Source organism: Catharus ustulatus, chromosome 4 (genome assembly GCF_009819885.2).
Source record: "Catharus ustulatus isolate bCatUst1 chromosome 4, bCatUst1.pri.v2, whole genome shotgun sequence".
Lineage (NCBI taxonomy): Eukaryota > Metazoa > Chordata > Aves > Passeriformes > Turdidae > Catharus > Catharus ustulatus.
Window position 1 is genome coordinate 7,995,550 of NC_046224.1, and position 121,896 is coordinate 8,117,445.

At 43.4% G+C, this 121,896-nt stretch overlaps 1 protein-coding gene across 1 annotated transcript; it reads left to right on the forward strand.

Moving 5' to 3' along the window:
- The first annotated feature begins 27,166 nt into the window (after window positions 1–27,166).
- On the forward strand, window positions 27,167–119,725 carry ELAPOR2 (endosome-lysosome associated apoptosis and autophagy regulator family member 2). Its single transcript, XM_033058605.1, has 22 exons — window positions 27,167–27,405; window positions 75,348–75,468; window positions 90,032–90,227; window positions 90,910–91,057; window positions 93,568–93,654; window positions 95,966–96,071; window positions 96,676–96,828; window positions 98,049–98,137; window positions 100,770–100,950; window positions 101,698–101,826; window positions 102,735–102,825; window positions 103,739–103,841; window positions 104,619–104,756; window positions 104,983–105,246; window positions 106,173–106,346; window positions 107,807–107,996; window positions 111,247–111,343; window positions 112,445–112,546; window positions 114,907–115,033; window positions 115,796–115,974; window positions 116,648–116,813; window positions 119,436–119,725. The coding sequence occupies exons 1-22, from the start codon at window positions 27,277–27,279 to the stop codon at window positions 119,493–119,495; spliced, it is 3,030 nt and encodes a 1,009-aa protein (XP_032914496.1). The 5' UTR covers window positions 27,167–27,276; the 3' UTR covers window positions 119,496–119,725.
- The last annotated feature ends 2,171 nt before the right edge of the window (window positions 119,726–121,896 follow it).

Sequence of the window (121,896 nt, forward strand, 5' to 3'; positions counted from 1 at the left end):
GCCCATGGACCCATGCTCCAAAATGAGGAGGAGTCTGGACAGAAGCCTGCCAGCTCCTGGGGAAAGAGTTGTGCCAGAAGCTCTCATGCAAAAAGAAGTGAACACTTTTTTTCCCTTTTAAGGAGAAAACAGTCCATCAGGCACCACTTCTGAGGTGATGCCCAGGTGGATGTGTCCTCTTAGTATGTCCCTAAAATTTTCTGTGGGTGCTTTACATTCAAGAAGAGACAGAGGTACACTTAGGAAGACGAGGTTTTCCTCCTGAAATCTCCAGAGCACTTTTATGTTTCCTCCAACACCTTCAGAAATGTCTGCATTTGCATCAGAAGGACTAAGGAGAGGCCCCTGATGGTTAAGCACATTTGGACCTCAGGTAGTGTTTTCCAAACTTAGCACTTCATAAATAACATCAATAACATCAGTCCAGTCCTGCATGGCCAAGTTCTTCAAATACATTTATCTTGCTGATGGCAGTTCCACCTGAACTCTCAAAGAATCAATGGGTCTCAGTGCAAGATTATACCCAGTGCCAGTGCCCAGTTGTTCCAATGGTGATTTAAAGGGCTCATGTGCCTTTTCCTGGGCTTTCTCATGGTCACAGCACAGCTCAAACATTCCAGGTGCTCTGTAGAGTGGATTTCTGTGCCCAGGTGCCCATGCACTCATGTGGGGACATGTAAGTTAGTATGAGTTAATATGAGTTACTATGAGTGTGAGAAGTTCACCTCTTGGAAAATCCGTGGCAGGGTAGAACTTGAAACCCACAACAGGTTTGCTTTTTCTTATTACAGACATGCAAAAACCGATGAGAATAATCTTCAGAAGCAATTAAAGCAGTAAAACAAATGTGACAGTTTAAAAGACAGTTATCAGGATAGCATTATCAATTTCCAAAAGCAACAGTGATATGTTTCTGGACCTCAAACAGGGCTTTATTTCCCTGTGATTTAGCAGAAATATGTTTTACATTCTAATCTGATTTCCTAGGCTAGAGAAGAAGTGACTAAATGAGCTGATAATACCTGGCAGCTGTCAAATGACTTTTTGCCATCTAGAGAGAAACAGAGGAACATATGTTCTGATCTCCTGCTACTTAAGTTAGAGGATGAAAGAAATAGAAGGGGTTTAAGTTGGAAATGAGATCATGCATTATGCCCTTCGGACAGCATGTAATCTGGCTAATGGCATCACGGAGTTATATAAATAACTTCATTAAAATGAACTTGTTTCAAATGAGCTAAATAAATCAGACTCATTTGTCAAAGAGCTGGCATGAAATAATCAGGTTAATTTAAAGCTGCTCGCTGGGGAAATGATTCCTGAATTTGTTCCACCAGTGAAACTGCCATCAGTAGCTTCAGTCACCAGTGGGAGCCCTGAGCCCAATGTGAAAATGCAGACTGGGCTTCCGCATTTGCCTTTTCAGAAGCCCCTCTGTTGTGTCTGTAGCAGTCTCCATGGTCCCATAGCCAAAGGTGTGTGTTCCAGGGCATTTGAAGCATTGCCCAAGACCCACCAGATCTAAATCCTCTGGTGGCTGGAAGCTGTTCAGCCCCATAATCTGTGCTCTGCTGTCTGCTCTCTGCCTCAGAATGAGTGGTAAAATGAATTTAACCAATTGCTTTTGGCACCTGTCCCTGCCTTGATGGGAGGACTATGTGATGCCTCAGGTCTTCTCCTCACAATTAATTCAATGCTTTGTGTCTAAATTTTCCCTTTCCTCATTATCTCATTTGTATGCTCATTCCTTTGCAGAGGTCAGAAGGATAAATCTATTTCTTCAGGCTAGAGATGGACTTGCTCCTCTGTGGTCTGAACACCCCTTACCTTTGCAGGGATGAATATTTATCTGCTGTAAACTCACTCCACTGCAGGAGTCAGTCAGGCTGTGCAGAATTAGACCAGGATGTGAATCTGTAGGCAGTGAACAAGTAGGAAGATTGTCCCAGATACAGGCTGTCTGTCTGTCTGTCCTTCATAGTTTACTGAAAATCTCAGGTTTTAGCTTGTGCTTCAATGTAAGAAGAATTTCTCATATGCCATCATCATGCACCTTTACCAATTGACCAGTTTTCTCTTTGTTGAATTTTGGATACTTTTCTTTTACATAGTAGAGAGAAAGGATGAGAACATGGATCTCATGGAAAATGAGTTTATAATCACCATTTACAGACAGGCACATTTCAAACAAAGGAGGGAGAAATCAATTTGTGTTTATGTCTTCCAGGATCACAGTTCTGTGTACAGCACATTGTGCTCCTACACAGTGAATCTGCCCTGAAGTGCCTGTAGCTGACAGCTATGGATTTATCAAATGAGAACCTGGACTATGAATTCAACTTTCAGGAATAAAAAGCCTTTCAGCTCTTTAATACCTCTCAGTCCTGTCCTTTGGTTGTGCTGCAGCACAGGTGAAGGGTTGTGTGAACATCAGGCTGCAAGACAAATTCTTTGTTCCCAGAGCACTGATATATCCAGCTCCGTTGCTGGTAGCAACCTCTGGGCTATTCTAGCCCTGTGAGATGAAAACTACTTTGGGGATCTGGTCACAGGTGGATACTCCAACCTCACCCCCTCCTCCTGTTTCAGTCAGGTGTGTGACATCCTTCCTGAGGACTGTCCTTGGAGCACCCTGACCCTACAGGGTTTGGCTTGTTGTTTTACACAATTTGGGAACTTGGGAAAGTTTCCAAAGCCATGCAGCCACCATCCACCTCTGAGTGGGGTCAGATCAGGAGCAAGGGCTGGGCAGAAGCTAAAATGCCTTCCTGGGGGCTGGGATAGAGGGGAGCATGACAAATTGATCCCCAGCTATGAGCTGCAGGATTCAATCCACAACCAGCTCAAAAAGGGATTGAACTAAGAAATTCTAGACTTGTTATCAGGGTTTTACCTTTGGCTGAGATTCTCTCTCCCCCCAGGGCTGAGTTACAGGGCAGCTTTCTCCTCTGACAGCTATTACACAAATGTCAGCTCAGCTGGGGCCAGCACATTTGTGCAAATCACATTGATATCAAACAGCAGCCGTATGTGTGGGGCCAGAGGTTGCAGTGCTGTGGTGTTTGGGATGTGATGCTGGAGGATGTGCTAATCCCTTAGTAAATGTCAGAGTGCTGCTGCACTGGGGATTGGATCATGTCCAAGCAGAAAACTTTGCTTCAAGCTTGCAAATGATTTGTGAGTTTGTTCATTCTGATAATTTTGAGAGTGTGAGTTTCTCTGTACAGGACTCTTATGAGAGAAAAGGAGTGATCCTCCTAGGGGTTTGAAAAATCTGGAAGATCTTGTGGTTATGTGATTTTTTTTATTCATGCCAGATGGATCATATCTTCCTCATTTATATGGCTGTAAACCTGGATTTATCCCACCTGGATGACTCTTGTCAGAATCTGTTCACTATTTTCTTTAATAGATATTCAGTCTAAACAGATGGAGTTAACCAGTAAAATCTCTCTTACCAGTGGAGTGCTCAGTATGTTTCAAGTGTTGGACTCTTGAATTCCTTCAGCTCAAGCTTTCTAACCATCTTGAACCAACCAGAATTAAAATATAGACAAAATGTTACACTCACAAACATATGGCCACATTTCTGCATTGTAGCAGTTCGGTGCTATACTACAAATTGCATCCTGGTTTCTGTTATAATTTATGTTATCATCTGGTTGATCTTTTTAAAATGAATTTATTTTCTAAACAGCATTTAGCTATGGGATGTAGTTTTGGTAGGGCACCTTTCACTGCAGCTCAATATCTAGAAGGAGCAGGAGGCTCCTTCTAGAAGATGGAAATAAGAAGATGTTGATGACGGAGGTCACTGGGCCACAAAAATATTTGGGAGGGATATTTCAGCTCGATGGAGAATCTATATTTCCATCTCCTTCTCTCACTTTGTTTCTGTAACTCAGAAACACAACTTTTTCTAACGTTGATAGCAAGGCAAAGCTGCAGCCAGCAAAGGAGGCATTATAACATAAACCAACCTGTTCACCCATCAGGGTAAGGAACAGTGAAAGCAATAACAGGTGATTCTGAGTTAATTGTCTAGGAAATCATTTTCATCTCTGCAGCTGGTAAGATATGTCACTGATGATCAGAAAACTCTGTTCAAGGGAAGAAAAAGGCATCTCTGCTTACAGGACCGACAAGAAGAACAAGAAATTACAAAATCCCTTTTTTCCCCTCAAATGAACAATATCCCAATTAAAATACTCTGTCATCAATCAGCTATTTTGGAAAGAAAATCTAAAGACCTCAATGTTGAGATCATAGTCTTGAGATCTGCTTCTTATATGTTCTTCTCTTTAAGATGATGTGAACATCCATGCAAACAGGAGAAATTTAAAGTCTCAGTCCTCAGCATTCTCATTGTGTAAATACAGTAATTTCACGAATACAAGCCGCACCAATTTGACCAAAATTTTGGTGGAAACCCGGAAGTGCGGCTAATATTCCGGGGCGGCTAATCTATTAACAAAATTCTAAAAGCTGCCAACACGGAAGTGAGAGCCCGCGGCAGCCCCAAGCCAAGCTGGAGCCCGGCCGGCCCCGGCAGAGGTGGGAAAGCCTGGCAGAGGCGGGGCCAGCAGTGTCGGGGGCGGGCGGCAGAGCCTGAGCCAGCAGGGCGGGGGAGCCCGGGAGAACTGGGGCTAGCAGTGCAGGGGAGCATGGCAGAAGCAGGAAGGCCGGCGGGTGGGGCTGCCTGGCAGCGGGGGAAGCCCAGCATAATCGGGGACAGCAGCGTGGGGGAGCCCGGTGGTGCGGGGGCCTGCAGTGCCGGCCAGGGCGAGGAAACGCGGCGGCGGTGCAGACGGGAGGGGGCGGCCGGCGAGCCTGGTGGCGGCGGCGGCAGCCCTGCCGGCGGGGCGAGCGAAAGCGCCGCCGCGAACCGCGAGCCGCGAGCCGCGAGCCGCGAACCGCGAGCCGCGAGCCGCGAACCGCGAGCCGCGAGCCGCGAGCCGCGAGCCGCGAGCCGCGAACCGCGAGCCGCGAGCCGCGAACCGCGAGCCGCGAGCCGCGAACCGCGAGCCGCGAACCGCGAAAGCGCCGCCGCGAGCCGCGAACCGCGAGCCGCGAACCGCGAGCCGCGAACCGCGAACCGCGAGCCGCGAACCGCGAGCCGCGAGCCGCGAGCCGCGAGCCGCGAACCGCGAGCCGCGAACCGCGAGCCGCGAGCCGCGAACCGCGAAAGCGCCGCCGCGAGCCGCGAACCGCGAGCCGCGAACCGCGAGCCGCGAACCGCGAACCGCGAGCCGCGAACCGCGAGCCGCGAACCGCGAGCCGCGAACCGCGAGCCGCGAAAGCGCCGCCGCGAACCGCGAGCCGCGAACCGCGAGCCGCGAGCCGCGAGCCGCGAGCCGCGAAAGCGCCGCCGCGAACCGCGAGCCGCGAACCGCGAGCCGCGAGCCGCGAAAGCGCCGCCGCGAACCGCGAGCCGCGAACCGCGAGCCGCGAACCGCGAAAGCGCCGCCGCGAACCGCGAGCCGCGAACCGCGAGCCGCGAACCGCGAGCCGCGAAAGCGCCGCCGCGAACCGCGAACCGCGAGCCGCGAGCCGCGAAAGCGCCGCCGCGAGCCGCGAAAGCGCCGCGGGGCGGGCGCGGCGCGGGGCGGGCGCGGCGCTCACGAGGCGCGGCGCGGGGCGAGCGAAAGCGGCAGCGGGGCGGACGGCGAGCCCGGCGGCGGCAGCCCTGCCAGCCGGGCGAGCGAACGCGGCAGCGGGGCGGTGCTGACGGGAGAGGGGGGCTAGCGAGCCCGGCGGCGGCGGCAGCACCACCCGGCCAGCCCCGCCGAGCCGTGGCGCTGAGCTGGGCCACCCGGCCCCGTCGGCAACCATGAGCGGGCCGAGCCTGCCTGGCCCCGCCCCGAGCCAGTAAAGCCCGCTATTGGCCAATTTGTGAAAGCTGCGCACGGATTCTCGCGACGAACGAAAGTGCGGCTAATATTCGGGGTGCGGCTTATCTATTGACAAAGACAGCAACATTGTCGAGGCACCGGGGGTGCGGCTTATAATCCGTGCGGCTTGTATTCGTGAAACTACTGTACCTTATTCTTAATTTTAATCATGACTGGTTCAATGAATGGAATATATATGAGGGGATCCCAAACCATAAAAATTCTTAAATTTGTGTTTGGGTATTTAGGGCCTTTTTCAGAATGGCTGAAATGAAGAAGTGATACAGATTAAAGAGCCTGAATTTGAGGTCCTTACACAAAAGCTGCAAATCCCTTTTAGACTTTTTGCAAATTCCTTGCTGAGAAATATTGTCAGCTATGTCACATAGAAATAACTGCCATACATAATATCAGAAATATTACCATCTATGGCAAACAGTCTGTGATTAGAAAGTAATTCCAAATTCTTTTGGGAAAAAATAGTTCTGGTTACATATATGAAAAAATCTTGATAAACACCTGAGTCCCCTTGAAAAGACAACCTTTAATAATTCTATAATGTGTATTAGAATCAGTAGGCAGTTGTGAGGAGCAAGTGGGAAAGTATTGGAAAAATGGAAAAAAGCCCAAGTACACTGCAATTGACAGCAAATACTGAAGTTATCAATTTGATAAAAAAACAAATAAATACTGTTGAGATACATATATATATATGTATATATATGCATTGATGTGGCTTTGGTTTTTGTATGTTTGTCTATTTTTGTTTTCTTTTTTTGCTTATCAGTACTGTGCTTTTAATCTCAGAGCTGTTTGCTGCCTGCAGCAGCAGCAGCTGAGAATCAGGCCAATGAGATCTTTCAGGGCTGGTGCAGGATGCTGCACAGGGTCCTGGCTTTTTCCCCTGTCTTTCCCCTTTTAATGATGGTTTGACCATAGAAGCTCTTCTAATTGACATTAGAGATGCTCTAACCTTTTATACCCTGCTCTTTCAGGCTGATGGAGTTGCCTTCACTCTGATCACTGCTAGCAGCAAGTCAGGCTCCAGCATTAAAAAGTAGGTTTCTGGTGCAGATTTCCAATGTGCTCTGAATTCATCTCTGAATATTTTCTAAATGTGGAGCTGCTTATGTCTGAAGCCAAGGCAGAGAGGCAGCAAAGGTCACTTGTAGAGATTATGTCTACATCCCACCTTCTCCCAGTTTCCATAACATTCAGATGAAGGGATTTGGATGTGGCCCCTGTCAGAATTCAGTGGAGTAAGATATTTTATGAGTGCCTTGTGAATTTGTGTGAAGTCCCTCTTGCTGTGTGACCTTCACAAAATCTGCCAGTCAAGTTCATTTTTTCTGTGCAGCTATTTTTTAACCTTGCAGTGTGTGATAGCTCCATTATATGCATGAAGAGCCCAGAGAGAGGTGAATATCTCAATGAAGTGACAAAAATATGATGTATTTTCCCAGATATTATTTCTACGAAACTCCATTGCATTGTTTAGTCTCAAAAAAATTGCAGAGAACTGTCTTCCCAGTACATTAACAAAAATATCTATCATGTGCTTTGCCATTAAGAGAAAGGGGAATCAAATTTATCAGAAAGAAAAAAACTGAAAAAAAACCGGTTCACCAACAGTTCAGCAGCATATATGAGAGTCAGACAGCTTTCTTTAGAAATGGCTCTCTTTTCTATTTGCTCATTGCAGATAATCATTGCTTTCTTATTTGGACAGCTCTGTGCAAATTTGTTTTGTCCTGCTTCTGCAAATAGGAAATGGAAAGAAGTGTGATATAGTGGTGAAGCTGCACACAGAGCAGGCAAAGCTGAGCTGTCTCCTCACTTTGCCTCTGTGTTGCTGCCTAACCTTGTGTGAAGTATTACCTTGTCCTGGTTGAAAATTAGAACCACTCAATTTTTAGTTCACCCTGTTTCCAAAACTGGGGCCTTTCAGTAAAAAAAAGTTTTTGATTAAACCATTATTGGATTTGATATTTGGATTTGATTAAAAAAAAAAAAAAGGAAGAAGTTTTAAGATCTATTTTCATCAAGAAAACCCCAACAAAAAGTATTAAAAAATTGTTTTCCTTTCTCTTCAAAGGAGATATCTGACCTGTCCTTTTAAAATTTATTAGCCTCTGGAGCATTATCTATACACTGCTGTTTCTATGGCTGACAAATCCCAGTTTGGGCTCCTATGCAGGTTTTCATGGTTCCATAATACACTTATAACACAGTTTAGTTCCACTCAAATGGACAAGACTGGTTTCAAATGACAGTCCAAGCACTGTGCATTTTAAAACTGTGTGGTATAACACCACTTTCCCTCTCTCTCATCGTTGTCAACCTGGCAGGTTTTTTTGTTTCTGAGGTAAGGAAAATGTTATTTACTAACTAAAAATGCCATGAAGTTTGATAATATTGATATAATATCCTGGAACTGCATAACTAACAAACATTTATATTTATTTATTCTTTGAGTTTGAAATTCTCTCTCTATTTTTTTCCTTCTACCTTGGCCACAGAGACAGCCATTTCCAGTGTGAGATAGTTTTCAGTGCTGAATGGTTACTGTGCAGAGGTTGTAGGACCCTTCCATCATTCCCCTATCACAATTTGTGAACCACAATCCTGATTAAAGAAAGGGGAGCGAAAGAAGAGCTTTTTTTACCCAAATCTATTTTTGTCTCTGAGTTTCAAAAGTCAAATGTCCCTGTGGCAGAGACAGGACAGAGGTGGTAGGTGGAGGATTCATGGCTGTTGGAGGATTCAGGATTGAATCCTGACCCAGGGCAGTGACCCAGACCTCAGCCTACCTCCAGAATACCTCCTTGGTTCCATGGCTTGATTCTTAGTTTCTCCTGTGAGGTTTTCTGCACTTTATTTAATCTTTTAAATAAGCTTTGTGTCAGCCAGAGACTTCTCTGCCTTGGAAATAGGTGGTTTCAAGATAGTTTGGACTCAGAGGTAAATCCCCCAGCCCAAATAAATACATTTAATACAAAGATTTTGGCTGTTCTATTTTTTTTCCTCTACATTTTCATAAATGCTCTTGCTCCATGGTGCAGAAGGCAACCTGACAATAGAGCCCAGAGGTCACATGATGGAAACATTTATTTCCTGGCCATCTGTGTTCAGGTTACTGCACTGGCAAACAAAAAAATAAATAATGGGACAAATTGTTCATAGAATTATTAGGACAATTATTTTTCTTGCGATAAGCATAAAATCTGATTATTATTTACAGCTATCTGAGGGGTAATGCTTCTCACAGGAGCTGAGAGTCTGGATCAGTCTCCACATCTGTGTGGCTCAGAGTCCTGCCCCTGTTGTGTCTGCACAGCTGCATCCAAAATCTCACACAAGCAGATGGGGAAGAAACCAGCTCCAGCAATGACCTCATCACGACCAAACTTCTCTGGGTTTTGACCTGCTATGAATTAATATCCCCAGAGTCTCTGTAAATGCTGAATCTCTTCCCTAAACATCAGTACTTGGATACCAGTGTGGGTTCTGTTTATTTCCAGGGGCTCTGTAGGCAGCAGTGATTAAAGGATGAAATATTATCTGTTACTGTTCCAGCTGTTTCCATAGAGCCAAGGTGTCAAAGCCAAGACCTGAAGCCCCCTGTGTGACCCACCAAACAAAAAGAAACAACAGAAAGGAGGTTTTGCCCCAAACACTTCACAGTCTGTTTTTCAGAGAAGAGATGGCAGAGGGGTGCAAATAACAGATTGAGGGATACCACGAAACAGGGAGTTTGGTCAGCAGGATCAGCAGCAATTTCAGAATCCCAGGTGCCTTTTCATGGTTGGTTTGTTTGGAGGCACCGCTTCTGTGCCTGCTGTAGGAACTGAGGCACTGCTGGGGTGGGGACTGGTTATTTGCAGTACTCAGACAAATGGGCTTTTTTGTGAATTATGCTTTCATTTGATTTATTTTGAACCAACCATGTTATTAAAGAGCAAGATTTGACCTTTGCTCTTACTTTATTAGCATCCACAATTCCAGCCTGTTTGTGACCATTACCTGGAATTGGTATTTGTTGAGCCAGCTGCTGTTTGCTTTGGCTCTCATTGGATCTTTTTCTGATATGGCTTCAATAGTGGTTTTATCTTCCCACATCTCTGAGCTCTGTGGAAAGGGGAAATTTTTAACTTCCCCTTTCCACAGAGCTTGGAGAAATGGTCAGGGAGAAATAATTTCTTGATTGTTCCAGTGGATGTTGGTAATCACCTCCAACTAAGTCATCTCTTGTATAGCACAGAACTCCAAATCCCACATAGTAATTTCTTCATGGAGTGGGAAATTCTGTTTCAGCTCTAGCCATCCTGTCAGAATAATATCTGACCATGATTTAAAGATTTCTGATAATATATAACCCACACAACCCTATGCATGTTGTTCCATGACTTGCCTTTCCTCTTACCATTCTATGTCTTATCTTTTTTTTTAATATGAGATTATTTAGCATCAGTTTCCAGCTGGATGTAATTCTCATTATGTCTTTTTTGGAGGGGAAGGAACCACCTAGAATCCAAAATATGTTTTTTGTACAAGCTGTGAACAAGGCACCTGTGAACAAAGCACCTTTTTACATTCTTTGAATAAATGGAGGAAAAGGGGTATGTTTCCCTCTTGCTGTAAGCTGTGCTTCCCAGACTTACTTAGATTAATTACATGACTAATTTTTTCCATTGCAGATTGGATTGAGGGGGCTTAGGTTCCTGTATTTTGGTTCCACCGTTTCATAACCTCAGAAAATACCTGTCAGTGGCTGAGCTAACAGTCTCACCCTGTAAATATTCTGTGAAAAGGCACAAACAGTTGCACATACATATTTTATAGCCATTAGGAATTGGGAACACTCAGCACTCAGCAGCTCCCATGCACTGAATGAAGTGATGATTGTCTTGAGCAAGGAAAGAATCTGCCTGCTGAGTCAGAATTAACTTGAAGAGCTGCAATTTCTGGAGAAAGCCACTCTTTTTTATCAGAATTCTGTTAATTGTATACAGGGAAATGAACCTCATCAGGAATATCCTTGCTGGAGGATAGTTGCACATTTCCATTTTCTTCAACAGATCTGAGGAGATTTGCAGGATCTTTTTTTCCTCCAAACAGCCCATTGTTTGACTTAGGACATATTAAGTCAATACATTTGTCCAGTGAACAAACAGTTAACTGTTAAATAGTTTAATGTGCTGTCAGTGCAAGATTTCAGAAAAATATTAAATAGTCAAGAAAAAAAGAAAAGGGGTATAAGGAGTCACAAAGGCCCTTTAGTACTTTGCACCCTGCTGATTTCTGTCCTGGCAGTCTTGGGCTCACAGTTGCTTCTCTTTAGCAGTCACAGGCAATCCTGACCCAGCCCAGTCCTACCTGCTGGCTAAAGAACAGCAATTTTGTTTCTGTTTCCAGGGCACATCCAGCAAGGAAAATAGCATTCAAATTCTCTTGAAAATACTGTCTTTTCATGTGAATCTGGAACAAAGATAGTGACGAGCTCCTGAAAGCTGCCTTTGTGGTAGTTCTTCCTTCAACTTTCAAAGTTTCAAGCATTAAAAAACACTTTCCAGGCCAGCTGGATGCTGCTGAGTGTTAAAGGCACGATGCCCCCTTGCCTTGCCTTGCCTTGCCTTGCCTTGCCTTTTCTTGCCTTGCCTTGCCTTGCCTTGCCTTTTCTTGCCTTGCCTTGCCTTGCCTTGCCTTGTTCTTGCCTTGGGCAGGGCTGCAAGAGCAGCAGAGCTGGTTCAAAAGGAAGAAGATGGGGTTATACACAGCAGTGGTACAGATTTTTGCAAAAAAAAAAAATTAAAATAGCTGAATTGTCACTCTATTGCTAGGAGACAAAATAGTTTAATCCTCTGTCAAACCCTGAAGTGAACCCACAGTTACAGTGCAGGTGTTTATATCCTATTAAGAGTATTTGAGATTTGGAAGGAAGGAGAGGGAGAAGGGAAGGGGAGGGAAAGAAGGGGAAAGAAAAGGGCAGGTTTATGCTTGAACCTGATCTTTGAGTACGAGTCATCTGGACCCCTACAACAGCCCTGACACCCCTGAAAGTGCAATGTTGGATAAATGGAGGAAAATTCCCTTGCTACTTGTGTGTGTTTAAATTTAATGGATGTTGTAATACTATTGGGATGTTTTACAGAGTAAAAATAATAATAAAATCCTAGTACCTAGCCTTCAGAAAATTGCTGACGTGACAATCCCTGTGTTACTTCAGCTCTGAAAGGATAGCTGATATTTAGAAAGCAGCCTGGAATAAAAGCACATGTGCATTTTTTGCCACAACAATGTTTAAATTTTTAATGAGAAAGTTTCCAGTATAATACATGTAATTACACTTAAATAAGACTGCATAGGTACAATATGGGAAGAGGTGAGTTCCTCAGGATGGTTGCACCAGAGGGTCTGAGTCAATGTTGTGCATCCCCACTGACTTTGGCAGGGCTGGAGCAGAGCTGAGCTGGAGGAAGCTGTGGGTCACCTGCAGAGCCCTGGAGATCTCATCTGCACAGACTGAGTCACCAGCTCCCATCATCAGACCGAGGATGAGCCAAGATGGGCAGAATTGCTCTTTGAACAGATGCTCCCTCTACACAGATTAGCTGTGATACCAAAGAGAATTTTCATGCCTGGTGTGAAGTTCTTTCAGTCCTGGTGTTCAGCTTTGTGCTTTATTCCTAGAGGAGAAAACAGCCCAGGCTTTGTTTTGCCAAACCTGTGAGAACTTCCACAGCCAGGTGTGCCAGTGTGACACAGGGAAAAACCAGAGATCACAATTCATCTCCTCCTGTTTCCAAACTTCACTTGCACCAGTTTTTGTGGACCTCCAAAAGGAAAGATAAAAATAATTGAGGAACTCAAGGTGTACTTCTTCCATCAAAGTTTTCATCTTTATCTTTATTAGCAATACACTCTGCATGCTTTGAGTTTCACTAATTGACATTACTTTTCTGAATTACTATAGGCAGCTTCAACAAGTGCCTTGATTATGTGTGGTCATTAATATTAAAAAAGGAACTGGTTATTTCTGTGCAAATTTTGCCAGAAATTTAGCATCATACAAATTATAATTGCAAACCTTCACCATGAATATTCATCCATTAAAAGAAAAGGTGATGTGAATGATTTATTAGATTCTAGGCAGATTTGGAAGCAATTCTGCAGCTGGTGCAAAGGGAAAGAGTGAGTTTGTCTTCATGAGGCTGCAGTCATTTACAGACTGAAATAACCTCAGCATTTTCTGTTTGCTCCTTGAGGCTTTTACATTGAGGCATAAAGTGTTTTGGGGAACCCAAATGTGTATTTCATAGGAAATATGACATTCTTAAAAATCTCCTAACGATTACATCTGCTCAGTTTTATTTGTCCTGGCAGGTGTCTCCCATCCAGGCCCCTCTGTTCACTGGTAGGCACACCTGGGGTAATTTTTCCCACACAAACAAGTTGCAAAGTGGGCAATGGTGAGTCCCAAGTATGCAAATTAAACAGGAAAGTCAGATATAGTTGGAATAAACCTAGACTGGTCTGATCTTCGATATTCTGACATCTGTGTATTAAATGTTATAGCAGCTGGAGAGGAATTTTTGGCTTTTGCAAGCTCATGAGCATCACATTAGGAACTCATAGGATCACAGAATATCCTGAGTTGGAAGGGACGCACAGGGATTGTTGAGTCCAACTCCTGGCCCTGCACAGGACACCCCAAGAGTCACTCCCTGTGCTGACAGCACTGTCCAAACACTTCTTGAGCTCTGCCAGGCTCTGTGCTGTGACCACTGCCCTGGGGAGCTGTTCCAGTGCCCAGCCACCCTCTGGGTGAAAAACCTTTTCCTGATATCCAACCTAAACCTCCCCTGACAGAACTTCAGGCCATTCCCTTGGGTCCTGTCCGTGTCACCAGAGAAGAGATCAGTGCCTGTCCCTCTGCTCCCCTCGTGGAGATGTTAAAGACCATCATGAGCTCTCCCCCAGCCTCTTGTTCCATTGCCCTACCATGTCCTACCATGATTAAAGAGATGCCTGCAAGGTCATATGCTGTCCATGCAGTCAGGCATAGACATTTATTTTGATGTGCATGAAATTGTTTTTGAGGGTCCTAATCTTTGGGAGTAGAAGAGGCATCTTTCTTCCATTTTACTTTTCTATTCAATCTTCATTTTGTACTGTGCTCACTCTACAATCTGAGTATGTTGGAATATTAAAGTCCCATTTACATATATAGAGAAAGGCTCTTAAATGCTCTGTAATTAGACATTCAGAGTAAGAACCATTTCATTCAGTCTGACCCAAATGTGCTGTTTATAACTGCTACAGTCTGAGTACACGTCAGGGTTTTCTTCTGTGCTGTAACAAACTCATCAAATTTGTGGGGAAGTCTGGTTTTATTGTTCTCAGAGAATGAAATATTGTTTTTTCTTTCTTGGTCGTCATAGAAAGGAGCTGAGAAGCAATTTTGGAGCTGCCAACTTTTTACGAGGCTGATCTGGAATACTAATTCAAAACTCACATTAAACATCTGATCAAAGTGTTTTGGGTTCCATTATAGTGGATTTCTTAAACAGAAGCAGATGGTATTTTACTGTGTGACAGCATTGAGATTTCCTTTCTCTCAGTTTTATCCAGGGGGAATACTATTCATATGAATTCTTATGTAATTCTTAAAACCAAAAAAGCCCAAATGCCTAAAAAGCTAGCATGATACATGCAACTTTTCCTAATGAGGTAAATTCTCCATCTCTATATCACTCTTTATTGCATTTTCCAAAACAGAATTTGGAAGCCCCAGAGCCTCTGTGATTAAAACTTAAGCATGTAAACAGGTTTTGTGTGATTTATATCTTTTTGTGCAGTCATGTTCCTCTGGCAATAAAACTTGAAATTATGAAGGTCCTTAAGCATCACTCTTGGCAGGGATTAGCTGGGAAGCAAATCCCAGGTATCAGGGTCACACTGTCCTTTCTCTTATAATTGTAATAATAATCTGAAATAACATCTGAAATCCCCCATGAAAATGGTGGTGGGGCTCCACCCAAATTTAAAGGTCTGCCCCTGTAATCAGCTGCCTGTGAATGGGTCTCAGATCAATGTTCCTGCATTTTCCTCCTGAAAAAGTCATTTATCAAACAAACACAAGTGGGACAATGTTCCTTCTCCATCAGCTTTGCTTCTGCTTCATCTGTTTATTCCTTGCTCCAGATCTACAACTCGTTTACTCTGTAAATCTGCAGGTTTCACTCTACTTTATTTGATGAAGAAATGTTGTTATTAGGCCCCAAGTTTACAGTGAAAACCAAGGGAGCAGTTTATGCTATTTTCTGTCCCAAGGTACAGAGTCAATCCAGGGCAGTTCTGCATTACAGCAGATCTGAGAGGTGATTCTCCTAATGGCATGATTAAAAGCAGATCTTCTTTGGGTGCCAAAAGTGGATTTTCAGGGATGATTTTATGAATTAAGCAGGCAGAACTGGTTCTATAAGCCTGAATTTATCCTGTCTGGTCTAAATCAAAAAGAAAACTGAATATATATACATATTGCTTTGCTGTGTGGGATAATAAGGACTTCAGGAGTGTCAGACTATTACTGTGACTGATGGAAAGTGAATCCTGGCTCTGGGCACTATGAATTTTGCATAGAGGTTAAGAAAGATAATGACCTTCATAAAGCAGCTCCCAGAATTGCTGCACAAGGCCACGAGTTTCAGTGCCTGGAATGTGGATGAAGTATCCCCTGCCCTGGAGATTGCTTCCAGACCTGTGCTTCTAAGATTAGCAAGGGCTCTGCTTTCAGTTATTCTGCATAATGGTATCACACCAATAAGGGCATGTTAGTTTAATATAAATTCCATGTGATAACTTCATGTTTCCACACACACACAAAAAAAAAACAAACCAAAAAAACCCAAAAAAAACCCCCAAAAAACCCCAAAAAACCAAAAAAAACCCCAAACAAACAAAACCAAACCAAACAAATTAAAAAACCCAACCCAAACCTCCTCTTTTTCCTGTCCAAATATCAAAGCACTATGAAACTTCTAAAGCACTTAAAATTCAGTTTCCTTGTGGAGACAACTGTGGGGTTTTACAGTTTTTGAGAATAAGGAATCCCAAACAGTGCAGTTCAGCTTTACCAACTGTGAATAATCAATCCCTGCTGTTACTTGTGGACCCTAGTGTGCAGAAATATCCTCATGTTTGAACACAGTCTTGGTGAAAACAACAGACTTGATATGGGCTTGAATCATTTAAATGCCTTGTAGGAGCTTTGCAGGGTCACTTTTAATCCTCATTGGAGCAAGTGAAAATATTCTTAGCAATGTCAGTGATTGTTAACAATTCTCTGAAGGCAGCTAGTTTGGGATGCCCCTGAGCAAAGGTGTGTTTACAGCACAGATACATTTCAACAAGTTCTAGGACTGTCCTAGCCAGAAAGAAATAGGTGTCTGTTGGATGTCATTCATCCTATTTCAGTGCACGTGTCTGAAATGAGCCATGTGGATCCAAATGCAGAGCAGATGGCTCTGAAATGTTTGATACTCCAACAGCTCCACCTTAAAAATCAGAGAGCTTTAGGCTATTTTTAGCAAATCAGTGTAACAGGACAAAATCCTTCAATAATTCAATAGATAACAATCTCCCCACAATCTTTGTCAGTCAAACCTGCAGTTGGTACAAACATACTTATTCTTAGCTCACTTACTAAATATATGTTATAAACTCAGTGCTACAATTGTGTGGAGACCCCATGGCTTCTCCCCACACAGTCTTGTTGGATATTACAGCATCTTTGGTTGATGTTTGCGAGAGTCCCTTCTCTGCAAACTCACTTATCAGCTTTGGGAATTCCTGACACCACTTCAGGATATTTGGCACAGCAGGCTGACTGTTTTAATGTTGCTCTTCCTTGGCTGTCACTCTGCCAGTAAGTTTTTAAATCTCTGAATTGAGTAAGAAAGCTTTAAGGTAAGAGCAAAATGAGCATCACTTAATAAATTGCAGAATATTAAATCAGTTATTAAAGTGACATATCAAAAGATAAGTGATAATGTACCTTACAGTTTCCCCTGGCAATGGGATGTCTGAAAACTAAAGGAAAATGTATTACAGATGGAGAAGGTCCTGCTCAGCTGCACAAAACCCCGAGCATGCTGGGTGACAAAAAGTGGAATCAGACTTCACAATGGCTGTGCTACTTTTAAACCTTCAGGATTTGAACGATTCTTGACCCTGCGTGCTTGCACTGCCTTCAGAAAACTTGATTTTGGTTAATGTTTTATTCATGGGATCCCATTTGCCTCTGTTTGCTGGAGACACACACAAGGGTACCACGGAAAGCAGCTTTTTGGGCAGCTGGATCTCATGGAGAGAGGTCAGCTGCAACTGGAACAGGATGAAGCACACAACTCATTTTACACAAGTGGTCACAAAATGGCTAAATTTTGCCTCACTCAGGGACAAAGGCATGCTGTTGGTTCTCCTTTTCTTCCAAATTTAGAATGTTTTCCAGTGATTTTCTGGGGAAAAAGAAGGGAAGGTACTTGGCAGTATCAGATACCTGCATTGACTAGACAGGGAAGTTGGTACTTGGAAAGAAATTATAGTTTACTCCTTTGATATTTCTGACATAAGACTTCTTTGCAGCTTGGCTTCATGAGTTTTTCCCTTCTGTGCTTGCCCTGTGTTCAGCAAGTTAAATGCTGATGCTGTTTGCCATCAGCCCCAGGCATCCATGGATTGCCAATAGGGCAGCAGCCTGCAGGTCCAGCTGGGCAGGGCATCGTGTGTGCCTCTGTCCAGCTGTGGGTGACACAGCAAGGAGAGGCTGAGTCACCTTTGTTATCCCTGCTGCCTGTCAGGAGCATTTGGGGCTCAGCTGTTTGGCCACTTCAGTCACTAGAAATATATACATATAGGTATTGTGTTAGATATCATATATATATGCTATTGAATAAGAATATAAAATAAATCTCTATCTCCATCTATTTAAATATATGTCTATATTTAATCAACTCTGAAGTTTGGCAGAAATATGCCTGGAAATAAGAATATTCATCTGCAGGATTTGTCTTTGGAAAGTGTTGGAGAAGCAAGTTGTTCAGCTGTAGCAAAACCACAGTTGTTGTGACGGGAGGCTCTCATCAGCCTTTTGAAAAGGCCAGTAATTTCATTACTCTGATAAATATCAAGGGTCACTTTAAGTCTTAAAACAGAGATTGCTTTGACAAAGCTTTTAACCTCAGGCTGATATTCTACCTTACCTCCATGGTAAAGCCCATTTTTAGAGATTAATTCAAACACACTATTTGCTTTCAAAGTTAATTCCAAATTCACTCTCTCTGATCTCTTGCAGGTCTGTGGGTTTCTAATGACGCCAGTGTTTGTATTTTTTACAGCCAGAGGTACTAAAGATTCACCTTGCCCTCACCTTCACTATTTCTCAGTAATATCTAGGGATGAGATAATATATAGTTTCACAAGGTGTTTAAACAAATCTTCCCCTCCCTCAGCAGGAGAAGGGATCTGTCATCCTTTTGGTTTGGGATGGGGTGTTTTGGTCCCATCCTGACATGTCTGATCCTCCTCATGGCCCTGGAGGCCTGGCTAAAACCCCCCTCTAATTCATTGTGCCAGGATCAGGCTCCTCATGGATCATCCTCCACCTCTTCTTGGCCAGGTCTAGGCTGCAATGAGCATCCCTGTGCCAAGGACAAGCAAACAAATGCTCCAGCATGAGCATCCATAGTTCTAGAGGAGCTTGGATCAAGGAGGTTTGTGTTCTACTTGCCAGATACTGCACTTTTTTGGTCATAATCAGCTGGCAGACAAACCCCTCCTGTCCTGCTGTAAGTCCTTTTCATCCAAACATCTCAAAGGCTGATTAAATACTAATTTACAGAGAAAGACATTGAAGTAAAGAAATTGAAAGTGGCTTCCCTGGAAGCCACAGTAAGGCTTTAACTAAGGTTAAGTTTTGAGTTGATGTTCTGCAAAATAAATTGTATCTGGGATGAGTCAGTGGCAGTGACATGAGTGGAAACACATCCCTGGAGCTCTTGTTTTACCACCACACTCAGCTGTCTCTCAGGGACTCACTCTGCTGTGCTGCTCTGCATCTTCATGAGCAGTGGGCTGGCACACGACTGGAATTTTATTTTTTTATTTTTTTCTGTTCAGAAAGCTGGCTTTAAGACGAACTAGAGTGCCTCACAGACTTTTAATTCAAAACAATTTCTTTCAGTTTGTAGGGAAAGGGGGCATTGAGAAAGATGTTGGGGAAGATGGAATTACTACCTTTGGGTAAGATAGTAAGTTAAGCAGTGGTTTTAAAGAAGAGGGGAGGAAATTCAGACACCAGCACAACCCCAGCAAGGAAAGCAAATTCATGAGGGAACAATTAATAAAGCATAAAAACTACGTTTACAAGTATTCTACTTAGCTTAGTCCCACTAGCATGTTAATGCAGCAAGCTATTTATAGTGCAATAAATCACCTCACCCCTTAAATTGCAAATTTACCTTTGTGGATTATGAAGCCTATGGTGTGTTACCAAATTTAAAGATGCTGACAGAGCAATCAGTATTTTTGTGGAGCAAATCAAACTGAGACTTTGTGTCAAAACAACGTCATCCTGAGGGAGCTAAAGAAGGAGATGTGCAGAGAAAGGTGTACTCCCTGTTCAAATACTGCCACATTCCTTGTGAATATTCAATGTAAGGGAAAGAGGTTATACTCCTAAAGATGCTGTTGTGCTCTTTATAGGACTCAGAGCACCTGCTTTAAGAGACAATTCACCCTGAAACCACACAGGGAGCAGCCAAGGCTGACTCTGAGGCATCTCCTGGAGGTGAGGATGGGGCTGATGTGAAATGCACAGGTCTGCTCCCTCCTCCTGCAGAAAACCTTGAAAGCCCAGCTGCCCTCCACATCTGGGCATCCTTTTCCCCAGACAAGTGGTGCTCCCTCTCCACAAGGGGTAAAACCCCCAGGATGGGGGTGCTGCTCCTCTGATGGGTTTGGCCCCAAACCTCACTCTTTTTCCATGAAGATCAGTAGAGTGAACTGGGTCTAATGAATAAAAACGTGTGGGAGTTTTAGCAGAGGGAGGCTGTAAACTCAGCAAGACAGGCAAAGAGTTTAGGCAATGTTTATTTTTGAGCACACAGGCATCTGCCTGCGGCACCTGAATGGCTGCAGAAATTGTTTTCAGAAATTAATCATAATCAAGCCTGATGCACTGGGTAAATGTGCTGTGACTCATCCAGAGCTGAACTAGAGAGCCTGAACAGTGACTGTCGCCATGCTAGGATAAAATAACTTCTCAAACAGATGATGCATGTGACAGTAGGATGTGCTCATCTAATTGCAATAACTGGCACAGAGAAGAGGAACATGTTATGAAGGTTTTGCATTAGCACACACGTTTGAGAGTATTTATTGCTTCCAGGACTGCTGAGGATGGACACAGAAGGCTTCCAGGTACCAAGAAAGCTGCTAAGGGCACTGAGCATTTTAAGCCTTTCCTGTCATAGCTGCAAAATCATCTAACAGCACATGCCCTGCTTTGCCTTACATCAATCCTTACCCACAGGAGGAGCTTGATCTAATGAGTAACATCCCTGCCCATGGCAGGGGGCTGGAACTGGATGGTCTTTCCAACCCAAACCATTCTGTGATTCCATGATTAAGAGTCAAGTCAATGTTGTATGTTGCTCCTTCAGCCTCCTTACAGCTGAAGCCCCAGAAAGGAAGATGGGACAGGAAGGTCAGCCTCTTGGGGTAGATCAGGCTGCTTGGTCACAGCATCACCTTGAAGTCACCTTGAAAAGTCACATTTCTGTCACATGCTTACGTAGGGCCAGCACAATTTCACACCCAGATCACAGTGAGTCTTCTCAATGATGAATTACACCTCTGGCTTCTACTCAAATGACTTTGTTACAACCTCTGACATTTAGATGTGTGCTTTTTATTTGGAAAAACTGGGTTTTGAAAGTTTACAAGGGCTCTCTTGGGAGCAGAAAATCAATATTGTTGTTAATACTGAGTTGCAGTCATTTACTGTCATTGCATGTGTTAGTGCTATCAGCAGTGTCAGCTCAATTCATTTTTGCTACCAAGCACAGCAATAATAAGGTGACAAAATATGTCCTATCTACCAAAATTCCCATTTATCAAACAGGTGGGACTTCCAAAGCATTTTAATGTTGGCTCAGAATGGCTCCCATCGATGTGCCTGGGAATGCCTGGTATTGTTTTCTTGGAAGCTTTTGAAGAGTGAAGAGATATTGTCATTGATTCAGGGGAAGCAGAAAGACCTTTGAGAGACCATTGAAAATGCAGTGTTTTAATCACAAAACTTACATCAAGATCAGGCTGGTCAATAGAATATTCCTGCTTCCTTCCAGAGAACACTATCATAAAATCATAAAATGGTTTGGGTTGGAAACCTTTAAAGGTCATCTGGTTGAACTGTGTGAAAGCCTTGGCATGTTTTTATTTTTTTTTCTCCTTCAAAAGTAAGATGTTTCTGAGAGGGTAGGTGGGAAAGGGAGTTCTCCTCACTACACTGTGGGATAGTGGCCCCTGTCACTTTGGTGATGGTACAAGGGACAAATGGTGACAGGAGAAGTTGGGCAACACAGGGACTCCTTGGTCAGAAAGAGAGCACTGTGTGTGTGGATGCTGCTCCTGCTGTTTCCTAGAGCCCAGAGAGCATCTGCAGAGCCCTTGCCAGCCTAGAGTGGACGTGATCAGCCTCAATACACCTGGCATCACCATTGAGATCAATACAAAGTTACACCAAATAACTGTTCTCCTCTGCAGAAAGCAATTTAGTCCAGGTCATTCCTCCAAACTTGGCTTGCACACCAAATCAACGCAGGCAGAACAGACAGATTTTAACTTTCTAATAGTTTACTTTTCAGATTGCTCATCCAGCCCCCCCTCCCATAAGACATGTCCTCTTTGGGCATAACCATGTCACCATGGGTCCCTGAGAGTCCTCTAACAAGGCTTGATTTTGCATGCAAAGTCAAGAGAATCATCATTACTCAAAGCCCTCTTGCTACCTGATAGCAGACAAATAGGTCTGCTGGGAAAAGCTGCCTGTGGATGAATGGCTAAGGAACCCTAATAGCAGCAGTAAAAGGCTTTGGATGCTGATCCTGCTCTCCATCCCCAGTTGTCTTGGAAATATTTACCCTTGCTATTCCTTCTTACTCAAAGCCAACATGCTAACTGATTTTAATGCAGTGATCATCTCTTTTTATCCTATATTTGACAGGGGGGAAAGTCAGATGGTCTACACATTATAAAATTGGAAATTAATATGTTCCCCTTAGTTTAGAAAGCAAAAAAAGAGCTGTCAAGTCATGTGCTGTCTCAAAAGCAGAAAAATTCCTCTCTTACAGCTGAATTTCTTGTGATTCAGATTCAAGCAAGGCAGATTATGTCTCTAACCTCTCTTCTCCAGGCCTGTGGATAGAAATGGTGCAGAAGTGCTTTAGGTCTTTTATATCTAACCTCTGCACAGCTCATATAAAATTGTATGTATTCAAGGAGCTGCTCTAGTGCCAAGCCAAGAGCAAGATTTACAGGAAAATTCAACTAAAATCACAATGAGAGAAAGGAACAAAAAAATCCCAAATGGAACACTCCAAGAGGTTTAAAGTGGATCAAAAAGATGAAGTTTGCTAGAAAAACAAAATACAGGCACTCTAAACATCTCTAGGGAGAAGAGGCAAAAATACATCCTTGAGGAGCAAAGGAGTGAAAGGGATAAATCCCGAATGTTACATCTAGGAGTGGGAATTATGAAAAGGCAGTACAAGCTGGTCCTGGCTTTTCTTTATCCAGGAAACCTTGTTTCCTTCTTTCAGATGTGGGTTTACATCAGGAGGTTACAGCTCTGTGGCAAAGCATCTTGATTGCATCACACAGCCAGCACCCCCTGTGCCACATCACTTTCCCTGTGCTGGGCTCTGGTTTGGATGCAGGTGCAGAGTAAAGCCAGTCAGACATGTACCAGTTCATACACCCCCAAAGCTGGAGGACATGAAACTTGTTTAAAGAGAACACTCACTAGACAGCAGAAAATTATTTAGGGTGGTTTCATTGCACCATGTATAGGTGTCTATATCAGAACTCCCTGTCAGTTAATGGAGAGAAAAGACATTAAACTCCTCCTCAAATAGATGATTAAAACAATATCTGATAAAGGCTACCTTCACTTTCAACTCTGGATGCTGTCTAAAGGTGCCCTTTAGAAAAGGGTCTCTGGTATGCTTGTAACGTTTTTTTTTTTAGGGAGAATGAATAGCACTCCCAATGCCCTACAAGCTGTGAGTGACAAAGTTAAGTGAGGTGAATCCCAGCATTTGGTTCCTCCATAGGCTACAGGAGAACCTGAGAGAGATCTCACTGCAAATGCCACCCATTTTTTACAGTGACTGCTTAGCCATCATATCAGCTTTCTCAGCTGGGTTCTCCAGATTGTTCTAGGATGGAGTCATGATGGTCCCTGAAGCACTTGAAGGTGTAGGTGATGTCTAAGTAGGTCAGAGCTGAACCAGAGGCCTGAGTAGAAAGATTCTTTTTGTATTGCTATGTATCTTGAATTTCCAAAGAGCTTGAAAAGCTTGGAAGTCCAAAAGTAAGAACGTTTGTAGGAGCAAGCACATATTTTAAAGCTTTCTTGAACTGCACTCAGTAAAGCACCAGGATGACACAATGTCTTGAAAGACTGTTGATTTTTATCTCAGATAAAGGATTCCCTCATGGAAAGTGCACAGATGACCAGGTTATATGGAAAATATATGGATCACAAGAAAAAAGTCTGAGCAGGACATAGAGCCCACAGATGGATATGTTAGCAAGCTAAAAGGATGTTACCTTCTGTGGGAAAGCATTACTCTTGTAGAGCAATCACAAAATTTAACCACCTGGATAGCCAACAATGTTAGAAAATGAGTTTCAGTGAAGAAATTCCATTAAATTGCTTTAGCTGGTTAGCTTTTCCAAACATTGCAGTGAAATGTGTGTGCAGGCAAGGTTTGTAAGGCGATTTCACCAGAAACAGGCAGAGCAGGAAAGGGTTAATGGCTTCATTTGCTGTGTGATGTATTCCCACACAAGCCACTGTCAGCCTACAGACCTGACTAATCCCAAGTGTAGTTACTAATTGCTATCATCCAAACAGTTGCTGGCAGCCATTTAATTTTCCCTTTCACTTGGTGTCATTAACATTAGTGACATATGGCTCTCCCTGCCCCAGGCAGTGGCTACCAGGGAAACCTATGGCTTGAGCTTTGCAAACATAAAAGTCCATGATTAACTTTCAGCATCTTGATGATATCAGGAATAACTGTTTACAGATTTGGATCCTAAATGCCTGCAAGCTGTTGGGTTTTTTCTGGGCACAACTTAGAGTAGCAGTATAAAGGTAAACTTTTACATCTGTAACTTATACCAGGCTGATGCACAAAAAAATTCAGGCAGCAGGGAGATGTAGCTTGAAACACCTTACAATATAAATTATTACTTACTACTTTGCTTTTTTCCTTTCTTTTTCTTTTGTACTTTAGTGTAGTTGAGCTGGCAATTGTTTATAAGTGAGATTGTATAAATCTTCTGAATTACTTTCACTTGACTCAAAATATTAGGTCAGGATTTCAGATAAAGATCTCAAAACTCTGTTTCACTCCCTGCTATCTGTTCTTACTAGATTTAAAACTCCTTTATCTCTGCTGCCTTATATATAGGTGCTACCTTTTTTTGGTATTAAAGTTACACAATATGTCTCAAATCCCACACTGCTTTCCTCTACTTCATTTGTTCATGTCTATGTAAGCTCATTAATTTTTTAAACAGTATCCTTTTTATTTTCTGCTAGCCACATTCTGCTATGCACTGCAGAATTTTTGCCATCCTGCTTTCAGTAAGATCTTCAGGATTTAATATCACAGGCATTTCAGATCCTGTTCAAATAGCACAGCAACTAAACTGATGATCTTGCTTTTAAAGATCAAGTAATTTCTGGACCTTGTGTCATTTGGAAACATAAAGTAAGACGAAAACCAAAATCTCAGATTGTAGTGATTTTTCTTGCTAGGAAGACAGCAAGTCCCACTGAGGACAGCAAAAAAGCTTTGGTAACACATAGTGAGTCCTGAAGAAGAGTATGTAGCCTTTTATTTGTCAATTGACTTCACCCCTCTTGGAGGTTTAAGGTTAAATAATTTAGTGATGCAAAAGGGTGACAGAGCAGCTGACAAAAGCAGGCTCTGCTGTTCCCTTTCCTCACCCATCCCTGTGCTGTGTGGAAGTTCTGCTCACCTGAACTGACTCCTGCTGGCCCTGTTTCCTCCTGGAGGGTGCCTGGGAATCAGCAGCAGTAACCCCCACTGCAGAGAGCCATTCTGCCAGCAGACCCCAGATCTGCTTCCCACTCTGGAGTCTTACTCGAGGCCAGCACCTGCAGCAAGAAGTGCACTTTTCTGCAAGTTGACCTTGTACCAATTTTCCTTGCATAAAAGGCATGCTCTACCAAACCAAATATATTTTTTCCCATATATTTTCAGAGTAAGTCCCTTGCTGCATGCCTGGGACTGCCTGCAGTTTTGTGTTTTTTATTTTACCAAAGCTGAAGAGAAGCGCTGCTCCAGCTGAAATCAGTGTGTCTCAGACACTGGATTTTATCCTGCAGTTCAGGTGAGCAACAAATCCTTGGGACCAACCTTGTGACATATCCAGTGCAGAAGCACAAAACACAAAGCAGCAGCAGGGTTTCTATCCTGTTTTCCACATTTTCTGGAAAGATAATTTGATTTTTTTCACGTAACTGATTACACAAGGTGCTTTGTTTGGCACCCTGGTGAGTGATGGGGCCTTGATGGAAGAACCATAACCCACTTTCCTTCCTCCAGCTGGAGCTAAAATCAGAGCAAGGCTCTGTACAAGAACAAAGGGAAATTGCAAACTTGTCTCCATCAGCAGAGCATCAGAGCTCCCTTCCTGACTGCTCTGGCAAGGGTCTCCAATGACATAAAATGAGCAAATTGAACCATTTTTGTGTTAGTGTACGGTCACAGCAATGACACCAGCCTGGGATGGACAGAAGGCTTGCATGATGCAAAGATCTGACTCTGCCCTTATACCCTGCATTTCTTTTTGTGAGGTGAATAAAAGCTGAGTCAAACCTGAATCACGGTGAGCAGGAACTGCGGTAAAATTACTGAAAAAAAAAGTCACTCCATGAATTGAAAGAAAAGAAGAAAAGAAAGGGCTATGTATTGGAGCCTGAAAAGTGGATCAATAAGGACTGGAACATCTTGTGCTAGCCGTGGGAAGCCCTGTGCTGGGGTTTGCTAGTTAGATAAGAGAAGGCAGAAAGCAGGACCCAGGAGGGAGCAGGGAAGTGTGCAGGGAAGTGAGCAGGACCAACCCCAGAGATGCCAGGGAGGCAGAGCACGATCGGTGCCTGAGGCAGCCGCACACTTCTTTAGGAATGAGTAGTTGGACATTGCTGTGGAACAGGAGACAAAATTCGGACTGAAAGGCAACCACAGAGGGAGAAATGTGCATAATTCTAGGGGATAAGAGTAATTTGGGTCAGGCCACGAATAAGCTGCTTTCCCATCTGACCGAGCAGGTCGCTGCCCTGCTCTGGCCATGAGCTGAACGGTCCAGCGCACATCCAGCCTGGAGAGATCCTGCCTGGAGAGGGGACACGGGCATGGCGAGATCCTGCCTGGAGGAGGGACACGGGGCATGGCGAGATCCTGCCTGGAGGGGGGACAGGGGCATCTGAGCGTCCGAGGAGCGGGGAGATGGGTGCAGCACCCCGCCTGCGCTGCATGGACAGGATGGGGGTGGCAGCAGTCGGCCGGGAGCCGGCGGGGATGGATGCAGGCCAGCATCCCACGGCAGGGCCGGGCGAGGGGGGTGTTCATCCCGCAGTGCCGCTGCTATCCCGGAGCCTTTGGAAACCAGAGGTTCCATGCGGGGGGTGCTGCCCTGCTCCCCGGCGGGGCCGCGGAGGTTTGGGGCTGGTGCGATGCAGCCGGAGGATGCTCCGCTCTCCCTTCGCCGCGCCGGGGCTGGACCAGCCTCGGCAGCGTGCGCCTGCGCTGCCAGCCTTCCTCCCGCTGCCGCTCCTCCTCCTCCCCCGCTGCCGCCCCTCCTCCCGGCTCTGGCGGTGCCGGCTGCCGGGCCGGCGGGGCCGCTGTGTCCGACAGCCCCGGGGTTATGCCCGGCTGCAGGCGGGGCGCAGGGCCAGCGGCAGCCCGCGGCCGGCGCTCGGAGGGCTCGGGCAGGAGCAGGGGGCGGTGATCCCACAGCACCCCCGCCCCCGGGAAGGGGTGCGCGCCGGGGGAGGAGGAGGATGATGCTGCTGAGGATGCTGAGGATGCGGCGGGCCGGAGCGGAGCGGGGGTACCCGGGCAGCGCCTGGGTGTGCTGCTGGCTGCTGGGCTGGCAGGCGGCCGCCCTGCAGCTGCCGCCCTGCCAAGAGGTGAGATTCTCCTCCTCCTCTTTGGGGGTTCCCCATCCCTAAGGGCGGGTGGGGGGATGCACCGGCTCGGGAGGAGGGTGACATCCCAGCGAGGGGGTGCTGCTGGCTCCCCGGAGCTGTCCGTGGGATGGCAGAGGGGTCACAGCCCGGGGAAGGTCCCCCCGTCCGGCCGAGCCCCCCCCCGGGCAGAGCGGCTCCCTTGGCCGTCGGTCACGAACCGCGCTCCCCCCTCGCCCTGCCCGTGGGGATCGCTGCTCCCTTCGGTGCAGGGACAGTGTCCAGTCCCCCTCCAAACGAAGGGAGCTCGGCCCGCCTCGCTGTTGTTCTAAACGCCGTGTTGAAGCAGCGCAAAGGTGGAGAGTGAGGGAGGGATGGTGTGTGGAGCTGTCCCGCCCTCCCGGGGTCAGCTCGGTGTGTCCGGGGCTGAGCCGGGCGTGTGACACGGACAGAGAAACTTTGTGGCTCTCTGCTGCTGCAGGAGCCCGAGCCTGGAGGGGTCGGTGTGCTCGGAGCGGGGACGCTCCGCACCGTGAGCGGGATGCGGGGGCTGAGCCGCCGGACAGGGATGCGCAGCCCCGGCTGGCCCCTGAGGGTTGCCGGGGAAGGGACCTGGGCTCCATGAAGCTCTTTTCTAGGGGTTCCAGCCTCACTTCTACACGCAGGGAAATCCTCTCTTGAAGAGCAAGTGGGTCTTTCCTGTGTTATAAACCAGGAGGCGGGTATCACCATCCCAGACTGCTCTAGGTGACCGGAGCTCTGCTCGGGCAAACAGAAACCTCTAAGTGGGTTAACAACAGCCAGACCCCTTCCTTGTAACCCCCTCCTATCCGAGGATGCTCTGCCACCACCGCTTCCCCGCTTTGCCTCCTGCAGGTGCACGTTTAGCAAGAACTAATGTGTGCATTCTCGGAGTGTTGGGTGACTGCAGCCAGGTGGGAGCTGGTGAAGGGTCCTGACCCATGCTTGGAGGCTATTGCAGTGTGGGCTGGGGCTGCAGACTATGCCTCCTTCCCATGATGAAAGAGAGCATTTCTAACCTGGGGAATATTCTCTCTTTGCCTGTGAAATTTCCTTGTTGTCTTCCAAGTAGCAGAGCTCAGTGCTAGTCTAGCGTGGGAAATCTTGCAGTAGGGAGAGGTGATGTCTGGCAAATCAGTGTCTGTTTTGGGCATGTTTCTCCTAAATGTTGATCATTCTTAGGGCATGTTTTTCCTAAATGTTAGTCATTTTCAGAGAGAGGAATTTATGCTGCCACCTGCTTTAAATTACCTATCTACCTATTCATCTAGTGAAGGGAAACAGGTACTTTTAGAGCTGTTTTTATCCTAAAGTCTTTGCTTCAAAAAAATGAACCTCTGCAGATGGTTAAAGGTGGGAGCTGAACCTGTGCAGGGGTACCAAAATGTAGAGTTGGTATTTTGAGCATCTTGCATTGGGCTTTAGGTGTGCAAATTCTCTCTGGAGCCCCATTCCTGTACCCCTTTGGATCTGGACCTGTGTGCTTTTGCTTTCCTTTCAGAGAGGCTAACAACGTTGTTTTACTTGATTTGAATGCTCTGTGAAACAGAGACAGCCCTCTCCCACATGGATAAAAAGCTGTGTGTTACTTGTGCTAGGATGTGTGCAGCCATGAAAGTGTGCATCCCAGGAAATGTAATTACAAACGTGTCTGGATGGAGACAGAGAGGAGAAAAAAAAGGAGCTTACAAAGAGCCAGGATAGCAGATGAACTGCTTTACAAAAGGGAAGAACAGAAGTTAATAGTTTTGTCTCAAATTGTTGCCATTTGCCCTAATTAAGTCCGATTGGAGTGACCTGTGTATATTGCCATTAAAAACACATCAGCTCCCGATGAGATTGACTCTGATTTGTGCACACTCAGAAGTTGTACCATAAGAAAGCACAGCCTGTCAGAGGGTATTGCAGTCCTTTAAAAACTTGGTAAACGTCTTTTGTTTTATACCCAGAAGGTCTGAGAAGCACAAGGCTTAATGTACTGACAGGTAGTTCATTTTCAGTCTATAGGGGATCCTTCTTTAGCAGCACTTTCCCCACTCCTTCCTTGACAACTTGTTCTTTTGTTCCCTCACTTATGACAAATACAGATATCTGCTGGTTTGTGAGATTTTTGTGCTGGCACAACATTTGGAGCAGTGGGATCTCTGGCTGTGCCTGAGGCTCCTTGGTGCTCTGATTACATAGATAGTAAAATAATAATGTCTAGCAAAGTCACTTTCCAGAAACCTTTTTGTCATTGACTTAATTCGTCAGGGACTGTAGAAGCTCAGCACACTGGATTTAGGAGGGGTGTGTTTGTACTGCAAACCAAAGGTACAAGCAGCTTGAATGAATGTTCCTGTGAGTTTTTAGAGTAAATTGATACAGCCATAAACTTCTGGCACAGCAGTGTTCAGTCCAGGCTGTGATGGTCATTCACATTGTGAGCCCTCCCTGAGCTCTCCAATGCCAGCAGCAAATCTGAAGGTGGTTTGTGCATCCCTAAGAGATGGAGGCAGGGTCAGCTTGGATGGCTGGGGTACACAACCTGGGGAGATTCTTCACTTACCCTGTGCCTCTGGTGGCACAGCTCGAATTAGGACAGTGGCAGAAGCAGAAGTGCTTGGTGAATTCTTTCTGCTGTGCCAATGATGATCAGGGTACTCATGCAAATATTTCATGTGTTGCATAAATTATGACTGAGTGGAATTGATGACACCCATGCTTTTCACTGCCATTAAATACACATTAAGCTGTTGTGTTGGAAATAATGAGATATTCATGCCAGTCCCCCTGCTGAGGCAGGGACAATTGTTGTTACATCTTATGTTCCAGTGTTTGGTAGTTTTTCTTTTCTAAACTTTTCAACTGAATAGGTCTTCTTCAGCTTCCCCTTAGAGATTCACCCAAATCTGAGCAGATTCTGCTTTTAGGACCTCTGGTACTCAGCCTAAATGGGTCTTTCTTAATTTTATTTTTTCTTTCCCTGGGTTGTTTTTGCAATAATAATAAAAAAATTGAACTCACCAAGTGACTCTTCTCTTAATTCCCATTCAAGCCAAATTGCTTTCAAAGAGAGATACAGAGTATCCTGCTGGCAAAGATGTTTTCCTTCATACTCCTGTTCGACTCTCAGTTATTATGCAGATTGAGACATGCCTTTGACACTGATAATAAATGTGATTCTGATACATTACATGGTTTACCTGCTGTTTCAGTAGACAGTTAAATTAAAGGGTAATGCTAAATGGTTTCTTCAAGAGAATGTATTTTTGTACTAGTCTGCTAGAATGCTTGTGGAAGACAAAAACAATGTAAGAAATGTTATTGGAAAATGAAGGTGTCTTTTTTAAAATCACTTGCAAGACAAAGGCAAAGAAGTCTTAAGAATAAAGGGGAAGCACAAACTTGAACTTAGGTCAGGTAAGGTGTATTTGGTGTGCTGAAATAGTGCCAGTGCTCATTATGAGAAATGGTTAAAAAATGGAGTATGTCTGAGCTAAGTGTGAACTATTTTAAGTATATTAGTATGTTAAATCAGGGTACTAGCAGAGCTAAACAGAGTGGGAAGCAATGTGGAATTCTGTCTTTGCATGTAAAGGATAAAGAGGGGCTGTGCAGTCTTGGAAAGGTGTTATGTAAGCCAGCATCCCTGCCACCAAGTACACATGGCAGGAGTAACAGGGATGTCTGCTGGCAGGAATATGAATATCTGAAACACTTGTGTTTTAAAGGAATTAACTGTTCCTGCTTGGGAAGAGGTTTGGAGTCATTGAGCACATGTGCTGATGGTGAAACAATTTGGGTGGGTGATTAAAAGAAAAAGAAAAGAATAAAACCTGTCAGAGTGGTTTTGTGCCCTATCATTAGTACTCAGGAACCGTGAAGGCTGTGTTTGTTCTACAGCTGGTTAATGAGCACACGGTGATCACTGCGGAGGGTGGGGCTGGCTAGGTAAGGAGGGAGTAACTTGACAGAGCAAGAAAAAGAACATGCATTAATTTATGGGGTAGAGAAAATTAATGAGATGCAAATCTATAAGATAGAAATAAAAAAGATTTTTGTGCACTTGAAAGGATAAATGTTTTTATTGTTAAAAAGTAATAATTTCTTATTTTTATGTAACCATAAACAATCATTGGTTTGATCAAATACAACTATTTGATCTGTGAGATTAATTTAGTATCTGTTTGCTTTAAAATCTCTATAGAGATTAGCTCATTTAGGAAGGAATTCTCCTAAGTTGGTTTCCTTGCTGCCCCTTATTGGTACCCTTGTTCCTTTCTCTGAAGCATCTGTATTTGCTGTTTTGGCAACAGAGTAGGTGCTACCTATACCAGCTGCTGTGGTGATCCAAATGTTGTATTCCTAATTTCTAACCACCTTGAAAGATATTAGACACTTAATCTATGAATGATTCATAGTCAGCAGAAGAGGCTGGGGAAAAATTCCTACACAGACCATTTTATTTATTTCACAACTTGCTACATGGAGTTTGGGGGGGAAAGAGAAATGTGCAGCTTCCATTTTCCATGGTGATGAAGGGTCATAAAGAGGAGCAAGAAACAGGCTACAGGACTGCTGACAATGAAGTCGATGGAGTGGAAACATGTGCACAAAAGGTGAGGAGACAGATGCTGAAACACAGGTACACAGCAGAAAGCACATGAGCAACCAGGGTGGGGGAAGCACAGGAGAGACTGGTGAGGGTTCAGGAATGAAAACCTGGAGAGGAAGACAGATGCTGGCATAAAAACTGGATAGTGAGCCATGGTTGTAATGGTTCAAGGATAAGAGAATTTGTCATAGTGGAAACTGCTGCAACAGACCATAAACTCAAAAGAGTAGTAGCCATTAAACCAACACAAGATTGCATTTCTCTCACCATCAAATATCACTGGATCATTCGGGGTGAGATTTATCATTCATAAAGAAGGCCATGATTTTATTTTCTCTTTTTCTTCATAGGTTGAGTTGAGTGAGAATGGGAGCTGTGCTGGGATTCCTGCCACATCCATGCACCACAGAGTCAGGACAGCCAGCCAGTGGCCAGGAGGGGTTTTTACAGGGATTTGGGCTGTCAGCTGCCTCACCCAGGCTGTGTTTTCCACCAGGTGCTGTTTGGGAAGGCTTTGGCAGTACTGTGTGTTGCTTTATGCCAGGTGATGACCTGGGTCAGAAATGCTGGAATCACTTGAAGGGATTTTCCATGAGCCTGACCCTGTGCTCAGTGAAGGTGTTGGCAGGGCTCCCACTGATGCAAGGACCGTGGGGCAGAGCCAGGGGCTCTCAGACCTGCAGGGCTGTGGGCAGCAGGGGGATGCCACCACTGCAGGCTTCCCTGTGTCATATGCTAGGTTGCTGCTGAAGGAATTGGTAAGCACCAACTAAGTAAAAAAACAAAATTAGAGAAGAACAGATAAGGGCTGGTAAAAAGAAAAGTAGCCTTGAATGCCTCATACTCGAGATAGGAAAGAAACAGTGTTTGGGAACAGGCCCCACATATCTCCCAGATGGTGCCAAGGTTTTCCTAGGGGCTGCTGCTGTGAAGGTCCTGTGTTGTTATCCAGCATGGCCATATCTTCTTACTCCTACTTGGAAAAGTGTCCCACTCACTACCCCTTGGTAATACCTTAGGTCTTACCCTGGACCTGAAAATGGGTTTAGATTTGGATTGCTGGTACTGGGAACATTTTGGTTTTCAGTCTCTTGAAAACAAAAATCTCTGGTTTTGAAGAAGAGAAATGGATAAACTCTTTGTGTTTTTTTTATCTTTTTCTTTTCCTTTTTTTTCTTTTTCTTTTTTTCCCTTTTTTAATTTATTCTAACAACCATCTTTTAAAGCAAACAAACAAACAAACTCCTTTTGATTACAAAACATTATCTAAGTCTCATAATGACCTTGTTTCACAAGCATTGTGATACTCTCCTTGATAAATAGTGCCAGACAGTAATCGCTGTGCACTTGGGACATGGGCTCAGAGCTGATTTAAGATGATCTAGGACAACATGTGCAGCTGAGCTTTGTGTTGGTGCTGATGATCCTGTCGTTGTGCTGAGTCAGAACTAATGATGATTTGGCTGCAAACTCACCTGCCAAAAGGAAAAGAAAAAAATAAATTAAAAAGCCAAGAGAAAAGGGTGATGGTTTAGCTGGGAGAGTGGCAGGGATGACTCAGTATTTAGGTTCTGGAGTGATAGAAGTGGTACAGGAGGCTTTGGGACCTACTCAAGGGCACAAGTCTGGTTTTGTTTATTTCTAGAACATAAAATTTTGGTGGGGTACAGCTAGCCTGGATTTACACTGAGATAATGGCAAGCAGATTGTTTTTCCTGGTGTAGGAAGAAGAAAATGAGAGCTGTGTGTTAAAGGTGTGAAAGAATGTGATTGTTGCTTTCTGTTGTGCTTTAAGAGATGCAAGTGCTGCCCCTGCAAGGAAAGGTGTTTGCTTGCTGCAAGACATATTTCAATGAAAAAAACTAATAATTCCAGATGACAGTGTATTTCCAACTAGAAAATTTCTTTGACATTGAGGTTTTTACTGCTACAGAGAGAAGACAAATCACTCATCCCGTTGATATGGGATTAACCTCTCTTACCTGTTAGTGTTTTGTGGTCAAGAAATGCAACACACAACAGAGGTGATTTATGGTGATACTTGAAGACTATTGGAAAGTAGCTACAAAAAGTGATAGGAGCTGTTATCTGGTGGTGAAAATGCTGGCTAGCTCAATTTTCATTTGGTTAGATTTTGTTCCACCTTAGAGCTACAAATATTTTCCAGGGATAATCCTCAGGAAAGTGGCTCAGGGTGTTTGGGATTGGTTAAAAGTCTCTGTCCACCCTGCCAAAAACAGAAATATCAGGAGAAGAAATTCCTGTAAACAAGAGGAGCCAGTCCATGAATGTGGGCAGATGCCTGGCCCTCTTCTAGTCAGCAGGGTAGACCCAGCCAAAAGAGCTGTTTTCCAGATGATAATTACCAATGTGGGTTACTAGTGCTAATCTTATAATCCAATTTGATGAAAAAACCCTGCTTTAGGGAGAGGGTGAACTTTCCCTCTGAGGGTGGAAGTGACCTGAACTTGCTTAGAGGTGTTTTTGATGCAATGCATATGGTCAGAAAATTCAAATGCATTAGGTAACCATGGCAGAGGGAGGAGCGATGGGGAGTACAGAACCTGAAGATGCCATTAACATAATTGCTGCTGGCTTGATAAACTACAGTACACATTGAACAGTAGAGAAAGCAGTATGTAAACTGATTGTACTGTCACAGAAAACTGCAGTGCACAAGGTGGTGACTGCTAGCAGCAGTCTGAAGGGAAGAGGTGATTTCCACCTCAGAGTGTTCATTTCCCATGGTGTTTCCTGTGGTGTATGAAATCCTTCTGGTTTTGTACTTGCTCTCTGAGGTTTCATAAAGGGAGACCTTCACACGGGCTGGTTGTGTTCTATACATACAAGGGGTGGTGCTGTGTCTTTGGAGAGATGTAGAGCAGAAATGGATGACTGCTGGTTTTCCCCAGGCTTTTATATCCATGGCTCCCTCCTGCTGGCAGGTCAACAGTGCTGATCAAATGCTGCTTGTTTCTGGTAAGCTGCTTTTTATCTCCAGCTCTGTGGTTCCCTGAAGCAAATGAAGAAAAGAAAGAGTTCCCAAGACAGTTATTTTCTTCTCTCTTTTGTTTGTTCTTATTTAATCCAATTTTTTAAAGATTCAGATTTCTCTTGAAAGCAAAGAACGAGGGCCCATAACCAGACTTCTTTATGGCAGGATTCGTGCTTGCATGGAGGGACTATGAGCTGATATTCATCTCAGGGATGCTGGGGAAAGGCTGCACGATAGAACTGGAGTGGGAAATGATTCAGCTTATCGTGCTGCACCTTCCTCACAAGCACCTGCCCTGCAGACCTGCTGATGAGCAGCTTGTGTTCCCTGTGATGAATGTCAAGTGTCCTGATTAGTAGGAGAGTGGCTCTCCCCTAGAGCTGCTCCAATAACAGCTGAACCCAGGCCAGCTCTCTCCTCTTCCAGAAGATCTGACTGCATGACTGTCAATTAATGCCTGGGTGTGATGTTGAATGCAGGATACAACAGGGCTCTGAAGTCTCCTTTTTAGCTGCAAGCCCACTGTTCTCTGCATTAGCCTCTGCACAGTGAGGCAGTAGATCCAGAGGCATTGCTCCATCCTGCACCAAAGGAACACATCCTGTTAGAGTCAAGCCATCCTTTCAGGGATCACTGACCAGCTATCACAAATAGTTCAACACTGAGCCCTGAACTGCTGCTGAAATAGCTGTGATCAATGATCACCCTCCCATTCACCCCAGTAAGAGGAGGCATAATGCCAAAACCAATCAATTCCTGTATCTTTTGGTTTTGCAGTATTTTCAATGACACTTAAAGCCAACTCTGCTTAAATGTTTGCTGGCTCCTCTGAAAAGTCATTGCTTTGCAGTTCCAGCTTTTAAATTAAAAAAATCCCAAACAAACCAGCTGGTTTGCTGCATTGCCCATTGTGATACTGACCTGCAAATCTCTTGAACTGCTTTACTAAACAAGGAAAAAAGATTTCCTTAAAGCCTCATCATGTGGTCATGCAGGAATCACAGCTTTCATTGAAAAAGGTGAAAAGTTAAGTTGGCTCCTCAGTATTGAAGACAAGAGTTGAAAATGTGAACTTTGAAAATCTGTAAAGTTAAATGAAGTGGAGCTAAGTTGTATAGTGTTTTAAGGTCCTGTGGCACTTAAATAGGTTATATGAATTTGATGGGGTGGAAGCAATGATGCTTGACTCAAGGTTTTGGGAAGCTTTATGCGACTGTTACTGAAAGTAACAATTTGATTAACAAACTTTGACATTATTTAAATTTAGCATCTACATTGTAGATGGTCTGATGGGAAGACCCAGTAGTGCCTCATTGGGCACCACACATGCTAGAAATAAAAATAAATTACTGGGGCAATGACCTGCTCTCATAGGCAGTCTCTAGCCTGCTGAAGACCCAAAGAGCTCTGGTCCCTGAGCTGTCAGTGTGCTGCCTGGCATGGATTTGCCCAAGGCAGCTGGCACAGCATGGGACACTGCAGCAGAAGCTGTGGGTGAACTCCACAGGAATCCTGCAGTTAGGCAGGGTGAGGCAGCTTTGTCATGGGATGGTGATAACTGGGTACTTATTATGTGTTAGGAAAGCACATAGCACCCTCAAGGTTCTTCAGGACAGCAGAAAATCAGTGTGAAGAGATCTTGCTGCAGTGATCCATGCACAGTCCAAGCATGACATCCTGATGGTGTGGAAGTAACACAGGGCAGAACCAGCACTTCAACCACAAAAGAATTCACCTTGCTTTTACTTGTACAAGTTAGGCACCTAGCTTAATCTAAGTATCTGGCAGAAACAATCACCCCTCAAGATTAATATTTATCATCCTGAAAGGGATGTTTCTGCTGAATGTGCCCGTTTTCTTCCACTGGCTACAGAGGAATGCTGGCTTTTGCCAGGTAGATGCTCAGCCTTTAGTTACCTGAAGTAAAACAAGAAGCCATCAGTGGAATCAGTCCTCACTGAGAATTGCATTAGCTGTTTCACAAGCTTCAAGGTCACTTAGCAGCACTCTCTGAGCTGCAGGGGTGAGGGTGTTTTGATAAGGCTGGGACATCACAGTGCAGCTAGGTCTCTGCAGTGACCTAATTATACTGGGGAAGGGATCTAAATCTTTGCCTCTGAACTGCTGAATTAGAAGGGAAGCACAGCAGGGGCACAGTCTTGGTCCTTAGTTCTGGAGAGCTGTTTGTGAGCCAAGAGTTTTTATTGCTTTGCCTTGTAGCAGCTTCCTACCAAAGGTGCATTATCACACAGCACAGTGCCTTCCTATTCAGGGGATAATCAGCATCAGGCTAATGCCAGGGTAAATTTCTGAATTATACATGCAGGATCTACCTGTGTCTGTCTGTCTATCTGTCTGTAACTTGTCAAATGGGCTAGACCTTGTATCTGTATTTAATTTCCCACTGCAAAAGGGCAGCTGAAGGATTTTTTCTGGCTCCCCATGTGCGTGGTTACAGGCTGGCTGCATTGCCCAGGCAGGTAAGCCAGCTATGAATGCATTTCTTTCTTTGTGTCCTAGACTGGGTCAGATCTCACAGGCACAATCAGGAGCAAGGCACAGCTGAGGAACTGTGCCTGAGCAAAACCTTGATCTCCCCCTGCTGCCTTTCCCCCAGTGTGTGGGCTGATGAGCTGCTGCTGATTGATCTGACTGATGCAGCCCTTGTGATAACACATTACCCTGCCCCTGGAAAAGGGTTTAATGGAGCCATGGACAAAGCTCTCCCTACTGCTGTCATGCCAGGCTCATCTCTCACCAGACCTTGGTTGGATACAAGAAGGAATCTTGCAGCTGCAGGCACTCTCTAGCTGCTAGAAATGCTAACAAATTTGGATTTGTAGCTGCCTAAGCTTCCTTAGCCCTATGGGTAAATCTGGACTTCGGGAGAATTGTGCACTGAGCAGGGCTTGTATAGACCCTGCAACTGGAGATCATTTTAACCAGAGTCAGCAGCACAGACCCAGAAAAGAGTCCAGAAGCTGAATGCAGCTGATGGCCAAGTAAAATCTAAGATGTGTTTTCTCCACTGTTTACTTTGCTCAGGCTGCCTTGGGCTGCTAGTTTCTCCTTGGTTTTATTTATTAGTTATTCTTGCAGTGGAAATGGACTCTGTGGGCTTGGAGACAGCCCAGGAGGGCAATACTGGATGAGGCTTGCTCATAAGTGTACAGTGTTACATATTTTTCTTGTCAGGCTGTGATTTAGGATATTGCTTTGCTCAGTGAACAGGGTTATTTCACATAAGGCACTTAAGTGCTCACAAAGGGCTGGTCCTACCCTGGGACAAGTGGTTCCAAGTTAGGCAGAGATTCCCAAGCTAAACCTCCCAAGCAGGATGTCCCTCCAGTGTTAGAGATGTCATCAGCCTCTATTCTGTCTTCTTTTTTTCCCTCAAAATGGAATATTAATAAAAAAAAGAGTAGCATTTCCAAACTTGAAGATTGACAAAAATTCAGTTAAAAATTGTAAAAAAAAAAAAAAAAAAAAAGTCTTATTTGCTATGGAGTTGTTGTTTTATTTTTTTTCCCCTGTTTGAAAATACTCAACCATCTGGTCAGCAAACAAGTAAAATGCTGAATGATATTGGCAGCAAAATATCCACAGAAAAACAATGAATGGGAGAAGGAAACAGTTCAGTCTTTCTGTAGCCTGGTGGGTTTTGGTTTTGCCGTATTTTCTTCCACAGAGAAGACTCCTGGGTAAATTTTGTATTTGTAAAATGCAGAACCTGGTAATAATCTTCATATAAGTAAATGCAGCTTTGGCAAAGCCTAAAGTCAATGAAGTTATTTTTATTTTTACTTCCCCACTATGATTAATTAGGTTTGGCAAAAGAAGCACCCCTTTTCTTCATTTTCAAAATGCTTACTTCACAGCATTACATATAAATGCAATATTATATATTGGTGTAATATAAGAAGTAATATTGTATAGAAGTGGAACAAAGTCCTGCCTATAAACATGTTTTCTATCAATGTGAGTTTGAGTGCAAATCACTTGTTTTGACACAAAAGTGTCCATTACTTGCAGCTCTTCCTTTGAGAGGAGAGGGTTGGTAGAGGAGTTTTTGGATAGGGGTAACATTCCCTCCACACTGAAGGTTTATTTCACTGATCCTCTCCCTGGCCATACCTAGAATTCATCCCCTGAGGAAGTCAAAGTCTGAAGCCCAAAAAGCTGAGCCCAGAAGTGAGGCAGACTCATCCATCCCTGTGGAGAGAGGGAGAACAGCCCAGGAGCACCCAGATGTGGGTCACTAGTGATGAGGGGGTGAGGGATGGATTGTCACACCCTGCCCAGGGCAGACCAAGCACCTAAGGGTGTTCTTTCATACAGCAACACCTCTCAAGAGAAAGGAAAATGTGTATTTGGTGGGAAATTGTAGAGGAGGTGACAGGGCAGAAAAATGATACAGGATCAGATGAGTGAGCATCACCCAGGCTTCCCTCTAATAACTGTGTTGTTCCTTTTCTAATGGTTTTCTGGTGCCTGCTATGAAAAATTCTTACACCTAATGGAAAATGATAACCAACAGCAGAGGGACAGGAATGGAAGCTTTGCAAAATGCTCATCCATGTGCCTGCTTTTAAGCATATGAATTATTCCTCTGAAGTTTGAAAATGAATGCCTTATTTAAGATGAAGTTGAAGTTAAATACCATCCTGGATCAAAGTCAGGGAATTCTGTGTATTACAGAGTCAATTGTCTGACATAACTGAGATACATTATTGAATTTAAATCTTTTGCCTCCAGTAAGTTGAGGATTTTGCTTTAGGTGCAGTGTTGAAAAAAAGCATATTGAATTTAAAAAAATATTTAAATGTTAAGTTAGTTTGGTGCTCATTTCATGTTCTTTTGTGGGTTTTCATAGAAATATTTTTTCTGTATACATTCTGCAGGCATTTTAAGACTAACTAATGATGTCCTCTCATGCTTTTTAAAATGGAATTTGTGTAGCAGATTGGACAGGATGATGCTGTGGGACTGCTGCTGGAGGGGAACTGCAATGAAATGGGCCATGTTGATTCCTCAGATGATTAAATCTGGCCATAGTTCAGGTCCTCACAGGATTGAAGTTGGCAACTTGTAAAATATTGTTACCTTTATCCTCCTCTACACGAACCCCCTGGGAGCCCTGTGAGGATGAGAGTTTGGCAGCAGTGCACTGAATCATGGGGATGCCTTTTCCCTGTGGACACTGTCGCTGCAGGAGTTAAACGTGGCTCAGAGCAGAGGCTCAGTGAGGATGTGGCCATACAGGAGAGGCACAAGTCCTGGCTGCACTTGCACATGCCCAAAAATATTAATGTTGAGCTAAATTGTTCACTCAGCTTGGAGGAGCCTTGTAGATACATATGCTATAGTATTTGCCTTGACATTTGCTCCATCTGGCTCATTTTTCTCAAGTACATGGATATAATTTCCTCACTGAAGTTATCAGCTCAGGTCCTCATCTGAGGTAAGTTATTTTGTCCCACTCAGCTGTTTTATATCTGATGTAGTTCTAGTTTGTGAATTCTATAAATCTCGGGAGCACCCAAAGTGAGGGCTTGCCCATGTCCTTTATTTTGAGATTATAAAAAGGGGTCCCAGTTTATCATCTTGTCTTGAATCTGGTAAAGAGAGGTCATGACCAGGCATGAAAAGAAGTGAGTTCATTTGGCTGGTGCTTCAGGAAGTGGTGAAATTTAGGAGAATGTTTCTGTTGGTGTTCAGAAAGGAGAACAAGGAGCAGAAATAAAAAGGAAAAAGTTGTCTTGGGAGATAGAAAACTCAGTGCCCAAGGTAAACCTGGAGAAAGCTTATACATCTGTAGAGTGGAGCCTGCCTGGGTCTGCTTGCTCACCTTGGAGCAGCTGGCTCATCTGCTTGCTGTCCAACTCAGGTCTGGGACCTCCTGAACATTGAGTCACAAAAGGTTTGGGTTGGCAGGGACCTTAAAGATCATCTGGACTCCTTTCATTAGACCAGGTTGCTCAGGGTCCCCTCCCAACCTGGCCTCAATGACCTTGAATCCTTCACAAACTAAAGCTCAGCAATTTTTTGCAGTGGCTAATTAGAGCCACTTGGGATGCTGCAGGTACCTTAGGTAATTGCCTTCTTGGGATTTGCTTCTGAGCTATTAAATGGTTATACCCTGAACCCTTTCTATGCAGATTGCCTTCTGAATAGGTAACAGTCAGCAACATCCCTACTCAAAAAACCAAAAGCTTCTCTTTTCATTTATGAGTCTTAAGCCCTGAATAGCTGGGAATAAAACATCAAGGTTGAAAAGGAGGAGGAATGAATAAAATCCAGCATATTAAAAGTTATAATTAGAACTGTGATCAACTTCGATACTGTCAGGCCTGTTCGACTGTAATAACAGAGTAGCTCTGAATAAAAAGCTTCACCATATTGGTAGTGAAAGATGAATCTTGTTCTAGGAGAACATTTTGGCTGATTGCACAGTGCCAGGGTGTGTGGATGTGAGATACAGCACGGGGGCGGCTTATCTGGTGTCCTTATGCACGCAGCGTGAGGCGTGCTGTGTGCTTGGTGTTTGTGAATAATAGGCACCAATATTTACCTTCCTGAGGAGAAGAGCTGGGTTTATGTGTATGGAAGTGACCCTGTGCAAACAGTTCTCTGCCAGCCTGTCTGCACTGCTCTGTTTGTGTGGCAGGGAGGTGCACCCAGCCAGCTGGGGACTGTCCGTCTGTCCTGCACGGTGGCACTCGTGGGGTCAGTGTGTCATTGTCCCCTCTGCAGCACATTGGTTTGCTCTGTGCTCTGACTGGTGAATACCAAATGACAAAACAGAGGATTTAGTGAGCTTTCTCCTATACAGTTCTGTAGGTAGAAATTTATGGCGGTGGGGGAGGGAAAATCAAGTTTGGGGCACTATGTAGGTGTAGAGGAGGAGATTGCAGCTGACCTTGGCCCTGGTAAGTCACAGCTGTACTAATTACCAAAGAGGAGCAGCCTTGCCCTCAATGGCTCACAGCTCTGACCAATACAGGTAAGTGTGATAAAAGGGGTGGGTTGGAGAGCTGGGGGGATTTTGGAGGTAGAGGAGCCCTGAGGAAAGAGGAACGATCCAGGGAGACACAAAGAATGAAACAAGGAAGAGAGTTGGTGCTGTAAAAGATCTGCTGTGAGGCCACTCTGGGTCTGGTGGAGTCAGAGCTGAGCTGGGTGAAAGCTGAGTTCAGAGTCTGCAAACCAATGCTTGCAGCCACAGCCCAGCAGGAAACAGCCAGCACTCAGACTGCAGCTGGACCCTACAGCAGGGCTTGCTGCAGTCAGTCAGGATGAATAATCTGTAAAGAAGAATGAACCAGGACCCTTTTCATGTTGTTGAATGAGAGTCTGTGTCTTGGCTCTTTCTACCCCTAAGGAGAGGTTGCTGCAACACACTGCACCTCTCTTTGCCTTTTTTAAGAGTGTATAAGGGATATATTTCCAGTAGCTAACAAGGCAACTGCTCACTACTGACAGTTAAAAAGCTGTAGCCCATTAATTCTAGTTTGATGAACCTTCATGAGAATGTGAATATTACCATTAAACCTGACAGTTTTTCTTTAAGCCTCACATTTCTGTTAATTCAGGATCTTTGAGTCTAGTTGGCTTCAATAACTACAGATTTAAGCCCTGAGAACCTGCTTCAGCAAAATGTTTTAGGGATTGGTCTTTTGGGTTTTTGTCAAGGTGTGCCCTGCACCACTGTGACCCTGTTCTCCACCACAAACCTGCACCTGCAGTGACCTGAAAACCTCTTGACACAAACAAGAACAAATGAAAAAAGTATTATTCTTGAGTGCTTTTGTTGACTATTGAAATAGGGATTCCTGTTTTGGAAGAGAGAACCTCAGGAAAACCATTGTAAAACCTGAACCTCCTGAAAATTCTGATCCTTGCTGTGTGAAAGCAAAGTGATACAAGGCAGTGAGGTGAATATCTGTAGGATTGTGTAAAATCACCACGTCTAGTTGAAAGTATCACTGAAAAAGTTTAGCCATGTAGCAAGTTGTGTGCATCTATTAAATTTAAAATATGATTACTTGTGCATTTAAATGTATGTAATAAAAGAAAATAACAAAAAACAACCCTTCATGTATAAATTTTAAGTTTTAATATTTTCATGTCATGAATATTAGAGTGTCATGCATAGATTGGTGATAATAAAAGTAATTCTCAGTTTGACAAACTACATTTATTTGGCTGTAAAAATCAGAGGAAAATTATAAAAACTCATAGAAAGCTCATTGCAGTTAATGGAAAAATACTCACTTTGTGGAACTGGATTTAACTTGTCCAAATATTACTGGTGGGTGATTAAAAGACTAGATGACTCAATATCATCAGAACAATGAAGATAAACTTATGTATCAGCACCCTTTATCATCCTGTTCTTTACTTTGGTTTTCTCTTTAACCTGTTTCTGTTTTAGATAATTTAGCTCACTGGAAAATTATGATTTTTCCAATCAGTCTTCTCTAAAACCTGTTTGAGAAGCAAGAGAGATTTGCAGGTGAATTTGTGAAGTTTCAAGGCTGAAGTGTTAAAAACCCCATAACCCAAAACCTGATGGCATAAAAGGGTGCATTGGGATTTTTGCTTTGGTTGTGGAGTTAACTCCATCATGTGTGAGTGAATCTAAACTCCCTGAGAAGAAAGACTGGTCAATTGGGATGAAACCTCAATGTTTATGGGGTAATTAAGGTGTGAAGCAAGCTTTCAAAAGAGTATTTGAAAGGGTCAGCTCCTTCTGCTTGTTCAGAAAGTATGGTCAGGTTTTGTGTTAAATCAACCCCCAGTTTGAATTCACCTCTGCAACAGCCTGCTTGGTGTTTTTATTTTAATGAGCTGGGCTTCTCTCAGTGGAATTCATCTCTCTGAGTGGTGCTTCTCCAGCACTGCCCTCTCCAACCTGCATCCCACCTATCCTGCCTGTGCCAGTCCACCCTCCACGTGTGCTTGGTGAACCCAAAAGAATTCAATATTTCCTTTACAGGTACAAGGGATTGCACCAGCACACTCCTAGGGGAGAAAATGGAAAGTGAGGGGAGCTTAGTCACAGTGAGTTCATCTTCACAGAGGTTAATTTTCAAGAGGGAAGGCTCTGAAGTATCTGTTGGTCTCTTTTGATATTTGTGCAGCTTTGTGAGCATGAAAGGCTGTGAGTGCTCGGTGCTGCAGTGCACAGAGACCCCAGCTGACACACTGCTGCCCTGCAGAAAGCCAGTGTGCCTCTGACAAGTCTATTACCAGTGAGCCCTGACTGTGCCTTATTGCATTTGACGTCTTTTTACAAAGGGTAAAGTGTTTTAAAGAATTTCGAGGGAGAACTGTGAGAAAATGATTGCAGCAATTTCTTTTCCCCACACCAAAGACAATGCTGGTGTTCGAGTAGCTGACCTGCTCCAAAGCAGCTGTTATTTAAGGGCAGAAATGGTAAAATCTGGCCTTATAATCAAATCCAAGGTGGTATTTAGACTGCAAAACCTTTGAGAAAGGTCCTCTGGATCAGAAAGAGCAAGACCCTGAGTGGTTTAAGCATTATAACTGGATGAGTATCAGAAAAACAAAGGGTTGCTGCTGAGAATCCTGGAAGGCAAATCAGCACATGGGCTAGCAAAACATTAGATGTATCCCAGGGATTGGAAAGAGCAATTGCTAAGTGTGAAACACTGACAGGGGATACCTGTGTGCCATAGGTGGTGTCCTGGCAGGAGCAGGGGCTGCAGAGAAGGAGGGGATGGGGATGGGTGCTGGGAATGGCTCCCTCCATTCCTCCAGCTTGTGGAAGTTGTCTGTGCTGGTTTTTTACACCATAATTACATACATCTATATTACAAACTAAACTAGATTCTGAATTATATAGTCTCCTAACTAGGCAGCTTCTTATGTTTTCCTGATCCTTAAGTTTCTCTGTGTTAATCCAATAAATGCTGCTGGATTACAAGGCACTGGTTAGCACAGGAAGGGTCATGACAAGCTTGAGAGGCTTCAAGCTGCAGCTGTACTGTCTGGAAAGGGCATCTCCCCCCACCCTGGGTGCTGTGCCAAGGTTTTTGCCTGTCCAGAAGAGGTTTGTGCCAGTACCCCTTGATCCCTGAGGTTTGGGCTACTGAAAAACCTCCCTTCCCTGGGAAGATCATATAATTATAGAATGGCTTGTATAATGCTTATCCAGTCCCAACTTCCATCTTTCACTAGATCAGGTTTCTCCAAGCCCCATCCAACCTGCCCTTGAACACTTCCAGTGAAGGAGCATCCACAGCTTCTCTGGGGAACCACTTCCAGTAGCTCACCATCCTCACAGTAAAGAATTTATTCTTAATATCTAATATAAACCTGCCCTCTTTCAGTTAAAACCATTGCCCCTTCATCCTCTCATGTACCCTTTTGAAATGCCCCTCTCTACCTCAGCTGTACATCTCCTTTAGGTGCTGGAAGGTTTCCTCAGACACTTTTCTTGGAATATTTACCATAAAACAGCCCTTGTATTCCCTGAGACCTCTAAGAGGATAGGTAGTAACTTTGTACCTCTCAGCTCCTCATTAGGGGATTAATTAGGTGTGCTTTTCAAGACATATTGACAGTCCTGAGGTCTTTGTCTCTAATTATTATGATCTGTTTTGTCTCAAGTTTTCACCTCTAGAATTGGGCAGCATTTTCCTGCCTTTGGGCAATTTGACTGTCAAAGCTGTTATTTTCACTCAGTGTTATGGCCTGATATAATTTCTTGCTCTAATTCTACAAAAGAGAAAAATTGACATCTTGGTTTCTCAGCCTCCTACGCAGGGTAACACAGTGTTTGCCTTTTATTCCCAGAGTAACAGAGTTAGTTAGCAGTGGTAAAATCTGGTCCTGTTCTCTATTACTGGAAAAGTAATAAAAATAAAATTATAGAGGAAATTGGTTTTTTGTTTGTTTCTATATTGGCATGAGGATTGAGTGATGTGCTACTGGAGATTTAATGATGGCTCATTCTCTCCCCATTGCTGGATGTTGCCTTTTGAATCATTCTCTAGGTCTTTGAACTAATTATTTTGAGGACATATGAGGATGTGTGTGTTGCCTCCCTTCCCCCGTGCTGGCATGGCCTTTGAGGAGGGAAAGGACTTACACAAAGTCGGATATAAATCCTGACCCTGTCTGGGTAAATTAAGAAGGAGGTGGAATTACTGATAGGAGCACTCGGCTCCATAATCCGAACAAGAATGAACATTCAGATGAGAAATGCTTTGTGTGCTTAGGTGAATCCATAGTGAAGTTTTAATTATGTCCTTTTGTGACTAAACCTAAATTGCTGCCTTAACAACTTTTCAATCAGTAAGGCTGGATGAAATGGTGTTTAATAATGTTTCTGTTTTGCCACTAACATTTCTTAGGAGCAAGGCCACTCTGTTAATTTTCCATGAGGAGCACACTGAGCCATCTTCTGCTCCAGCTCCCTCTGATACCATCAGGAAGGTGCTTGCCCATGGAGTGGGAGCTGATTGTGCCATGGCCAGCTGTGGTGGGCACAAGCTGCTGTCATCATTCCAAGAACAGCAGGGTCAGTTCAGACTGTGGGATGTCCAGGTCCCACTGCAATCAGGAAAGTTGGGATCTGCCTCTGAATTTTTTTACTGTTAGTGCATGGTTTAGGTTTTGCAGCTTTTTGTCTTCTCTGACTGTATAGGGTCAGGGATGAGGATGAGATCTGTTTTGCTGCCTGGAAGTTAAGCAGCCCACAACTGTGCCTTGCTCCCGAGTTTTCTGTGTTTCCAGTAGTGAGGCATCACCCAGAATGCTGCAGCCCTTGACCACTGTCATAGTGGGACATTAACAAGCCTGTGTGTGCATGCATGCTCCTACCTGGTAATACCCATTTTTGGTGGAGAAGGACTTTATCAGAGTATGCTTTTAAGGTATTAGAGATGCAGAGATTTAAATGGGTGGCCCAGAGGTGCTCTCAAAGCCACAGAACAGCTCAAGCTGGTGGCAGAAGGAGGATCAGGAGCTATAAGCCTTATTCCCAGTGTTTGCTCTAAACACTAATGAACACTTTTCTTAATGCAGAGCCAAAGCCTAAAGTCTGTGTTGAGAAATATCCAAGAGAGTGAAACTTAGGATGCTTATAAGCCAGTTATCTTCAACCCTCCCAGGCATTTAATGCAGAGTCACAGTTCTGGCTGACTCTTCTATGCCATTATGAGTAATCAGGGTGGTAAAATTATGCTAATCTCTGATTACAGTTATTTATAACAGTTTCTCAGGTTCAGAAAAAACATGCAACTAGTGTCCAGCTTAGGGTAACTACTAGAACTACCCACAGCTCAAAGAGCAACAGCATTCATTCTTACATGTGCATTTTCATTGTACTTAGTCATCACAGGACTCCTCAGGAAGAAAGAGAAAACCATAGAATTGATTAGCTGGGATATTAGAAAAACGTGGGTGGAAAATGAGTCAGTGACTGTAGTTGTTGTGGTACCCAGATGTGCATGTTATGGACAGGTCTGGTGGTTTCATTTGGATACATACTCATGAGTAATTCCTTGTTCCCTTCTGCCATGCAGATAAAAGCATCTGAATTCTCATTTATTATTTATCTGTAAGCAATGTTTTTCTTTTAATTAGAAATGTCAAAGTAAAATGATCTTTTCTGGGACTAGAAATGGCTCTTGTACATAAAGGGTAATGTGTGCTTGGAAAATGTTAATACATTTCAATTTAGTGAATATCATGCTGAAGCTGCTGTATTGCACTGAGCTCTGTAGAAACAGTGTTTTGGAGAAGATGATGAAATTTGATGAAAAGCCCCACTATTTTTGGTTCACCATTTTTTCTATATGGTTGATATCATCCCCATATGTTACAAACCTTTTGCTAGTGGATGCACTAGTGTAACACGTAGGTGAGAGGCACTGCTGTACCACACCTCTGCTCTGCACTTACCCCCATTTCTCATTTGGTCACTTCTCAGTCTGCTGCATTGATTGCTCTCTGTAATTAAATTCTCAGCAGCAAATTCAATTTCTGGGCAGCTGTGGCATATGTTCCTCCTGTGTCTTCTTGGATGGTGTTGCAGAGAAAAGCAAGGCAGCACATGGAAAAGCTGTCAACTGTTTCTAGCAGGAGGATTTGAGGAGGGAAGTACAGTGAGGATAAGGATTAGTCCTGCCAGTCCAACATGCCTTAATGAAAACCCTCTTGAATTCATGGGAAAGGCACCTGTATGTTTGGGGTGTGGATTGCATTCCCCTCCTCCAGGCAGCACGGCTCTGGGAGGGTGGCTGCTGTGGATGTTGCATATTCAGGTCCATGGCAGAAGTGCTGGAGCAGGGTGCTGACAAAGGGGATGCTGGTTTTAGTGTTCAATGCCACCTGGGGACCAGCTCACTCAGGGAAAGATGTGCCCATGCAGATTAACCTGGGCATGCTCAGTCCCACCCTGCTGCAGACAGACCTTCCCATTTTTTAACGTGGCCAAAGGGGACTCCACAGCCTTTGGGTTGCCAGACTTTGCTAAATTACCCAGCTTCATCAGCAGTAAATCTTCCAACCCTTTTTTTAAAAGGAGCAGCTGTAGGAAGATTAATGTGTTTGAAAGCATCAGTCTATGACAAATGGTGTTTTTTGGTAACTCTGGCTCACGTGGGCAATTTCTCTGGAGTCACTGGGATGACTTGCTTGAGCAGAAGCCATTAGTCACAGTGGCTGCATGGCCCTAATGAGGCGTGTGCCACTAAAGGAAGGATGCTGCTGCTCACAGGAAGGCACAGATCCAGCCTGAGTGGATGACGTGGCAGGCAAACCATCCCTGCTCTGATGTTTCATCACTTTAGGAAGCATGACTAAAGAAAAAGTTTCCTTCAAGAATTCCCTTTATTTTTTTAGTCAGATTAGGTTAGATGCCACTGGCTCAGCAGACTCTCCACTAGCCTAGAAGCTGTGTGCATTCTTGCCAAAAATAAGAGTCTCTGCTGTAATCATTTGTAAACCAGTGATGAGGGCTTTGATGGATTTGACAGCCTAACTTGGGTGACTTCAATACACATAATTTCTTCATCAGGTTGAAAGAATGCAGATAGACTGGGATATTTACAGGTGTTTAAAAGGAAAACCCTGACTAAGAAAGGCTCTCAGTTCAAGTAATATTAATGTTTCTAAATTTTCTCAGGGAGCTGCATATGAAAGTTCTTCAAGTTGCCATGCATTTTCCATGGTGTGGTATAGGGTGGGAATGGCAGGAAAAGTTTGCAGCCTGAGTTATGCTGCTTTTATAATTTAGTGGTTTTTTTGTCTGATCTGATTCAATGAACTTTTAATGTGGGGTGTTGCTGTTACAACATGAAGTTCATACCACCAAAAAGCTGCTTCCCAATGGGATAGGTATGCAGCAAGACGTGGAAACTATTATTATTATTATTATTATTATTATTATTATTATTATTATTATTATTATTATTATTATTGTCATTATTGTTGTTGTTGTTGTTAAAAAAAAAAACCAAACCCAAGCAACCAACCAAAAAACACCCCAGCAACAAAAAAAACCACAGAAAACAAAAAATAAACAAAACTCCAAAAGCTTGAACAGATCAAAACGATCAAAACTAAACTGCAGAACCTGATTGACTAATCATCCTGGTCATGATGAAAGTGATGGCAGTATAAAAACAGTGGGGATAAAGATACCTGTCTGAGAAAGGTAAACAACCAGGCGAAGATAAAAAGAGACATCTTAGTCTAATACAGGGAAAAGAGCAAACAAAAATGAAGAATTATATATATTACATAAAATAAGTGGTGTTGGGCCAAAATGTATCAAAGAAATGGAGAGAGATTTTAGACTCCTAGACAAGAAAGAATAATGTTTGCTTTAACTCCATTACTGATAATATCTTCAGTGTTTTATGATGAAAGGATACTGACTCATGAAATACTTTTATGGAAAATAATTAGTAGTAAAGAGCTTGTACAATAACTGAGATGATGATTTGAATCTAGAGAACAAATGTTCATTAATGTATATGAAGAGTTTGGAATGATAATGAATAACAGAAAATTCTGAGAAATAAAAAAAGTAATGCTTACTGCTTCCCTAAAAAGAAGACAGCCTCGGCTATCACTGGCTCATAAACCTGACTAAAACAGTCTAACAAATAACAGGGGAGAGAAAATCATTATCTTACAAATAGAAAAATATGGATTTCACTGGAACAAATAATGTCAGGCAAATTTCATTGCATTTTTGCACTTGCTATTGTATTGCATTGAAATATCTTCATTAAAGAAATTCAGCCTGTGCTTTGAACCCCATCACATTGATAAGTGACCAAAGAGCTAAAAACAGAGCAGAGACATGTCCAGACAGAGATTCATAGCAGGTAATTTATCCACAGAGCAAAAAGCACTTTTATTTAGGATTTCCTTAGACAAGGACATGTTTTAATTACCCTCAGCAACTGTGTAGTACTAAATGGTACTAAACTGGCAGGCATAGGGAACACTGGGGAAAAAGGAATAATTCATGGCATGGAGATATTTGGTTGCTACACTTGTAACTTAGTGACAAAGCATCCAATAAATTATTTTTATATCCTCAGTGTTAGCTTTATTTTTTCTTCAGTATTTTAAATGTACACACACACACACAAAAAAAATAACATGAAGCTCTCCCTTGTTTCTATGCAAGAGAAAGGGTTGGCCATATGCAGTGAATCTACTCAAGAGCAGACTTGCAGTCCTTTGCTCAGAAAGAGACTGAGCCAAATTTGCCCAAATTTGCAATGGTAATCCAATTCTGTCTTGCATCTCCTTTAGGGCTGTTCCTGGATATGTAGGCAGCTTTTTGTCTGCATGCATATTCGTTAATTTTAATTTTAAAAGTTCCATCTCTCCTGTAAATGATTGAATGCAACACATAGCAGGGCATGCAGCTCAGAAGAGAGAATGTGGATCCTGGCCTCTGATCTACAGATACATGCTTAGTTCTGAGGCTGGGCTGGATATGAAAATACTCAATATTTCAGGTTTAAATGCTGGAATGCTCTACTGTGTAACTGCAGGTGGAAATGCTCTCCCAGATGATTCAGTGTCTGCATGATAGCTAATATCTAGCAATAATTAAAAAAATTACTTTCTAATGACTCTTTAGAGGAGAATTATATTAACCAGTAAAAATTACTTCCAGTGAATAATTAAAGTATCTGCAGTAAAAATAATCTAAAAGATGTGATCAGTGGGAAGTAGAAACCTGCAAATAGGAAACTCTAAATAGACACATGGATAAAGGGTGTCAGCATAACAGATGAAATTCAGTGCAGTGACAAAGATCAGTTTGGTGACAAAAAGTGCTAGTCTGGCTTGTGGTGGCTTTTCCTGAAGAAATAATAGAAGATACTAGTGATGAAGGGTGCAAATAAACAGCTTATGGAAAAATTCCATTAAAATTCAAATTTTATTCAAACTCAATTAAAATTAAATTCAAAAGTTCAATTCCAATTCAAATAGATTGTAAGTGGTTGTAGTGGGGAGGGAAAATGTGACACAGTTTAATTCTCCTGTTTATGGCCTGAGCACTGAGTTGAAACTGAGCTGTCTGGAATACCAACAGGATGAGATGAGGACATCTCAGTGCTGACAAGGTGAACAATTTGGGATGTCTGGGGTTGCTGGGGCTGGCTCCTGGACTCCTGGCTCCATCTCTGCATCCTGTGGTGGCAGCAAGGGAGGCTTTCCAAGGCGCTCTTTTTCACCAAAGAGCAAAGGTGTGGTATAAAAATATTTTCCTGGGAAACTGGGGTGGATTTAGCATTTTAAAATCAAATATAGGTATCCTGAGGAACAGCACTGGTGGAACTGCTGGCTTTAAAAACCCTTGCAAATGCAGGTAAGGTGATTACAAAACAATCTTGACACATCTTCTGCCCCTTTCCCCGTGTCCTTCTCGGAGCCCCTGTGTGAGCCTGGTGGATGCTGGAGCTGTCCTGGCTGGAGGAGGTGTGCATCCATCTAGGAGCAGCTCTGATGGCACCCCAGGTTGCTCAGGCTGTTGAGGACTGAAGCTTTGTCCCCTCCTGACTTCCAGCTCCCAGCAGTGCCTGAAGCCAGAGGCAGTTTAATGAGCCTGCCTCTCACAATAGCAGAGACCGAGGCCAATTACAGGTGGTGTTTGGCTTTCAGGATCATTAAATTAATCAGGAAAATGCAGCCTAGTTCCTGTGAGGATGTTGTGTTTTGTAGCTGATGAGACTGTGTTCTACTTGCTGCCTTTGTCCATTGCCCAGAAACAGCAAGAAGCTGAAAAAAAGGAAAAAATATCCTGTTGGAAAAGGAACCAGCTTAATGTTCAGTATTGTAAGATGAAAACAGCCCTGAATGGGGGATGTTCTATTGACTTCATAACCATGCTGCAATATTATCTGCATGTACCTAGTTTACTCTGTGAATGTATAACGTGATAGTTGATATATTTCTTTCTAATGAATCCCTTACAGTTAAAACAACCCCCTACTTCCTTTTTGGCAGCAATGACCTTGCCTACTCCCCCCCATCTTAGTTTTATTTCTTCCTTCTCCTTATAAACCTTTAATTTATCTCCTTTCCCTATTAGGCTTGTGCTTCTTCCCCTACTACAGCACAGGCAGGTTTGGAAATGGTTTTATGAACTGAATTTACAGAGATAAAGAGCCAGCTTGTGCAAGTCATCTGTACATAAAAGACCAATTAACCTTGAGAATCAATCCTGAAGGAAGTTGGGGAAGATTTCTGTTATTCATAAGCCTATGGTGCTTTTTCTTTTCCCCCTTTTCTTTGAAATGTGCTATTGGATCAAGCTGTAAAGAAACTCCATTGACTTCAACGGTGCAAATGAAATTACATTTTGATACTGAGTTTGTCTCAGTAGTTTCCTTTGAAGAATGCATGTTCTAGGAAAATAGCACTGGGACAAGTTGTAACTTCAGTAAAGATATAACAGGGTGACTTTGGACCAAAGAAATTTCTTTTAATCAAGAGAGTTGTAGAAATCTTTGCAATTTACATTTTTCTCAGCTTGCTCTCTGGAGCAGAAATTCAGTTCTGTGAAGTTGGATGTAAATGCACGAGAGGTCATTTTACAGAGCATTAGTGTAGATAGGAGTTATCAAAATAGAGCAAGTTGTTTGTTTAAAGAAAGAGAACATAGGCAGCAAAGATAAAGACAAATGTTGGCAACCAATTCTCTTATGCTGAAGGATAACTTGGTGATAATGCCAAAGATTTAAATGAAAAGTGGCTTCTAGATGTGGGGTGAAAGCTTTATATTTATATTGAAGGCATGAAATATATTGGAATCTCTCATTGCTTTCTTGAAGCATTACATTCACAGAGCACTGACTATTTTTTTAAAATATACAAATGTGCTATATATAGAAACCCTTGATTTCAACAAACAAATGACTCTTGGTTTAGAGAACACTTCTCACCAATCTAAACAAGATCTCATGTCTGACATGCTACAAGACAGGAATTGTATTGAATTTATAATTTTCTCTCTAACTTTTACAAGACTTTAATAAAGTCAAGCTAAAGGAAAAAAAAATCATTTGGTTATTGAATCATACTTCGGAGTTAAAAAGAGATCATATTAAGGAAATTCAAGGAAGGAAACTCTTACTACTAACAGGAAACTGATAAGAAACCTCCAGTGAAGCCAAGTTGGCGTAGAAGTCTGGAAATTCATAGATATTTGCAAATTGCAATGTGGCAATCCTGAAAAGCATTGAAGTTGTCCTTGAAGTCGATAAGAAATGAGAAAGCTTCTCTCCTCAGCTGAACTCCAGGACAATTTTTAGCTCTGAAGCAAATATTGTTGGGTTTTTATTTAAAAAAAGTCTGAAATGCCAATCTCCTGGTGGAGGATAGACTCAAAGTGTGCTGAAGGCAGGGGAAGTTTTTCCTCTTAATTCAGGGGTTTCTTTAACTGCTCTGTGTCCTTCCCTCCCTTCCATTTCTCACTTAGAGCCTGTGCTCTTGCTTCTGTGTTTTGGCTCCTTCACAATGAAAACACAGAGCTGCTCTTTTTATAGTTGGCTTGGCAACTATAGGATGTCACAGGATGCTGTAAGACTAAATACATTAAAGATGTGAGGATGTATGAGCAGCTCCAGACTATATGAAAACTCTTCCTCAGCCTGTCCTTGATGTCTATGCTGTGTACAAATGCACACATGGCTAAACAAAGGAGTGGGGTTGGGTGATAGACCTGAAGGTTTTTATAATTTGGATAACATAAAAAATGTGCTGACATCAGTGAAGGCCACGTTGATATTAAACCTTTTCAGGTTTAATCTTTCCAGCACGGCATTTCACAGATGGTGAATGGCAATGCAGCTTTCTCTCCTTCTCTTGCCTCTTGTGTGATTCCTGCCCCAGAGGGATTTCTTCTGGGGTGAGGTGGGGACAGGTGTGTCTCAGTGATCCTTTTAGAATAGCTTTTTTCTGTGTGGAGAATTTTCCTTTTAAAAGAGATTGTTCCTTCTCTCATTTAATTTCTTTATCCACACTAGATTTATTGGTTCACAGAGCGAGGGTCCTGCTGTCAGCTTTGCTCTGCTCAGTTTGGCTTCTTGGGACTCCAGAAATGTGGCAAATGCAGTCAGGCAGAAAAACCCAAATGTGGGCTGTTTCTCCAGCAAAGCAGGGGACTCTTCCAGCCACTCCAGAAACAAATAACATGTTTTATCACACAGTTTTTTTCTGACACATATATTACATCTTTTTTCTCACCAATTGATGGGAGTAGCAAATCCCCAGTGGCAGGAGGACTTTGTGCACCAAATCCCAGGTGCTCTTTCAGAGCTTTATTCTGTAAAGGCTGCAGCTTTATTACACCATGGAAGTGAGGAAGTTTGGTGTATTGTATGGTTTGGTCCTGAGTAAGACTTTTTTTGTTTTCCTGCTTGAAACTAGTTGAAAGATGGTTACTGATTTGGTGGATTTGGATGGTGGCCCTTTTCTGAGTCAGTTAAAAGCTGAACTTCACTGGAACCAGCTGTGTCTCTGCTCAGCAAAACTCAGAACAAGCACACTCCAGTCCAATATAGAAGTCAAGCTTCATTTTTAAAACAAAAAATGAAAAAGACAAGGCTAGATCTTAAGAGTTTGTGTACTTGGAAGTTAAAGTATTCTGTACCATTTGAGTGAAAAGTTGGATCATCTATATATAAAATGACTGGTGAGAATATGTGGGCCATAAAGATTTTCTGAAATGGTTCCATTTGAAAAGTTTGCAATAATGTGGTCACTCCCCACAAAATTTCTCAGGAAACTGATGCTTTTCCAGAGAACAATTTTTTCAAGCAGAAACTCCCAGCCAGTTCCTGTCCATAAGTACTGATCTTACTGAGCCAGAGCCTCTGCCATGGTGTAAGGCCAGATGAGCTCCTCCTGATGGGAAGTTTGCCCTGCTGTGGATGGAGCATGCTGGCAGCAGCAGGAGCTTTGGGGGATCCTGGGGCCCTGGGAGAGCATCTTCCAGAGACCTGCCTTCACTTTGGGGGATCCTGGGGCCCTGGGAGAGCATCTTCCAGAGACCTGCCTTCACTTTGGGGGATCCTGGGGCCCTGGGAGAGCATCTTCCAGAGACCTGCCTTCATTGTATTCCCTGCTTCAGCAGGGGGACAGGAGGGGCTCTGTGTGTCCTGGATGTATTTATGGGGTAAGATGTTCTTTGTGGGGTGAACATTTTTCTGGTAGACACTAATCATCTCCTTTCCTAAGTTTAAAAACAGGTTTTTTACCTCTAGAATTCTTTTTACTCCTATTCCCAGAACAATTTATTTTCTGCCTTTTCATGCGTAGCCTCTTAGCTTTAAGCTTACAAATGTCCTGTGTTTGTGCTGAATATAATCTGTTTAATAGAGAATGATTGCCTGAGGCTACAGATCTTAACCAAGCATTAGGCAGATCTAATTCAACTGTGGTGCTTATTGGCCTGCAAAAGCCAGTTTTTTTTTTTTTTATTATTATTTCCCCTTTCCTGGCTTTGTAAATCTTCAGAGAATCCTTAGTCATGTGTTAAAGCTTGTTGGCCTGAGGAGTTAATCCTTTCTAAGACAAGCCTTTTCTCTCTCACATGTGTGGGTATTCATGAAAGCTTGGTGTAAATCCAGGAGAGTTTTCTTCAGAAACTCATGGCCTTTGCAAAGGAAAGCACATTATTCACCTAAGGAAGAGACCACCAAAGCCACCCTCTTTAATATTTTCCTCATATATCATAATCTTAATTTAGACTAATATTTGCCTTAACTTTGGACAAGTAAATTGTTTAATTGCCGGAAATTTGTTTCTTTCTCTAAGACAGGGAGCACAGATTCCCCTGCCCAATCTTCCTGCAGGAGCACCCCAACCTGAGCTCCAAGGGTTAACAACTATTGTGTGTTCTGTGATTTTTAGTATGGTTTGAGATGCCAATAAATCTGTGTCTCCCTTCCTTCCTTTTCTATATTCTGCTCATGAAAAATATTTTCTTAGTTGTTTGGGCTCACACTCATGTCCATGAACTCACTCTGGTTCATCAGGACTTTAGGGGGAGCCTGTGCCTGAACGTGATCATAAAAGAGCTTTTTATTTTTTCCCCCTTAGGATGAAAGTGAAATGGTTATGTGAACTGCATTACTGAATAATGAGACAATTAAAAAAAATTATATGTGAGATCCTCTTAGGTAAAAAGACAAACTTTACCTGGATGTGAGTGCTAGAAAACCTTAGTGTTTTTATGATTACTGAATTGTATTAGAAATTTTCTTCTCCAAGCCACCAAGCTAGGGTTGTACTAAATCCATGAGCTCCATTCACAAGTAATTACACTGCAAACATCCCAACTGGAGAGCCTGTACAGTCCTACAGTCTCTGTGACCCCAAATAGAGCCCTGTGGGCACATCTCCCCTTTCAGCTCTGCATGCAGGTCACCTTTCCCAGGCAGGGAAGATCAGCTAAGCCTGGCTTTCCTGAGCAAGTTCTTCTCTGTTGTTGCTAATTAGCAGCAGAGATTTAGGTGTTTAGCTGCTAGTTCATGTTCTGCACCACATGGGGTGTCTTCAGATGATTTACCTCTGTGGGAGCTCTGTTACTGCCCAGGACCCAGGTGGGTGAAGAGAAACCCAAAATCACCTAGATCATGGTCAACTGTGCCTTGCAGGCTGCAGGTTTTTCACCCTAACTCAGAGGTGGGACCTTGTTTGGCAAAGAGTTTCCCCTGGGCAAAAAGAGACCCTAAAAAGCTGCTTTCCTGCTTCTATCTACCATCATCTAACGTGATGCAGTGTATGATCTGGGTAGCATGTGATTATAGAAGAAAAAGGTAATTAGAACTTGATTATGTGCCTGGTAGCATCATCTGCACAATTTTTCCTTTTTTAAAAGCTACTCTGTGTAAGTGCAATGGCCCCATGCAAACAGCTATGTCATTACTATTCCAAAATACTGAGAATTATTCTCTGTGCAGGAAGTGGGAATGGTGTTTAATGGTCCAGCTACACTCACTTCTGTCTACAAATTCAGGTCCTGGCTCTTCAGAGTATTTTTGTGTTTGGGATCACTTGCAGTGAGAGCTGGTGTGCAGCTCCTGGCAGCTGAGGGGCTGCAGGCAGGACCAACCACTGGTGCTTATAAATTGCTTCTGGGCAGCAGATGATGAGGATGGGAATTGTTTTGTGTCTGCAGCGTGCTGGGTTTCACAGCTGCAGTGACTGGCAGAAAGGAAAAGGTGCCAGGATGTGCACCATTATTGTCCAATGTACATTTATCACTGGTCTCAGGCAATGAACAACATTTTCTCTGTGAGTGGGATGAGCACATCTCCCACCCTGTTGCACTGCTAGGGCTTGGTGAGGCACCTCCACACCCACAAGGGGGTTGTTTTTGGTTACACCTCTGTGATTTGCCCTGTCAGGTTGTGCCTCTCACCAGGTACCTGAAAGTGCTTCCTGGCTTTAAACACAAAGATAATGCTGGGATTACACCCTCCTCCTTCCCTCTGCACCCATCACCCACCTTTGCTATTACATGGCCCCTGCACCCCTCATTCTGCTGCCTCCTGGCCATGGCTTTCACACCCAGCAACAGCTGTGCTGCTCTGCCAGCACTGGGAAAACATCTCAGAGCTTTGCTCTGGCCTGGCTTCTGCTGCTGGCTGATGGCCCTGCCCTTCCTCATATGTGCTTTTATCCATAAGGGCCAATTAAATTGCTAATGCCATCATTTGTCTGCCCATGTGACTCCCAAGCACCTTTCATTTTGCTGTGTAATAACACAGAGCACTTGGTTTTTTTGAGGCTGTCTCTGTGAATCACTGTGATGTATTTGCACAGTGAAAGGGATTTGGAATTAATGTAGCCTGAATTGTGGCTATTGATTTAGCCCCCCTTCCAGTTTGACACTGTGTTTTTAACAAAGAAATGCTGGCCAATCAGTTCATATCCTGCTGAATCATTGTTCAAGTGTGGTTTTTTATTTTTATATTCTTGCATGGTGGAGTGGTGATAGTTGTGCTTCAGGGGCAACTCAGCCCCAAAGGAATCAGCCACTCCTGGGTTTAACTTTGTTCTGATTTACTGCAGCATCATAAAGTAAAAAAAAAAACAAACAAAAAACCAACCAAACCAAAAACCCAAAAAAAGACCCCAAAAACCCCCAAAACCAAAAAGCAGAGCAATCCCCCAAACTCAGGCAGATGGCTTGTGCTGGTAATCCTTCATCCTAATGGCTCCTGACAGAGCAGCTGTGGCTCACTGCTTCTCAAGGTTTTCCATCAGAGAGAACAGTTTTCCTGGGATATGAAACTTGGCTGTAGCAGTTTGTTTCACTTCCCATCTCTGAGGGAATGGTTTTTTTGGAAAGAGAAGCGACCTTGTTCCTGTTGAGATAACCTGAGATAACGTGACTTTTGGCTTAACACTTGTGTTTATGCATTTTTAAAAATATATTTCAGCCTTTAAATTGGAAAGCTTTTGCAGAGGCTGGAAGTAAAGGCCTACAGAAACAAAACAAAATGGTCACAGATCTTCACAAGAGATGACACGGAGGCAGCTGTGAGTTAGGGAGTCTGGCACTGCTCATTGGGGATCTGATTAAGCAGTTAATTCCTTCTCTTTATGGATGTAAAGGTAATACTTCTGCAGGAAATCCCCAGGATTCTTCACTGGGGGTTTCCTGCAGAATCCCCCAGGTTATTTTCTTCAGGAAAGCCCCAGAATGCCTCGCTGACTTTACCCTCTCTTATGTTGGATTTTCCAGTGCTGCTGGAGGTGTCAGGTGGGCAGAAGGGCTGTGACTGAGATTTGCTGCCTTTAGTTCTGTGCCTCTCTGTATGTGTGTGAAATACTCAGCCAGTGGTGGAAGATTCATAATTATTTCCCTGTGCCTGGTGGTGCATAGTTGTATATTGATTTGCTGTAGCAGACAATTATGAGGTTTCATTATAAACAGTGAATTATGGCATTAGGCAGCCAGTTGTTTGGTGTGTGACAGGTTGTGAATAAATATGATAGGACATTGCAGGGAGATAGGCAAGTGGAAGGTGTGTTGGGATGCTTTATGCCTGGAGTCTCCCTGAGTGCTGCAGGAGACTCTTAATTTACATTGATTGGGGTTATCTCTGCATTGGGTGTTACAATTAATTAATGTTGAGGGTCTCCATCTGATGAGATAAAGCTTTGGCTGGGTTCTGTAGGTTGTGCTGTGGTTGGATTCTGAGTCCTGACAAAATTTGATGTCTGCAGTATTTCAAATGAGAGAAAATATCTACTGGGTTGGTTTTGTGCCTTTTTATTTCCTTTTTTTTTTTTTTTTCCTTTCTTTTTTCCTTAGAAGCAGATGTTATTCTGGATGGGATTTGCAGTCTTCCACATTACAGGGAATATTTTCTAATGCATTTTGACAAGCGCACTTTTAGCTGGAAAGCAGAACATCTCCTGTTGCATGGGTGTTTCAGAATGAAACGTGCTTTGCTTTTCACCTGAGCAAACCCCAGAAATCAAACACTCCTCCCTCCTCCCCTCCTTCCTTCCAGCCTACAGAGAGAATGACTTTGACATCCTGAGGGGTTTCAGCTTAAAGACTCTCAGGTGGCAGGGACTCCTCTGAGTTGACATGCACCGTCCTCTGGAGGCCCTGCCTCTCTCCTTGGACACTCAAAAGAGATATTTAGACTCTTTAAAATGAGGACAGCAAAATTCCAGACTCCCAGCTCAGGGGAGATTTGATGCTGTTGAAGTAGGTACAGTTTGTGGAGAAAAATGTAACTGTGCTATAGCTGTGCTTAATTCTGATTTTCAAAGCCAATTGAAAATATGTTTGGTTGCCACTTCAAGATACATGCCCATATAACATCTCTTAATTTCCACTGTTCTTCCTTCAGTGTGGAGCCTTGCTTAAAATTTCAGAGCTTACAAAGTACACTGTGGTCAGTGGTGGGAGGAGGCTGTGGGAGCCTGTGCCAGCACTAGCCTGACAAATACAGAATTCACAGGATTTGGAAATTAGCTGCTTTACATGCACATTGCCTTTCAGTATACTCTTCTTTTTTTTTCTTGCTTTTTTTTTTTTTTTTTTTTTTTTTTTTTCTGCTCCTTGACTCCATTAACCTTGTGCTGGCTCTGGGGGCTGGCTGACACACGATGGATGATGCTGGTGGCCTGGCACTGCAGCTCACACACTGGTGCCTGCAGAGGGGAAGCCTGTTTGCTCAGCAAAGGCACATTGAGCAGCACTACCTGCCCAATTGGCTGCAGAACCCCGTGCCCTGACTCTGTGTGATGAGCTTTCCTTGGCAAGAAAACAGATGGATTACCAAGAAAGCTTTGAAGAATGATACAAGTGAGGCTAAGTTTTCCTATTTTGCTTTCTGCTGTTTGGAATTGCCGTGGCGAGGACTGCTGCAAGATTTCCTCCCACAGTGAAAGCAGCTCCCTTCCAGCAGTCCCTTAGGCAGGATCAACACTACAGATTTAGAAAGCTCTTAACAAAGAGTTTGATCCAGTCTTTTGACCCTCAGGAGACCTGCATTTGATTTTCTTGTGTGCAACTTGCCACAGCACTTGGGGCATGATTCCAAGTTGGTGAAGAGCCCAGCTGCTGTTGTAACAGGTGCCTGGATAGCAGCAAAGCTCTTTTGTGCCTTTTACAAATAAGGACCTAAATGTCCTGGCTCTTAGCTCCTGGGCAGAATTACATCTGGGATAAGAACATTTGTCTTCACTGAAAGTGTTCAAGGCAAGGTGGGATGGGGCTTTGAGCAACCTGGTCTAGTGTGTGACATCCCTGCCCATGGCACGGAGGTTGGAACTGGATGATTTTTAGGTTGCAGCTTCCAGTCCAAACAATTTTGTGATTCTGTGTTAGAAATATGCTCTGAGGATAAAGTCACCAGAGAGCCCAAGCTGTGCTTCAATGTTCTGTGTCATAGGGGAGCAGATGTAGGCTAAACACTGAATTATTGGATTTTTTTATAGACTCTGATTTCAGATCTTAGATCTAGAGCTGAGAAAGGCAATACAGAGCAGGTATGGACATCAGGGCTGTTCTCACCCATTTCCCTGGGTGTCACCACTCCTTCCAAATTTCAAATTTTCCAGATAGGGTAGGCATATGAACCCCTGCAGACAGACTCTGCTTTGGACATAATCTGCAGCAAGCTCAGTGAATGTCAGCTGGTTCAGAGCTCATGTGCTGAACTTGCAGCATGCTGAGAAAACTTTTGCTTAATGGAGACTGATTTGAGTAGGGAATAGTCTTCCCTCACAGACTGGCCTCAGGTGATGCTCCAGCTTTGGGGAGAGGCACAGGTTTGTTCTATTCTTGTAATTCAGACTTGCTTTGAATTTTGCCTTTGGTGCTTTGGTTGGTTGTTGCACATTTTGATGTCAGGGTGTGCAGCTCCCTCCCCAGCTGCAGGGCAGGGGTGTGGAGCCTGGCTGTGGATCTGTGTTGGAGCACAGCAGTGAGCCTGAGCCTTCTGTTCTGTGAATCCCTGATTATTTACTTTCTTCCGATGAAACGCTGATAAACTTGGGGAGAGTCATGGGCAAATGCTGCAGCCCCAGGGACAAATATGACACCTCTTGTAGCCCTGTGTGCACTCCAGCCCAGGCAGCCCTTTCTGTGCTCTGTCGTGGCATTCAGCACAGTCTTGTTTCTATTTTGAGCCTCAATTGATTGAATTCTCTTTGCTGAGTTTTGGCTCCACTTCTCCTCGCTACCTGAGAAGGAGCTGGGGGAGCAAACAGCTCTCCTGAGCTATTGTTCCTGCCTGGACCAGGTCCAAACAGCTTGACCACCCCGTGCAGCCATCCTGAGGGTTGGCCAAGGGGACTGGGACAAGAGGGGAGTCTGGCATCTGCTCCTGGCTGGAAGGATCAGGCTGAGCTGGCTTGGCAAGGACACAAGGAAAATTCTCATTGGAATCTCTGATGTCACGAGAGAGGGAAGAGGGTTGTCATTGCCCCAGGAAAAGGGTTGTAAATTGTGTTTCCTGCTCTGCTTGCTGAAGGGTATTTCCATCCAAATCTTTTGTGACCTTTTCCCGTAGGATTTTCCCATAGGTTTTGCATAGAAATTGGAAATAGAAATTATAAAAGGGGAAAAAGTGATTGTGTGGAGCTTGTAGGGGAGTATTACTGCAGCTGTTTTAGCTGGAGCTTTAGGTGAGTCCTTAAAGGAAAGGGAAGAGCCTTTGGTTGTTCCTGCTTTGTAATGTGGGTGTGAATGCCTTTGTGCTTTGTCTCAAGTTATATCTTATTCCTGCTGTATTTCTGGGACATCTGTGTCCCATCTGCTCTGCCAAGACCTGCTCTTGTCTCAGGCCACGTTGGGGTCGTCTGCTGGCAACTGCTCTGATTCAGAGCAGCATGTGCTTTTCCTGAAATGTGATTTTTATCTTAGCAGAGCCACAGAGTCATCTCCAGCAGCTGAGGTGAAACACTGAAGCACTCATGGTGCTGTGAATAGGCAGTTCCATTGCTTCCATGATGCATTTCCCTCTCAGTGTCCATTGGGATATTTTCTATCCAGCTCCAGGTGCTGGTTTCCTTGCTCTGGCAATCCCCTGTGGCTGGTCTGAACCTGTGTAAAGGTTAATTGGAGTGGAGCTTGTGTATTTGCACGTTGGTTGGGGTGCTGCAGAGACAGAGGCTGCAGGAGAGATCACGAGGCTGGAGTAGCTGTGGTGGGGAGAATAGATTTGTAAGGAAACAGATGGCTTTAGATGTAGTGCTTATATTTATATTTGATGCTAATATTCCTCCCAGAGCACCAGCACTTCAGTGATCCATAACACAACTTAGAAGCATCTGGGGAGGGAGGGGATAAAAGAAATAGTTTTTTGAATCCCATAAGGAATTCCAGCCATGGATTTAGCCACTAGGTTTCAGTGGGTGTGAGCAAGCAGAGAAGGCAGAAGTTAGCTACAATCTTCCTCCAGAGCACTGTGGGCATTGCCTTGGTGTGCCCATGCCAGACCATGGTGGGACCCTGGATGAGAGCAGCGTTTGTGCCCAGTGCTCCAGCTGCAGCAAGATGTTGTGTCATGAAAGGAGCTCTTTCCCAGAGCAGTTTTGGGTTCAAACATGGGGAAAGACATCAAGCCCCTGCTCTGTCATCCTTGCCATCCATGTCCTGGTGAGGCCAGTCCCATCCTTGTAGCATCTTCTCTTGCTTGTCCATGGTGGGATTTATTGGCATCCTTGGAATTGTGAACTGATTCATTCTGTGAATGCAATTAGTCACCACCAGCACACAGGTGGAAGATGAGAGTTAATTCTGCAGCACCTAATTAGCTGTCATTGCTGGAAGGGTTCAAGAGCAGAGACCAAGATGTTTTGGTTCTGGCTGCACCATCAGGGGGTCTCATGGAGCAAGAGTCAGCTACCCCACACTTCACCCAAGACCTGTGTGTTGCTTTAACAACCTTTTGTCATTCTGCTAAAAGATAAACAAGGAGCTGGAGTCTCTGTGGGTGTAAATCAGTGTGGCTCTGCAGGCAGCAGAGCTGTACCAAATTTTGTCAGCCAAGGGGAGATGGAGCCTGTGAGTTAAATGATGACAGAATTATCCTTGTGTGAGTTGCTGTGTGTACATACAAAAATGCACAAGCAGGTGTGTATGTGCCCACACACTCATTAAAGGTGACTGGTTTTTTATTTGCTTGTATTTAGTGCACCTTGGAGGCTTTACCTAGACAAGAGTCATAAATGAAATGGCATCAGATTAACACATCCCCGACTTGTTAACAAATAGTCACATGATTTGTAGGTAAAAAAGCCAGTTGAAAGACACACTGAGCAATATTTCTCTAGGTCCTCTGGCATGTGCATATATTAGAAATCCATGTGATACAAAGCACAGGACAAAAATGATTGATAGCAGGTTACAGTGCTCTTCATTACAATGAATTAATTGATCACGTCTAGCAGATTTTCCTCCCAGCAGAATTGCTGGATATTGGACATGTCTCTCTCATTTCTCTTCTATCCTCTCTGTTGGAAACTTGCCAGACAGTTTGATACCATCGTTTAAATTTATTTGTGACCTGAGAGAGTTGTGCTGCCCTTGAGACAGTTAACTTTTTAACTTTCAGATAAAAGGTTTGGTGGTATTTTAGGAGATATAGGGATGGATATTGTAAAAAGTCTTCTGATGAGGTGGAACTCCTCAATCCAGTCCTAGCAGCAGGTCCCACCTGAGAGCTGAGTTGAAATGTTTTTCCTGATGCTTGAACTGCTCTTATTTGACTGGCATCCTATTCTAAACCAAACATACTCCAAAGATATTAACCAGCACTGTTTTTGATAGTGCTGAGCAGTGGAACCCAGGAGTGAGTGCTTGCAGGGAATATCCCTTCACCCTAAGGTGGGATTTCTTGTGACAGAAAATGACAGGGATGTGATGGTAGGGAACTCAAGTGGGAAACTTCTGCTGTTTTCTGTGCCATACTATACCACATTTTATTCCCTCTTTCTGGTAGGTGCTTTTGGTGGCCCTTATATATGGAATGACCTGCCAGAGATAGAGAACAGGTTATTAACCTGCTGTTTTTACAAGCTCTCTCCTGGCAGAAGTGTCTTTGTTGCACTTGTTAGTGGCCTATTACAGAGTCTTACATGTAATTTCCATTTCCCTGAAGCCATTCAGACAGTGGACAAAATACTGTGGAATTGCATTAGTAAATTCAAATCTTTTTTTGTGGTTTTGCCCTTTGTCTGTGGATAAGGCAGTATTATCTGTTTAAGGACTCAGCTTCTGATTCCACTCCTGACCTCTCTCAGTATTTGGCATTAGGTAAGAAAATAAAATGTGGTCTGGTTCCCAGAATAATTTGCAGAGAAATGCATCATCTCCAGCTGTGCCAAATGAGATTATACTTGTAAGGCAGGTGAGTGAAGACTTCTCTGAGACTCCACAGGCAAGCCAGCAGTGGATGAAGAAGTAGGATTTACACCTCTGGCCCAAGATAACCTGTCTGTGCATTGTAAAAGAGACCCAGCTCTGTTTGCCAAAGATTTGATATCTCCTGCTGTTTTTACAAGGTGTCATTTGCTGCATCCATCTCATGCTTTATCTGAGATGGGTTACAGCCCTCACTCCCCCATCTCCAAATTACCCAAGTCAAGCTATGGGGGAATGATGGAGCAGGATGGGAGGTTTAACTCCTCCTTTCTCCTTTAGGAAAAGAATATTTTAGGTCTTAAGATACAATGCAAATGTGTATCATCATGTGTGAATTTCTTCCTGATGGCTTTCCTGCAAGATGATTTTTGTAAAGTGGGGATAGGAGATTTTGAAACAGGAATCAGAATTTCACCAAAGATGCAGTTAAAGCACAAAGTTTGTTCTCTTAACTCTCAATTTTCTATGGTCTGACTGGCATTAAAAAGTCTCTCTTTGATGAAGATTTGTAAGTCTTTGTTGCTAAGAACCAGAATATGCATTTGGAAATTCTATTGAGTGGCTTTGGAGATATGTATCCCTAGAGACTGTGTTAATTTCCATATTAATTAAAATGTTCTGTGCTGCCTGAGAGACCCTTGAATAATAGAGCTGTGGAAGCTGGGAAAGGAGACATCAGGATCAAGGAGTACTTTTGCCATCAATTTAATCCAGTCTAAGTCTGTGTGACCAGTAGGTCAGTCCTGTTCCTGACTGAAAGTGTTTTTCTTCCTCTGTCCACCTTTCTGCCTTGGCCACTCCTTCCTGTGTCCACAGCAGTGCTGGCACAGTGTGCAGGGAGCTGTTCTGCTGAAAACTAGGAGAAAAAATGACTTTATGATGGATCAGGTTCTTTTTAGATGTAGTGCTGACACAAGGGAAAAGAAAAATGTGATTTAGGGCAGGCAAACTGCTCAATACTTCTTATTAGCTTATTAAGCCATCAGTGGAGATGCCTCTGCAAATAGTTTGTCTGGCTGAAAATAATCTTTTCAAGGGCCATTTTGTGCCATCCTGTAGAATTCCCTCTTTGGTGTCTCCTTCCATGAAATTCAATGGGATTATTTTAAAAGGGAGACAGGTTTTTGCCTTCTCTAGAGCTTCACTTGCACAGATGACAATGACCATTACCTGTTATTTAAACAACATTAGGGTGATGAGTACATGAGCTGGTTAACTGTGGCTCATCCTGTTGTCCTTTGAAGTGAATGGATATCTTTTATTGACTTAACTGAGCAACAGATAAGGCCCTGGATGGAAGAGACAATGTTTTACTAGAGGCTGTTTGTTTCTCCAGGTTGCAAAAAAACCCAAAACCCATGCACTTTCAAAGATGGCTGGGGTTGGGCTGCACATAGTTTTTTTATGAAGCTTTATTTCAAAGAAAAATAAATTTCTCATAGTCAAAGGGCTGCTGGCTGACCTGACCTTTTCAGACTGAAAATGGTCTCTGAAAGGAAAAATAAGGTAATGATGATAAAAACTCTCCTAGCCATTACTAGGCTGCTGCTGAAAGGGATTTGGCAAAGGCTGAAGAAGTGTCAGAGTGAGAAAGCACCATCTCTGCTGGAAGATGACAGTGTCTGACCTGGCTGGTGCCCTGTGGGGCTGGAGAGATCTCCCCTGATTCCAGCCAGAGTGAGGGTGCCTGGCAGCCAAGAGAACTGTTCAGGACACAGCCCTGTAGTTTCTTGCAGTTGATGTTATGTTACATGGGAATGCACTGTCCTTAGGAAACTATCTTGAACAAATCATGTAATAAATATATATAAATGTAGAACATAGTTAATGCAGCTTCTTGGAGGGATGCAACCATGCATCCATGCTCTCTGAATCTCTTTATATGCTGAAATGATATTTTGGGCTGTGCTTTTCAACAAATAAACCCTTCACCCCCACGAATTTCTCCCAGCTCTCCTGCTCAGCTCCCTTGCTGATGATATCTGCTTCATTAGCTGCCTGATGAATGGTCTGAGTGCATTAGCATCACTTTATTGAGCCAATAACTATGAGCTTCACCCTGCAGAGCTGGGCAATATCCCTCACTAGGAGGTTTCTAAAAGGTTAGGCAAACTTCTGTCAGGAATGGTTTAGGTGTGGGGGGCAAGAAATGGGCTAAATGGCTTCTGAAATGCCCTTCTAACCCTGCAATCTCGTAATTTAAACCCCTGCTATAGTAACAGCACATGATCTCTATGGCAAGCATCTCTGGGGGGCTCAGCTGGAAGCTGTTCAGAGGCTGCACCAACACATTCAAAACGTCCATGGCAGCCCAGCAGGTGACAGCTGGGAGCAGCAGGAAGGAACAGCAAGGGCTTGTCCCACCTAACCTCAGATACTCGAGTGGAAACGAGTCTGTGCAAACCCTGCAGCTGTGCAGGGAGACACAGATGCAGTTCATGTCTCCTACTCTGAACATCTGGGGTGTGCTGGAGCCACCCCCTGGTTATCTCCCTGCTGATCCTCATCCCATGCTGCAGCAGGTTCACCAAGAGCAAAGGGACTCCTTTGACCTGGTTAGTGTGTGAGCTCAATGCCTTTCCCATTTCCAGTGGGACACAATGTTCATCCAAACACTTTTTTATCAGTTGCTGTTTGTAAACATTGCTAAGGGCTGTCTCTGTCTTCCTCAGGCTGACAGAGCTGCTCATGGCTCTCTGAACTTCACCCATCATTCTGCAGACATCTGTCCACTGTAGGTCACTGGCTCACTGGACATTCATTTTAACACATTTGGGTTAGAATTCTGGTTTACATTTAAATAGGTTATATAAAAACTTGGTAAAATGTCATCTATTCTGATTCCTTGCAAATATTGATGATATATTTTTGCTGAATTCTGGCTTTCATTCAGTAAACCTCTTCAGTTCATCTTTAATTTGCAGATGGCTTTGGCAGTGTTCCAACCTCAGCTTCTGGTGGTTGAAACCTGGTGCTTGAATTAGATTCAAGATGCAAATAGCCTGATTTTGAGAAAGTCTGAATCTCTGCAGCTGCCTTGTGAAGGTCTAAGTAATGCAATTAGGGCTGGGGTTGTTAGTGCCAAAACAGTCTCAAATGAATTAGGGGTCCAGCAAAGAGAAATGTGGCAGAATACACATAAATGTCTTTAGGAATTTGGGGCTTTAGGAATAATTGAAAGCCTGGCTCAAATTTTCAGCTGAAAATCACTGATACAAGTAATGTCAAAGGAGATTAAAGAGGAATGTGCTCATGTTGGAGAGAAGTGTAGAGCTGGGCATTAGGTGTGGAGGAGTGATGTGAGCCCTGCTGACACAAGGCTCTGTTGCCTCCTCATGGGCTGGGGTGGAGAGGAGCACAGAGGGGCAGCAGGGATATTTGGGATAGAATTACAATGAGCATGGTAAAAGGTGAGGAAAGGCTAGAAGCTCAAAACTAACAGGAAATAAGAACTAGCTTCTGCTTTTCAAAGCCTGAATTAGAAGAGACTGATAAGCAGCCCTTGAAAGCTCTGGAGTAGTCTCAAAGTGTTGAAAGCACAGTCCCTGGGTGTGCTAATGCTATGGATGCCAGACGTGGAAACAGCCCTGCAGGGAGAATGTCTCTGCATCTGCTGTCGTTTGGGGTGATGTTTCTTGGTGTAGCAGGGAAGTGAAAATGTTGACTCATTTTTATTGAGATTAGTCTGGGGGGAAATCACAGTAGTGCTCAGTGAGGTTGGGTTCCCTTCTTATCTCTGCTTGTAGCCATTCATTCCTTAAAAGAGGCTTTTACTTGTGAGGAGGGTTGAGGGTTTTTTTTAATAAATACACAGCTAATCCCTATTGTACATGTAAATATAGACAGCACAGAGGTCTGTAAAGATTATGGGTGCCTCTTTTGGCAAGCAGTATCTTTTAATAGCATTGTGTGCAGTTAATCTGGTTAAGCAAAGTATCAGTGGAACAAGTTCAGGGGTGGAATAAGTGTCAGAGTTGTTGGTTAGTAATGTTGGCCAGGTAGCATAGAAGAGGTTTTTCCTTTTTTCTTTCTTTTTTTGTTTGTTTGTTTTTTAATTTTGCTCAGTGATGTTTGTGGTTGGAAAACAAGAGGAGTGGAGCGAGCTGTTAAATTGCAGGAGCTTTTTGCTATTGTGTTTCATAACAGATATGGTAAATGGTCTTTGCTCCTGGGCTTCTTCCAGTGTTTTCTGCCCAGTCTGAGTGTTCAGTCCTTTGGGAACTGGTTGTAAGGGCTTGTGCCCTCTCTGCTCTTGGGTTCTAATTAAGTGGAAGGAGTGCAAGGCATCTCCCATCTGTATCAAAGGTAGGAATGAAGAAACTGGTGCAGAAAAATAGGAAAGGCACTGAAGAGGGTGTTGCTCTTTGTCATGGAGAAAGCTCATTGACACAGGAGCTGTCTGAAGGAAAGCTCTCCAGTCTTGGAGAAGAAAACAATGTTTGTAGAGTTTCTGAAATGCCATGAAATAGGCTGTTACTTAAAGACAGAGAATCTGTGTCCTGGAAATGCCTGTGTCAGTCAGCATTGTGGAGATGTGTAGCTCAGATGTAGAGGTCTGGAAACATCTAGCAGTACATGGCCTGGGGAGCTGGGCAAGGAGGCCACTTGGTACCACTGAAAGTGCAGACAAGAACTGTATGAGGTGAGGCAGTGGGGCTGCAGGGGACAGGCTGGGACACACCTTGCTGAATGCCAGCTCCTGTGGGCTGGGAGCTGGGGAAGGGCTGCAGGGCAGAGGTGTGGGTACCCAGGAAATCTCTGCTGGAGCTTTGCCCAGGATGTGTGTGGGGGTGCCAGGCCCACACCATCCATCCCATATTGATGGGTTTTGAGCATAGGATGCTGGAAAAATTCTGTGTTCCTGCCCCTGGCAGAGCTGTGACCAGAGCACCATCCCTTTGACGTCATTTCATGCACAAGGGCTGCTTTTGTGCAGAGTGTCCTTCAAACAGAGCGTGTGTAGGTCAGAGAGTTTCTCATTACAGCTTTGCATGGCACTGCTGATGTGATTTCACTAATTCTCCAAGAACAATAAAGCAAAATTCAGCACAGGGTAGAGCAGATGCCTATTTTTGGTGGCATTTTTCAGGTTACTATTAACTTTTCATTTGAAATTTAATGCTGAGGACTTCACATTGATCCTGAGCGGTTTCTTGGAATGGCACCAATTTTCCATCTAGAAAATTGCATTTTTTCCAAGTTTAACCCTATGTGGGGTGTTGCTCATTTTTTCATGAGAGACACTTTCTGATGGAAGCTTCTTTTTTGGGTCTGAAAGTCAAACTGGTTTTGCCAAACCCTAGGAATTATGATCAATAAAATAGGAAGTGCTATAGGAAATTATAGCTGCACTGGGGGAGGACATATTTTAAAATGAAGGCCAAGTGCAGAAAAGTAATAAAAGAGAGTCAGAATTACAGTTAAAATTAAAATAGGCCTGTGGCCAAATGTAAATATACTGTATGAATGGATGGTAGTGGAAAAAAAAATTGAAAGGAAAGCCAGAGTAGTAGCTGGCAACAGATAACATCTGGCAATGGATTTGCCATGAAATGCACTTCACAGAACTGGTGGGTGAAGAAATTTTTCTGTCATGGGGTTGGAAGCAGACAATCTTCAATGTTCTTTTCAATATAAGCCATTCTGCGGTTCTGTGAGGAAATCCCAACATAATGGCATTTTCCATGAGAAACAAAGGTGTTGTTCGTGTCCCATGGGCTGAGGTGGCTCCATGGTCAGCCTTCTATATTTGGGAGTTCAAACTCCTGAGGCAGATTAGAAGTGCTGAGCCTGGTAAGCAGCATTAATGGGCAATTAATGGGCATTAATGGGTAATTTCCAGTGCCTGTGAACATTGTGTGTGATGGAAGCTGTGGGTGCTACTTCCAGCTCACAGGGATGGAGCTGAGCTGTGCTGGGGGCTGAGGACATCACCATGGCTGCTACACCAGTTTGAGGTGCTGGATCACCTAGCTGGACACAGGCTCCTGCAGTACATTCACCCATCATAAGTAGCCACAATGGTTAATTAAAAGCTGAAGTTGTGAGCTGCTGCCTATGATGCACACAAATGTATTCTGGTTATAAAAGATGGATACAGCTGGGCCCTCAGTGTTTGTTTGATAGAATAATTGAATCACAGATTGGTTTGTGTTGGGAAAGGCCTTAAAGATCTCTTGCCAAACCCTGTGCCATAGGCAGGGACATCTTCCACTATCCCAGCTTGCTCAAAACCCCATCCAACCTGGCCTCAAACACTTCCATGGATGAGGTGTTTACAGGTTCTCTGGGTGGATATTTCTTGCAGATTCTTTGCAGGGAAGTTGGAACTAGATGATCTTTAGCATTCCAACCCAGACCATTCTGTGACTCTGTGTTTATCTGATTCCAAGGGAGTAGCATTGGTAGCTGGCAGAGATTTTTGGAGCTATGCATGTGTGTGTGCCCAAAGGCAAAAGTAAATTTGAAGAGTCCTCCTATCAGATAAACAGCCATGTCCATAGAGGTGTTTTCAGACAAAGCTGAGTTGAAAGTCAGATAGAAAACAAATGGACAAAAAACTCCACCCCAACCACTCTTTCACAAGGGAACTGAGCACAGTACAGGGAAAAGTAATGGAAAGAGACCACACAGAACTCTTGTTGTGCTGTACAAACTTTTTGAGTCTTGTGACTCCTCTGTGGACACAGCTGCACACAGGGATGGGGTGATCAGAGGGAATGACACGTTGGGTCCATCTCCCCAGAAAGCTCACCTGACTGGTTAAAGCTGGAGAGCTTTCCATGGAGGGATGGAAACTTGACTCATCTACCTGAACATGGAAGGAGAGCAGAAGCCTTTTATTCTTTATATTTTTTGTTAGTGTCCTGAATTTTGAATCCCTGACAGTTATCCAGCCATTAGAGGGGATGTTTCTGCCCTGCATGATGTGTCCCTCACAGCTGCCCCACTTTTGGGACCTGCTTTGGCTGCAGAGGGATTGCATTGCTGGCTCAACTGAAGTAGGCTTTGAGAGGGTGGCTATGAGAGCAACCTGGATTGTTGACACCAAACTGTAATTTTAAAAATCTGATATTATATAGAAAATGGATCTGAAAGTAAGTCAGAGTCAGAGCACTTCAATATCTTTTTCTTTGCTTCATGCCAGTCTTGCATATTTAATTTAATAGATGTTTTTTCTTATGTCATATGAACTAGGAGATGAATCTATTACATTTGTGAATTTTGGTTGCCTTATAGACAGATTTCATACAGAAATGAATCAGGATTATTTTTTTAAAGTATGCCTCAAAGATTGCATAATGAGATGAAAGGGGGAAAATCCATATTATAATTGAGTATATTTGTAGAGTTGGCACTGTGTTATATCATATTTGTTGATCTGGGTTTGGTTTTTTTGAGACAAATAGTTTTCCTTTCCACTGTGCTGTGAATTAGGTTTCCAAACCATTCATTGAGTTAGAAAAATAATTATTCAGCCATTAAAATATTCATTCCAGAGAAATCAGATTATTATTTGCACCTGGATGCAAAATAGCAAGGGCTTTAATGATGTTTAGGTAGAACTTTATTAACATCTGAATATCTCTGGAGAGCTATGGTAACAGTAGGAGAAGTATTAAACTCAGTATTATTTGTTTTTCTGCAAGCAAATGAGGAGAATTGCAGGTCTTCTCCGTGTGAGTCAGCTGAATATTTGCAGGAATTAGCTAATCTATATCAGAGCCAGCATGGATCAGCTCTTATCCACCTGATCCCCTTCTCCTGCTCCATGTACAATGGCAGCTGCGAGGGAGGGAACAGAAGATTCCCCCAAAGTAATCCCTGTGTGCACAGAGCAGCTCCTCCTAGGGTGGTGGAATTAGGGCTGATGTCTGCAGCCATGGCAGGAAAGATTTCTGCTGCCTCTTGGGTGGGGTTTGCTGTGGTGAGAGTGAGCTGCACCAGCTGAACAGCTCTTGTGCTTGTGCCTTGGGCTGCAGACACAGCCACTGCCTTCCCTGCTTGGCTCATGGCCAGTCCTGCCTGGGGAACACAGATAAAGGGAAAGGAGCCCACCAGACTTCATGGATCACCACACCAGGCTGCCCCAAAGCTTCAACATCGAGCCTGTGGCTAAATTTTCCTTGGTACCATGCTTTTTGGTGGTGCTTCTATGGGCCAGGAGGGGATGTGCAGTGCTGGAGGTGGTGTTCCCCTGAGAAAATGGAGAAGGCTCCATCTAAATTAAGTGGCTAGTTTCCCTCTGTAGCCAGTGGGGAGAAAGAACAGTTTCTAGGATGTGTTATCTCCTTGTCCCCTCTGCAACAGGTGTCTAAAACAGGGCATGACCAATGTTCAACCTTGATTAACTGCAGAGGGAGCTGGAGGTGGCTCTGCCCATATGGAACCATCTTATGGAGCTTGCCAGGGCATCTCATTTGAACATGGGTCTGTTCCCTCTGAAGAAGGTTATTCACCATTTCTGCCAACTCCAACCAAACTGGTTTAAAAATGAGATGTTGCTGAGTTTTATTTTAATCATAAACTTCTAGGCTATGAAGTTGAGAACAGAGCTATAAACACAAAACTAAAAATGTAATTAAGTGTGAGTCTAGATTTTTTTTGGTGGGATCTGAATCAATACTATTAATAAGACAAATAGCTAATATTCTTTCCTAGCTAATGCTAGGTAGTTTCTTACTGTTTTTCATGGAGTCTCACTTTCCCCTCACACCATCATTCTGCCTTGAGGAACTCCTCAGAGCTGATGCTGGATGAGATTTTCAGAGATATCTCAATACTGGGTTTATCTGCCCTAATTTGCCTGGGATTCCTCTGAAGGGGATAAAGAGGGAAAGGCACTTGCAGAAGGAATCACTCCATCCATCTTACACATCCAGCCCATCATGGGATGGCTTGTGCCCTGTGTATGGTTTGCTCCACTGACCAAAGAGGAAGCCTTGTTGTCCACTTGTCCCGGTTTAAAGGGACAGTATTGCCAGGAAAAGGGAATTCAGGAACTCGCAGGCACTAAAAAGGTATAGGTTGGGAATAACAGTTCTTTACTGAAATATTTATAAGACAAACAAAAACAGCATCAGCTATACGAAAGAAAAAAAACAGTGACAGAACAGAATGGAATTCAGTCCCAATCCCTTTGTCAGTCACCGATGACTCTCCGATGGACCAGGGCGGGCGGCTTCTTAGTCGCGGCTGCTGCAGGGGCAGGGGAGGGGGCCAGGTGGCCTCACCACCCCAGGTGGAAGAAAAGGGTGAGAGGAAGGAAACTCTGCTCACCGTGGGCGTCCCAGTTCCCAGTTGTTCAGAGGAAGCAGAAAACTTTAGCAGTCCAAATCCAAGAAGCCTGATCCCAACAGGAGAAACGGAACCTCTCTCCTCCAGTTCGGCCGGCGAGCTGTGTAGTTCTCCTACCCCCAGTGTCCTCTTACTTGCCGAAGACAAAAGCAGGACTCCACCTTTCCCTAATGGGCCATCATTGCTTCAAGTAGTCCTTGGTCTCCAGCTCTTAACGGCTAATAGGAGAGCCATCCCGGCTAGCTTAACATAATAATGGGAAAAAATTTCTAAACCTCGCCAACCCACAACACCACTGTAGATCAGATACTGTGATGGACAGAAATTTTTGCTGAATCCTGCTCTAAGAGACTGGGAAAAAAATTCTAGTGGAATCTGCGTCCTGTCTATCAAGTGCTTTTGCAAATCCCACCTTCTGCCCCAGCATTTGTGCTGCACAGCATCTGATGAGAGCTGTGCTTGCTCTGTGATGATACACGGCACTCATCAAAGCTGCACAGTATGCTCCACGCCAGCTACTTCCTCTCTGGTCTAATTACAACTGAGCTTGCTAATCCCAGTCTTGATTAATGAGCTTAATATGCAAATGTTATGATGAAACTGAAACTCTTTGTAATTGCTTGCAGACAGATTACCACTTTGAGTACACGGAGTGTGACAGCAGTGGCTCCAGATGGAGGGTGGCGGTCCCCAACCCGGCGGTGGAGTGCTCCGGACTGCCTGACCCCGTCAGAGGGAAGGAATGCAGTACGTGGTGACCTTTCCTTCTACAGACTCCTACTGGCTTTTTCTGCTGTTGACGTTTGTAGGGCTTCCTAGGTCTGTCCCTGATGTCCTGAGTTTCCCTGAGCTGTCCTTCCCTCCAGCCCAACCTTCTGTCTCCTGGGGATGTGGAGCAGGGATTGTCTTTGCAGTGCATCCCTGGAAGTCTTTGCTACCGGTGCCCTTTATGCTGATTCACAGATGAGGCACATCCATGACAGCACCCCCTGGAGTGATGTGGTTGCCTGTCTTGTGCTCTCCAGTTCTGCAACTCTCCAGTTCATTTATAGCTGAATTGGCCTAAATGGTGACCAGCAATGGTCAAACTACAGTAATTTCACGATTACAAGCCACACCATTTTGACTAAAATTTTGGTCCGAACCCAAAGTGCGGCTTATAATCAGGTGCGGCTTATATATGGACAAAGAAGGAGAAGTTGCTGTTTTAGTTTGGAGGACAGGTGTCTGCTGAGAAAGGCAGGAACTTCTCTTTGAAATGGAGAATGTAAACCCCCTCCCTCCAAATTATAATTTTGAAACCAAGGGGCTTTCAGGCAAAGATATGGGAATTAGGAATAACAGTTCTTTACTAGGGAAATTAAAATAGAAATACAGCACTACAAAGAAACAAACCCCAAACCCTGACAAAGTCAGAGTACAACCTGACACCCGTCAGGCAGGGTGTTGGCAGCAGTCCCATCCCATGGTGGCTGCATCCTCCTGCAGTGACAGATGTGGCTCAGTTGAAGCAGTGCTCCTGTACAAGGTGCAGTTTCCCTCTGGAGGTCCAGTGGTGATGTGGAGAAATCCGGTTTTCCTCTGGAGTCCAGTGGAGAAAGGGGCTCCCTTAGTGTCCCAAAACCCCTGTTTTTATCTTGGTAAGAAATGCTGGGCTCTTCCCCCTGGCTGGAGCAACTTCCAATGGGATGCAGTAATTTTATCAGTCCCACAGTGGGACTCAATGGCCATGAGCAGAAAATGACTGGCTGGAGGAAGGATGGGTTGTGAAAAGGTAAAGAACAATGCCCTGCCTGGTTTCAATGGATGGCCCATTAGCAGAATATCTGCCATTGAGATAAGGATCACTGCCCCCACCCTCAACAGATGGAGATAGAACAGATACCTTTTATCACACTCTGTATTGTAATGTGCAGCTTATAATCAGGTGCGGTTTATGCATGGACGAAGAATGAAAAGTTGCTGGCACCCGGAGATGCGGCTTATACTCAGTGCGGCTTATAATCGTGAAATTACTGTATATTTGTATAGTGTCCACATCCTCATTACTTTCATTAGTTAGCTAATTCATGAGCTGAATGCATAAGGAATGGTAAATGTCTTATTTGCCTGAGTTATTTTTATGATGAAGCTCCTGCATTTTATTTATTTATGTATTTTTTTAACAGCTTGAAGTGTTTTCATATCACTTGGTTCTGCATTTTTTTAATGTTGAAACACTTTGCATCTGGGGATATAAATGAACTGCTGCTCTGCAAACACATCCCTCACTGTTTTGTAGCTTCCCAGTCTGAATGCTCTTTCCCATCAAACTTCCTTGCTCTACCAATTCTCTCCACAAAAGATCCTTGCAGTAATTTGTACCAGGGGGTATAAATTATTGTATCTGACAAACAGGATGAACAATGGCAACATCTTTTCAGTTCTATTGCACCAGCTGTCAGACTTACTCACTTCTGACTCTCTTCCTCTAAAAGTTTATTTTCATTTCTTTATGTTCCAGTGTGAGGTACATAAATGTTTTCTGTAGCAGTGTTGATCACTGGAAGGTTTCTGACTGCTTGCAAGCATCATTTGAGAATGTGTCGTTCCTGGTATTTGGATTTAGTTTCCAAGGTTTTAAATGTGGAATCTCTGTACATCCTTAGGATGAGCTTTTTCAATTACAGAAATATAGACCTGAGAAGCACCTCAGGTGATCCCATAATTCATCCTTCAGCCCAAATAGCTGTAGTGGAAATGACTGTCATTCATGGCTGGTGTTTGGCTGGACTGTTTTCAGGCACCTCTTGTGATGAAGAGCCCAGAAGCTCTCCAGATATTTGCTCATTTATTTAGTTCTTTTCATTTTCCCTCCTGTTAAAGATTTTTCTGCTGTTGAATCTCCCTTGTTACACTCCAAACCCATCACTTTTTGCTGCCTGCACTATAAAGGAGCAGATAGTTTTATATCTTCTGCTGCACAACCACTTTTGGTGTACTACCCTGGAGGACATAGTTATAACTCCTTTTTTCTGACATACATTATTTCTTCTTAAGTCTAGTGATAAATGGTGTAAGTCCAGCAGCATTACACTATCCTCAACTTTCTGCTACAGATTTCGACAAATGCTTCACTTCCCTCTTCATCTTGTGTTGTTTGTGCCTGTTTCTGGTCTTAAATCAATTCCAATGAGAATTCAGCTGGTTTATAACAAGAGATGAATCTGGCTTCTCAATATCTGGCCCCTGCTAGACAAGGTGAAAACTTTTCCCAGTAGATGGGCTCTGATATTATACACCAAAATACAGGATTCTGTTAGATACACTGGAAAACTCATCTCCTTCTTGCAGTGTTGCTGTTAAATCCCATGGCAATTCAGCTGGTTTGAGAAGCAATCAGATATTTGACTTTTTTACTGAACCCCTCAGGTCTCATCTCCCTGGGCTCTTGGAGTTCTATCTTTTGTGGTTTTTTTTAATGTCTGTAGTAAATTAACTGGCTTCAGGGGCTGTCTGGCCATGTTCTGATGGCAAAAATAATTTTAGGCTTTCTCATCTCTTAGTCTTTCACCTTTTGCTTAAAGAACAACCAGTCTTTCAGCCTGAAAATATGAATCTGCCAACAGCAGTCAGTCACTGTAGGAATGGGTAGGGAGCTTTCACATTCAGCTTGGTTAACATAGTGGTTTTTACTGTAAAATATTTTAACCAGTGTAGAGTTTGGCTGACAGTCCATTCTCCAGTGGGTGGGATAAACTGGGAGAGGCAGCCTTTGCAAAATGACTGCCCTAAAAATCTCTAGAGTTTGCACATGGGGTCTGTTGTTGATGATGAGTTGTGCTGAAAATGCTGACTGAAATCTCCTTAATGTCTTGTCACATTCTCTGAGCTGGTGGCTTCTGTCTCATCTGACAATACAGCAGCTGTACAAAGGACATCTTACACTAAAAGCATTAATTTCTGCAGCCTAAGGAGAACAAAAGGTTTTGTATCTGAGCTTCTGTAACTCATGTTCTCAGTGGATTGTGTGCAGTGAGATTTGTGCTGCAGGCTTGGCCAGGGTTTGCACACACCTCTCATTAATTGAGATACGCCTTCCTTTTCTCTTGGGCCTGGTGCTGGTCTATCAAGAAATGCCAGAACTATGCCACATCCTCTGAGGTGACATTTCTGGACATTCTACAAATTTGTTCAAATTCTCCTACATCTCTCAGGTCTTACCCTATGCCAGGACATATGAACTGGGGCTTGCTTTGGCACTTGGTGGAATCCTGGAGTCCCCTTGGGTCTCTTTGGTTCTTCAACCTGCAGAATCAGGGCCTACAGTAAAATCACTCTGGGTAGGACAATTTCCAGCTTCCAATTTCCTCCCTCCAGAGGTCTGTTATCTTCAGAAGTTTTGTTCAGCATCTGTTAGTCCTGCGATACCCTGTGGCCAACTGCTTTTAAGAGAGGGCTGCACTTGTAAAGCAGCACGAGCTCTTAGGGCTTTTTTTTTTATTGTCTCCTTGGGGTGGGTATAGCCCTCAGTGGACACAGTGGTATGAGGGAATATGCATGAGAAAGTGAGGTTTTTTGGAACACATCTGCCATCACTGCTGACTTGACAATGTTTGCAGTTGTTTTCATCTACTCAGAAATGCTGCCACTTGAGAATATCTGCCACTGATCTTTTCTGATCCCTGAATAGAGAAGTGATGTGCAGGCTGTCATTAATTTTGAATCCTGAGAATACTGTGCCAACCTCTCCTTCTTCCAAATGCTCAGCAGTTGCTCTCTTTAATCTGTGCCTGAACTAGAAATTTGAAAGACAGAATAACAATATGTTAAATGTCTCCTGCTCTGTAAATACGTCTAGACTGTGGCCTCCAGTGGAGTGGAAAGACACTTTAAGTTGCTAAAAATGTGTTAGCTCAGGTGCTTCCCATATCTGGAGCAATTGAACTGTGGCACCAGAGCTCAGTCTCTGTCTTGAGATGTGCTCGTTTCCAGGATCTTGTGTTTTACTGCTTTTCATTTGAATGAAACCATTTAAAACTAGGTTGGATATCTCTGTCCTCTGCTGCATTTTGAAGCACACAGTGACCTGCAAATCACAGCTGACAGTGTCCTGCTGAGCACAGCCTCAACATTTCCTGAAACTGCTCTAGGCTCTGAAACCTGCCAGGATTCTACCCTGCTTTTGAGACTTCAGAAACTTAATCAGCAAAGCTTACCTGCAGAGAAGACTGTCCTCTGAGAAACAGTCATGAGATGCACAGTAGAAAGGGCTGTCATATTTTGACTGCTTTATGACCTGGTTACTAGAGAAAAGATTTTAATGCTTTTTTCTTTCCATGAGCACAGAGCAGCACAAAGATCCACCTTCCCCCCCTGCCACCCTCCTGCCCTCCACATCTCTCCCATGTAGGAGGTAGTTGGGAAGGAAGAAGGAGGCTCACATGAGAGATTTTGTGGTGCTGTAGGAGGTCCTGCTAAGCAGTGACCCAGATATGAGAGGGAAGCTGCAGTAGCAGCTCTGCAGTTGCAAGGCACTGGGACAAGCAGACCTGCTCTGTATTTCACTCCCCTCTGTTTTCTTCTGTTCTCCTTGCTCTATGGGGCTGCAGTCAGCACCACTTTCAGACCCTGCAGCCTGTGTTTTTCCATCAGCATGGTGTCACACCTCAGTGATCACCCTGTGGGGCTGGACAGGCCATGGCATGGCCACACCACTCTGCCTGGACACCCCTCTCGGGTTTGTGCTTGTTCAGAGCTGAGTCACGTTTTGGATGCTGCCACATCATGCTTGCAAGAGCTCCTGTGAAGAGATGCATTAAAAGTCCAGAAGGATTTTGGCTAGGGAAAGGTAATATTTATTACTCCTAGAGCTACTCTGGCTCTCCTCTGCTTCCCATTTAAGATATCCCCTCTGGGCATCTCCCCAGTACTGTTCTGGAGGTTGGGTACATACATGGATGTGGGGGTGGCAGACAGAGAGCCTCCTTCAGCAGAATCCAGACCTCTGAATCACTCCTGACAGCTGGGAATGGGCTTTACCAGTTTGATCTCCTTCATTTTTAATTACCACAGATCTCCCTCTGATTCCTTCATGAGTCTGATAGCAGGAAGGGAGTTTAGCTGATAAGGATCACTGCCATCAGGGCACTTGCTTGGCTTTTTAAATGGAAAATATTGACGGCAGTCCAAGGGAGCAGTTTGCTTTAGGGCTAAGCCCTTGCCTGCACCTCCTTATGGCTGGGATCTCTGGGAGCCCTTTGTCTGGTGTGGGGCTGTAGGCAGTGTCCAATGGGGACTTTTTGGGATTTGGCAGTGGGAGCAGCACTTGGCATGGTGCTGCTGCTGACACTGCACTGCAGTCTGTTTCTGTGGCCACTGCCAGGCTCTTCTGCCAGCCTGGCCATATGCTGCATGTTTTACATTCCAGAGTCTGAATTTGGAGATTTGGAGCCTGCCTTCCTTCCTTCCTTCCTTCCTTCCTTCCTTCCTTCCTTCCTTCCTTCCTTCCTTCCTTCCTTCCTTCCTTCCTTCCTTCCTTCCTTCCTTCCTTCCTTCCTTCCTTCCTTCCTTCCTTCCTTCCTTCCTTCCTTCCTTCCTTCCTTCCTTCCTTCCTTCCTTCCTTCCTTCCTTCCTTCCTTCCTTCCTTCCTTCCTTCCTTCCTTCCTTCCTTCCTTCCTTCCTTCCTTCCTTCCTTCCTTCCTTCCTTCCTTCCTTCCTTCCTTCCTTCCTTCCTTCCTTCCTTCCTTCCTTCCCTGCCTGCCTGCCTGCCTTCCTGCCTCCCTCCCTCCCACAGATATTCTCATCTCAGCAGAATTTTTGCCCAAAAAAATATTAAACAGTTCACATTTTGACCTCATATTATTTTAAAATATTGACTATCTTATTCCACAGAATATTAGTTATTTTTACTGTCCTAGGCAAGAATAGGTTGTACCTTATCTCATAAATACCTGCTCATTTTGTAGTGCTGTGTGCATAATAAAGAAACTATAGTGGAAATAATAGAGCATTTTAAAGGAGTTGGGTGTGCTGTGTTCCAGAGGAAAATGTGCTGAGAGAGTCATTATTATAGTCAGCATCAAAAAGCCAGCTGTAATCAGGAAGACTTCTTAAGAAAAGAGACAAAAATATATGTTGATCATATAGAAGAAATTGATCAAATTATTGGAACAGGATGCCCAGGGAGGTGGTGGAATCACCATCCCTGCAAGTGTTGAAAATCCATGTAGATGTGGCACCTGGGGACATGGTTTAGTGCTGGAGTTGGCAGTGTTGGGTTAATAGCTGGACTTGATGCTTTTAGAGGTTCTTTCCAACCTTAATGATTCTGTGGTGCTGTGGCTCTGCACCTTTACCTGGTGCCACTGAAGTGGGAGCAACTTCTTTGAAATCAGAAATGTGCTTCAGTTTTGAAGTGAGTTATGTGAGCCTGCACCAAATGAGAAATGTGAAAAGCTCCACCGACTTCAGAAAATAGAATGTCCTCAATTACAATGGGCTCTAGTGGAGTCTGAGAGCAAAATTTCACCTGATTTATTGCTACTGAGCTGTGTTTGTGTATTCTAACTTGTGTAATCTGCTCCCAGGATACCACAGGGGGAGATATGGATCTTCCTGCTAATTGCAGACTCAATTAGGCAAAATGACCTTTTTAATGCACTTTATATCACTTTAGGGCAATTTAAGTGATCAGCAAGAGTTTTAGCATTTTGTTTTCATAACAGAAAACTTAAATGAGGGGTTTGAGTTTGATGTTCTCTCAGTGTTTGGTAAAGTTCGATATCCCAAGCAGGTAAGAACGGGGGGCCTGCTCCTAAATCCCCTGAAGCCAGTGGGCATCTGCAAATTTTGTGTGCACACACATTAATGCAGGGCTGCCATGGAGCAGAGCTGTTCAGCTAGCAGGGGTGTGCACAGCACAGTTTGAGAGCTGCTACTAAAAGGCTGTGATTTAGCAAAGCACTCGAGCAGATGTTTATTCCTGTTCCTCTTAGAGCATCCCTGCTAATTCGTGTTCCTAACTCCAGTCAGGTATGTGAGTCTTACTGATGGTATCAGGTTTCTCACCTGGGCTGAAGCTTGAGGCTAGACTTCATGGCATTTCCATGTGGATTGATACCCTGAGAGACACTCCAGCTTTACAAGTATTTTTTCCAGAATTTTTACTCTGTGCATGAGCAAGCCATTGTCTTTGCAGAACAAGTCACATTGTTGGCTTTTTGAAACACAGATTCAAAATAAAATAGGTAAATAGTTAAAAAGGTGAAGAGTTTGCACTGGGCCCTCAGAGTTAATTCTCTTCTCTGGAGAAGAGTTACTGGGAACTGCATGTTGATGTGTGTACTGAATTGAAGGGAAAGGTTGGCCCTGGTGTCTTTTGATGAATTCTTCACCTTGTTTGTGTACACAATGTAATTAAAATAGTTATAAAGAAGTTCCTCTGAGTTGCTAATTTCTCTTTCAATAGGGAAACAGCTGGCAAGACCTTGAGATTTGTTATGGCTTGGTAGAGGGATGAGAGACAAGGACTGTGTGTGTGTTTGTGTGTGTGCAGAGAACATCAAATAGCACTGGTGCCTCTTTGGTTGATGAGCAATCGAAATATGCCTGATGGAGTCAGGAGGGGCTGGAGAGCTGCTCACTCACCTCCAGATCTGTTTCCTGCCATCTCCACTGGGATGGCTGTTGAAACCCTGGTAGCAAATGTGCTTCCTAACCTCTTAGTGATCACTGCCTCCTGCTCTCTGCACCACACTGCCATGAATAGATTATTTCCATTCCAAATCCATCCCTTACAGTGTCCAAATGATGCAATAAAATGATAATAGAAATGTCCTATGTTCCAGGCCAGCTGGGGAAAAGAGGTGAACTGAAAAAAGCTTTGCTCTATTTCATTATATTTTGGATAAAAAGATAAAATTATGTATTTCTATGAAATACAAAGGTCTTCCATAGAAGGTACTCTTCCCCAAGTTATATCAGGTTTCAGTATGACCACATTTCAAACCTAAACAGCCCAGACAGACCTTTTTTTTTTTTTTAATTAAGATTCAGTCTAGTTCCTGGTAACACATTGGGAAATAATGACTGAAGAAAATGAACATCAATTATTCACAGTCTATTGGAGAAGCCTCGTATAAATTATTCACAGAAGACATTCTGAAGCTGGCAAGATTATAGGAAACATCAATAATAAAGCAATGATTTCCTCTCATCCTTTGTCTTCCTCTTTTTTTCTCTCCTCATTCTGTGTTTTGGTTGGTCCTTGGTTCCATGTTGTGTGGCCCCTGATGCCCCAGGGTATCACTGAACAGCCTCCATGTGCTTCTCTTTGGCCGCAACTTCCCCTGCAGGCTTGTGGCATGTGTCTGCTGAAAACAGCAGCTGTGCAGAGACACAGCTGCCTGATGCTGCCAACCTCATATTTCCTCCTCTGCCCATGGGAGGCTGAGACAATTCAGCCCTGACTCTGCCTGCAGGAGATGGCAGCATCTCACCTGATCCCAGGTGGTGGGGCTTTGGATGAGCAACACAGGAGTGGAGAGGAGAGAGATGGAAAACCAGGGTTAGAGATTATTTTTGCTTTGTGTTTTCATTGGTTTGTGTAGAATTGCTCAGTTGCTGTCCCCTTCTAATGTTGTTACAACCTGGTAAAATCCAGTCCCCTATCTTTTTTTTTTTTTTTTTTTTTTTTTTTTTTTTTTTTTTTTTTAATCCTAATTATTGAGAGCCAGGGAGACACAGAAGAATACACATCAATGTGCACATGTTCAGTGGCAAAAGAATATATTACCAGAAGACCTGAGATAGTTTTAGGAATTGTTAAGTAAAAAATGTCTGGAGGAAAGTCTGCTGAGAAGAGTGGTGGAGGTAGAAATAGTGGGTCCAAGTGGTGTGGGATGGGAAGCTGCACTAGGAAAGAGGTAAGGCTGAGTGGCCAGGGGTGCATAAGGGAGGAAAGCAATTGAATACATTGCAGTTGGGTGTTGGAGGATGCAGGGTATTGAGACAGCTTTGGTTAATCTTCTGGTGAAATCTCAAATATTGTGGTCTCTCTCATAGTGTGGTACTATCTAAAAGATACTTGACATGAGAAAACACTCCACACCTCAGGAGAAGCTGAGTAGTCAAATACATGTGAGGATCTACTCTGTCAATCTTTGTTCATGATAATCCTGTCCTGATCCCCAGCATCAGACAGTTAAGCAATGTGGGAATGTTATGGTCAGTTAGTAGAAGAGAAATATTGATCCTAGTCCACCAAAATCACCAGGAGGGTCATGGCTGTGCTAAAAGACAGAATGTGACCCTGGAGACTTGGAGTCAAAGGGCAAATGAGACAAGCTTGTTTATGGTCTGTTTTGCCCTCTGGGGAGCTGTTTCCATGTCTGAATAGTGATTATAAAGTGCAATCTGATCTGCCAAGTGATGTATTGCAAGCATTCCTTGCAAGTGGTTACACCGTGGGCAGAGCTCCTGCCCCAGTCCCCATGGTGTGTCCTGGGAGGGAGGCAGGACACCACTGATCTTGACTCACAGAGTTTAAGAGTAGGGGGTTTAATTAGATTTGCTAGCCTGACCTCACAGACCATTAAAATACACCCAGCTAGGCTGATGGTGGGGCTGATAATGGGTATTTGGCATGAGCTTTTCTTCCATATGGTATCCAGTTATGGCACAAACACTTGAGAGACAAAGGGTCCATCACATGCCATGACAGACTGTTCCAGCAGTCAGTCATTCCTCCTATTAAAAATCTGTGCGTTATTTCCAATTTGAGTTTGTTTGGGTTCAGCTTCCAGAAGGCAGCTCTTATGCATTTCTCTGCTTGATTAAAGAGTGTAGCAGGATCTTGTGTTTTCTCCCCCTGGGGATGCTTATATATTAATCAAGTTGACTCTCGATCTTCTTGTGATAAACTAAACAGATGAAACACTTCAGATCTCTCACTGTAAGACATTACCTCTAATTTTAAAATTATTTGAAGTCCTTTTGTTTTGTACTGACCTCATAAAAATGCCCAATCACATCTATGTGCAGTATTATATCCCTGTAATTCCCATTTCATCCTGCATATCTCTACCTCCACCTCTAAATTTATCCAGCTCTCACTAGTGCCTTTTTTGGGTGCCTTGACAGTGGAAGCTCTTGATGAATGGTGGGTCTGCTCCCATCCTCGGCTGCTGCTCTCTGGGATCCATTTCAGCCCTCTGCAGGCAGGGCTGGCACTCCTTGCCCTCAGCAGCCTGTTTTTGACTCTGCTGAAGCACACTGACTTTGCCTGGGCTCAGGCTTGGCAACAGCTTCTCCTCTGCCAATCTTGGTAGCATTCCTTTTCTTTTTGCTCTTTGCAGATTGTTGAGAAAAATGTGGGCAGTCATCAGACTCAGTCCTGGGCAGGCAGAACTGCCCCGTTCCTCCTGCTCAAGGTTTCCTATCACAGCCCCATCTGAGATCTGTTACTCAGGCAGTTCTTAATCCCTTTAAGATGTGCCCTGCTGGTGTTGTGCAGCACTACCTTTCTTCATCAGAGTGACATGCAAAACTGAGCTAACTGTATTAGCAACCCTATGGCATCCATTCTGTCACCTTTATGAAGTGACTTGTAATTGTTTTAAAGAATGAAATGAAAAGAGTTACACACTGGTGCCTGTTATTACTGCATCTCATGTCAATCTTTATTAAGTCTACATGCTGTCAGCTTCACTGCATGTGTGTATGAATGTGTGTGGCTGCCTGTGGCAATGGCTAGTTAAACAGTAATTTACAGCTTTTTGTGAGAATGACTAGTCACCTGTACAAATAACAATATTTTTTCTCATTCTGTAGTTATTTAGGAAAGCTGCAGCTGCGAATCAGCAATAATTGTATCAGCTCCAAAGTCAGCAGTGTATCCAGCCCCACAGTGTGTCATGCTGTTCCTAACTGCCTCTGGAAATGTTTTTTCAGGTTTAAAAATGCCCAGGGTGGGGGCAAGTAATGAAATCTTTTCATGCATTTCAGTTTTCTCACAATCAGTCTTCACAATGTGTGTTGCTCTGTGTAAGTTGGTGTGTAGCACCCAAACTGATGTTTGAAAGATGTAATAGTAAAGTTTGCAGTCAGAGAGGGACAGGAAACAGTGATGTCCAATTATTCAGCAGAGATGGTTTCTCCGAAAATTAAGTATCAAATGCCTAAACAAATGGACTCTGGGGTCAGGGGTGTTCACAAAGTCTTCCTCTAATATTTACTAAATTGTCTTCTGGATTCTGAAGTAAGAGGGAGGGTTTAGTGGAGGATGAATCAGAGCACACACCTAAAATACAGAATTTATTTTCCTAAAACTTTGCATCACTCCTTAACTTCCCATGCTGAGATGCAGCCCTTCTTGTTGGCAGAATCCCATGTGTGTCACCCTCACAAACACAGCTGCAGTAATGCCAGCTGCTTCTGTGTCTGCTGGGAAGTGCTGCTCCACATCACTCAGCTATGTCTTGATGTGGGGCAGCCACAGGGGAGGAGAAGCCCCTGGGATGCCCTGGATGGGTCACCTGTCTGTGCCCTGTCTCTCCACAAGTGACTCTGACCTCTCTGTCTCCAGCTGGGAGGAAATCCTGAACTGATGCAATTAGATTAAAGAAGGTTTGGCCTGGCTTTTGGTCTCCCCCTTGATGAAAGACCAAGCTGTGGGACTCCAGGGGAGGACACCATCTCCATGCTCACCACACACTGTGTTTCCTCCCCACCCTCCTCCAGCTGGAGCGAAACCAAATGTTGCATCTGTTCCAGTGCTGAAAGTGGTTCATGCTGCCATTAGCCACATTCAGCCCCAAATTGAACCTGGCAAGCAGCTGGCATGCTCAGAGCCAGTTTGCCTGCTGGGGGATGTGTTTTGATGGGAAATGCTGCTGCCTTTGAAATACAGTTCTTAGAAAGAAAGAGGGTAATTCCCCACCTAAAGAAGATAAAGGCTCACCTATTTCCTGGAAGGTGAGAGATGATGACATGTCCTGCATGGCAGCTGACCTGATCTCTTGTACCCTTTTATTTCTCTCAAATGATCAGTTTGCAAAGGGTTAAAATAGATTAGTTCAGTTAAAGTAATAATCTCTGCTCAACCTCACTGTGGTGGAAGAGGAGACTCTGCTGCCCTCAGCATCTTCATTATGGCAGTGAGTTGACTCCTTAGTTGAATTTCATGACTGTGGAATGGTTAAGCAGTACTCTCAATTTCTTGCTATTTAGTTTTCTTAAAAAAAAAAAAAAGTTGTAACTGTTAAAGAATTCAAAGGTATCATGAGAGAGCTTAATTTTCTGCTTCCCTTCCTGATAGCTTCTCTCTGCACCCTTCAAAAGATAAAAATAAAGCAAGATTTATTAATCACGCCAAAGCAGTGAGTCAGGACAACTTTATATATTTAAGGTGAAAAACTGTGTGGCCACAGCTCAGACACACAGGGACACGTTCACTGCTTTTGTCCAAGTCTCTGAAGAGCTGTTCCCACCCCAGTGCTGGGAGATCCTATGGCTGGAGCTGAGCTCACAGAGTCAGGTGGGGTCAGCTCTACCCCATGTGCCACTGCTTACAGTGAACCACTTGCCCACACTGAGGGTGGATTTTTTGTCTGTCTTTCACATAAATCCATCGTGGCAGGACTTCCTTGTTTATTCCCACCCCAACACCCCTCTCTGCCCACTTTCCTTCTTGGTCCATCACCAGTGAGCAACAGGGTTAGAAATCTGTTGGCTTGAAGGCCACTGCTTCAAATTCAGAGTATGCTGATATGACCAAGAAGGAAAAATGCCCCTTTGGCAGATCATTCTATCAAAATGGACCTTTTATCTGCTTTCATCAGTGGGATGCATCAATGCACAATTACAGAAAGAAATCCTGCTGGCACTGGTACAGAAATGGGAGCCTGTGTTAGTTGGATTCAGATGGAGATTGGTGTTCTGCAGCCATGAGTTAATCAAAGTGCTTACAATAAAACAAGTTTTTCTGCAGTTTAGATAAACACTGGCACATCTGTGGAACCACATTTTCTGGGACTTCAGCTGGCATCATTGTTTTGGGCCAGTTTCACCATTTTGGCTGCCAGCCTGGTGTCATCCTGCAGTTTCTCAGGCTAGTGAGTTAATGTCTGTCAAGGAGAGTGTATGAGATATCTGTCACTGTGCAACATGGCATGTGTGAAAAAGAAGAAAATCCCATAATTTCTTGGGATGTGAGTTGTGAGCATTGCTCTGGATCCTGCTTTGGCTTGACTGGTGTAGTTAAGTTTAAAAATCTGCAAATGTTGTAGGAAGTACTATGGGCTGCAGAAAGTTCTCATTTGTTTTCCATTGAGGATGTTCAGTCTCATGATGCAGCATGGGGCTGAAGGAAAGTGGGATGGGCTGCCATTGAAAACGAGTGTCCAGGCAGGAGTTATGATTTTAACACAGGCATGGGGTATACAGGCCTTCAGCTACTGCCCAGGTTCCTGTTTTATAATGGGAATAATCTTCCCTGAGCAGGCAGAGATGTGAGCAGGGGGACAAGCAGCAGGAGGAAATAATTTTAGAGACATCAGAAAAGAACCCACTTTGTGAATATACCTTCTAATTGTACTTCCCTTAATTACACATATTTTGAATACTGTCTTTGCTGACAACCAGTGGTTATTTTCTCAGCATGTTAATGTCACCCTAATCAAAGATCCTCATCTCCTAGTCACAAACCTGTGGGTGACCTTTTCCAAGACCACACAGTCTATCAGGAAAGATGTTTGAGGCTTGTAGGTAGCTCATGTGAGGAGGAACACAGAGAGACCTTTGGATTAGGTCTAGTTCTCTCAGCCAAGGTTTGTAGGGTTATATTACTGTCAGCCTGCTGCTGTATGCCCTTCTTAGCTTAGGTGAGTGAGAAAAGTCTGTTCTGGCTCTCAAGTACCAGTGGTTTTAATTGAGTTCAAGGTGTAACAGTTGGGTGAGCAAGGGTGAGGAGAGCTCTATTATAAATCCTCATTTTCACAAATTGCTTTTGGACACAATCTGTCAATAGAGATTTTGTTTCTAAAAATCTTTTGCCAATGGAGGTGAGCTGCAAATCAGGAGCTGTCACTGGGGTCTGGTTTCAGTGCTGCCACGTCAGTGAAAACCCAGGGGAACATCTCAATTTTGCTGCTGATGTTGGTAGTTCTGCTGTTGTGTTGCTGGGACTGGGACATTCTGTTTGGTTCCCTTTAGTGGCACTTCAAGCTTCATTGATTAAGTGGCAAAAATAAAAAAGCAAACTAAAAACCAAAATGGAAATGAATAGGGCTTGATGAATCCATTCCTATGTTGTAAATTATTGTCTCCCCAGCTTTCTCCTGTGCCTCTGGTGAGTACCTGGAGATGAAGAACCAGGTGTGCAGCAAATGTGCAGAGGGGACCTACTCACTGGGCAGTGGGATCAAGTTTGACGAGTGGGATGAGCTGCCAGCGGGATTCTCCAACGTGGCGACTTTCATGGACACGGCGGTCGGCTCGTCTGAGGGCAGAGCCGACAGCTGCAACAAGTAAGAGAGTTCTGTTTGCACCTGGGCTGGGCAGCTGTGGGTAAACCTGAGACAGCTCAGCAGCACAAAGCTGCTCCATGACTCATCTGAGCTCTGCAGAGGATAGCCAGCTCTGCCAATGGCAAACAAGAGTGGCTGGGAGGTGAAATCTGTAGTTCCATCCCTTTGCTGTCAGCTTGGTCTCCTTGGGCTCATAAGCAGCCAGCGAGTTTAAGACCAGCCTGGAGCTGCTCTTATTTGTAGCTGGAAAGCTCCAGGGTCATGGTGTAATAAATGTGGCTAAAAGATCCTTTTACAGCCTATTTAGAGACCTGTGGTGCTTGCAGAAGGCTGTTTCTGAGTGTAATTGAAGGTATATTGAACCTGTGGATAATAAACCTTTCTTATGTAGGCTGAGACCTAAATTTTTTGCACCATATCCTTTCCCATGCAGTTTTAATGAAAAGTATTATAGTTTATATTATTCACATAACATATAAAATAGATATAAATTAAAATTATTGTGTTTACTGTATCTGAAAAATAAATGGAGATCCTGTAATAAATTAAAAAATTCACTGTAGTTAGCTCTTGTGGGATTTTGGGGTCTTTATTATGTAATATGTTTTTGTAGAGTAGTGCACAAAAAGTCTTCTCAGTATCTGTGATCTCAGTTGAGGCTTGTTTTGTTTATGTTCATCAGCTCTTCATGGACGCCTCGAGGGAATTACATAGAGTCAAACAGGGATGATTGTACAGTTTCTCTCATCTACGCTGTGCACCTGAAGAAATCCGGCTCTGTCTTCTTTGAATACCAGTATATTGACAACAACATCTTCTTTGAATTTTTTGTAAGGCCTTTTATATGGTGAATCCAACCTTATATTGTAAGAATTCAACCCAGATAAAGATCATTAGCAGCAGTTTTCCCCCCTTTTAAGTTCCCTGCATGCCCATACCTTGTTATTGCTGAACAGGATAAAAAAGTCTGCTTCTCTTTCTGTTACTTGTACTGTCTTGTGGCATTTATTGGATCTTCAAAACTCAGTCTGAACTGATTCTGTCTGCCATGCACTGGGATTTTTCCATTAAGGGTCATGACTGCCCCAGTTAGTCCAGCCTTTTGCAAGACAGATATTTGTGTTATATGCTCCCATTTAGGGGTGTCTGACTGGAGATGTCTTTGAAGGGATTTGACACTTAAAAAGACTTTTTCCAAGGCAGTAGTATGTGGAAACCTTTAGTTTTAGGTCAATCTGTGTCCTAGTAATTTAGTAATTAGGATGAAAAGAAAATCAGGAGAGATTCAGGTGACTTTCAGTAGGAATATGTCTCTGAGCATGTGTCTGTGCTGTGAAATGGAGGGGCTGGGGACCATTAGCTCTGACATGGGAGCAGCCTGGTGTGCTCAAAGTGCTGAGCACCAGAATGGGGAAGGCAACCCTGCCCTGCCCACCTGGATGGACTGGTTGCTGTCCAGTGGGCTGGAGAGTCCCCAGCACCAGGATTTGCAGTGGGGTGTGAATGTCCCACATTACTGAGGTGCTTTGGAAGGTTCCACTCTCCTTGGGTGTTGTACCTGCCATTTGGGATAGAAAAAAAGGGGAGAGTGACTCAGAGAGGGAGATGACTGGAAATTTTCAGTCTCCTCTGTTATGGCCCCTGTATCTGACAAGCTCTGTTTTTCATCAGAAAATACAGCTCATGACACCTCACAGCAGTGAGAAGTCTTAGCTGGTTAATGTTTCTTGAAGTTTGGGAAAAAGTGTAAAGTATTTTTATCCTTAGTAGTGCTGGGAAAGGAAGATAAAAATGACCTGTCGGAGGCACCTGCATGGTGCTACATCAGTGTGATGGATTCTATTGCACTTTGATAACAGACCATGCAGGCAATGCTATTTAGCCATTTCTGTTTTGTATTAGCCTATCCTGCCTTCTCCATGGGAAGAAAACAGCAACCATGCTTTCTGCTGTCAGGTGAATGTGCCAGGATTATGAATCCCAGATCCAGTTGCTTGACTGACTGGCAGATCTGCTCCTGCAATAGAGCAAATATATTGTTTCTCTGGGCACTGGCTTTGAAAATGGCTTCTTGATTATTGCTTTTGTCCATATCCCACTCACTTGCCTTCTCTGAATTTATCATTCCCTGTTCAAGAAGCAATGAGTGCTGCAGTTCTTTATAGAAATGCCCATAAATTCCTAGTCAGCCTCAGTATTTCAGGGAAACCATATTTAATGCTCCTATAAAAGTCATTTTTTTCCCCCTCCAGCATGCCTTTGTGCTTAAATATATTTAACAATGACACTTCAGCTCTGGACAGTAGCATTTCAGTAGCAGTGGCAGTTTACTGGGAAATGGTGAGGTGTTTGATCTTCCCTTCCTTTGTTCTATTTATGTATTGAAGCCTTTACACCTGATGAGAAAAGGCTCTAGGTAAGAACATTGCAGATGGGAACCAAGACACAAGGGTGCTGTGCTCAGGTTGCACAAGATAATTAGGGATCTGCCTTCTACACTGGTGTCTCTTTGCACCTCTTTTCCTCAGAGCAGTTGGTCTAGATGAGAATTTAGTGTACAGATGCATTGGAGGATGTGGGGTTGCACAACTTATTTCAGACTTGGCATGGAGCAGCTTTAAGGAAGATCCTTGACTCCAGGTCAAGTGTCTGAAAGTGTTGAAGTGGCCTTTCTCCCTGGTGCAGTAAAAGCTGAGTAGGTGATCTCGTGCCTCAAAGGGACTTCATAATTTTTCATCTGAGAAGTCAGGTATAAGAAGAAAGAAGTGCACCACACCCTGCTGTAAGGAAATGCTTCTGAGCTGTGCTGGACCTGGGCACGGGACAGCCAGCCTCACACTTCTGCCAGGACACACTCTCCATGGCATGTTTTCTCTCCCTTGATAGCATTACTCTGATCCCTAGGTCAGGTGGCAGCAGGCCAAAGAAAAAGCACATTTGGCTGTAGAGAAAACACTTTATCTTCCAGCGTTGGCCCATCCACTGCTCCTTCCCCTATGAGTTAGAAGCCTCTGGATTTTAGACAATTATGTCTTGATAGGCTCAGGAGAAAGAGGAAGCAGCAAGACAAGATGCTCAGCATCCTTGTCTGACCATATAGTGTGAGGACAAGTCTGGGATCTCATCCTGCTCTTTTTCTAATATCTGTGTCAGAGGGGGCCAGTGGAGCTAAGCTGTAGCAGATGTTGAAAGTTGGGGACTTATTTTGCCACAAGTAAGGCAGCTGTCTAAATATGTAGATAAGAGGAACAGAGCTGAATCTTTATAATTCCCAGAAGTCATTATGCTGACAGAGAGATGCACCTGATTGTAGTCACTGATCTTGTGTTTTTATTAACAGATACAAAATGACCAGTGCAAAGAAATGGAGTCCACGGCAAACAAATGGGTGAAGCTCACAGACAATGGGGAATGGGGCTCTCATTCTGTAAGTGTATGAAAAATTCCTTTATGAAGTTTTTTTTTCCATTAATTTCCTTTAATTTCCTCTGTCTAGATGGGCTAGCTGTTGTGAATGCATTTGAAGAAGCTGAGCTTTCCTAGTACTGAGGGGAAAAGTCATGGAGCTCCCTAAGGAGCTGATGGAGAGTCATGGAGATCCCAGAGGAAATTATATAGATACAAGACTTTGTATTGATTTCCCTGGGCTTTGAATCAAGTATTTTATGAGGTTAAATAGATTTATGCTAATCTGCATGCCACAATCACTTTGTGTGATTGTAATTGAAATCTTGTACAACAGTTGTTTGCTCATGAGAACACGAGATTATTCTCTGTGTCTTGGCAGAGCAGTGGGAGTGGGGTGTGTATGCAGAGACAAGCAGGATGGGCATTTTAGTCTCAAGGGTGTGCAGAAGAGCTGGACTGCACCCAGCTTCTGCTCCATGGGGGTTTGTGTGAAAATCCAGCTGGCAGCACCAGGGTGGCTCCTGCAGCACGGATGTGATCCTGTCCACGTTGGGGTAGGAGCCCTTTGGCTGGCTGAGTGTGCTCTGTGGATGGATCGTGTGCAGACCAGCTCATCAGCTGAGCTGGCTTCCCCTGTACCATCACACCCTTGTCCCCAGAGCCATCTCAGCAAAGGCCCAGCACAGGTGACATTATGCCAGGAGAAAAGGCTTTTGTGGGCATAGGCAGCAGCATAATCTCTGTTTTCCATGGCCTGCTTATCCTCCTGGAGGAGAAACTGTATTCCTGAGCCAGCTCTGGTTGGAGTGCCTGTTAGCTCAGGGTGAAAACCAGTGCAGGTTGCACTGGGAGGTTGGAAAGGTGCCTGAGGAGGGATGAGTGGCATGAGCTGAGAGGTAGATCCAAGGCCAGGGCATTGACCTGGGTGAGCTGAGGGATGTAGGCAGTCTGCATGGGAGATGGTGCCATCTGAGCTCATCATATGGGATGTGCTCTCACTGTCTGTGAAAGCTTTTGGGATGGCTGGCTGAAAGGTAGACATATGAGCTAGGTGAGATGATGATTCTGGCTGTCCTGAAGGGCTTTTCTGCGCTGCAAATCCTGTCAAGGTGTCTCTGTGTGCACAGTTTTGGTGCAGTCTCTGCTCTCAGCAGGTGAGTCCTGCTGCACTGGAACTGGTGTTGGGTACCTCACCTCACACAACCTGGTGTTTCAGTATGGTCCCAGTTACACATGGTAGCTCAGCTCTCCTCTGCCCCTGTGGGTAGGAGCTGTTTGGGTGTGGGAGGTACAATGTACTGTACTTCCACTTGGCTAAATTTTCCAACTCTTTATCCTGAGTGAACAAAAACTGTGATTCTGCCAGGCCTATACAACACTGCTGTAAATCACATTATCCTGGACCCTTATGCTGGCAAAGTTTATCCCTCTTTTTGTGTGAAAATGTAGCACTTTCAGGGCAGTATCCTGCTGCTGGCAGTAAACATCTTGTACTGGGCTAGTAGATATGGAACAGCTTTATTGGCCAGGCAGGGGCTTGGTGAACCTGCTGCTTTTAGTGATGAGAGTGATAACTGTAGTTACACAAGTGAGTTGAAGGCAGAGGGCACCAAAACTGCTGCTGGAGGAGTTTTCCTGCTTTTTTACTGTCCCTTACCTCAGCCATGATGCCACCAACCCACCTTCCACAGGGGTGTGCAGCCACTTGCTGAACCACACCATGAAAACAAGTGGGTCAGGGCAGTCAGAAATCAGGTTGTGCTCTGCACCTCATCTGCTGTTTGCAGTCAGAAGTGAGCAGGAGGGATGAGACTGCTGCTGGGGACAGCCATGGTTTGTGCCTACCTTACTGGTCATGGTAATGTAGTGTTATATGCAGGTAGAGCTTGATTTTTAAACCTAGAAACAAAACTCACTTGTGAACTGGATTTTTGAATTCTGGGTCAGGCTGAGTTTCTTTATGAAAGTGTATTTCAAGGCTTTAAAAACAAACTGATTGACTGTATCTGAACATAAGGCTGGAGATAAAAGCTCTTGAGTGCCAGGGGTAATTGGATAAAGGCAGGAACAGCTTTTTCCAAATTCTGCTTACAACAAGGTCAGAAACAGCTCTTGGTAATTTTCCAACTGGAGTGTAGAGAAACATTTTTGTAAAGCACACTTTGGCAGTCCTCAGATATGGCTGCACAGCATCTGTCTATTGTTTCCCCATTACCCACTAAACAGTATAGGAAAAGCTGCTAGGATGCAAGAAATTTGAATAATGGAAGTAGGAAATAAAACAATGTTCTGGCAAGGGGATGTCTGCTAACTCACATGTGTTGTTGCAGGTAACTCTGCAATCAGGTAGTAATATATTATACTGGAGAACAACAGGGATTCTCATGGGCTCCAAAGTTGTAAAACCAGTTTTAGTGAAGAACATCACAATTGAAGGTGAGTAGAATTTGTCTCTGAGGTTTTATCTCACTCTTTCATCACAATGTTTGCCAAGTGCTATTTCTACTGCTGTGCCTACAGCACTGAAGTGGCTTTTTTTAGCCCCTTGTCCCCTGTCTCCTCCTCTGAAGTGCAGAAACAGCACAGCAAAACTCCAGTGAGGAAAAGGCTGAAAAATGTTTATCTGGTAAATGTTGCCATCTACTGGAGAAAACTGGATTAGCAAATAGAGAGAGAAAGGAATAATCACGTTTTTTTTATTGTAGTGTAGAAATACGTGGTTATTGGTAAGCCTCTCAACAGTGATAAATGGATATATATCATCACAGTGACAGTTGAATTAATATTCAAATGATCTGTTTTATCTGGAATTGTTCTTTTGGTCCTGGTCTAAGTGTAATGAAACTGAGAGTGTCATATAGATGGGTCAGACTTTCATTGAGGTATAAAGACCTAAATTATGAGTCAGCAAAGCCAAAGTGTCTTAAGTGAGTGGTGAAAGTGAGTGTGATTTTTATGCTTTGCTCTCAGCCATAAGCCCAGGTAGGCAGCAGTTACAGATGTGACTTTTTCAGTGCTTTACCCAGAATTTTTCTTACAGGAGTTGCGTACACGTCTGAGTGCTTCGCATGCAAGCCTGGCACCTTCAGTGACAAACCAGGTGCATCTGGCTGCCAGGTGTGCCCACGGGACACTTACTCTGAGAAAGGGGCTAAAGAGTGCACCAAGTGTAAAGAAGAAATGTATTATGCAGGTACATAAACCAAATGGGAGAAGTAAAACCAGGAAGGTCTGAGTATGTGCAGTCACTGTGCAATGATAGTCTCCAGCTGATAGCTAAAGGGGAACTGAGGGACTTCCCAAAATATGCAGAGGGCACATAGATACATAATGGGCCACAGTCAAATGTTGTTAGTGTCATCAGTGTTAACATGAAGGGATGGAGACCTCTCTGACCTGGAAGGGGATGGTTCTTCTGAAGGATAGAACAGTTGTGCTGTGCCCTCTCGTGGTAATTTGTGTCATGGGCTGGCAATGACACGAATTTGCTTCATTACTCCCTTCAGCCTTAACACATTCTGAGGAATATCCTTTTCCAAACACTCTCTTTTGGCTTCCCCCTGCCTCCCGTGTGGTTGGAAAATGTGGTGATTTAGTTGCAAAACCTAGTCCCAAAGTCCTGCATTTCCTGCTGTGATTAGGAGGTGATCTTCAAATAACATGACCTTAATCTATTCTTCATAGTCAAAAGATCTTCAGATTTCTTCCTTGTAATAGTTTTAGAAAGTTCTTGAAGAATCAGTTACTGACCACAGCACCTGCTGTCACTGATGGTTGCAAATGCTTGGGGACCTGTGCTCATAGTTGGAATGGAAATATTGCAAAATAATCTGTCAAGAGAAAAAATTGGGTCAGTGTTGTACGGAAGTTTCTACAGGGTTAGAGTGGTTTTGTTCCTTATTGAGTGAGAACATATTTCCAAGCTTGGTAAACTGTATAAATTCCTGTTGGAAGGGGTGAGAGTTTGAGGGAGTCGTGGGGTGGTTTGGTTGGAAAGGACCTTAAAGATCATCTCATTCCAACCCTGTGCCATGGACAAGGAATTTTCCACTAGGCCAGTTTGCTCCACCCATCCAGGCCTTGATTGTTTCCAGGGATGGGATATTTTCAACTTTTCTGAGTGACCTGTTCCAATGTCTCACCATCCTCAGAGTAAAAAAGTTCTAATAATTGTCCTTGTGTACAGTGAATCAGTGAATTTTGGTGTGACAGTTAAGCATAGCCAGTATGTTCCCTGTTCCCCTGCTTCATTTCAAGGGAAGCTTCATGCAGACTCCATTAAGAGCTTGCTTTGTAATTTTAGTTCTATAATTTTCTACTGACTCATTTTAGCCTCCAGATTTCAAGCTTGTTACATTTGTTTCCAGGGACCATTTGATAGTTTAATATCCTGTTTCTCACCTTTTCTTTTAGAAGAAGGATCCAGTGCATGCATAGAGCGACCTCCATGCACAAGCAAAGACTTTTTCCAGATCCATACCCCATGTGATAAGGAGGGAAAAGTAAGTAAAAGGCATGATGCTATTTTTAAGCTCATTGACCTTATTGTTATCTTTGTCTTTGAAAACAAGGTGGTTCTTTTTAGGAATCCATTTCCCAATTGCTTTCCCAATTTTGCTTCCAGTGTTGAATCTGAGGCTTTGGGCTGCTCCTTTGCCTGCCCTCTCTGCAACCTGTTTCCCTCTGTAAGAATGTGCCAGATGTGGGTCAGCTCAAGAGATGTGTTGTGGTGAGATGATGAGCTCCTTGCACTTGTGATGGGTCTGATGGGGTCACTGGGGCTACTTCCACACTTCCATGCTGCTGGAACACAGGGTGAAGTACTGTCCCAGCATAAACTCATCTCTTTGGTTGTTAATAGTATTTCTGGCATACTTTAAGCTTGTGATGACAATCCCAGCAGCACCCAGGCAGAATTCATGGTCCAGGAGCATTGGTATCCTAGTTTGGAGGACAGGTGTCTGCTAAGAAAGGCAGGAGCCTCTCTTTGAAATGGAGAATGTAAAACCCCGCCCTCCAAATTATTATAATTTTGAAATCAAGGGGCTCTCAGGCAAAGATATGGGAATTAGGAATAACAGTTCTTTACTAGGGAAATTAAAATAGAAATACAGTACTACAAAGAAACAAACCCCAAACCCTGACAAAGTCAGAGTACAACCTGACACCCCGTCAGGCAGGGTGTTGGCAGCAGTCCCATTCCATGGTGGCTGCATCCTCCTGCAGTGACAGATGTGGCTCCTTCACTGTCCAGTTGCAATGACAGCAGCAGGTGTCACAGGCACACAGATACTGGCTGAGTTTTCAGGATTGGTTTCACTGCTCTGCACATCTGGAAATTGGTTCAGGTTTGCTGTACTCCCCATCCATCTCCAGGTGATGCAGCTCAGTGAGAGGCCCTGACTCTGCAGGCCATCTGCAGGAGAACAGAGGCCATAAAGGACCAGCCTATTGATCCAGAGTTGCTAAAATAAGCCAGGTTTTCAATAGATTGTTGTCTCCCTTCTGCTGTCCACTCCATGTGTAGAAGGGCTCTTTGGAGATTTATGCACCTTCCTCTTGACTTTTCATCTGCCTGCTGATTTAAAAATCCCAAGTTAAATGCTTCAGCCCCAGTCTCAGAACCCCTCACCACATGGCCACAGGCACCCTCTGACCCTCTCCCTGCTCAGATGCAGCAGGATTCCTGTGGTGTGCAGTGTGCCTGGGCTCTGGGCAGCCACATGAGTGCTTTGCCAGCTCCTGACCCTTTTTATTTTGGACACTGTGCGCCCTGATGCTGCTGAATCATTTCTGGGGTGATTCTCCAGAAAATCCTCCAGGTGTTCCTGAGCAGCAAGGACAGGCTGATCCATGGAAGAGGTACCACTCTGGCAGCAGGAGCATCCCTCAGTGCCTGAGCAAAGCAGGCAAAGCAGACCCTGTGCCTGTGACCAGATTCAACCAGGGTGGTCAGACAAAACCATGGAAATAAGGCACAGGTGTGTCTGGCTGGGACAGTGTCCATGGGTCAGCCAGGGAACACGACCTGGCACAGGCATGGCTGCAACAAAGCACAGGCAGGGATGGAGAGTGAGAGCCTCAGCTCCCAGGAGCCAGGGCCTGAGTCTGAACTGAGGCTCTTCCAGCTTATTCTTTGAAATAGTTTCAAGAAGGATCAATGCTTCTTCAAGTGCTTTGTTCTACCTGAGTGCAATGCCCAGAGTGACGGGGGGTCTGGATCAAATTAATAAGGTGAAATCTCCCTTACTTGAGTCTCCAGCCTCAAAGATCCCTGATTTCTGGGACCAAAGGGTGGAAGTGCCCAGAGTGGGAGCTGTGGACAGGTTAAACTCTTCCCAGTTGGGTTTCTCAGCTGTGGAACTCAAGTTTCATCTTGAGATACAAAACCTTTTCAGAGAGAGACACAAAGTCAGATGAAATTTGAAACACAACTTGGTGGGGGATGCATCTCACCCAATCCTTCTCCTGAAGACAGAAACTTGTGTCCTCAAAGGGGGGTGATGATGAAGAGGTGGTACTGTTGTATATGGTAACACCATGGACTGACTCATGTTAGTGCTCATAAACTGCTCCTTTTGTGAGGACAAGGGATTGGAGGGGCTTGGGGAGAGCTCCTGCAGGGTTTTGACATTTTCTCAATAGGTGAAAAATGGCAGGAGAGAAATTGGGGATTTTCCAAAGAACAGGCCAGTATGAATTAAAAATGCAGAACTTGTGATTCTCTCTGCTAACAGATGTCTTCCCAATAAATGGTTTTTATATGGCAGAAGTTATATTTTGTGTTACTGTGGTTAAAATGCAGAGATTGCATATCCAGTTAGAATTATTTATCTGATGTTCCTCAGAACCATTTTTGTGGAGAAATTTACTAATTAATGAATGAAGAGTAATACTTGTTTTGAGCTTCATATTTTTTTTTGTTCCTAAAGTCTGATATCTTGGAGTCTCCTGTGAACCCAATCACTTCTGTTACCCTTACCCTCCCTTCCTTTTATTGTCCTGATGTGCAAGGTCTGGTTTTGGTCTCAAATGATGGGAATACTCTAATTTAGTTTAGGGGTGAATTGATTGGTGCATCTAGTCCTAAAACTTCCTAGTACACTGTGTGAGCTCAGTGTCTCCTCCTTGCAGACTCAGATCATGTACAAGTGGATTGAGCCCAAGATCTGCAGAGAGGATCTCCCTGATGCACTGACCCTCCCTCCCTCTGGAGAGAGGCAGGACTGTCCACCCTGCAACCCTGGCTTCTACAACAACGCCTCCTCTTCCTGTACTCCCTGCCCACCAGGCACATTTTCAGATGGGACACAGGGTAGGAGTCTGCAAAAAAATTTCATGTGCCTCCAAAAGCAGTCATCTGCTTCCATGTGACTTAGTTTAGTGACACATCATCATCAGCCAGTGCTCATTTTGTGTTAAATACTTGTTAAATAACATTGGAGAGCAGGATGTGGGTTTCTGTTTTCTCTCTTGAGTCCTTTCTTATCAGGGATTGCTGCTCTAAGTTGACCTGCTGTGCTCTGGATGCATTTCTTGGCTGATATAAACATTCTGAGAGTTATTTCAAGGGGTTCTGCGAGGGGAATCAGAACTTTTACAGTCAGCAATTCCTCCTCAACCATTGTCCTGTCCATGCCAAATTCTTTCTTGTGAAAACTTCATTTAAAGCCCAGTCAGCTGAATACCCTGCCAACATTGTCTAACCTAAACTCTGGCTTGTTGATTCTGAGATGCATCAGCCCAATGATCCCCCACAGCATTTTGTGGGAACTCTTGTTTATCAAACCTTCAGCTGAATCTATTAAAAAGTAAGAGTGACTTGGGGGACCAGTTGCAGATTACTTAACACAGTGTTATGATCTACAATTTACAAAATCCTGGTCTCACTTCCACTCCCCTGGTCATGATAAATCTTTGACTGTTTAACTACAAAGAAATAAATTTTTTTTTTGCTTATTACTTGCACCAGAGAGTAAAAAAGAAGTATCTATGTTCTTCAAAACACTGTTTGACATGTGCCTTGACTGTGTGATATCCTTTTCTGCCCTCTCACCCTTAGAGTGCAAAGCCTGCCCTGCTGGGACTGAACCAGCTCTTGGGTTTGAATACAAGTGGTGGAACATACTACCAGGAAACATGAAGACATCTTGCTTTAATGTTGGCAACTCCAAGTGTGATGGGATGAATGGTGAGCCAAACTTTCTGTGTTGTGTGCCTGTCTCCTGCATGGACCCCTGTTGTATTGGAGCACCCATCAAAATGAGTGAGCTCTTGGATGCATGACTCACAGAAGTTTCCTCTCTTGAAATTTCCTGTGGGAAGCAATCTCACAGTATCACAAAGAAATAAAAAATCTGTTGTACACCAGAAGAGGGCAGGAGCTGCAGCCTGTGTGAAGTTCCCTCAGCAAAGACCGATCCCACCACTGGCTTTAATGCATCTTCAGATGCATTCATATTCCCACTGAAAAAAACATTTCTTTGTCTTCTCCCTAGTTTATCTCCTTTTCTGTTTTGTGATAGCTCTGCCCATCGAGGTCACACATAATTATTTTGGAAAACTTTCAGTCTGTAATTTTATTCCTTTAGTGCTCAGAGCTTTCTCTCTGCACATGTGCTAAAATTGCAGCAGAGAGCAGTCACAGCTCACTGATGAAAATGATCCTGTTTGGGACTTCTCCAGCCTTCTCTGGCAGATTTTCCTCTGTCTGATCCACCCTGTCAGACTGATGTAACTCAACTTTGAATTATGTGTGTTGAGCAGAGGGGAACTGAAGTATGTGCTTAACATTTAACACGCAGATTCACTGATCCATCTGTTTTAAGGCTGAAAGATGGATCATCCCCCTTGAGCTGCACAGCACAGGTCATGGAATATCAATTGCTTTGCTGATTTGAAAGGTGACAATTGCCTCTAAAATCAGCAGTCCACACAATTGCTAAAATTCTTCATTCAAAAGCACCGAGATATTGTTCTGCAGTTTATATCAGGCATCTTTAAAATACACTGAAATACTGAATTGTTTAAAAAGGATGGTAACATAGATTCCTTTTGCCACCCATTTATTGAAATTTTTTCTTTGTCTGTTGTGTGAAGGTTGGGAGGTGGCTGGTGATCACATCCAGAGTGGGGCAGGAGGCTCTGACAATGACTATCTTATCTTGAGCCTGAACATCCCAGGATTTAAGTAAGAAATGGGATATTTTTTCATCTCTTTCTTAGTTATTTCTGTCTCTTATATCTCTTTCACACTATCCCAGGGATGATCTGAGTCTTTCTTTCTGAAGTGGAATAATGTAATTTATGAGAGGAATCTTGAAATTTATTCCCATATCTCCAGTTTGTCCATTGAAGAAAGCAAATGTGTGAGACCTTGGTTTTTAGCAGTATGTGCTTCAGTCCAAGATACAGCCAGTTGGCTGTCTGGAAACTGAGAAAAGATGTTGCTATCCCTCTGTTTCTATATTATTTCACAGTAAGCCTACCATGGGGTGGATACTGGAGCCTGCCCTAACAATATTTTCGTGAAACCCAAGTTACTTTGCCCTGTGGCTCCAGGCAGCCTCCACTGTCTATGCTTCCCTTGGAGCCAACAGGGAGATGCAAACACTGCAGGAGAATGGGAATCTCACCACTCCTGAACCCTCAGACTGGCTGAAATACCTGCTTGAGGTTCTTGTGTCTCTGTCAAAAGAGTGAGCTTAGACCCCTAGCTCAGACCAGTGCCGAATATTGAGACCAGTAAGGTGTGGAAGATGAACCTCATCCTCCCTTTACTGTTTTTCAGCTGAGGTAGATGCAATTACATTGGTGTAAATCACTTGAATTGTGTAATGCATTTTAATAATAAGGTTCCCTACCTATGTGGTCAGATTTGGGTGTTCATTATAAGGAGGGAACTGTACCATAAGGAACTCAGACACTTAAAAATGATGCTGCTGCACCTGATACTCAGTGCAGAGGCTCCTGCCATTCTGCAAGGACAGGTTTTCTGTAACAGGACTTTGATGGCTTCACTGTACAAAACAGAATTTGAAGGATTGACTGGTGCCTGTCTGGAGAGCACTGTGTAAATATTTTGTTCCTTCTCTGTTAAACAGACCTCCAACATCAGTGACGGGAGCAACTGGGTCAGAACTGGGACGGATCACTTTTATTTTTGAGACCATCTGTTCAGCAGATTGTGTGCTGTACTTTATGGCAGTAAGTGAGACCTCTTTGTCCATGACTGAGGACTGAGCCTCAGTCCTAAAGTGGCTGTGTATTCCACATGTCACTTTAATACCTCTGCACAGGTGTGGTTAGTTGCACTTGGTTTATTATGATTAAGCATGGCATTAGTTTGGTATCTGCAGTGCCCTTGCAGGAAGGATTTAATGAATGACTAGTGAAATTCCTCCATCACTGAGTTGTGAACCATTTGTGGCTATCAGCTTATTCTAAAAGCAATCATTGGACACTAAGGAGCCAATTTTCCCCTGTTAAACTGACTGATGAAATGATCAGTCTCTCTTGTGCTATTGAGTTAGCATCTGTTCACAGAGTGACAAGTCAAGAAAAGTCAGGATGTGGGACAGAGGGATGGGAAGAGGACAGTTTGGGAATTTAGATTTGGTCCTGTCAATGACCTGGAGGATCAGCAGGGCAGCAGAAATGTTTGTTTGAATGTCCATTAGCTGAGGATGGCAAATGGATCTGCAATGGCTTGGGAAGCCATTTCTATTTTGTATTTAGTGGCTCTTTAAAGGAACTTGCTCTTAATTTGAAGAGAATTGAGTGGAAATTAGGGACAATTTAGAAGAGTCTGAAAATTTGTCAGTTGTGCAAAACAAAATAAGTATATTTCCTTTATTAAATGTTAAGTGCAATTGTGGAGTCCTTTTTATATGCTAATCTCTGCATCATAAAACATTGGTGGTTAGTGTAGTCAGACCACATGTTTTGTTGTTCCTTTTTAAAAAACATATTCCCATTTTGTAGGATGTTAATCGAAAAAATACCAATGTGGTGGAATCATGGGAAAGAAGTAAAGAAAGACAATCCTACACTCACATCATCTCCAAAAACGCTTCCTTCACATTCACCTGGGCCTTTCAGAGAATAAATGAGGGCCAAGATGTAAGTACCCCTTTATGTGTGGGGCTTTACAGCACAGCATTCCTTGGGCACTCACTGCCGGAGCTCCAGCCCTGTGTTGAAGCTCACAGGTTTGTCACGAGGGGCGAGTGGCTGTCACCACAAAGCAGCCCCTGGGGGCAGCTGTGCATGAGCCATGGACAAGCTGCTCCCTGAGCACAGAGATGTGGGTGTGACCCCAGGCTGGCTTCCCTGGCTCTCGTTCCAGAGCAGGCAGTTCATCAATGACATGGCCAAGATCTACTCCATCACGGTGACCAACGCTGTGGACGGAGTGGCCTCGTCCTGCCGCGCCTGCGCCCTGGGCTCCGAGCAGTCGGGCTCGTCCTGCGTGCCCTGCCCGCCCGGCCACTACATCGACAAAGAGAGCAGCCTGTGCAAGGAGTGTCCGGCCAACACCTTCCTGTCCATCCACCAGGTCTATGGCTGGGAGGCCTGCATCCCATGTGGGCCTGGCAGCAGGAGCACCAAGGTACCGACCCTGAGTGTTCCTGGGTGATGGGCAGACAGTGTTTGTTGGGCTGGAAGCTCTCAGAGGGCTCCTTCGAGTGCTTTCCTGTGCCCCGTGAGCCCTGCAGTACAGCTAGGACCAATTAGCCCACTAAAGTTATCACTAGTCTTGTTTCTGTTGGTAAATAATCAGATAAAAGTGACAACATCAGCTCAGAAAAAGGTTCCAAAGAATGTCACTAGTCTAATTTCTGTTCATAAATAATCAAAGTGACAACATCAGCTCACAAAAAGGGTTCATTTCAAGGAGCTGTACTGTGAACAGTGTACAAACAAGGCAAGAATCTACATTGCTTCCACCACAACTATGCCAGATGCCTGATCTTTTAAACTCAGGGACTTCCTCAGCTGGATGATGTTTCTGGGCCTTTAGAAACCTGTAACAAGTTCCTCTGACATGAAACCATAAGCATAAGTAAACGTCTATCATGTTCAAGATGCTGCACAGGTACTGGGAGAATGGCTCCTGTTTGTTTGTATTCTTCATATCCTGCTCTTGTTTCTTGAGCTGTTTCTTGTGTTTCCTTTACAAAATGCAATTGTAACCAAGGCCCTGTTTTGGTTTTTCTACAGGGCTTTAGGCTGGAACATTGAGATCCTAAAAGCACCCAGAACAAAACAAAGCAAGAAATTGCATTCTCTTGGCTAATGCAGCAGACAACAGAAAAACCAGGCTTAGGGAAGATTTTAGTCCTGATATGTGATTGCAAGGGACTGAAATGGGAATGGGAATTATCCCAAGGGAAAGATCAATTGCAGGAATAGGACAGAGTTCCCCTTCATCCTTAACAAGGAAGGCAATCCTGTCTGCACCCGTGCTTTAACTCTGAGGTGAATGGTTTGCTGCTGTTCCATAACTGCTCTTTAATGGATGCCTCTGCCTTGCAGGACCACTCTGCCTGCTTCAGTGACTGCCTGGTGTCCTATGTCAAGGATAACCAAAGCCTGAATTACAATTTTAGCAACCTCAGCCAGGTGGGCTCGTTGATGAGTGGACCCAGCTTCACTTCCCGAGGGACCAAGTTCTTCCACTTCTTTAACATCAGCCTGTGTGGGAATGAGGTGAGCTCAACTGGGGCTGAGGGTTGGGAGGATGAACCAATTTGTTGCTTGTGTTGATGCTCTGGGGTAATGCTGACACAGGACTAAGACTGCCTTTCAGCTGAGTTGTCACCAATACTGTACAAACACTTCCCTTTGGAACTTGTTTTGCAGTGCAAAACATTTTTCCATTTTAAAAGAGCAGCCAAGTGATTTTGCAGAGCAGAGATACTGTGTTATAGGCCATAAATAAAGCTCTGAAGAAAATTCCTGTCACATCTCTGCTTTTTCTTTCTTGTGCCTTTAAGTCACTTGCATCACCACCCTGACCTTTGTGTGCTGCCACCAAGGAGCTCAAATGAAGGGTTTGAGTATTTCAGCTGGCAACTGCTTTCCATACATGTCCCTCATTGCTTCACTGGAGATGTTGTGTGCAGAGCCCCTGGCCACCCTGTCAGCCAGTGGCTGAGATGCCCAGTGCTGACTTCGCAGCCTTGGACAGTAGTAGGAAAATGTGTTTAGTCTGTGAGTTAAACATGCTCTGTCTGGGACTTGGACTGAACCAGAGCATGTTGTCACACACAAATTGACTTTCAGAGCAGTTCCAGCATTGTGCATTGTCCCATGAAAGCCAACATGTGCAGTTAACAATAATGCTCAGCCCTGTAAAGTTCTGAAGTATTTTTGCCATACCAAAGGATTTGCATGAGTTAAGACAAATGAGTAGTCACATTTCTTTACAGCATTTTGCATACTTTTAAGCTTCAATGTGTGTTTAACTACCACCTGGACTAGAGCTGCTGACAGCTAGATCCACAAACATACAGATACGCTCTCTCCTCTGTGACTCTGGTCTTCACTTTCCCAAACTACAATGGCACCACAGCACAACCAACCATATGATTAGGTGGTGAGTGCTTGACATTTTGTTATGAAAATTGAGTCTGGTAATTTGTCTTTCATTGCTTTGCTCTGATTCTAGCACTGATCTTGACATGCAACATTAAAGCAGTCTTGAAGGCTCTATATCTGTTTAAGGATTTCATGTATTTGTGCTTTGAGAATATTTTATCTGGATTAAATCCCAAATAAAGATGTATTCTACAGTATGTTATTTAAAGGCAAGGGAAATAGGGTTTTCCTTTGCAAGCCATTTTGCTCTGCTCTGCAAGTAAACACTGTGCTGTCAAGATAAACAAAGAAGAGTGCTCCACAGTGCAGATTTCTGATAAGGCACCTGCCAGAGGTGACATTGTATTTCTGAGTCTGTACAAGGCTTTAATGGGAGCTTTGACAATGGCACAGTTTGTTGTGGTTTGTCCCTCTTATGACAGACACATAGAGACATCAACTTTTTATAAGGTAAAGTAATGAATGTTGTCCAGTTTGCTATCAGGAAGTTTGCAATCTCTCTCTTCCCAAACTTTTTCACTTCTTATCAACAACCAACAGCTTCTCCCTTTTTTCCTGATTGTCTGCAGGGGAAGAAGATGGCAATCTGCACTGACAATATCACAGATGTTACTCTGAAGGACATGGTTGCAGAATCAGAAGATTTTTCCAATTTTGTGGGAGCTTTTGTCTGTCAGTCCACCATCATCCCGTCAGACAGCAAGGGCTTCCGAACAGCCCTGGCCCTGCAGTCCAACAGCCTGGCTGACAGGTTCTTAGGTACATGTTTGTCTTCTTGTTGTGAATGTGCTCTCATGTATTTGGGGCTGCAGAGCAAATCCTTCTTGGCTCAGCAGCTGCATTACTTTGAGGGAAGAGTGAAGGGGAGCCCAAGATCAGTCTGAGATGGTTCCTGAGCTGTGAAGCAGCTCTGCACAGATGCCTCTGTGTTCTGCTGATGTTTCAGTTCAGCTGATGGCTGGAGAAGAGTAAGGGTTATGCACATTTTTAGTTTTCTGTTTCTGTGCTTGGTTTGGTGGGTCTCATGGTGCATAGCATTTCAGCACAAAAAATCTGGAGAGTGTAATCAAAGAGCACTGGTTTTCTTTTATGTTCTGTACCCACCTCACTCAGGGCAAGACCAATGACTGTGTCAGTCACATTAGTCCAAGTGTTTCTGCCTGTGCCAAGATCCCACTTGGGCAATTTTAGGAGAAGAAACTGATGTGGGGACATAATTAGGCAAGGAATCAAGAGGCTTAGGGCAGCACGTGGCTCTGCACATCATTAAGTTTTACATTGGTCCAGCTCACAAGTTCCCAGAACCTGAGGCCAGATGAGACAATGAAGTCATTTGGTCTGCTCACCTATCCATTACAGGCACGGAGTGTTTGTACTTTCTCTGTGGCACTGAGCCCAGAAACTTATGTTTGACAAAAGCACATCTTTGGAAGAGCATTCAACCTGGACTTTTAAGTCTGCCAGAAATAGCAACTTTGCCACAGTCACTGATATTCTTTTTTTCCACTGGTCAAACACCATCTCTGTGTTTGTTTTTAAAGCAGGCTTGTGTCCTATTTGAATTTCCCTGACTTCAGTTTTCAGCTCTTGCTTTTTGTCAGTCTTTTTCCAGCTCAAACCAGCATTTTCCTTCTTGAAAAAATAATTTGTGTACTGGAATCATCACACCCTTTAGTTGACCAAGTTCTTCTAATTGTCTTGCTATCATGTATTTATTTTTAGCACCTTTTGAGGCTCTTTCTACACCTTCTACAACTTTATATATCTTAAAGCATAGAATGGAATTGTATTCCAGTATTTAATTTGCTATAATAGCAATAAAAATCACTTTTGTTTTTGGAATCCCTGCCTCCTTCTTTCTCCAAACTTAAGGTATTTCATAATGGCTTCTTGAATCTGATCTCCACTCTGAATGTTTTTTCAAAGTTACAGTTTCCAAGGCAAAAATCTCTGTTTCTTAAGACTGGCCTTCAATTCTTGCTTCACTTTTCTTATATTGAATTTGTTTGGGATCATCTTACCAAGTGAACCAAGCAACCAAGTAGCTCTGTATTTTATTTTTGATCATCATAATCTTTGTCTCATCTACACACTTTACCAGCATGGATTATACAGTTACTTGCAGATCCCTGATATTAATCTTGCATTTTCACACTTCAATATCAATGCCTAGAGAAGCCTGGAGACATCCCATGTTTGATGACAATTTCTCATGGCCAGATAATTTTATAATGACTTAGCTAAATAGTTTTTAATGCAGAATTTGCACTTAATTGATAGTACACTGCTAACTTTTTAATTTTAATCTCACGTGGTAATTAGTGAAATACTTGATAAATTTACAGAACTTTTTTTAGTTCATCAGCACTCAAGGAATGAGATCAGATTTGTTCTACAAGAGAGGTTCTCCATAAATTCTTGTTGACTTTCTCTCATTGTGTGTGTGTCCATGGTCTGAAACCCATTTCCCATCACCATTATTTTGTCTCTGTGAGAGCCACATTGTAATTCAGGTCATCATATCCCCTCTCCATGAGTCTTTTGACATCAAAAGCTCTGTTAAAGGTCACTCTTAGCTATGGGTTTCTAGTTCACAAACATTCATGACAGTAAATGCCAATATTGTCTCCTGCCACTGGAGGAATGAGGGCAATCATTATCTTGAAAAACAAGGAGATAGTCTTGATTTTTTCCCAATACAAAGAGAAGATGCCAAGCTCTTCAGATGCCTTTTTAATCTCAGTTGCTTAATTTTAAAATGGTTGAAGTTTGCCTTTCCTAACATAACAAGGATGTGCTGAAGTGAGTCCAGAGGAGGCCAAAACATGGTCAGAGGGCTGATCACCCCTCCTGGGTGACAGTCTGAGAGAACTGAGATTGTTCAGCCTGGAGAAGAGAAGGCTTCAAGGACATTTTAGAGATCTTCCAATACCTAAAGGGGCTACAAGGGAGCTGGAGAGGGATTTTTTACAAGGGCATGTAGTGACAGAACAAGGGGGAATAGCTTCAAACTTAGAGTAGATTAGATATTAGGAAGAAATTCTTCCCTGTGAGGGTGGTGAGACACTGGCACAGGTTGCCCAGAGAAGCTGGGGGTGTTCCAGAACAGATTGGGCAGGGTTTTGAGCAATCTGGTCTAGTGAGAGGTGTCCCTGCCCATGGCAGGGGATTTGGAGCAAGGTGATCTTTAAGGTTGCTTCCAACCCAGACCGTTCTATGACTCTGTGATTCTAGGAACTGTTTCAAGAACAAGTGGAAAACTTTTCTCCAGTCTTTTCACCAGTTTCTGAGCACTGCCACTTCTTGTTGTTCTAGCAATGTTTAACTCCCTAGAAGGATGCAGCTCCATTTGCACAACTCCCTCTTCTGAAATGTTGTAGTGCAACACCAATACTTTCTGTCATCTTCCAACCCTCAGTTCAGGGTGTTGGAAGGATCCCTAAGAACTTTGGTTATTTGCATTTCCCCCCTCTTCATCTTTTGCCCAAAATCCATGTAGTTCATACACCAGCCTGTCCTTTGTTCCAAAATGTGCCATCAAGCCTTGCCTGTGATTCCATAATCCTTCTGAGTCTTGTAATTCCATCTCCCACAGTTCTGCAAATTGCTCAGGTCATTACATCGTTTTGATGTATGAGGGTTGTACACTCAAGGCACATGCTCTGAGTGGTTACATCAGATACCTTCAGCAGTTCTTTGCTAGCCTGAATTATTTTATGTTTCTTTAATATCCAATGATTGCTTTAAATTAATATGAAAGAGTAATAAATATTTACACTGGTGTTTTATTTTTTTAAGTTTTGCTATGTCTAGATGAGGAAATCAGACTGTATGAGGAACATATGCATCTGCAAAATTTAGTTAGAAAAAAGTGTGTGTGATGTACAGTAATGCCATTAAATGCTATTAAGTGAGATCCACACCTTTCAGACTGAGAAAATATTACACATGAACCCCTCAAAAATCCATAGTTTGCTCCTTTTTTTTTTTTTTATTTCTCACATTTTAGGAGCTACTGTTGAAACAACGCTGGAAAATATCAGCATAAAGGCAGATATGTTTCCTCCCTCTCCAAGCAAAATACCAGATGTGCATTTCTTTTACAAGTAGGTAAAAAACTGCTGCTTATTGCTATGTCAGATGTTTTAATTTGTTTAAAGGAAAGTAAAACTGTGAGAGGGGATCTATAACCCACCCTTTTATCTTTGCCACTTTAATCAGTATCTGCCTGATATTGATTGACATGTTGAAGATTATCTTTTAAAGTCAGCAAACACTTTTTTCTCAAATCTAAATTAGTCTTGATCCATTGGAAGTGACACCAGAACTTTGATTCATCCAGATGCCACTTTCAGTGGCCTGTTACTTTCCATATTTTCTCATATATGACTTTTAAATGTCCACTTCTGGTTGCATATTTTCTTTCATTTGTGTTTACTTTGATGCTACAAAAAAGAACTAATCAAGATTAAAAGTAATTGTTTCAACATGCACAATTACTAATATGCTTTCCCCATTCTTCACTCTTCTCCATAAAAAGAATTCCTCAGTTTGGGTAGGAAGTAGCTCAAAGATCTGCTCAGTTCAGATGTCTGCCTGCTGGACTTCATGTCAGCTGTGTTTCTAAGCTGGGACTTAACTGCATATAGAACTTTGGATATCAGCACTTCATGCTTCTGTGAACACTTAAATGATGTGTCTGATTCTGCAAACTGAACCCCACACAGTGACCCTGCTTTGAGCGTATTATGAACTTGGCTTACAATGTCTATCAGGCTGGAATAAGATTTTTTGGATCCCCTTTGCCCAGTGCTATTTCAGGACAGTTTGTTTGCTAGGCTGGGAGTGAGCCATCAGAACCTCTCCAGCAGAGTGACACACCAAGCACAGCACCTGTGATTCTCCTTTCAATCATTTTATTCTATTTTGACGCAGCAGAGTCCAAACTAGCTAGAAAACATGAGCAGTTCCCTGAGTAGCATCTCAGAGCACTTTGAGATTTAAATGAATTGGTGAGGGCTACCCTGATTCTGTTGCTTTTTTTTGGGTTTTTTTTGGTTTTTTTTCACCTGGCAAAGTCAAAAGCCCTGTGGTAAAGGGTATTTTGTTAGTATTGCAGCTGCCTGAGTGTTTGCAGACCTATGAAAGAGCAATATCCATTTAATGTAGAGGAAATGTGTTACTTTTCTCCTCTTGTTTCACATTAGGTCTTCAACAGTGACAACCTCCTGTGAGAGTGGCCGTGCAACTGTTGTGACAATGAGATGCAACCCCAACAAACCAGACCAAGGAGAGCTTTCTGTGCCCAGGTATTTTGGTCTTTGTGTCCCACTAGTGCCACAAAGCCTTTGCTCCTCGGGTAATCTTTACAAAACTCATTAGTAATTTTGTATTATAATACAATAGCAATGAGGGGTGCTCCCTCCCTCATCAGTCACTTGTTTCTCCTAGGTGTCCATCAGCCTCCAGCAGACCAACTGATCTCTGTTCAGACTGTGTGCCAGGTTGTTCTGAGCTTAAACACAACAGAAAATGCAGTGATGTTTCCTTGTCTTCACTTCTCCTTTATTTCAGTTCCTTATTTTAATTTTTGGCCTCCTGATTAGAACTGCCTAGTTGAGGCTTTGAGAGGTAGTTTTTCTTCCTTGATCTACAGCAGTGGCTAGGGAAAATTATTGTTTTGGGAAGAGAGCAACCTGTTCTAGGAACTTTGAAATCTGCTATTGCAATGCTTATGTGAGCCCTGACTGTCTATTTTATGTTTGGAATATATTTATTTATGTGTTTCATCTGTATCCTGGCAGCCTTGTACCAGTTGTGTTTAATTTACCTGACTTTTTTTCCCCTTCTGTCTGATTTGAGTGACTTTAAAAAGCTTATTTCTTCCAAAATCCTGTTTATGCCTGCATAAACATAACTGAAGGCATAAGCATGATTGAAAAATTGCAAAGAAAAAAAAGAGTAAAAGAATCAATTCTATTACTCTTTAGCAACACACTGTGATTTTTCAGAAGCTTCCTTCAACTCTGATTCAACTTCAACCCTCCTCTTTGGTTATCAAGGCCCACTTTAGTCTGTCTGGATGTTAATACAAATCTGTTGGTAGCTCTCACTCATCCTCCTTCCCAAAAGTTGAGCCCCCTTCCCAAAAGTTAACAGTGTGAAAGTGTGGGATGCTTTGATCCCTGTCCCTCTCAGGACACACAAACTGTGCTTGCCCAAACGAAGGCAGAGTGGAGCCTGCTTCACAGGTGATGGATGAGTGATTGATATTTGAATACCTTTGGAGATGCCTACCCCAGCTTCTGAGGGACCTGTCCTGCTACAAATTATGCTGGGCAATAAGCCACTGTCTGTCAGCTTCTGTGTGAAAATTCTTCAGTTCTTCCAGTGGCACAGGATAAACATGATGTGAACTGTGCTAAAGCACCAGTAGGGAGGGAGGAACAGCCTCCTTCACTTTTGGAAGTGTGCCCCCAACATATGTACCTCATCTCAGTTCATGTTGACTTCTCCTTTCCTATCCCCCTTTGATTAGCTCAGCAGTCAGCTGTTTTCACACAGTGAGGTATCAGATATATGTCAAATAACCTAACTCCTTGATCCTCCAGGCATGGTGTTTAGTATCACATGAAGCTTCAGTATAAGATGAAAGCAGCTGAGGAGAAAGGTCTGTCAGTGCTCCTGCCATGTAGGTTGGGAAAATGCTCCATAATTCACAGCAGAATGTACCTGTTGTCAGGTATTCAAATTTGGATAAGCCAGAATGGGCTTTTAGGGCTGGGGATTTTTCAGTGCTTCAGATCAGAATATCAGGTTTCCAGATGATCTAGAAAAACACAACTTTAAATCCATTTTTTTTTCTGCATGAATATATTTCATACTTACATGACCAAACTTCTTGCATGGCCTTTGGCCATTGCTGCTGTTGGACCTGATGTGATTGTCAGTAACAAAATCTACGTGACTGTCCTGCCACTGCCAGTACAACTTTCTTCTGCAGGCTGAATACAAAACAGGCCATTAGCTTTTCTTGGAGTAAGAAAAGGTGTTATGTCTTCATTAACTGGTGAACATCCTTCTAGTAATTAACCATGACAGGACAAGTCCATTCCATATGGACTAAATTAGACAGACTTCATCAGAACAATGGCAGGAACCAGACAGCAGCACTCACATGGAACAGCCACCCTGTGCAGGAGAGGTGTATGCTGGGCTAGCCTGGGTTGGTGAAAAAGTCTAGTCCTCTCCTCTCCTCTCCTCTCCTCTCCTCTCCTCTCCTCTCCTCTCCTCTCCTCTCCTCTCCTCTCCTCTCCTCTCCTCTCCTCTCCTCTCCTCTCCTCTCCTCTCCTCTCCTCTCCTCTCCTCTCCTCTCCTCTCCTCTCCTCTCCTCTCCTCTCCTCTCCTCTCCTCTCCTCTCCTCTCCTCTCCTCTCCTCTCCTCTCCTCTCCTCTCCTCTCCTCTCCTCGACAGCTCAACATCTGTTTTCACTTGAGAAAGCATTTTATAAACTGGGAAAAATTCTTCCCCCACATTCTTCTATCTGCTAACCTGATGGATGTTTACCCATTTCTCTTACTTCCCATTCCCAATCTTGAGCAGCAGAATGTAGATGAGGATGCAAACCCCAGAGTGTTTCTTTCATAACTGAGCTCTGCTCTCCTCGTAGCTCCTGCCCCGCGGGCACCTGCGATGGATGCACTTTCTACTTCCTGTGGGAAAGTGCAGAAGCTTGTCCTCTCTGCACAGAGCAAGACTACCACGAGATTGAGGGAGCCTGCAAAAAAGGATTTCAGGTACAGGACCCACGTCTCAAAGTCAAATGGGCTCATTTAGGTATAACTTGGACTCTTGTTGAAATTTGTTGGGCAAATTGATGTGTAAGTGAGTTGGAAGATCTCAGAGTCTTTTGAGCTGGCTTGGATGCAAGCTGAGGGAGGAGCTGTGTTGAGACTCAGGAATGTTTGTGTCAATGGCAGTGTGGCTCCTGTAAGAGAGCTGGCTTGTGCTGACCACCTCTGTGAGTAAGGATGTGAACTCTCATGCATTCATACTTACAGGGCAGTTATGCTGAAGGCTGGAGTGTCCAGAGGACTTCAGTTCTTTCATAGCCATAATCATCAGGGGCAGGCCAGGAAAGGTTTGCACGTGTCAGTTCATAAATTCATCCTACTTGCTTGCAGTGTTTTTGCTGCTGCCTTCTCTAGTCAAATATTAGGAAGTCCTTGCACTGGTTCAAGCTGTCCTGTTGATCAGCAGCTCCTGGGCAGGCACAGATATTCCCAATAGCTGTTCAGCCCATATTGTATCATGTGGAGAGCCATACAGAGGAGGAAATCCTTTTGCCATGCCTGAACCTGCAGGCACAAGCAAGGGGGTGATTGATTAGACAATATAACTGAAAACTTGAAGTCTGAAAACCTGAAGGATGTGATTTTGTTTGCTTTCAATAAAAAGTTATCTGACCCTTCTACCTCAGAACAGCTTGTCTTGTGTAAGTTAAACAGTTCTCTCTTTTCCTACAAGCAGCTCACTTTTTGGTCTTTTCTGTTTGAAAGGAAACTTTATATGTATGGAATGAGCCAAAGCATTGCATTAAAGGAGTTCCCTTGCCAGAAAAAAAGACCAGCACTTGTGAAACAGTGGATTTTTGGCTTAAAGTTGGAGCTGGTGTTGGTGCTTTCACAGCCGTTCTGCTCATAGCCTTGACTTGCTATTTTTGGAAGAAGAACCAAAAGTAAGTATTGCAAATTATGTTCTGTATAAAAGCTAGCTAAAAGCTTGATGGAGTGACTTTTCTTGCATCTGACTTTATGACACTGTTGACGAGAAGTACCTGTGTAGGATCAATCCATTCATACACCAAGGCTGATGTTTGTTCTGTCAACAGTGGCTATAAAAAATTCCAGTGAGAAAAGTATAGAACATCCACAGTAATTTGCAATGGCATAATTTCCCAATAGGAACTGTCTTTTCAACATTTGAGAGTTTGAAGTTGACTTTAGGTTCTGAAGCAACATGGCTTTCCCAAGCTCTGGAGACCAGAAGGGTATCTTTAGTCTAATTAGTCCCTTTCAGCTTGGTCAAAAATTAGGTTTTGGCCATATTGCTTATTTCTATTTTAGTTTTTGCCCCTTCTTCATGCAGAAGCCCTCTTGACCTCCCCATGGTCTTTTGGGAAAACATGGTTCTTTTATAAGGATAGAAGACTAATTGGAGAGCAAGAGCTCAGTGTATTGTTAACACTATTTTGGTTACATATTTTTAATGATTGAAAAGTACCTAACTTCCTCAGTATCTACCTCAGGAGTAACTATGTGGGAGAACTGCAGACAATCTAAATTATAAAAGCCCGGAGTATGGGACAGTTGAGAAAAAAAATCTATTCCTGTGTGGCTTTATTTCTTCAGGCTGGAGTATAAATATTCCAAATTAGTGATGACAACGAACTCAAAAGAGTGTGAACTGCCAGCTGCTGACAGCTGTGCTATAATGGAAGGAGAAGATAATGAAGAAGAAATAGTATATTCAAATAAGCAGTCACTGCTGGGGAAGCTCAAATCCTTGGCAACAAAGGTGAGTATTAATACTAAATATAATATTAATACTAAAAATAATTATTACCTTTATTTATTACTGGATGTGATGAGACTTTGATGCTAATTTCACAGCAGTGCAGCCTCCCACGCACACCTCATCCAGTCCATAGTGATCTGCTGAAATCCACAGTCTGGATAAAATTCAGAAATGTTGTAGGGATTTGGGTAAATGCTCCTTCCTCCACAGAGAGATTTCAGTAGCATTTTTTATTGCATGGGTGACACCACAAAAAAACAGTTAATGGCAGAGAGAACCTTTATGCCCGAAATCCTCCCAGGCACATCCATTGCTGAGGCAAACACAGCTATTAGAGACACAAAAAATTAACATTGGCAACACAGCCACCAGCCAGCTCACCTGGGCTGGCTTCCTGGCTGACTTGAGACAGTAATTTTGGGTAAGGTTCAGCTGAAGAGGAAGCACCAGCTTCAGCCTGTTGCCCAACACAGCAGCTTCTTCCATTTCAGTGGGAAGCAACACCAAAAAAGTTTTTTTTTTTTTTCCTGCAGTAGATGTGATGTGCATTCTTGCATGTCTCATTTGACAGCAAAGTCTTTAAACATTTCTGAGAGGAGCCACAGAGCTTGGTAGATCCTAAAAGCTCTTTGGTCTTTGTTCCAAATGCCTTGAAATCTGTGTTATGGAAAGGGCAGTGTTGTCTTTAAGGAATTCCATTGGGGGCATCTGTTATGATCAGGATTAATGCAAATGACATTTTCCCTTTCAAACAGGTTTGTTGAGGTGAGTTTCTTAAAAAGTCTCTTAAAATATCATAATAAAAATTAATTTTAAAACATTGTACTCTAGTTTATTGTCCAAATAATTTCAGAATGTTGAATTTTGAGATTTTTTTTCCTTGTATCCCTTTTTATTTCTTTCTGTGATTGAGTGCAATGTAATTAAAACTTGTGTGCTGCCTTTCTTTTCCCTTATTAATCTCTCCTCTTCATTTTTGTAATTTTTTTATTTGACTGGAGTCCTCTTGCCACACTACCTGCTCCTCAGATATCCCTCCTAGGAGAAGTTACCATTGCACAGATAATGTGCAGAATTTCCCTTGACCCCAGCCTGACTATTTGTCCTGCAAAATCAATATTGTTCCTTGTGGAAAGGGGCAGAAATCCAATATTAATTCTTAATTTAACACTGAGAATATTGAAAATGTAAATAAAATCAAATCACATAAAATTTTGTGGTGATACTCCAAAAATAGAAGTAAGCTTTAGTACTTCAGTATTCAGACAACTTTAATGCCTACTTGGAGTTTTTAAATATTCCTATATCCACTGTAGCAGGCCTCCTGAGTGTTCTCCTCTTTTTCAACTTTTTCCTCTTTTTTGTCAGATATTTCTAGGCTTGTTCCCTTTTGTACTGCTAGATAACAATAGCTGGCAAAGTTGACTTCCAGTACCTCATTAGCTTACTCAGCTCTGTGTCCTGTGTCCCTGCAGATAACTCAAATTGAATATATATTTATCAAAAACAAATGTTATAGGCATTGCTTTTCATTTATGCAAAAGATGAAGAATTCATATCCTGCTACTTATGCATGTAAAATACAGAAAAAATATATGGAGCAAAACAGAGGAGAAAAAGGAGAAAAGTAAAATGAGAAAGAAAGAAAGAAAGAAAATCTCTAGTATCCTACTTATATGTTGAAGCTTCAGGCTATGGCATTTCTGCCAGCAGGTCACAAAGATTTCAATGTGTTTGAGTAGCCAAGGGATTGAGGGCTAGGCCTGTAATACAGGAAGGGATGAGCTGTTTTTAATGAGAAAATAGAGCCAAATAATTACAAACCTGTTTGAGACTGGTGGCTGCTCTAGTTGTGTCTGTTGTCTCCAGCATGACAATACCAGGATCTTCAGAACACACATTTTCCACTAGAATAGCATAGGACAATTTCTCCCCTTCTTTCCCATGTCTGTACCAGGCTGTCCTGATCTGTGTGAGATGACTTTAAAAATCAGATTATGAAGGTGGTTTAACACAGTTTTCAAACTATTTGCGTGTGTATGCCCACATTTCTTGCTCTCCCTGATTCCTGCTGGCCAGATGGCCAAGGCTGTCACCCAGCAAACGAGCACAGAGAGAAAACTCAACCCCTAGCCCTGATTTTTAAGATGGCAAATAATTTATAGACTCATTTTGTCATGTGGGTCTCGCAGAGAAGTGTTGAGATTGGAATCCAGGAGCAAGGCAGTGGTGTTCACACTCACATGCTATGCTTCAAGCATTCTATATATTGCAGGAAACACATTAATAAGTGATAATAACCATCGAAATGATTATTATCTTGCAATTCACTGGCTCAGACTACCTGTCCTATTCTATGAATATGGAATGCAGACTTTCCCTGAACCGTCTAAAATAAGTACCATGAACAATAACTATATCATAATTTTATTTATAAACCCAAATTTTCACAGAATTAGTAATGTTATTAAATGTTAAAAGGTCAATCTGTGCACTTAATTACTGTAGTAAAAATAAAGTGAAGTTTTTGGCAAAGGATATTGAGAAAAGAAGTGATTGTGCTGTCTGCTGTAGAGATTTTGAGGAAATCCAGTTGATGGGAACCTGTCTTTTACATTGCAGGAAAAGGAAGATAATTTTGAATCTGTTCAGCTGAAATCTTCAAGATCCCAGAATATATGAAGAACTAATGCTGCCTTCAAAGAAACAAACCTAATTTCTATTTTTACAGGACCATATTTTAAACATGTTCTGGCACACATTGTAGTGGTGATCTTGGTGAGAAATGCTTGGCCGTTTAGGAGGAAACAAGACAGGAAGCAAACCAGAAAATTGGATTGCCTTACCATGTGATTGAGTACCTTGCCAAAAAAAAAGAAAACAGATGCTTGGATTCCATACTGGGAATGAAATTCAACTCAGGAAGAGATATACATACTGCAAATAACATGAATTTTTTGCATTCACCTGGGCAACACTCAGGCATGCCATATGATTTGTAGGTACCTTTTGTTTCCTTCTCACTCCTTCTGCACATATTCCTAAGAAATGAATTTCAGAGAGGCCTGCAACCTCCTGCAAGGGTTGTGTGTTGTTTACTAGCAGAACTGTGAGTCTCACTTGAAATCAAAATTGTGAATGGTACTTGGAATGAGCCTCAGGTGAGTTTTGAACTTTGGAAAATAGTTTTCATTTTAATGCTTGGATGGTCTGGATGGTCTGTGTTGACTTCTAACGCGAGAGGAATTGTGTTGCACCTGCAAATCCAACCCATTCTTGTGCCTAAGTCATGGCCATCAAGGTTGGAGTAAAACCTAGTGCTATTAAATTTAAACTTGGCAACAGCTGTTGTGTGAATTGTAGGTCTGGGCCCATGGGTTTATAGGCAGTAGCAGGTTCAAACTCTATAAAGAGATGTAAAGTGGTACCTACAGTGCAAGTTGCACTTGTCCTTCTCTATGGAACCTTGTCCTTTCAAGAGAGGTCTTTGGAGATTCAGCGTCCTCCCTTGGGCTGCATAAATCTCACTTTTCCCAGGGCTGGGAACCAGCAAAGCCTGAACTCTGGAGGTACAGCAAAAATCTCTACTTTTGGGAATCAGGGATCGGCTTTGTCAGTTGGGAGGCTTGTTAGAAATACTCATCCTCCTTTATTCCTGGGCCCATGTGAGGAAGGAGGATGGATGGATGGATGGATGGATGGATGGATGGATGGATGAATGGATGGATTGATAGATGGATGGATGGATTGGATGATGGATGGATGGATGGATGGATGGATGGATTGGATGGATGGATGGATGGATGGATGGATTGGATAATGGATGCCTGGATGATGGATGGATGGATTGGATGGATGGATGGATGGATTGGATAATGGATGCATGGATGATGGATGGATTAGATGGATGGATGGATGCTGGATGGATGGATGATGGATGGATGGATTGGATGATGGATGGATGATGGATTGGATGGATGATGGTTGGATGGATGGATGGATGGATGGATAGATGGATGGATGATGGATGGATTGGATGGATGGATGGATGATTGATGGATGGATGATGGATGGATGGATGGATGGATTGGATGATGGATGGATGATGGATTGGATGGATGATGGATTGGAGGGATGATTGATGGATGGATGGATGGATTGGATGATGGATGGATTGGATGGATGGATTGGATAGATGGATGGATGGATGCATTGATGGATGGACTGGATGGATGGATGGATGGATGGATGGATGGATGGATGGATGGATTGAATGGATTATGGATGGATGGATGGATTGGATGGATGGATGATGGATGGATGAACGTATGGATGATGGATGGATGGATGGATGGATGGATGGATGTCCAGCAGAGCTGAGCATGGGTTATGTACTTGCACAGCATCTCAGTGCATCCTGTGTCAGTGCAAGTACCAGCTCTGGAGGAAAGGCACAAAGCAGTGCCTTGGAAACTGGAGGCCAGGTGGACTTTTCCATAAATCAGCCACATTATAAGCATGTGATCTTCAATATCCACAGTAATAATTTCCTGAAATTCCCTCTGAGGTTGAACTCAAAGGAATCTGAAACTTAGGCAAAAAATGTTTGAGTAAAATTATGCAAGACTTGTATAGAGCCAGAGAAAATGAGCAACGATTCTTGTATTGACCTCTGGTCAGACTCATATTTCCATTACAGCAAATTTATGTGAATTGTGGAATGCATCAAAACCAGAAAAGAGACATGGGCAGAAATAGTCTTTTTACTATGAGGAATATAGATTTTTGATTTTATATGACTGAGCTAGTTCTATCAATAAAAGAGGGCCCACTTTTAAGTAAAATTTAAATTAAACTGGATTTTCTGCACTCTAAATATTTTATTATACTCTAGATGTGGACAAAAATTTTATGAAGTTTAGATTTTTTTTTCATTAGGGAAAATTCAGCTGTTATTTTATAGTTCCAGTCAAAGAACACACACTTTATTATTTTGATGGGAGATCCTTCAGGCATCTTAACTGAAGTGGTGTACATTTTCTGTTGGTCTTGAAAAGGCACTTCACTTTCCCAACAAAGATTT

What these genes read in the sequence shown, in the direction of transcription:
- ELAPOR2 (XM_033058605.1), top strand. Translation starts at nt 27,277, where the DNA reads ATGATGCTGCTGAGGATGCTGAGGATGCGGCGGGCCGGAGCGGAGCGG. An exon ending in GAATAAATGAGGGCCAAGAT is followed by an intron (nt 104,757 to 104,982) that starts GTAAGTACCCCT and finishes CTCTCGTTCCAG; the next exon opens with AGCAGGCAGTTCATCAATGA. An exon ending in GATGTGCATTTCTTTTACAA is followed by an intron (nt 111,344 to 112,444) that starts GTAGGTAAAAAA and finishes GTTTCACATTAG; the next exon opens with GTCTTCAACAGTGACAACCT.